The following is a 129,210-nucleotide window of genomic DNA, read 5'->3' as shown; positions in this document are numbered from 1 at the left end:
GAGTGAGTGAGTGAGTGAGTGAGTGAGTGAGTGAGTGAGTGAGTGAGTGAGTGAGTGAGTGAGTGAGTGAGTGAGTGAGTGAGAGAAAGAGCGAAATAGCTAAAGAAAGAAAGAAAGAGAAATAGTGAAACAGTGAAAGACAAGAGCTAAAGAAAGAAAAAGTGAGAGAAAGAGCAAAACAGTGAAAGAGAGAGCGAAAGAGCGAAAGAGCGAAAGAGCGAAAGAGCGAAAGAAAGAAAGAAAGAAAGAAAGAAAGAAAGAAAGAAAGAAAGAAAGAAAGAAAGAAACTTAGAGATAACTGGATTGTACAAGTCGATCCATGGTGGATTTCTGGCTGCAGGGCTCAGTGTCTGGGGATTCATTCAAGATACAAAAAGTGTTTCTCCAATTAAAGCCCAGCCTTGTCACACTAGCCTTGTCATCTAGATCACACACGGGGCAGCTCAGCCTGGACCACATTACCCTGTCTTTCACTTTCCTACCATTTTCCTTTTGAGTTTCAGGGTGTGATGGAGCAAAGTGGAAGCATTTCGTTGTCTTTTTTCTGTTCTGCATCTATTTTTTGTGTACAAAAGCTATAAAACTGACCACTGTCCTATCAAAAATTCATGGGAAGAACAGAGAGAGCAGAACAGAGAAAATGCAGTGACAGCACACAAATTCGACTGTGGATTTTCTGGCTGTGTGTTCAGCGCAGTTTAATGTTCTACAAAACAGCTCATTCTCACGCGTCTTGTTTTTCCTCCGTTTTCTTTGACTTACTGAGTAACACACATCAAATGAAGCGTGCAGTACATCATGTCATTATGCTGTTTGTCATAGACTTATTATTTTCCGGTCCTGTGTGCGTCTCTCTCAGTGGAGCTGAGCCTCTTTACTGTAACATCAATGCGTGACTGTTTTCATTTTGAAGGGTTTTTAGTACATTTTTAATTATTACTGAAGGGTCTTTCTTTCTTGGTTGTAACTTTTAATTTAAGAGTAACTGTGAAGTTCCATTAGAGTGATTAATTCTTAATTAAGCTGAGCAATTTTTCATCAACACTATTGTAAAATGTTATTAGAGCAGAATGACCAGAGAGAAAAGAGTTCCAGCTTCATTTTCATAACATGTTAGTGTAAAAATTATTTTCGTTATTATCTCAATCTACCATTCCCTTTTTTCTGTCATTTCACTCTCAACGTTCTGACAGCTGTAAAGGCTCATATCATGGTGTTGACCTCCAAAGTGTCATTCCACCCATCATCCCTCTTTCGTTATCCACATCTCTCCTTGTCCCTCTGTCTCCACCTACGCCCACCCCCCCTCCCCACCGCCCCCTCTCCTTCGCTCTCCTTTTCTTCCTCTCAGACACTGTTATCTGCCTCAGATCCTCTGCTGATAACAATGTCTTTTATCTGTGGGCTACCTGCACAAAGGGACCTCCGAATTGATCAAATGCCAGCCAGCTGATGAGCCCTCAACAGAGTGCTTTTCCAAATCCCACCGGGCCAGGGGGAGGGCGGACGAGGAGACAGAGACACAGCGTGCACGGAAAACACAACTCCAACGGCTTACCGGACCCCTGAAGCCATTAGAACACATCATAAACACAAACCGCTTCTGCACTCTCTCGATACCCCCATTAAAGGCTTTTTCCAGCTGCCTGCTGTGGAGCTTCTCCATAATTTGGTAAAGAAAACTCCCCAGCACATGCAGGAAGAGACGCAGAAGGAGAGAAGGCAGAGTTGTAATGCATCATGCTATTAATTCAATAGTTACACTTTTACCCCAATATCAGAGAGCATAATAGTGTAGGGATGGAGCAGGGAATGTCATGCCCATGCTGCCTAGAAACAGCTGGGGATGGATCCGACTGGCTTTGATATACTGCCACTCTTTATGAATCCCCTTCTGTGTTGAATATGTGTATGCGTTCCTTGTTTTCTTCTGTTCACTGGATTTTCGCACAACATGCTGTGGATCTGCCTATGCACCTGAGACTAAATATCCTAGGATATATTTGGACAAGGATGCATGTTTCTGTACAAAACACACCCCCTCACCTATATGCATACCCACAAACATGCACAGCTGGGCACAAACATTGCCACAGAGAAGTCTTTGACAAATTAAACCCCGCTGCAGAAATCAGCTTCACCTGTCATCTCACTAGTCAGCAGGGAGCAAGAAGGCTCTTGTTTCTGCCTAAACCAGCAAACCCATCTCTGGGTTCAGTCCTCGATAGCTCAGCTCTGGTCCGTGTTGTGCGCTGACCCTTTCTCAGCAAAGACATAAATAACCCATGCTGGGTGAGAGCACTGCAGTGGCCACAGACGCTCTCGGGTATTCACGCAGCAGACACTCTGCGGCAATATTCAGCACTTCCATGCTGAAAGTGGGGCTGAAAATAAGCTGAGTAGTGCTAGGGGTCTCGTGTACTGAAACGCAGAAAGAACACAGCTGCATTATCATCGCTCACCTTGAAAAGCTTATTTTTGGATTTTTCTTTATTATAACACACTAGGGGCCCTATTGTACACCCGGCGCAAGGCGCAGCGCAACTGTTTTTGCTAGTTTCCGCCCGACGCAGTTCTCATTTTCCCGTTCTGCGCCGCGTTGTTTAACTAGCAAATGCATTTGCGCTCATTTGTGCGCCCATGGGCGTGTTGGTCTAAAAAAGAGGTGTGCTCAGGCGCATTGTTGGCGCGTTTCTATTTTGAGGAACTGAATATAGACTGTGCCATAGACCAACTCAAACCTGGTCCACATACAATTCACTTTACTTATTACACAGAGGGAAGCGCAGCAGCACACAAACATGCCAAATATAAAAAATAAATGGATTACAATGTAAAAGATTATTATTGTGTACATAAAGATAAAAATCTGGCTTGTCATGTAAATGATCTGCTTGCGCGCTTTAACCTCACGCACGAGCAGATGCGTTTCCTCTCTAGAGAAGCGTCCAGTCTTTGCTCTTGCAAATTCTGCCGTGTAAGTAGTGAATCTGCCATGGCGCGAGCGCAACTGGCTCTTAAAGGGAATGAGAGATGAGACTTTGATTGGTTTACTGCACGTTACGCCCAAAAAACACCCATTACTCATTAAGAGAATCGGCACAACCCGTTTAGACCATGCGCCTGGGCACGCCAACCGTTTTCCCGTCGTTAAATTAGCAAAACTGATTAGGACACGCCCTGAGTGCACCTGCGCCGTGTGCTTTAAACCATGCTCTTAGATCGTGAAAATAGGGCCCTAGAAGAGCAGTAAACTAAGATAATTTTTTGCATTGGTTTGTGTTAAGAATTATTTTTGAAAAACCGTTTTCAAAAGTGCTTCTCATTTTTAAAGGGATAAAACTCTTACCAGAACACTTATCAAATTTTAATGTTAAAAACTGAAACTTTTGGCTGAGAAAGTTAAAGGGATAGTTCACCCAAAAATGAAAATTCTGTCATCATTTACTCCCCTTCTTGTCATTTTAAAAATTATATGACTTTCTTTCTTCTGTAGAACACAAAAGAAGATATTTTGAAAATTGTTGGTAACCGTACAACAGCGGTACCCATTCACTTGCATTGGTTTTGTGTCTATAAAATAGAAGTGAATGAAAAAATGTTTCTTTTGCTGAAGAAAAAAGTCATACAGGTTTCAAATGACAAGAGGGTGAGTAAATTTTCATTTTGGGTGAACCATCACTTCAAAATGCATCCTCTGAAAACTACTCTTGATTGCCTATTAGTGCAAGAAAATGTACCTTGTCTTTTAAAAACAATAAAACAGGCCAGATAAACTGATTAAAATAATACTTTTTTGCCATTTTGTGCTTCTTATTAAAACCGAGGTAAGAATTTTCAAATCTTCACACTTGAAAAATCTGTATCTAATAACAATACCTGTGGTGCACTATGCACTTCACAAGAGACAAGTACTCTTTATTGACTGTGCTTTGTTCAGGCTCCAGCCTGGAACAGTGGGAAGGTATTAAGGAGTCAAAACAACTGTCTCTATTTCTCCTCTTGTTGCTTTTGTGGTGGAACTAATCGTTGTGTCCTGCTGTTTTCCAAAACTACTCTTCACAGCTCTTTTTCTGAGGGTTGGTCTGGTAATCACTTCCCCAACAGCATGCACCGTTCTGGGCTAATGAACCCGCCCAACCACCCCCCAACAGGCTGAGGTGAAATGATTCTTTAAATCTGCACTAATTGATCTGATATGCCAGCAATGCGAACAGGTAGACGGAGGGTACCTGGCGGACTGCAGAGAGGAGAGTTAACTTCCCATAGCTAGGGCTTATGGGACTGCACTCATCCCCCTCTACACCCCCATTCGTGGATCCCAAATGAGAATTGTGAGCCTCCCAGAGCAAAACAGGCCTTATTGGCGCTGGAGAATGTTAATGATTGTTTATTCTTTCTTTTAGAAGGTGATGAAGGGGGTGGGGGGAGAGGTGATTGATTTGCTTCATTTGCCGTGATATCTATTGTAATTGTTACCATGTTTGACAGCCGTGCCTTGGGCTTTGAGCGGCGTGCCGAGAAGGTGAGCGCTCTCGCGGACCGCCGTTCCCCTCGATAATGGAGTGATTTGTAAATATGATTTATTTATTCGAAGGTTATTAGAGGCGCGCATGCTTTATTTGTTTTGCGTTTCACGGCGTCACGCGAATGCTCTTGAGCCCTTCATGAGCACGGCTCGGCTTACAGTGACAGCTTGTTTTGCGCTTTAATAACGACAATGGGTAGCGACGCTGCCACGACTCTGCACTTTCATGCTCGCTTTACCAGAGGCAACGAGCAAAAAAAGAAAAACTCGACTTAAGTGTGAGCTGTAACTGTCATCGACACTCCCCTGTCTCCCGCTGACAAATTTGACAGCTCTGAAGCCAAACAGTTGCAGGTAGCTGAGATAGTGGCGTTATCTTTGGAGATGGCAGGCCAGTTTTGAGTTATACCTGCCTGTCACTTGTTTTTTAGAAGGATCTTCTGAGACAGCCACGTAAAAATAGCTTGCTTTTAGAGTGCCGAACAGCATGTCTGTCAATTTTCCTGAGATTTTAGACAAACTATGCATGATGTCAGCTCCACCAAACAGACACTTTTGAACAAAAATACTCAGCAGTTGCTACAAACTGAAGTAATGGAGGTCTGACAGCTCTTGTATATGTACTGAAAACCTAAGCGGGGGGCATGCTGTATGGTTTTCATGGTTCTTTACTACTCTACGACACATACTGTAGTCGTTTTTTGTTCCCAGCGGTCCCCACTGAACCCACTGCACAAGGCTTTGACTTTGCTTTCAGATATTCCATGATAATAAACATAGAGATTATGTGTGAAACCTTATTTCTCCTTTCAAATGACTGAAGCTTTATACTGTCAAGATAAAAAAGTACTAACTTACTACAGTTTCAAAAAGCATTTGGTCTATGCGAAAGACTTCTTGGCTGCTTTGTTCACATTAAGTGGAAGGTCTGACCTTGATGAATTTCTCTTAAAGCTTTTAGAATGCTTGCGATAGCTACAATGGCATATAAGAATAAAAGAGATTTGATATAAAATGTACATATTTCAATTAACCAACAAACAATTGAGCACAGGTCCACAGATCTTTGTTCTGATGAAAACAATGATATTGTGGAAAAAAGAAAGATGCTGTATTTAGAAAAATGTTAGCTAACATTTTTCTAAATATCTTCAACAGAACAAAGAAATGTATACAGATTTGCAACGGGGGGGGGGGGGTCTCGGGGGTGAGTAATTCATGACAGAATTTTATTTTTTTGGGCGGAGTGTCCCTTTAATCAAATGTGTAGATATTATAAAAAAGTCCTGCATTTTTTCAATATTGTCTTAGTCAATATGATCTTAACTCTTGATGTTACTGTCCTCAGGGACAGATGTTGCAACAAAGCCAGCAGCTCAACAGCAGGCAAGTACCCCCCCCTACTGGAGTCAAATGGAACAGTGTTCAGTTCCTGCACGAAAACAACTGCTTTCACTCGAGTGATATTGGCTTTTCCACCCCTCGGTGTCCCTTTTCTAAGGGGACAACTGTCATTCTTCATGCGTACTGTGAAATATGCAGCAGCCACTCAAGCAGAAAGGGCTTCACTGACCTGTGCCATGTGCTTCAAACAGATGCGCAGGTGGCAATAGCTGAGGTGACCTGTTCCCTCCCACTGTTTGTATTACTATGTAAAATAAATCGATGTCCTCCAACACACAACATCTCAGGGGAGTGGAGAATAGAGAAGTGTGTGTGCGCACAGGTGTGTGGCTGCTTTACAATCTCAGGCACATCAGTGCCTTGAAATACACTGACAAGAAATGGATCTGCTTTTGGCAGTAAATTGATTAATTCAGGGGTGTCAAAAGGAAGGACTTCAGATTGCCGCTGATCTTTAAGGTAATGCATTACGACAGTTTAAGAGTCATGAAATGCATTGCAATAGCCTTGGAGTTGAGAGGTTAAAGCAGAGGAGAGGGAGAAAAGGAAAGAGAGAGGCAGAACGGGGGACCGAATGCTACTCTAGTTGCGCGCTAGCGTCTTTTTCTCTGCCAAGGTCAGCAGGACTGAAGAGGAGGCAGCGGCTGTCTGCCGCTATAGGAATTGTAATCAATTCTTACATTTCAAGGGGAGCAAAATCTGAACAAGTCGCTCAAAGGAAGATAGATGAGAGAGCACTGCCACAAACACACAGATCAATAATATTCATAGCATACAGAAAAAAAACACAATAAATTAGAGTTTTAATCAATTTTTTGTAGAGTAGATGCACAGAGACTCACTGCATTAAATTGTATGTGTGTGTGTGTGTGTGTGTGTGTGTGTGCGTGTGCGTGCGCGTGCGTGCGCGTGCGTGCGTGCGTGCGTGCGTGTAGTAATCCGCAACATATAAAAGACATTCGTACTTTGTAAAACCTCCTGGAGCCAAGCGGGATGTGTGGATTTCTAATAAGTAACTAATACCATAAAGATAATAAAATTGTGTTAATAATATGTGTCTTTTATCATGCTGTGTTGGTGTGGATCTCTGACTGGATCTGCACAATGGGAAGCGGCTTGTAAGAATAAAGCAGAAAGAAGGTTTTAGAAATAAAGACATTTTCTTTTTAGCCTGCGTGACAGACTACATCTGCTTATCCTAAACTAAATTTGATAAAGTGAGATTACAATCTTACAAGCCTCAAAACATTGAGCTACTTCATCTCTGTCTGCACAAATTATGCATCCGTCCTCACACTGTAAAAAGTAAAAATGTGCTGTTTTATTTTTACCTAATATGACCTAATTAAGTTTTGACATATTAAAGGTGCAGTGGATTGGCCGTTTTTATTGTTTTATACTATTGTCTGATGTCTACTTACGACATTTGCGTGGTTTTTACATTCGAAAACATCAAAATCAATAAGTAATAGGCTATTTTCTACCCTGGTTTTGAGACCGGCTGGAGAAACGATTTTTTAAGGGCGGGCCGCATAGAAGACTTGGAAGTAAACGCCCACTGCTATGATTGGATAGCAGCTTGCGTAGTTGACTTGGTTGGAGCCTTCTGTGAATTTGGTTAGACACGTAATGTTACGTTACGTGATTTTACTCAAATTTACGGACTTATTTCCCGGATGTGATGGCAAGGCTTTGCATATAGTTTGTATAGCCTATAGTTGTATGGTGTTTAGTGATATATGACCGTTCATGTCAGCATTTAAGACCCGCGAACCGGACAGAAGATCACCGCGATTACGGGTCTCAAATGTTAGTTTTCATGATAAATAAACAAACGGTAGACTCCCGGCCAAACGACAGTGTTGGCAGATATGGATATGACCCAGCACCAGAAATAATATCAAAACACTTCAAAGCAGCCTCCATTATTTGCAAACGGTGGATAAAACCTTGAAAAATGATATATGAGCCCGCCAAATCACAGAGATGCCGATTACAATTATTACAAATGACTAGAGGTCTCCAGGTAATATTATCAGGGCATATCAAGCGATCTCTAACAAAGCAATAGTGACGCATAGTACAAATATGTTTTACTCACTTAAGATTGCTGCTCCATTCCTATCGGATCCAATATTGACGGTACAGCACTGCTTCTTAATTTTAGTCTCTCCGCAAAGACTTGTTCAAGGAATCCGCGTTGAAATGAAGTGAACAACGCTCAATGTTTCCCCCAAGTGAGCTGGAACGTTTTTAAAAATGAACTTCAACTACGCATTCCTACTGTCGGAATCCGAAGGAAGGTTATGCAGCGACTGTGTTCTTCCACAACCAGGCACTGCACAATATTTTGCGATCTTTAACGGCATGATGCTTACACTCGCTCTATCTGGTTCCGTGCAGATTGTGTTCAGTACTGTCATGCGCGAACCAGTGGGCAGGGCTCGAGAAGTAGGCGTTGATATTCTTCTGTGGAGGCGGTGTTCAACCTATCTATAGATAGGTGCATTCCAGGACCTGCCGTTCACTGAGCCTCGTGTTAATAACAGTTGTTATTTCAGTAACAAGGGCGTTTTCAGGTCTGACAATTTACAGGATGTTCGCTTGAATACGATTCCCTCTTAGATAACAAAAGTTACCAATTGTATAACAATTGGTACCAAAGGTAACAATAACCAATTGTGGTCCTAGTTCACTGCACCTTTAAAGTGATATGGGATTTATCCACCTTCATGATGTCCAAAACACAAAAGATATTCCCAGAAATATCTCAGTGATTTTGTTCATACAATGACAGTAAATGGAGGCCAGTATTGTTTGGTTACCAATGTTCTTTAAAATATCTTCTTTTGCACCCTGCAGAAAAAAGTCATTTAGGTATGGAAAAGCATGAGGGTAAGTAATGATGACAGAATTTTAAAGGGATAGTTCACCCAAAAATGAGTCATGAATTGCTCACTCTAGTTGTTCCAACCCTGTATACATTTCTTTGTTTGGATTAACACAATGAAAGATATTTGGACAAATGCTTGTAACCAAACAGTTCTTGGACCCCATGGACTAGCAGGAAAAATGACAATGATAGTCAAAATGCCCCAGAACTGCTTACTCTCTTACATTATTCAAAATATCTTCTTTTGCATTCAACAGAACAAAGAAATTTACAAAGTAATATTTCCTACTATGGTTATAAGCATTCTTCCAAATATCTTTCATCAGAAGAACTCGATGGTGAGTAAATGATGACAAAATTTGTATTTTGGGGTAAACTATCCCTTTAAGATATTATACATAATAAAATTCAGTATGCTTGCCTCAACACTCAGTCCAGATGTTCCCCACATGAAGCACATCCTTAAGCAAAAAAAATCTGACAAAACCCTTTTTTCCTGCACCACACAGGAGCATGCAAAAAACACTGATATGTAAAGTTCCATAACACAAACCCGTTTTCCCCAGACAACCTATAAAATGTGGGTGGCATTCCAAAAACCTCCCCTATATAGACTTTCTGACAGGGGTGTAATGCCACCAGTAAAACTTTTCAAAGTCGCAGAGCTTCCAGGAGTCGTGGCTGTGAGGGTCGGAGGTCTTCCGCTCAGCTGGAGAGGCAGCCACACAAAGGTGGAGCGAGCCGCTATCAGCCCCTTTGAGATGATAATCTGCGAGATCGCTCTTGCCGCGACAAATGGGGCCACGGAGACTGCCATCTTTACATTACTGAGAAAAGGCCAATGCCGACTGACAGCTACAAATGAGCCTCGCTCCTGAGCCCAGACACAATCACAGCCATCTAAACCCACACTGACGTTTTAATCCTCCTGAAATAACCTACGCTGAAATTCTCCCACAGAGGCAATGAGAAAGGGTGTGTGTGCGCGTACCAAAAAGAGAAATGGGAAGTGGGGCAAAAATAGAGTAGGGAGAATGCTTGTTAGAATATAGAAAGTATGGATATGGCTTGCCTTGTTCATATGCAACAGTGATTCTGAACATACTGTATATGTTCATGTATGGCTTTCACAGATACACACACACACTTGTACATATCCATGCAACATATATTTTAAAATACTATAACATTTTAATATATGTAACAAATATATAACATATTTTAGTGAATAACTTTAATATGTCTCAATTTACAAGTATGGAAACATATAAGTGGAAAAAACAGGTTATCTGCTTTATATTTGCATATATACAGTGAGGGAAATAATTATTTGATCCCCTGCTGATTTTGTAAGTTTGTCTGCTTACAAAGAAATGAAGTGTCTATAATTTTTATGGTAGGTTTATTTTAACTGATAGAGACAGGATATTTTCAAAAATCAGGGTAAAAAAATATTTAAATGTTATAAATTGATTTGCATTTCAGTCAGTGAAAAAAGTATTTAATCCCCGAACAAAACAAAACTTTGTACTTGGTGGAGAGACCCTTGTTGGCAAGCAGGGAGGTAAGACATTTCCGATAGAAATAAGCATTATTGGGTACTATTTTCTCTAATACATTAGAAGCTGTCGCACCTATGAAGTCAAAAAAGATTAATGAGAAAAACGCAGCACCATGGTACAATAGCACCACTCGCGCCCTTGAAAGAGAAACACGTAAACTGGAGCGCAAATGGAAACAAATCCAATTAGAGGTCTTTAAAATTGCGTGGAAAGAGAGTGCAAACTGTTATAAAAAGGCACTAAAAGCAGCAAAGGCTGAGCACCTCCGTAACCTCATAGAAACTAACAAAAATAATCCAAGGTTTTTATTTAGTACAGTTGCTAAACTAACAAATAAACAGACTTCACCTGACCTGGGTATTCCGCCGCACCTTGGTAGCAATGATTTCATGAATTTTTTTACAGAGAAAATCGAAAACATACGAGACAAAATAGTAAAAACTCAACCTCCAAGTCTGTCCTATAAATTAGTACCAACCATCGACCCAAAAGAAAGGCTAGTGTTTTTCACCTATAAAACAGGAAGATTTAATTAAACTTATTGCAACATCTAAACCTTCAACTTGCTTATTAGACCCCATACCAACTAAATTATTAAAAGAGGTATTACCCGTTGCAATTGAGCCCATTTATAACATTATCAACTCGTCAATTAATCTAGGCCATGTCCCAGGAGCCTTTAAACTGGCCGTCATTAAGCCTCTTATCAAGAAACCAAACTCAGACCCCAATGAACTAGGAAACTATAGACCGATTTCAAATCTCCCTTTCCTGTCTAAAATACTAGAAAAAGTAGTGTCCACTCAGTTGTGCTCTTTCTTACAAAATAATGACATACACGAAAAATTCCAGTCAGGCTTTAGACCTCATCATAGCACTGAAACTGCACTCGTTAAAATTACAAACGACCTGCTTATAGCATCAGATAAAGGTAACATCTCACTCCTAGTCCTGCTTGACCTTAGTGCTGCGTTCGATACTGTAGACCATAAAATACTTCTAGATCGCTTACACAATTATACCGGTATTCAGGGACAGGCACTACAATGGTTCAGATCTTACTTATCAGACAGACATTAATTTATCAATTTAAATGGGGAATCATCAAATCTAACGCAAGTAAATTATGGATTACCTCAGGGATCGGTTTTAGGACCCTTGCTATTCTCCATATACATGCTGCCCCTTGGAAACATCATTAGAAAACATGGAATTAGCTTCCACTGTTATGCAGATGATACTCAGCTATATATCTCATCAAGACCAGATGATTCCTTCCAGCTATCCAAATTGGCAGAGTGCATCAAAGACATAAAACATTGGATGACTTGTAATTTCCTTCTTTTAAATTCTAATAAAACAGAAATATTACTTATCGGACCAAAGACACGTGAGCAGATTATTTTGGATTATAACCTGCAAATTGAAGGCTGCACTGTTACTCCAACAAATACAGTTAAAGACCTAGGTGTTATATTAGACATCAACCTGTCATTTAAAAATCACATCTCAAATGTCACAAAAACAGCCTCCACCTTAGAAATGCTGCCAAATTACGAAATATTCTATGTGTTGCTGTCGCAGAAATCTTGCAGGGAGCTCCAGACCAACGGCAATTGATAGTTATTTAGTATTTCTTCTATTTCCAAATAATCACACCAACAGTTGGCTCCTTCTCACCAAGCTTCCGTCAGTAGCCTATTCAAGGGTTGTGCAGGTCTACAATCTTGTCCCTGACATCCTTTGAAACCTATTTGGTCTTGACCATGTTGGTGGAGAGGTTGAAATGGAAGATACAGATTCTGTTGGCAGGCATCTTTTATATACATAACAAGCTGATTTAGGATTACTTTCTTAAAGTGACAGGACTAATCTGTGATCCATATAGGCACATAGCCAATCTGTGGACCCAGAATTCTTGCTGGTTGGTAGGGGATCAAATACTTCTTTCACTGACTGAAATGCAAATCAATTTATAACCTTTACATAACATTTTTCCCCCTGATTTTTTTAATATTCTGTCTCTATCAGTTAAAATAAACCTACCATAAAAATTATAGACCCTTAATTTCTTTGTAAGCAGGCAAATTTACTAAATCAGCAGGGGATCAAATAATTATTTCCTCACTGTATATACTGCATATTAGCATAATTAGAAATATATAACTATACATTTTTAAATGTTTTCTTAGTGTTCATGTATGGCCTTATATCACGTTTAGGTATGGGATTTAGGTATAGTGCCAAATTAAAGTACATTCACGACAGCCAGGTTACAAACCAGTGAGAACAACAGCTTTCCCTTACCAAGTTCACTCCCTTTAAATAGTGTAATGCAAGTCTTCCTTAAAATATTTTGAATACAAGACAAAATCAACAACCCGTCCATATCACAACACGTGCATCAGGTTTTATGAGTACATCTCACGTTAAATGAGGTTTAACACTAGAAGCACAAATAGGCTAGGCCAGAGCCGTTGAATGTGAGAGTTACGACACTCGATCTCTCCGCCGTGTGGTCACGTGGTTCATGGAGCCCTCAATTAGTGTTGTCAAAAGTCCCGGTACTTCGAGTCCAAGTTGGTACCTAAAAATAAAAAAGTTGGCAGTACCTAATTTTCATAAGACCCGGGTACTGATGCTGATACTGATTTGACAGGTTGTCAGTCGGAAACTTTTTATAGACGCAATAAGACGTGATGAGCGGATAAGCACGGCTCCGATCCACAAGAGATGCGTAGAGAAATACTTCCGATTAAATATCACAAAGAAAACGAATGGAGTTTTGTAGTGAAAGGAGGAAACATCCGGATTTATTTGAACAAGTTCAAGCGGCAAGTTTCAAATTCTGTTAGCGTTTGCATTATGAATGTTGAATCATATGTTAAGTTAAAGGTTATATTAAAATAAACGTCCCTCTTTATGCTAATCCAGTCAAGTGTCCTTATTAACCATTTAATGCTTTTAAAACTAATGGGGTAAAATAAATCGGAGGACATGATGGGGTTTACAGTACCTGTTTTATATAGGCCTATCCGAAATCTACGTGCTAGAAAACAATAGATGCATGACTAGCAATGTGTATGTCTTGGATAGATAACTCTATTAGGTTTAAAAAGCCAAATTTAAAATAAAGAAAAATCTATCTGTTGCATTTATTATTATTTTAATATACAGTTGCCTTAATGTAAGTAATCTTGTGTAAATGCAGTATAAAACTGAGGTTTGTTTTAATATTGCATATGCATGTTTTTTCAGTCAGTTGCCTTATTGAAGTTTATTCCATTTGTCTTTTACAGCAGCAGACTGAGGAGGATGTTCATCAGCATGAAAGACCCCAGTGAGCACACAACAGTTTCAGCAACAATTAACTTGTATACCTAATGCATACAAAATGGCATTGCTTTTTATACATTTATATTAACAATGAGCTTTATTAATAAAATTGTGTTTCAATTAGCATGTACTGGTGTTTTGCTTTGGTACCGAAATTGGTACTGAGAACCGTGGAATTTTACTGGTATTGTTACCAACTACTGAAATGTTGGTACTGTGACAACACTACCCTCAATAGTTCCAAACAAATCCGTGCTGTCAACCTATTTAAATGGATTTTAGTGAAACAGATAACAGCAACTATATTTACATACTTTTTGCTAAATATATTAGCACATCGTGTACACTGAATACTACGTTGTCTACATTTATAGCAGCATTTTTTCTGGGGAGTAATATGAATATAAGATCTATGAATATAACATATATCCGCCAACTCGCTAAAATGTATAAACATGCCGTTATTTCACCAACTGTACCGCAAATGCATTTGGGACACATTGAAATGAATGGGCTTCAGTGCAGTGTTTGGAACTATTGGTTGCTCCATGATACGAGTTACTTCCGCATTCCATTCTTCCAACGGATGTCTATGTGAGTGTCATAACTCTGTTTTTCAATGGCTCTGGGCCAGGCCTAGTCTACTTCTATGACAGTTTGGTCATCTTTCATCTGTCATCGCTTCTGTCGCCGCATATCGCTCTACGAGTGCCGTTATTTTGCATAAAATATAGAAAAGATGCCGTGCACAAGTACGTACACCTTAAATGTACCTGTTGGTTTATGCTTGGAGTACATGGGAAACTTAACCGTGACTATAAAAAAATACACATTCTCGCTGCTGTCTGGATTTATAATACGGTATGCTAAATGTACCCCATGTTTTGTTCAAATGTTCATTCATTGGTGTTTTCAGATTTTCCTATCTCCGCTGCGTTTGCGCGCTAATACATGAAGCAGCTCAGCGATTGGATAGAAGTCAACTCTACAGTCAAAAGTGTTCCAGAACTGTTTGCTGTCAAACATTCTTCAAAATGTCTTCTTTTGTGTTCAACAGAACAAAAAATGATAAAGTAAATTTTCCTACTGTGGGAGTCAATGGGGGGCAAGATCTGTTTGGTTATAAGCATTCTTCCAAATATCTTTCTTTGTGTTCATCAGAACAAATACATTCATACAGATTTGGAACAACTCGAAGGTGAGTAAATGATGACAGAATTTTCATTTTTGGGTGAAGTACCCCTTTAAAGAGCCGATTGCTGCATATGCTATCGCATACTTTCATATGATACGTTTATGAAATCAACCACAAGTTTACATTTATTATATTTATTCGTTTAGACGCTTGTATTCAAAGTGACTTACAAATAATGGAGTATTTAAATATTCAACTGAACCAGCATTTAGCGCTTCTTTTTTGGACAAATTTCAGCTTTTTCAGTAAGTTAGATAGTAGGCTGTTTAAATATGGCTGAAATCACCGCACAACAACTGATGGTAATTTTGTCAGACCACGTTGCTGGTCTGGTTTATAAAAAAATCATAAAATAGTCAATACCAAATGAGTTAATATGTTGCCATCCCTAATTCTTGTTTACATTCAGTAGACAGGCGTGACTCCTATATTCCATACAGACATTTGGGACATTTACTGTAGCATTTAAAGGTCCAGTGTATGAAATTTGCGAATTGCAACCAACGGCTCACTCCGCCCCCCCTCCCTTTTGAAGCACTAGGTGGCTGACACAGAACTATGATGTCATCGTGTTTTCGCTTCTTTGCTGAAGGAGATAACGTATTTTACAAAATGCGCTCTGTAGAGCAGTTTGTCCGGGCTACTGTAGAAACAACATGGTGAATTCCATGCAAGGGGACCCACGGTGTATGTAGATAGAAATAACGTATTCTAAGGTAATAAAAACATAACGCTTCATTATGTACTGTATAAAATATTGTATTTCTATCAATAGATCCTCCAAAAAATTACACATTGGACCTTTAATGTAAATGCAGTTGTCACTCTTTATACTTTGATTCATGTCAGTAGAATGTGATCCTGTACATGTCTATCTACTGTTTGCAGTCAGACCGATGGGGCACGGAGGAAATGGCTTAACTGATGATTGAAGATATGTCTGGACAAGATGACAGTTATCACTTTATCTGAGAGCTGAAAAAGAGACAAACAGAAGGTGAACAAGAGAGTGCTTGTGGCCAACGCCCTGTTAAGATGCTATTAGAATGCCTCAGAAGTGAGGGGTGCTCCAAAGAAGCATCATATAGCCATAGCTGAAGTGAAAGAGTAAGAGAGAAGAGAGAGACACTGTGTGTGTGTGTGTGTGCGTGCGTGCGTGCGTGCGTGCGTGCTGTGCGTGCGTGTGTGTGTGTGTGAGAAGAGAGAGATATGGAGTGCGCGCGCGTACGCAGTTGGGAGGGAGGGAGCACGTAGAGAAACAAAGAGAGTTTGCGGCATGCACAAGAGGATATAGAAATGCCACAGACGTGCTTGGTATTCAGTCTTCATAATCAGTGTCTGTTCATCGAGTGACACGGATGAGGAACTGCTCCTTTCTCTTACGAGTCTCTCGATGCTGTCAGAAATTATCACAAATAATTGTACACAAAGGAAATTAAGAAATATGACAAAAAATGACAAATGCCTGCATATTATGAGGAGGAAAAGATATGCAAGAGTGTCATGGGAGGACTTAAGCAAACTCTCTGTGATTTACTAGGGCATTTAGTACACACAGGAACATTTCGTCTGGAACAAAAAGAGAGGGGGGAAATGAATGTTTGGGGTATTTAACATGTTGCAATTGGCTTGGAAACATTATGACTTGCATGCTTTTTTATACTGTATTAGCTTATTATAATACTGTATGTCCTTAGTGGCATCTTTGAGGGGCGTTGCTTTGTTTATGTGCATGAAGAACAAGTCTGTCTTTGCAAGAATACGCAGTAGGGGAGTAGCTTATCCAAAATCCACTTTCCTTCTGGCTTGATGTTCTTTGTAATTTTACAGTTTTTTGTTGTTGTGGTGACAGCATATCATTTTTCATTTTTTTAAATTTTGCAGCATTTCCATCCGTCAAGCACTATCTCTTCTCTCCTTACACAGAAAAACAATCTTTCTCGTGCATGTGCAATAGAAAAAGCATCACTAAAGGAATTCAGTAAATCAAATACTTTTAATTGTAAAACTTTCAGTGAAAGCATTAAATATTACAGTTATAGTGTGCTATTATAAAGGCAGCTCCCCTCAAAACAAACACTGTAGCCCAGAAACTATGAAGACATAATAAATTACACACTTTTTCCATTTAGACAGTGATGAAAGACATCGCAAAACAACTCGTCATTTGTACAACATACATAAGTAATGACACGGGTAAACAATGCATTTACGTTTGGTCACAATCAGGAAAACTTTTAAAGATGAGTAAGCAACAAACATAACATAAAAGGCTTCTACACGTTTCAGCAAAGTTATATAACAAGAAATAAACTTCTGAGTGTCATTTAAAATGTTTCAGGCAAAAGAAAAGGGTACAGCACCCTGCAGTGCAAAATCTACTTTTGTAGTGACCTTTTGCACTTATTAGTATATGCAAATATGCCTTCAAGGGACTGGGGATTGGTAATGAAGTGTTAGGAATGCAATGAGGACAGAATCAGTGCCGGGTGTATCTCTCAAGTCCCGTCTGCTCCAATGTTTACTGTTAGAGCACTCCTAGCCCGAGAAGGGCTCTGGCCCGTCTTACCTGAACCCTGTTCAAAGATTACTAAGGTGAGGACATGAGAATTTGTAGTTCAGCTTTTCTGCCAAGCACTAGCCCTGGGCACGTACAACAGTAGCCCAGTGGACCCGAGTGCAGTCCAGACAGAGACGTAGAGAAAAAGAGGAAGGAAAAGACAGATAGAGAGGATGAGACAGAAAGCACTAACAAAGTAAACTGAGATGAGGTCCCAAGTCCCGAGAGGTTTGGGTTCGTTAGCTGCACCTCCTCCAGAACATGACACTCACTTCTGCACACTAATTGGTCCCCCCAAAGTGACTGAAAGCAACTACTCTACTCTCTCTGACACACATCTGGGACGAGCTCGGCCCTCTCGTACATCACGTGGGAGACAGCGCGGCAGGAACTGCACACAAATTACACACACACCGGGTAAAACACACACAAACTTAGTTCATCCTCCATTGGACCCACTACATAATTTAGCAGAAACACTGATCTTCATTAATGATAAATCTATCTTGCCTTCTCTAGTCTTCTGTGATGATCAGATGGGATTAGAATTGAACCTTACAGCAGACGATATCAAGTCGGACAAGTTCCACTTAGATTATGTGAGCATGTTAATGTCTCTTTAAATCAAGCGGAGATCTGGATGCACTTGACCGGGGGATTTAGACCATTGTCTGAAAAGAAAAGGTTAGTTTGTAACATATCAAAACAGATTTGACAAGAACAGTTTATAGAAGAAAGACTGCACTATGTAAGCAGTGAGTTCCAGTAGCTCAAATGGTAAAGTATTGCACTAGCAAGCGTGGGTTTGATTCTTGGAAAACACAGATGATGTGTATGCATTAAACCGCAAGGTGCTTTTGATAAAAGCATCAGTCAAATACATTTAAAAGGTGAGGAAATAAACACAAGGCAGCACCACTGACCACTATGGAATGAGAATGTGCAATGCACTTCCTATTGCACCAAAAACACAGATTCACTTATTCATTAAATAACTACAGGAACAAATGTAGCACCTCAGTTACATACTGAAGAAATGTCTGGGTGTGCAGGGAGACAAGGTTTTGTTTGGAGCTTGAAGAGCAAACACAAATTCTACAGTACTTCAGACACAGTCGCACTTTACACATCACCCCGAGTGATTTCAATGTTAACCTGGCATTCTTCATTGTAATACATATACGATGTCCTGGAATTCTCTGAATGGCTTTGACTGACAGTCCAACTCAAAAAACGAAGATGTTCTGCAGTCTGAAGAACTACAGTACAATTCCAGTCATGAGTCACTGATGAAGCCAAAAGCAGGTGTAGTTTTCCAAATGATTGAGTTTGGCTCTAACAGAACTTTAGTTCCTCTCCAGTCTTTCGTAATTATAACGTCTCTTAATTCAGGAAACATGTTCCATTGGAATGCCTTTCTTTCCCACATCTCGCAAAATCAACTTTGTCCATAGTGGTCATTCTTATCGTAATAAGTACAAATCTCAGAATGAGTGGGGAGGCTCAAGGGAGGTGAACATCATTAGCTTTACTGTCGTTTGGTGGAGCAGGACTTGCAGCATTGTTGACCGTAGAATTTGTGATTGCAAACACCATGCTGAGGCACCAGATGACACCAGCTGAAGAAGTCAATACAAGGCTGATCTTCTGTGGAGGGAAAAGCACATAATGATTGTTATTCATTTTTAGCCATAAAAACAAGTGTGTCCACTCAAACACTAAATGTTAATGTTTAAGTACTGTTTACTCTGAAAAGAGACAACGTGTTGCAAAGCACTTGGAAAAACTGCACCGGCATACTGATAAGACCCTGACCTACTCTCTGAATTTCCAACTCAGCTCTCCCTCTAGAACAAACACTTGTCTATAAGTATAAACTCTGTGGCATATACTATAGAAGAACTTTTGAAGTCTTTATAATGTTTTTGTTATTTTAATTATTGTGTAGGAGACATTGACATCACACATTTCTCATGGTGATTATGATGTTCAAACGTTTTGCTTTACATTCTAATGAACTATAAACAACATTTACATTTTTGTCTGGTTTTGAATCTGTTTTTTTGCAACATGCAACTCCCACTGTGGCATTAAATCAAGCAAAAAGTAGAGCATTAGAAATACTTAACCACTTTGTTTTTACCACTACATAATGAATGAATAAATAAAAAACACCACTGGTGTTTATCAAGATTGATAATTGCATATGATGCATTCGCTATTATTATATTTTGTTGCAATCAGAATAAAAGTTATAAATTAACACTGTGGTAGATAGATTAACATTATATTTATCCACTTGGCGTAAGATTTTAACCAATGTGACTTGCAGTGCATTCAAAGTACATATTTTCTCATTAAGTGTTTTCCAGAGAATGTCGATGAAGTGACGATCTACCAATCAGCCTCAGTAGCTAGCGGATGAGATAAGAGCGCTATGTCCTTCAAAGCATTATGTATACTGTTTGTGAGTTGAGATAAATAAGTAAAGGTGAGAAAGCTCATGGCTGGTAACCAGAAGGTTGCTGGTTTGTTCCCCCAAGAATTAAGCAATAGGTCATCACCATCGTGCTCCTAAGAAAGGAAACGTATTAGTCAAGATAGCTTGTACCTTCACGTGAGGGTGAAGGAGGTGGGACTGGAGCTGGAGCAGGACAGAAGTGTGTATTGCAGGCCTGTGAGCTTATAGGTTTGTGATGAGGTAAGCAGCCTACTGAAGGACGCCCCTGTCTCAAACACTGGACGATACGTGTCTGCACCCCACCACCACAAGATACCGTGCACTGAAAGACAGAACAGGAAGATCATAGGTCTGGCAGCTTATCAATTGATATCATTATCAGGTATTTTTAATTATAAGAAGATTGACTGGACTAAATGTGCATCTGAGCTTGTATGCCAGCCAGAAAGGCTGGTTCACCATGTGTGTGTTTTTTGGGGGGGGTTAGCAATAAAATGGGTGTGGGTAACATTATTTAATGTGACTGGGCTGTTTTACATTCTATTACAAACTACACATAGTCATACCCAAACTTTTTAGGGGTTTTAAAAAGTACCCTAATGTTTAAAAAAACTGTGCTTTAAAAAGTTGCTACTCAAGGCCCCCAATGTAGAAGTAAAATAAAAATGATGTTTCTATATTTATACGTGTGAACATTTTATGTTTCTGTGTAATTCATGTTATAGCAAATAACAGGACAGTATCTATAAAAAAACAGAAATGCAATTCAATAAGAACCTCCATTCTAAAAAAAGACTAAACTAAACATCCCAGGGTTTCCCATCAGCTTGAATGTGCTCATTCTTCTGCATGTTTTATGGCTACAAACTGAACAGCTCTGTTGATCTTGATTGGTTACGAAAGTTTGTTGTGCTTACCTGCAGCCAGGGAGATGAGTACCAGCCCGGGTTCATTGAGGTGCCGCTCTTGTCTGGGCTAAGCTGAAGGAGTTGAGGCGTGGGCTCTGGGCAGGGGCCATTATTACAAGCTTGCTCAAGCTCTGTTTGTGGTTTATGCAGGTTCCTGCACCTCCTTGTGGAAAACTCTGTGTAGCCTCCTTGGGAGTCTTTCTCTCCACAGCGCAGCTCTCTTCTCTTCACTCCGGCTCCACAGGAGACCGAACACTAAAACAACAAGAGGAAGCGCAATCAGATATTAACCTACATATATATGCACTCTTGACAAGGTCACTGCATGCTTCCATAGCAATGGCTTAACAATTCTGTGTAGAGTGAGATACAAATGCATAATAGGAAGAGAGACAACGGAAAGGACCCAGCTGTGCCACTTATCTGCATGACTGTCTGGAATCAAACGGTTCTGGAGAACTTGGGATCTGCATACTTATGTTTCGATGTCAATGCACAGATGTTATTCTAACCATGTGCACACATAATATTGTGCATTTTAGATGTCATGTGTTCTGTTAAGTAGCGATTGGATTAAAAAATCGTATTCATGCATCAGAGATAAATGGGTGAAAATATGTGCATACTGCATAAGAACTGTTTTGGTATGTATCTAGGTAACCTTTGATATTCCTATGAGGGGGCTTACCTCTCCCCAGGTGCTAGTTATCCACTGAAGACGCTCATTCTTGGGGCAACGGCTGAGCACACAGGTCTCCTGGGTTTTGGGCTTCAGGTGTAATTTACACATGCTGTCAGGTACCACCCCAGCCCTGGCACCTGGATCAGTGCTCCTGCAGAAAACACTACGCTTCTTCAGCCCACGCCCGCAGCTCTTAGAGCACTAGAGAGAGAGAGAGCTTTATTAAATCTGTAAATTCACAAAAAATCTTTTACACTATATATTAAATGTTCCAAAGAGCATAAAAATCTACCAATTGCAGACCTCAATGTCATTACAGTATTGGTAAGAAAATTGAAGTTCCTTAAACAACAACAAAGAGCATTTATACAACTCCAAAGAAGCATTTATAATCTGTCATCATTTAGGATAAATTAATTTATCGTTCTTATAAACATCACTAACACAAAGCACAAATTAATCTGGGTCTACTAAAACTGCACACTTGTTCATCTTTGTGTTTTTGTATGTTTGTATGAAACCAAATAAAACAGTCATATCTTGATTTAAAGGGGGGATTTAATGCTGTTTCATGCATTCTGACTTCCTTACAATGTTAAACGTGTTGGCTTCTCATGCTTAACATGGTCAACTTGTTAAAAAACGAGTTGGACGTATGATGTAGTATTTCTGTGCTTGATACACTCCCCTAGCACTCCAACTTGTTTCTGATAGTTTTTTATACTGTAAGTCTGGATCCCTGTTTCGTAACAGGGATCCTATTCCTTTTATTTTGCAACTCTCCCAGAAAAGCTCGGCAAGGCGAAAGACAGTTAAAGCCCACCCATGCGCCAACCGACGAGCGATAGTAAGACCCGCCTACCATCAAGATTGTCTAAAAAATGCCAGACATGAACTTCACGCGGTAAGTGAAACTAAGTCATATGTCTGTGTTTTGTTGGCAATCGGCGCGTAACGTTACATGAATAATGTAAAAAACACGAAGGGATTAATGCGATGATTGTGTGCTCGTGCTCTAGTTCCATCCCTCCTGCCTGCCTCCAGCAGCTCGTGTCTTTCCGGAAATAATCATACAGCTGTATCTGTCTTTTATAAATGTGCTCAATCTAAATACTCTTAGAAGATATGACGTATGCAATACTACTGTATAGGTACTCTAGATTAATATGACATTGGCAGAACAGCGTGTGTAAAACCATCTTTAAAAGACCTTTAAAAAGATTTTCAAGAAATGTATAAGAAAGAAAGAAAGCTAATAAACAGAAAAAGAAAGTTACTCTTGTGTGGTTTGTGCACTGTTAGTTTAAACATTTTAAAGGTACAACAACATATATGAACTCTAGAGACAGATAGAGGGAACTCACTCTGTCCCTTAGCTGGAATTTAGTCAATATCAACTACTGCATTGAAATATTCTCAAATATCTTATAAACTGTATGCAAAACACTGATTTATTATTTAGGAAAATATTTAATATGACAACATTAGGAAAATCCCCATTCTTTAGTGTTTTTTTTCTCACTATCAGGTTAATCAATCAATCAATCTGGCCTTGAGCTTGCATGAATTTAAAGGTGAGTTTACAACAAAACTCAGGCAATAACTGCCACAAGCCATTCAACTACACAGAGCATTTAAACCAATTCATAAAAACAAGGAAAACAATAGAATAAAACAGTTCTTACAGTACACAGGGAACAGATCCTTAATCTAAACAACAGAATAATTAAAAGTTAAAACAAGAGGAATGAAATATGATGTGCTACTTATATTTGAACAGCAGGGGGCAGTAGCGCTTCAGCACAAATACAACCTTTTTCTGATATACCGTACTAAGCATCTCAAATCCTCACCTAACCTCCTATGTAACTAGTTAAACACACAATAAATAAAAAATAAATATGACTCAAATACAAATACATATTACTCAAATGCAAATAAATATGACTCAAATAGAGTTTGATTTTCACATATATGTGAATTTTGGTTTGTGATATTTTGAAAAAAAAAGATGTTATGTTTAGATGAACACACCTGTGACCAGGAGCCAGTGCTCCACTCAGGAGGACACGCTTGTGTGTTGCATGGCTGAAGCTGTGCTAGTGAGATTACTGGACACAAGGAGGAAGCTGCCACCTCCTCCCGCTGGTACGTCACCTTCCTCATGCAGCGGATGTTTCGCGTCTGCTGCCCACCTCCACATGTTCTGCTACACACTCCCCATTTACCTGTGGTCCAGCTGTCAAAACAACACACCTGTCCTTTAGAGAATGATCGAGCAAATGCAGATGGCATAGACACAAGTGCAAACACACACATACATTCAGGAAGGCTTTCTTTGAACAAAATGTGCCTAATGTGATTATGTAATCATTAAAGTTACTTAAAAACACCTGAATTCAAATGCAAATGATTTCCGCAATCTACACTTCTATTGTATGTACACAAAACCAATTCAAGTCGATGGGTGCCGGTTAACAACATTCTTCAAAATATTTTATTTTGTGTTCTGCGGAAGAAAGAAAGTCATTTTTGAAATGAAAAGAGGGTGAGTAAATGATGACAGAATTTTCATTTTTAGGTGAACTATTACTGTAATACTTTGAAAAAGAAACAAGTAGATAACTGTGAGCATTCCAGGATTCTGTAATGAATCCGTTTTATTGCAGTAATGTGATGAGTAACAGCTGTGATGAATCAATGGCTTCCTTCAGAATAATCACAATATGTCCTATTTGGCCATGGACACTTCCAAAAACCATTTGAGATATTTAATGTAACAGTGGCCACTACGACCAATCATTCAGAAGAATCACTGACTGCTTGTGCAGTCAGCATATGTCCAGGGTTTGAACCGCTCTTCTCCAGTGCTGAGATAGCAATGCTATTCCTGCTTCTCTTGGCTATGGATAAAATAAGACTTTAAAATAGAGCTGGGCAGGCCAGGGAGAGATTAGAGAAAATGACAGCTCTGACGAGAGTTGCGGCCACCACAACGGACAGGCGCCCCGGGTCGAGTTCTTAGAAGACCCAGTTCCACCCAACCACCAGACCTGTGCCACAGACCTGAGAAAAATCCTTTAATTTTCTCTCCAACCATTGACAGATTGGAGGCATAAGGCTAAGCTACAATTTTCATTGAGGAAAGAAACGCAATCCATTGCGCGATGTGCCCTCTCGCTCCCACTTTTCTCTCTTTGCCACATAAATGACAATGTGTCAATGGTCAATGGTTGCCTCGCTGCAAACCAGTGCTGGCTCTGGTTTAAATTTTGTATTTCGGGAATCCTTTAAAAAATCACATATTTCAAGCCATACAATTAGAGAAATTGAGACAACATTGTGGACTGCTTCATATTTCCTGATACTGCCTGGCATTGTCTACGTGTCTGCCCAAAATGATGCGGCCTAGAACATACTTGCGTATGTGTGCATACTTGTAGGCATGCTTGTGGAGCGTTCAAATCGCTCGATGAAATTTAAGCTACCGTTGGTCGTATGGAAGGACAAAGGCTGAATTTTTAGCACTCGCTGGGGAATGGTTTTGGTTTGGAAGCATTTGTCAGTTTGAGAGCACTGAGAGAGCCATCTATTTTCCTAAACACACTCGGCTTTCTGCATTTTCTCGCTAAAAATATTGGTTTCCAAAAGCATGTGCATTAAATATACATAAGACACAACATTACATAACATGAAATGTAAGGAAACAGTTTGTTTTTGCTGCTTGGTTTTATAAAATTGGACATTGTTTCTATCTTGAATTATGAGATATGAAACAAAAAGAATGGGAATATACTGAAAAATATAATCCAATATTTTAAATAATACATTTCCATATATTGGAAATTTCATATATAGTATATAGCCACAGGAAAAATTAAGAGACCATTTTCTGTTTTTTTTATTTACTATTCATAGGTATGTGTTTAGGTAAAATTGTCCTTTTTTTCATTCTGTAAACTACTAACAATATTTCTACCAAATTTCAAATAAAATATTGGGTCTCATTCACTAAGCATGCGTAAACATGCGCACAAACGTTTTCACGAACAAATCATGATTCGCTAAAACTTTCGTACTAAAATTTATTCTAAATATAAGCAAAAAGATAGGAACAGCCGAAAGCACACGTAAAATCGCAAAAATCGCTAGTCTCTTTCTTTCTCTGTCTCTCTCTATGACAAATTGACAAATTGTATGTTTCATAATAGTTATACGCTTAGATGTATATTTAATTTTTAAATTATTTCATCATATACAGTGAAAGAGTAAGAAAGGCGTAAAGATGTGCGTATAAATACGAAAAATCTATGCAATTATTAGTGAATGAGACCCATTGATTCTATTTGCATTTATATAAAGAAAATTAAAACTGGAGAAACAGGTCAAAATGACAGAAAAAAAAATTCAAACCAAATTCATATTTGCTTTTAAGCAATACAACAGTAATATTTGTACATGTATTTAGGAAAAGTTCAAAAAAAAAATTCAAAGTTTTCTAGAAATTCTGATTCAATGAAAATTTGGAATGGTCTCTTAATTTTTCCGAAGCTGTATACAGTATATATGTATAGATAGTGAAAAATATATTTTCTTTGTGTAAGGATGGTGAGCATCCCTGGAGCTGTCCCCACATTAAAGGGTGCTAGCTGGAGACAAAAACGGGAGAATGCAGAGGGCACTGCAAAAGTCTTTAAGGCATGTGCATTTATCTCTTCATGTCATGTTTTGGGCAAAGGAACCAAGTTGGCCGCTGCAGGGCCCGGCTCGTATTTGAAGTCACCGCGCTCTACGCTTCACAGAAGCAGCAGTTTAGACCGTGCAGCTGTGACTATGTCATCAGAATGAGTCCTGCAGGCCGTAGTCCGGAGATTAGCGCTTGATTCCTGGCTGGCTAGACGGACCCAATCCCCATGGGGATGCCCTTCTGCTCCGTAATAAAACATGGGCAGACATGTCAACACTGGAAATATTTGCTGGAAAGATAAGCAGAAGCTCTTTTTTTTAATGCATGCCTATACATTTTCTGGAAGAGTTTCTAAAGGCCTATTTATTTTCACTAAGACTTTTAGAGTTTTCCTATTTTCAGCATTCATAAATCAAAGCAAATAATGCCTCAAACAAATAATGTTTCGGGAGTTGATATTACAAATTTAAGCCTGTGATGTCATTTAATATGGGGAAACAGACTCTGCGTACAGTGGGGGAGGTCATGAGTAACTGTGGGATTTAAGACCTGTCTGTCTGAACACAAAACACATTTATGACCTTCACAGAGAGAAGAAAATCCGTCTTGAATGGTGGGAATTTAATGAAGAGAGAACCTCAAAAAATAACACAGGGCTACTTAGGATTTTTTCAAAATTTTGCCTACATGTGAGCTCTTGACTCTATTGTGTGACCTGGCAGTAAGAAGGATGATGGTGTCATTGAGTTGTGATGCCAACTGGAAGGAGACTGAGATTACTGGTAATCTCTACTGGTAATCTAAGACCCCCACCCTGCCCACTACAGCGCAGGAAAAGTTAGTGTTATTATGTTACAGACAGACATTGTTGGTGATTGGACATCCAACATCACAGCAGACATGCTGTTTTGCTGTCAACCCTGTCGTTGTTTTAATTTTCCATGTGTTATTGGACTATTCATCAGACTTTGAACAAGACAAGCTTGTTGCTTTAAGGAAACGATCATATGTTCTTAATTTCCTTTTCTTTAGCATGGCCAGTGCCCACACATCACCACTGGTTGCAGCCAGCATTTCACACACAACCTGATGATTTAAGGCCTGTGTGAAATAGAACGAGAGGAACGCCAGCAAGGTTAAAGGAGACATTTGTTATCTGAGTGCCAGAATGCCGTGTCAATGCCTTTCACCACAGTGAGTGAGGGATGCTGGGTATGTAGATGCATGAGATCAATAAATCAAGCTTTAGGTGAATCAAAGGCTGTTTTCGAAGGAATAGCAATAGATGCTCAAAGATGGACCAGCAGATTGACTTTGACCTTTGGTTTTGAGCAAATCCCTTTCATAGGTAAAACTGTGTCCTTTCCCGTATCCAGATGCCAGAGGAGGTGACTGACACCTAAAGTGTTTCATGAAACCATCAGTGCTCACGGTACAATGTCTCTATCCAATGCATTCATCATCTTCTCCACAACATTTCATTCATTTATCATCCTCACATCCAAGAATAACATTTATCTTTTTCACTCACTTCAATGTAAATATGTGGGAGTCTTTAGACTTCAACTCCTCCTGAAATATATGTGAATTATTCACCCTGTCATTCAACATACTTGCCTTTAAGTCAATGGGAAGACAAGACAAACTTAGAGGAAGAGTCGTTTTGTCTTTGTGTGCCTATTTGTGAGAGCTGGTGTGTACTGTATACAGTGTGCGTATAACTCTAAGAGGGTGTGTGTGCAGGTTTGTGATGCCATTTTTGTAAATCACAAAGCTTGGTAAAAATGGTAAATGGGCTCATGAATCTAAACCTCAAATGCCATAATTAACTTTCTAAATGTTTTAATAATGTAAAACAACAAGGTTTTTGTTAAGATTAGATGTAGAGGTAAGTTAAGGAGATAATGTAAGAACCATTAAAGTGATAGTTCACCCGAAAAAAAAAAAATCTGTCATCATTTACTCTCTTGTCATTTCAAACCTGTATTACTTTCTTCCACAGAACACAAAAGAAGATATTTTGTATAATGTTGGTAACCGAACAGCGCCAACACCCATTCCCTTCTGATGTATGGACACAAAACCAATGCAAGCGAAAGGGTTACCGATACCGATAACATTAAAAATGACCATTTATCGGCCGATACCGATATGGCCGATAATTTATTTTGCATCCCTATTTCAAACCTGTATTACCTTCTTTCTCCCGCACAACATAAACAAATATATTTTGAAGAACGTTGTTAACCGGCACCCTTTCGCTTGCATTGGTTTTGTGTCCATACATAAATAATAAAATTTAGGGCGATATATTTTATAGCCGATAAATCATAAATCATTTCCTCTTGTTAAACTTCTTCAGCTGCACGCTGCTCACAGTTAAACTACATTACAGTACTATCTTTCGTGGTGATCATTCGCTTACTGCTATTAGCGAAACATTATTGATGTAGGTAGAGTATGAATGTGTAAATTATAGGAACAAATGCATATTGTTTGAATCAGACTGCTGTCTGAATGCTTTCTGTCTTGAGACCTGTTAGACATGTGGCTATTAAGAACATTTTTCTGGGCTGCTCTGGAAGAACATCTATAATTTGTTTATTTAATAAAAAAAAGTAGGCTCGGTACATGCTTTTCAGGGAAAAAAAGAGAACTAATAGTTATGTTTCAAATAAAAGCAGTTGTCCACATTTTGCCTTTTTTTCAGTCTTAGGAAATTTTATATTAATATTTAGATACTGTATATTGGCCAATATATCGGTTATCGGCTTCTGTCATGATCCTGTCCTTCTTGACTTGAAATTCCTAGTTTTGTGGACAGGGTCATGACAGTACCATGTCTTGTGTGTTATGTCTTGGAGACACGTGGCTGTTTGTTATGACATTGCACCACGTGTCTCCTTGTCTCGTGCTTTGGCCCCGCCCCCTTGTTTCCCCGTCATTGTCCCATTAGTGTTTCATTCCCCTCACCTGCCCCGTGTAATCTTCCCGTTAGTGTTTGATTCTCCTCACCTGCCCCTTGTTAACTTCCCTCGTTAGTGTCCCCCTATTTAGTGCCCCTGTTCTCTGTCATGTTGCTGGTTCGGGTCACATTTCATGTTCGTCTCGGGCACCTGTGTGATGACCCTGTTCCCGTATTTTCCTTGCCCTGGCTGGTCCTAGCCAGCTGCACTCTGTGACTTCCCTTTGTTGGTTTTGGACTCTATTAACCGTCCCCTATCGAGGGAAGTGTTTGTTTTAAGTTTCTGTTTTGAGTTCGCTTTTACTCCCATTGTGGGCTTTTGTTTGTACTTTCGTCTTTTTATTAAAGACCTTCGTTAACCCTTCACCTGCCTGCATTTGGGTTCTGTCTTCTCGAGTTTCGTGACATAATTCCAATGTTAAAGAATTATCGGTTATCGTTATCGGCCAAAATTTACATATCGGTGCATCCCTAGTTTGAAACTACGTGAATTTTCATTTTTGGGTAATCTATCACTTTAACAGAAGTGTGTGTATATGTATGTGGGTATACGTTTGTATAACCTAAGAGACTGTGAGTGTGTGCTTGTGCCAGGCTGTGGCTTGGAGCTAGAGTCTGGCCAGTGAGGAAGCAGTCAGTCCTTGTCTGGAGGCTATGTTAATCCTGTTTTCTTTAGAGAAGAACCTTAGATTGTGACTCCCAGGAGCTTTATGTTGAACTCTGCCCACACAGAAACCACCACAGCTGATTTCAGACAACCATACCATGGCACTATACCCGCCAGTAGAAATAGAAAGCAAGTTCTTGACAGACAGAGATTCTTACTAGGCAGGGCAGGGCTGTGTGTTACACAGGTGGGAGCCCATCACAGGTCTGGTCTGGGGGTTGCAGAGTGAAGCGTTGACCTGTGTGTGCTGATCCTGCAGACAAATGGCTTTCATCGAGACCCGACCTGAGAGTTAGAAGGAGAAATGACATGAGCAAGAATGCTGTTTAATACTGATGTGGCCATAGGTACAAGTGTAGCAAGACCGCGACAAGGGTAAAACTGCTTTTATACAATAGCTCTAAGACAATGTTAAAGGGATAGTTCACCTAAAAATGAAAATTCTGTAATTTACTTACCCTCAGATTGTGCCAAACTTGTATAATTTCTTCCAAATATCTTCTTTTGTGTTTAGCAGAACAAAGAATGTCAGTAAACAAACAGATCTCATGGCCCATTGACTCCCATATTTTCCCTATATGGCAGTAAATGGGGGATGAGAACTGTTTGGTTACTGACATTCTTCCAAATATCTTCCTTTGTGTTCAGCAGAACAAAGAAATGTATAAATGTTTGGAACAACCTGAGGGTGAGTAAATTATTACAGAATTTTCATTTTGGGGTGACATTTCCAAACAATGATAATACAACCGTAGTGCATCAACGACCAAAGCAAATACTGACATTGTGTCACCACAAACGCTAAGTGAGATGCATCAGTGCTGTTTTATTAAATATTAACACTTCTGGATCAGTGCGTGTCAAAACAGATTTAAAAACTGAAACTTACTATTGTATAAAAAGACAAAAAAATTACATCCACTTTCTTTTCGCATGTTGCATCTCTTCCAAAATGACCCACCTAACATACATCTTTCCCATTTGATAAGCTAAAGCATACAGTGTTTTAAAAGGGAAAGCTTGCAGCACACACGGTGTGTTAAGGGGGGATTATAGGAGCTCAGGATGAATGGCAGTACTGTAGTTTGGCTTCTGTTGTGGCAAACAAAGTCTGGCCTCTGTCAGTGTGAGAGGCCAGGAGGGGCGGCCCAGAGGTCCGCTCCAAAGAAAAACATGAATGAAACCGTGTGAGAGCTCAGATAGAGATCTGTGCTCCGGGGATGTCATAGTGCTGTCTGCCTGCCACCAACACTCAGACAACTGACTGTGAATGGAGGAGCCACAACCACACAGACGCATATACAGAGATGAGTGAAAAAGGTTGGGTGGACATTAGCGGAGGTCTGGAGGAAGTTGAAACTTTTGTCTTCCTCTACTGCTCACAAAGGTGCTTTTGATCGGTCTGGACAAACACTTGTCATACAAGAAACATTATTCCTTATCACACAAGCACAAATTCTATGTCTTTCTTCTAACTGAAGGAAACGCACACTTGATTCCACGTGCAAATGCAATCATTTACATATGCTGTGTAGGCAGAAAAACACACTCACCCCCAGCACAGGGCGCAGAGCAGTCCGAGCGTACCACAGACCAGGTGTAGTTGTGCTTCTTCTCTGGGTGGGGTAGTGTGTACTCCCAGGACACACCAGGATTTTTGCCTTGAAGAAGAATCTGTGGAGGAAGAAAGAACATCAAATGAGCAGGTCAGGGGAAAAGAGACAGACAGCGGAGCCATGGGTCAAAACAATGGGTCTACCACTCGCTGAATGAGAGGGTGCCAGAGCATTTGTGGCTGTTTTGTGGCTGTAGCTCTGTTGGGATTGACAGATGGACAGCACAATGCAAAGTTAGTGACCAGTGCTCTGAAAGGATGTTTGAATTAGATTGTGTATGTGTTTGAACTGAAGTACTTTTACAGTTTGTAAAATGGAACAAGTTGTGGGTTTGTTGGAATGGAAGTTGTGGGTTTGTTTAAATCCGGTTCACATTTTGCATCTTGGTTTTACAGTATTTATTTGTGTTTGCATTATTGATTATTTATGTTGAGTCGAGCTGTACACTGTACTTTAATTTAGTGTCTGGAAAAGATTTTATTGTGATATTTCTAAGACTAGACCACAGAGGAAGATCAAGAAGCTTTACACTAAAACTGTGCCCAGGGCAACTGAGGATTGCCTGAGGATGATTTTGATGGAGTGGAAAAGTCTTCCTAAAAGAAGAGGACCTTTGTTTTAACTTTGGCTTTGCCACATGGGGATTTTCCTCAGACTATTTGTACCAAAGAAAATGCAATGACACCAAATTCACTGGAACTGGTAAACCACCAAACTATATGTAGAAAGCACAGGGACAGTTATGCTTGAGCTGAAACCACTGTCAACTAAACAAGGTTTAAATCCTGAGGGTCATTACACTCACTGGAGAGTTTCAGCCGTATGTTTAAATATGATGTTTGCAAAGCAGACATTTCTGTTGAGTAGGGGGTCATTTATGCAAGACATTTGCAATGTTTCTAATTGTTTTTTATGTAAACATGCAATATAAATGTTGACATTTTTAATTATTTCCGAAGACAACTGCAGTTTGTTTTATACGGTTCTCCTATCCTATACTGTGAAATGAAGCAGTGGATTAGGTACAAACTGAATTACCCATGTCATTGGGACTCAGGTTGTTAATTTTCAACAGTAATGTGGCTAGTTTTTGCTGATGTGGGCAGATTCTTAAATCAAAAATACTCAGCCAACCACAATGCTTCGACAGATTATCCAGTTAGCCAAATCCAACTAATATGGGACCCAGTCTGTAAAACTCAGGTTAGTCCCAAAATCTAATTATGAGATAAGCAAAGTTTGATTTCAACCATTAATTTCACCATGATTTCAATCGTTGACATTGCCTTAATGTTGTAATTTCACAGAATGTTCTTTACATATAGAATGATATTATGTAAATCACAAAAAAATACTTTAGCTGGGCTTTAACAGACTGTGCCACATAACTTCCCTAGCCAAACATGGGATCAGTTTAGTTTTTTCACTATAAGGACGGAGACCTAGAGAGTAGTGAATGTGAGATTTTTTTAAAGTCCAGAAAGTTACAGGTGAAAAAAATCCAGACGATCATAACAGTGTGAACCACAATAATGCTGTAGAAAGTCAAACATAAAAATAAATGTAAAAAGTATGGTTAGAGACAGTGGCAAGATACCTTTTATGAAGTATCTTGGCACACTTCCCCTGTGTCCAGACAAAATCTATCACCCTGGAAGATGTCCACAGGACCCTGCACGCTAGCCTGTTCAACACTGATCCAAATTTATAGCTGGCAATGAACATGGAGTTACTATTCCAGAATAGGTCTCAGGAGGAGGTCTCCACTCCATCTGTGATCCACTAGCCATCTTTCTATGGACACAACACACACAAAAACTCTACCTCATCTGATTCAGGGTCAACACCCGCATGAGTTCATTGCACCATGCCTGAGCGCTCTGATATAGTAAGGCTAAAATTTCAGCCTTAACATATGCAACACGAATCAAAATGTTAAACATAAGAATTATCCACATTCAAATACTGCAAACACAAGTATGTTGTATGTGTGCTTCTAAACCAACTTTGGTCTCTTTAGATGGCTTCTTACTATCCTCTACTCTCACCAATCTGAGTAATGATGGAAAATCTGGGGCAATTACTGAACTCTGAACAGGGACAGGCACAATAATGACACAAGTATACAGGTTTATTATCATGCACTCTAAGTATAGAGTTACTACACAAAAATCCATCTGTGTCCTGGCTGGAAGGGTAGCAGGACCTCCTGTTATGAAGAAACAAGATTGAATGAAAGTTTGACAAGACTGATGTATGGTAGCATGGGTTCCACACCACAGAATGAGCAGAGAACGCCAATCCATCACTTTGGACTGGCATGACCCTATTGACTCATGCCACAAGAATGTCAATACCCAAATTAATCTACTCTAGTGTTTCATACAGAACCACATCAAGTTGATGGGAACTCTTCTGTTATGTCTGGTCTAGTGACTTCCAGTCCAGCTTGTTGAGCTGATTACAACCTCTAGAATCACGTCAAAGTTTACCTTCGCATTCCTCCACATTTATTTTCTTAAGCGTTTTTAGCAGTAAGGGTCTCGAAGCTGAAGTATCCATTTTCCACAGCAGCCTAGACGGAGAGATCCAGCCAAGCTTAATTGACCAGCTGCTTCCCTCGAATCGGGACTCCGAGCCTCTCTGATCTATTGAGTTCAATTGCAGAAATCCTAATCTTTTAATCTCCGTCTACCCTCCTCTTCTTTTCAAAATTACAGAGCATACTTAGAGAGATTAATGCCAATTTATTTGCAAATCAGACATCAGCTTTCACCGCCCACACCAGGGAAAGCATAGCGAACACAGGAAGACCGGTTTATGTTGAAGAGGAACACGGAATGAATGTAATGCAAAGGCTGAGTGCACCGCAGATCAATGTGTGTGAAATAATGGATGGCTAACATTTGTTCAATGTGCATAAAGAAAACTGCAAAAGTATCAAGGCCAAGTGAACAGAAGAAGTGTTACAGCTTGAGGTGCTGTAAAAAAAGTAATCTGGAAATAATGTTTAAAAGATTTTAAATACATAATTCATCTCCAACAATGCTTTCACTTACATATTATTCAATTCTGTCAGGACCACTGTCTTCAAATATTTAAACAATAGCAAAATATAAGGTTGGGGGAATGAAACTGTTCTGGGCAAACTCTCTGCCTGTCCATGCAGCCTTGCATGGACAGAGCGGGATGGCAGAAATACATGTCCCTCCACCTGGGGAACCAGAACAGTTCATGATGCGTAACAGGATTAAATTAAAATGATCCGACAGATACAGGCACATATGGAGGAGATGGGGATGGGTTTTGAGTGCGGCACGATTAAGCAGCTGATAAGGAGCAAAGAAAGGCAACTTAAATAGGACGCAGTCCAGTATGTATTATATGACTATTGGTTAACGTTGATTAGCTGCACCTGATGTGATAGGCTGATGCAAGCTGGACTCACGTGACCTGCCAGAACTGACGCTACGCTTGATTTCAATTTTATTTCCATAGCGCTTTTCACAGTTTTGCATTGCTGTAATGCAACTTTACATGCATATAGAAAGATGTAGATTTGAAAAAGAAAATTTATAGAAAATATAGATTACAAGTTATAAGAATATTTAGTGATTATTGCAATTTCCTCACAATTTTCATGGGCTTTACCTGTAAAAGTGTAAACCAACTGTCTATAAGATTGTTATCGGTTTCTATGCACAACGGTGACTGAGTTGATGACAAACACATCTAATTTAAACCTGAAATGACATGCACAGGTACCAGAAATCATATCACCCAAGGACTTGTACTTGACTTAGTACTTTATGAAAAGAAATGTAGCCAAGACAGTATAACATTTTGAGACTATGAAACATTTGGACAATTATTATTAGAGTATATACAGTACTGTAGACTTACTTACTAAACATAGCGAGGACCCAGATCTTTAACATAGTTAAGCCACAAGGAATTAGCATGATTTATTATCAGAGTAATCTTTAGGATTATTAGGATGGTTTCAATAGACATTTCTGAAAAAATGTATCTGTATAAAAATGTAAAATCTGTATAAAATACTGTAACTGTGTTTGAAATTGTAGTTACAGATTGTGGTGAAAGTTTTGTACTCCTCTACTCAAACTCACAGCTACCTTGTAGGACCATGGAGTCTACAACAGACTAAAAGAGCAGACCTCTTTTTCCAAAAACAAGCATATTACTTCATAAAACTTTCTATAATTCACCTACCATTTCTGAACAGCCTAAAAGGTGACCTCTGTGTTTGTTTAAGTCATGCTGGCCAATATGATTGTTTTGGGTTGACACCATACAGTGTGTGAATGTAGCATCACAGAAAAGCAATTGTTTTCAGTTACTACAGCCACTGTAGAAATGCACAATTCAGAAATGGCCAATTTATTGCATGAACTAAAGTGTTTGAAAATAGAGTAGCTAGTGAGATAAGGTGTGTATTTTTCCCCTATGAGGCAACCTGATCCATGTAATGTAAAAGAGCTTATTAGGCCACATATATGACCAGAGAGTGCATAGGACTTTAAACATTTTTCCCATTTTCTACTGAGTTCAAGTTTAAAGTTTTCTTTTGAAATGTAATGATCTCCCATTCTTTTCGCCTCTTCAGAGCTTCATACAAATAAATGAAGAGTTCTTTGTATGCCTTAACCTCAAAGGTCATCTGTAGCTATACTCATCATCACCCTACAGCGTGCGTTTCTTTCATATAAGAGGTGCCCTATGCTGCCCATTAGCAATAGCATGCAGAGCAGAAAGTTCAAAGTTTACTGCCATTCACATCGTCGCACTGTTTGATCTTCAATCTCTATACACCGGAGATTAAAGTCGCAATGACCATGTCGGCTCTGGCCTGCAATTAATCCCAAACAGAGGCGTTAGTCTGCCCATTAAACTCATTTGTGTGCTTTCTCTTCTGTCTCTCTCTCCCTTTCTCTCATTTGTTTCTCATCTCTCTCGCCCACCCACCCACTGTCACTCAGCTTTGTTTTCATCTGACCGAACGGCCACGGCGCTCTTGCCAAGGCCCTGTCATGGTTAATTCACTAACAGGTGTCAGGTCGGAATTTGATGGGGGTGACTCACTTCAAAGAACAAGGTCTCATTAGTGGGTCCGGCGGCGTAGAGGCTCTCAGGCCGGTTGAAAGAGCGTTGGTAGCTGAAAGTGGTGCCGGCGAACTGGAACCTGCCTGGCCAGTCCACCGTCCAATCTCCCGTAAGGTAGTAAGTGCCTCGCTTCAGGCTACGGACAGCCAGGTAGCTGGTGGAGATCTCTATCTCCTGCACCCTGATGCTCCTTGCTCCAGCAGGAACTATCACAACAGGGTAATACTCTGAAAAGAAAAAGGGGGTGATAGGATGAGAAAAGCATAGTTAAACTTTTATAAGTATACTGTATATTTTTACAAAGATAAATGATAAATTTCATATTATAGCAAACAAGCCATTCCAGCTTTCATGGAAATTGACCAAAAAGAGCAACTAAGTTTATTATTCTCTTTAAAATAAGACATATGAAACAATATCTACAAAACTGTACTGAATGTATGAGTGTGAAAAGCCCACCATTGGCTCTGTGTTGGAGGGTGTACTGGCCATTGAAGAACTTGCAGGTAGAGTTGTCACCTTTACACACCCCACAGGCATCCAGAGAGGCCTTTGAACCCAACACTTGGTCACATCCAACCGGCTACACAGCAAAAGTGATACAAATAAAATGCTCAATCTGACAATCATATTTTCTTGTCAAATATACCTAAACAGTTGTAAATGTGTCAAAAAATGACTGATATCCTTATATCCTCACAAACCTCACATATCCCATCAATGCACAACCCTCCTTTGTAGTCAGAGCAAGACGTCCCATCCTTGACTTTGCTGGACATAGCAAAGAAAAAATCAAAGTCCTCAGCAATGCAGTACAGCTTGCAGATGTCCTCTTCTAGAAAAGAAATGAATGGGGTTATCACATCTTATAGCTCCAATTAGATTATATGTCAGATCTTCTGAAGCTTTGCACCTGTAGTGTCATCACACTCCAATGCAGTTTTCATGTACGAGAACATATGGAGTCGTGAGCTTATAAACCTTTTATTAGGCGAAATGCATATGGACTTTTATGTCAAATGGAAAACTGTCATGGCTCTGCTTCATTTAGTCATGTTTTGTAGCAGAGCCATGACAAAGTCTTTGGTTTGGTGTGGAGAGAAACATATTATTGTTCTTTTGACAATAATATGCGTTCTCTCCAGTGTCTCGTCATTGGCCCCGCTCCTCTCGTTTCCTTGTTATCCTTCCCTGAGTGTTTGATTAACCACACCTGCCCCATGTCGTTATCCCTCGTTTGTCTTACCTATATATACCCTCTTGTTTCTTTGTCCTGTGCCAGTGTATTACATACGTGTAAGTGTATCGTGCTTGTCTGTGTTCCTGTGATCCTGTTTTTCTGTTTCAAGAACCCAGTCCTGTCTAAGTAAGTGTTTGAGTGTAGTTCATGTCAAGTATTGTTTCTAGTTTAGTGTTTAGTTAGTTTTTCATCCCTGTTTACCCCTATTATTTTCTTGTCTTGTTTACACCCCCTCGTGGGTTTTTGTTTTGCGTGTTTTTTTGTAAAATAAATATTATCTGTTAACCCCTTCACTGCTGCCTGCGCTTGGGTTCTTCTGCCAATTCGTGACAGAATCCACGAGCCATCACTGAACCCAGCAGGCAGCATGAGCACCGGGCGGTCCCACCTAGCTCGCCTCCTCTGCGGACTTCGCCAGGGGAACGAGAGCATGGATGAGTACGTGGACAGGTTCCTGGACGTCGTCGAGAATGGCGTCTTCGGGGAGGAGGAGCTCGCGGTGCTATTTAACTCCGGTCTCAGGGACCCACTTTTGCGGGCGGAGATGAGGGCGTTGAGACCGTTGGACTTCGACGCTGTGTGGCTGTCCGCCGCGGAACGATCGGAGTCCACGGCCTCAGCAATTACCAGCTACCCATCTCCGCTGGTCACGATTCCTGAGCGTGGTTCCCTGCAGATCGGGGTTGTGGGCACCGCCACTCCATCCTTCCCACTCTCGGCAGCCTCTCCACCATCCACCTCGTTGGCAAGCGGGGGAGGCGAGCATCCTGGGAGTCCACCTCCGAGGAGTCCCAGCCGGAACCAGCCATGCCTTCTACATCCTTCCTTCAGCCGACCTCCAGGCGGGTGGCTCGGCTGAAGAAGAAGAGGCAGCGGCGGGCAGCGCAGGCTCCTTCCAGTCCGGTGTCCAGTCTGGTGTCCAGTCCGGTGATCCAGCCGGCGTCCAGTCCGGTGATCCAGCCGCGTCCAGTCCGGGATCCAGCCGGCGTCCAGTCCGGCGATCCAGCCGGCGTCCAGTCCGGCGATCCAGCCGGCGTCCAGTCCGGGATCCAGCCGGCGTCCAGCCGGGATCCAGCCGGCGTCAAGCCCTGTCCAGCCGGCTTCCAGCCGGCGTCAGCCCGTCCCACCGGCTTCCAGCCGGCGTCAAGCCGTCAGCCGGCTTCCAGCCGGCGTCAAGCCCTGTCCAGCCGGCCTTCCAGCCGGCGTCAAGCCCTGTCCAGCCGGCCTTCCAGCCGGCGTCAAGCCCTGTCCAGCCGGCCTTCCAGCCGGCGTCAAGCCCTGTCCAGCCGGCCTTCCAGCCGCGTCAAGCCCTGTCCAGCCGGTTCCAGCCGGCTTCCAGCCGGTCCCTGGGAGTCCCAGGGCAAAGACTGTTCCCCCCAGGACTTCCCCTAAGTCCCCTAGGACTACGCGCCCTCGAGCGCAGCCGGGGACTAGAACTGTTCCCCCCTTGGACTCTTTTGTTCCCCCCATGAACTCTTGTTTTGCCCCACCCCCCCTCCCATGTTTGTTATTCTTGTTGTGTCACCCCAACCCCATGATTATCTTGTCTTGTTTGCCTCTGATTTTGTTTTCCTTGTTCTGTCTTGTCATGTCACTGTCTCAGTCTGCCCTGTCTCGTCCGTCTACCCCTTGGTGAGCACCTGGGGTGCTCATTAAAGGGGGGGCTTCTGTCATGGCTCTGCTTCATTTAGTCATGTTTTGTAGCAGAGCCATGACAGTCTTTGGTTTGGTGTGGAGAGAAACATATTATTGTTCTTTTGACAATAATATGCGTTCTCTCCAGTGTCTCGTCATTGGCCCCGCTCCTCTCGTTTCCTTGTTATCCTTCCCTGAGTGTTTGATTAACCACACCTGCCCCATGTCGTTATCCCTCGTTTGTCTTACCTATATATACCCTCTTGTTTCTTTGTCCTGTGCCTGTGTATTACATACGTGTATGTGTATCGTGCTTGTCTGTGTTCCTGTGATCCTGTTTTTCTGTTTCAAGAACCCAGTCCTGTCTAAGTAAGTGTTTGAGTGTAGTTCATGTCAAGTATTGTTTCTAGTTTAGTGTTTAGTTAGTTTTTCATCCCTGTTTACCCCTATTATTTTCTTGTCTTGTTTACACCCCCTCGTGGGTTTTTGTTTTGCGTGTTTTTTTGTAAAATAAATATTCTGTTAACCCCTTCATTGCTGCCTGCGCTTGGGTTCTTCTGCCAATTCGTGACAGAAAACAAACCCACCTTGACCTAATTTATAATGTCTTTTATGTATAAACCCACACTAGTACAGATAATTCCCATTAAGGTAGTTTGAACTTAGAACTAAATAGCACATATCTGACAGTCTGAATATGATTTATATATATATATAACATATATTACTTATGATATGAACACAATATAGTTCTATACCAAATTTAGGAAATATATCAGTCTGTTAAAGGCACATTTGTGAAGTCTATCATTATATTTATTGTATCATAATAACTAGCTGTGGTTTCACATGGAGTCTGGGAGTCATCATTACACAAAGTACTGAAGATTTCCATCAAGCATCATTTACTCTTAGTGTACACAATGCAAATGTTTACTATCTAATGCCAACTGCTGAGCATGTGAAAGTTGTGTGTGGTTCGTCGGGCAGTAACTACAAGGCACATCGTGCTGTAGAAAACAAACCCACAGAACATATGTTACACTAAAACTTAAAACACTGTTACAAATGGGACCATAAAGCTGGAATGCAGGAAGGGCAGCGGTATCCAACTCTCCCACAGCGGAAAAAATACAGACCTATATCAGAGGTCACGTGTATCTCTTTAGTAAAAAAAAGTGTCAAACAATATACAGCCAGAAAGTGATACTTTACACAAAATGCATATACTTTCGGCATATAAACACTTCATTGAAATACCATCAACTGGGTTAAAGGGACAGTCCCCCACAAAAATAAAAATTCTGTCATCATTTACTCACCCTCGAGTTGTTCCAAATCCATATAAGTTTCTGGTAACACTTCAGTAGGGGACCAATTCTCACTATTAACTAGTTGCTTATTAGCATGCCTATTATTAGCATATTGGCTGTTTATTTTATTTTTTTATTTTTAGTAAACTATTAACTACAACTTTTGCTTAGTTAACTCTTAAGTTGTTGCTTATTAATAGTAAGGTAGTTGTTAGGTTTAGGTATTGGGTAGGATTAGGGATATAGAATATGGTCATGCAGAATATGTGCTTTATAAGTGCTTATAAACAGCCAATATGCTAATAATAGGCATGCTAATAAGCAACTTAATAGTGAGAATTGGTCCTTATACTAAAGTGTTAACAATGTTCTACATGACCATATTCTACTTCCCTAATCCTATCCAATACCTAAACCTAACAACTACCTTACTAACTATTAATAAGCAACAAATTAGGAGTTTACTGAGGCAAAAGTCATAGTTAATTGTTTATTAATACCGAGAATTGGACCTTAAAATAAAGTGTGACCAAGTTTCTTTGTTCTGATGAACAGAGAAAGATATCTGGAAGAATGCTCATAACCAAACAGTTCTTGGCCACCATTGACTACCATAGTAAAGAAAATTCAATGGTAGTCAAAAGTGCCTCAGAACTGTTTGCTTTCCTACACTCTAAAAAAAATGGTGCTATATAGCACTAAAAGTGGTTCTTTGTTCGTAATCATAGGGGAACGATGTTTAGTGGCTTTTAGTCGCTGCGATTTCCAAGGGGAAAGTAAGTCTGTGGTTTAACTTTAGTGCTATATAGCACCATATATTGGTGCTTCAGTGGTCCTTCAGAGGTTCTTATTTAGCCCTTGTATGGTTCTTCAGTGGTTATATATAGTACCTCAGTCATCCCAAAGAACAGCTGAAGAACCAATGAAGCACCAAAATATGGTTCTATATAGCACTAAAAGTGGTTTCCCTAAGATTACGAGCCAAGAACCACTTTTAGTGCTATATTGCATATATTTTTTTAGAGTGTACATTCTTCAAAATATCTTTTTTACCAAGAAATTTTTCCTACTGTGGTAGTCAATGGTGGCCAAGAACTGTTTGGTTACAATCATTCGTCCAAATATTTTTCTCGGTGTTAATCGGAACAAAGAAATTCATAAAGATTTGGAACAACTTCATTTTCGGGTAAACTATTCCTTTAAGTTCTTCTCAGCTCCTATACTGTCCAGTAAAAAATAACCTAAGGCAGGACACAATGTACTGATTAGTACATGGGGTTCCTTTCACCCCAATGGTACAAGTTTAGCCTCAATAGATCCCAACTCCAACATGTCCTTCACCATACTACTCTGTCTTCAGTTCTCATTAATGAAAAAAAAATGTATCTTTCCTTTGTTTTTCTTCTTACACTTTATCAATCCCAGTCCTCTACTTATTGTGTCCCAAAGCCCTTAAATATAAACAGACTGAATGAGACTTATTCAGGTATAAACATGCCTGCAGGGTTGATCAGTGCACTGCATGAAGCAAGTGGCTGCATGTTTCCAGTGCAAATCCACTCATGCTCAGTCAATACAAATTATGTCAGCTGAATAGCTGGGGCAAACTATATATTGCCTATGTAACGATCTATAAAAATAATAAATACATTCTGTCAGAACCAAATGGGAATGATTACATTATAAAAACAAACTTGCCCCTGCTGAGTCAGCTATCACAGGGTACCAAAAACAAACAAAGAAGGTCAAGAATATTTTTACATTCCGTGTTCTAATACATTTGCCCAATTTACAATAGCAGGATGATCACTGACCTGAGATAAATGTTTTATTGAAAAATATTATAAATAAAGGTGGAATTGTGGAAAACGTGGAATTGTAACGTGTTAGAAAACAGCAAGCACTTCTGTGGTGTCCCGGTTGCACGTTATAAAAAGGTTGTATTTGTTAGTAAATGCATTTGCTGACATGAACTAAAAATAAGCAATATAGTTTTCAGCATTTATTCATCTTTGTTAACGTCAATTCAATTATTCATGCTAGTTCACTGCGCATCAACTAAAGTCAAAATTTCCAACTTATGTTTAAAAAATGCTGTATAGTATTGTTCATAGCTAGTTCATGTTAGCTAATGCAATAAAGTGATAGTTCAGAAAATTCTGTCATCATTTAATCACCCTCTTGTCATTTCAAACCTGTATGACTTTCTTTCTTCCGCAGAACACAAACGAAGATATTTTGAAGAATGTTGTTAACCAAAGACCCATTCACTTGCACTGGTTTTGTGTACATACAATAGAAGTGAATGGGTGCCGGCAAATATCTTCTTTTGTGTTTTGCGTAAGAAAGTCATACAGGTTTGAACTGATAAGAGAGTGAGTAAACGACGACAGGATTTTCATTTTTGGGTGGAGTATCACTTTAACTAACATTAAAAAATACAACCTCATTGTAAAGTGTTACCGGTATCTCAGTGTTCTTGCCTTTTTAAGAGTTAACAAGCATGAGAATTTATGAACCCACTACAGAGGTTTGTTGTGCTCTTTCAAACTGTTAATGAGACATTTGCTCTTGTTATAATGAATGCATTATGGCATAAACATCTCCCGTACCTTCCACTTTGGTGTATGGCTTCCATTTGTAGTACCATCCCCTGAAGGGTTTGCTGTTGTACTCTGCGCACTGCTGAGCTCGGAAGTCCACTCCGTTGGCCTGGCACAGTTTGGTGTTACACAGCTGGTGCATTCGACTGGGGCCTTGGCAGAACTTGCCATTGTGCTGTGGGCTTGGGTGAGACAACCGACAATTAGCGCTGCTAACATGGAAGAAGAGAGAGAGCGAGAAAAAGAGAAGAACCAGATGTGCCTCAGCGAGCAGCCGTTTGGTATTTTTTGGAAGACGTTTTTCATATGATGTGCATTAGCATCTTCACCATGGGAATGTCTTTGTGGGTTACCTGTGATGTGTCCGACTGAATCACATTTTAACTGACAGCTGTAAAAGTTATAAAGTGTCTGGGATGCAATTCCATTCTTGGACATGCCTGTGTTGTCAACAGGTATGATTTCTGAATATTAAACTTGAGAGAGTAAAGACAACACGCAGATGTGCCGATGTGCTTTACAGATCGGGACATCTGAGCTGACTCGCTTGCACGTTGTAGCCATATGGAAAAATGCTAGAACAAGAGAACACAGGCCAAGGCTTTTTTGGAACCGACTTTACTGTAAAGCTCTGACCCACAGGGCTAAATATCACAGAAGGTCAGCTCTCGGGATCGAGACAGTGTTGGAATGGTCACCCTGCTTTACAGAGGCAGCTTGAGGCTGCAGAAGAGCAGCAGCCTCCTCCCAAACCCGCAGGAATCCTGTCGAGTGCCACATGAAGCACAATCACCCTGTTTCCTCCGAGAAAACCAGACCAGCAGCTCTTCTAAGCGGTCCTGTGAGAGCAGAGGTATGTTTGCGGCATGGCTGCGTGTTTTAAAGTGGAAGACTCTTGGGTACCCTCTTGTAGCCTAACCTCAAAGCAAATGACTGCGCCCTGGGCCTGGCTTTGTTGAGCTTCTGTCAATGTGTGTGTGTGTTTGCCTGTGCATGTTCTTTTTGTCTCTGGTCTTTGGATTTTTATTGCATGTTCACACTTGAGGTTAGGAAACCACACAGAGAAGACAGGTGAGCATTTCTCATGTTCTTAAAAAAAATCATTCATCACTTTTATGCATCAAAAGTGATCAAACAAACTTTAAAAAAGTATTGCTCTTCTGCCGTGAATGATACAATGGTTCTATGTTCGACAGGTCTGTATAAACCGATTGTGGTGGAAAGTTTTGAATCAGCCTCCTGGTTATCAACAATATTACAGCAGTGCTGTCAGAAGTCTATTTGTGCTGTGCTGCTTTTGTTTTTGGAGCCGGTTTCAGGCTGATCCTATTAGGGCTTTAGGGACAGTGTAGTAAGGGCCCATATGGTGGAGTACTTACAACCACACAGAGCTCAAAAAAACAAGAGAGGGCAGGGGGGAGTTTAGCTTTCCTGATTAGACGTTGTTTATAAAATAACTGTTCCAAAACCACCTTGTGTATAAACTAAACTTCATATAAGAGAACGATATGCCTCTGTTTCCTCTTGCTTTATGTCGACAAGCTTCGTATCATCATTGTCCCACTCTGAATGTTAAACAGCAGAAGAAGATCCAAACTTCAGAAGGGAACGGGGTCACTCTGTCTGCCTGCTTGCCTGAATCTCCCCAATAGCCAACCCCCCACACCCCACCAAATTTCCCCCCCGCCCCCCCCAGACCCACATCATTCTCTCCATCATGCCATACAGCAAGTCCTCTTCTAATCAAAGCCCTATTATGCCCACAATGTTAACTATTATGCATCCTGTTTACATTAAGACCATTAAAACAGACCTAACTGTACATAAACAAGATCCAAACAATGACGCAAAGTGCCCATGCTATGCTACTTAAAGAGATAGCTCACCAAAATAAATTATGTCATTATTTATTCACCCTCATGATGTTCAAAACCTGTATGTGACACTTTGTTCTGTGGAACACAAAAGAAGATGTTTTGAGAAATGCATCCATACAATGGAAGTCGATGGAAGCCAATGTTATTTGGTTACCAGCATTCTTCAAAATATCTTCTTTTGTGTTTTGCAGAAGAAAGAACATCATACAGGCATGACATGAATTTTCATTTCTGTGTGAACTATCCCTTTAACAATGCCTTATGTACAGTAAACAAACATCACAGGCCTGTTAAACACGGCAATTCAATCCACAACCATCTGCATGCACTTTACTAGGCTGTTGCCAAGAGACATTTCTCATATCAAAAGATACACGTAAATCCGGCAGCTGAGTATGGATAAAGTAAAAGGAGCATCTTTATTAGATCATTCTTACTGATAAATGTCTTTTCAATGAGATGAGATCTCCTGCCGCTGGCTTCAAACAGCTGTCTTTTGAGCTAACACTGAAGAAGCAATGGAGTACGCAGACACCGCCCAACAGAAAACGTTGAGATTATACCATTGCTGTTAAAACACCTTTTCTGCTGCAGGAGCCAAAAGGAATAATAATCAAACTCAATCTCATAGGAATTCGTAACTATTTTACGAGGTGGCTAGTTCACGATTCGTTGTGATTCATACAAAACCGTACGATAGATACGTAGAAACAAAGCAATACTGAAGCCCCACCCATAACCCTGCCCCTAAACCTAATATCACTGGCATGAAAGCAAATTGTACTAAAGTGTCAGAATGAGATCGTACAAATTCATACGAACTAATCAAAATAGTTACATTTCAGCGAGATTGTGTTGAATAATCTATCAAAGTCTCTTTTATCCAATAACGTTTGTCCAAAAAAACTCCCAATATTTTTCCGTCAACATGTGAAAATGTTCTGATCAACAAGAATTTAGATTTCCATACATAATGTAGACATTAACTACCATGCATGCCATACATACATATTCACAAATAACTACTTATTAAGTATATACTAGATAGGAGGGTAAAATGCAGCCATACCCCCTTTTGTATTTACTGTATCTGTGTGGGAGGTGACACTGATAGCAAAAACAGTGGAATTAGGAAGGCTAATCCCTTCCTTCCAGATTAAAGCACATAAACAAATTCTGCCCCGAAAGCAACTCCATCTGACTGATTCCTCTGCACCCTAAGCCTCTCTCAGTGGATCAGATGCCACTAGTTTAATACAGACTATCAGCATCAAGACTCCAAGTAAAACATCATTAAACTCCTTACATGAAAACACTACACTGTCTGCCCTCAAATATGAACCTGGACAGCAAAAGTCTTGTATCAATTTTTCAAAATTGAAATTTTTACATCACCTGAAAGCTGAATATTTTGTTCTATTGATATATGGTTTGTTAGGATAGGACAATATTTGACCAAGATATAACTATTTAAAACTCTGGAATCTGAGGGTGCAAAAATTTTGGATCAATTTAAAGTTGTCCAAATTAAGTGCTTAGCATAGCATATTACTCACAAAAATAAAGTTTTTATATATTTATGTCAGGAAAAATATCTTCATGGAACATGATCTTTACTTAATATCCTTTTCTGAATTTGATTTTTAGCATAAAAGAAAAATCAATCATTTTGACCCATACAATGTATTGTTGGCTTTTGCCACAAATATTCCCGTGCTACTTAAGACTGGTTTTGTGATCCCGGGTCACAAATAAGAACACTACTTCTCTCAGCTGAAAGTGTAGAGTAAAAGCAAGCATATGAAGTTTATTTTTTCCAGAATTTATTTCAAAGGTTTCTAGACAGCGCAGCATTGTTCATACATTTCATGCATCTGAAATGTTGAGTGTTCAAATAAAAATCTGAATTCTATAAAACACTGAATAAAATCCAGATCATTTAAACTTATTCAGGTATTTACCTTAATTGTCCCATAATTTCATGTAAGAAACACACAATGCCTAAGAATGACAACTATTTCTAGGGTTCTACCTAAACCCATTTGCTTGTTCATTCGACTATTCACTCATTGTTCATCTTTGACTTTATTGGAGCTGTTTAGGTCAGACATGTCGGCCTGACTGTCTAAGGCATTGGCCATGTTCCCTTCCAACAGAAATACGTCAAGATGCTCCAGACTGCCAAATGTTCACAAAACACCTGAAGCATAACATGCAAAAACATCTGCCATTTGATACACTCATTTTGTAGGGTTTCTAAGTGACTCAGAAAGAGACATCAGTTCTGCAATATTTCTTTCTGTAAAGTTGCTCTGAAATGTGTATAGAAAAATGCCATACACATACAGTAAAACTGACATGATTTATGCATTCTGTGCTCTTAACAGAGAAGCAAAACCTGACTCACTAAGACACTTTATCTAAGATTATTCAGTGTGCCAAAATTCAGAGGTAATCTAGTGACAGAGGGTCAGTTAGTCAGATTTATGTGCTTCTACCATTCACAGCTAAATTACCATTCATGGCATCCTTATGTCGATTTAAAATGTAATTCATGTTTTACTGCAGTGGGATTTCAAATAAGCAAAAAGCAACAGCATTTGTTTGTTTGTGTTTCCCAGCATCTATTTATTAGATGTCAGCGATTGAGAAAAGTTGTGAAACCTTATGAGCCTTTTTTGGAACTGAGGCAAGAAAAGTTTTGATTAGGATGAGATGATTAGTTTCTGCCTTACACATCTTGACAGCTGAAAGACATTCAATGGGCTGGCATGTAGAGAGTCCTGGGAGTGGTGCCATGTTTAGCAGGATTTACTCTCTCACACAAACAGAACACACACTGAATTAAATTTACACCCTGTACTTCAGAGGCAAAGTGGTTCATTTAAAAACTGTTTTCAATTAACTTGTCAATATAAAGCGTGTTTATTGAGATGTAGCTTCAGAGCTTTGTTTTGGTTACCTGGGATTGTTGCAGAATCGCTCTCGGTACATGACCCCTCCACCACAGGTACGTGAACAGTCAGACCAGTCCGACCAGCCTGACCACTGGCCGTGCACTGCTTTAGGACCATGATCGCCAAATTTCACACACTGCCCCTTTCGGCACCACTGCGTTATGGAAAAGAAATAAGACATGCACTTAAATTTACATTCACAGCTAGCCAAATGTGCTTGTGGGGTCGATGAGAAAGATGGTGAGAGGTAGAGAACTTGGGTGACTTGGAGAGATTGTGTCTACCGATCAATTCAGTTCTCCTCAAAAATAAAGTTTAACCAAAGTCAGACAGAAAGAGGCAACCGGGCACTCACCATGTCTGGTCCGCAGATGGTGCCCTCGGCAGCGGGCATGAACTTGGTCTCACACCGGTGCCCTGTCCTGTGGCACCACAATGATTTACAGATGTCCTGGTGGGCAAGAACAAACACAGTCAAAGAAGGGCCTCCACACACTGGGAACCCTTCAACCTCCCTGGCTTACGCCACACCGACCCGCCGTTTCTACAGCAACGGCCAATCAGCTCTTGCAACAAATAAAAAACCCTGTCAAAATCAATCACTGTTCTGCCCAAAAGAAACACGCTATTATCGATGCATTTTGTTTCTTCCCACAATACAACGATAATAATGGGTGATGAAGGGTTGGGACACCAGCCACTGCTGGCTGACGGCCCGATTGCATCTGGCAGACAGTGAGGAAGACGTGGCTTACAAAAGCTAGTAACGTTGAACTCTTGCTGGTTTGTTAGCGAACTCTGCTAGAAAGCCCACTTGCTAAAAGCGGCAAGCTCCCACGGCTAAGGACTTATCAACGACTTTGTGACAAGGACAGGATGGCTCGAGGGGACAGAAAACAAAAGCATAAGCCATTATCTCCACAATCCTCCTTAATTAAGATGTACAGCTTCCTTCCATCAAGGTTGATGTTTGGGAGCGTTTTAGTTTTGGGAAGGTTTAGAAGCAAACAAAAGCAACAGGAATCTCTCAAAGAGGAAGCTCACAGTCTAATCCCACAGATGCACTCTCGCAATGTTCATTTCCCAAGCATAACTTTCTTGCAGGTCTTAGTCTTCACCCTTATTATTTGCATATCAATGTGTGTTAGACGCAAAAGGCTATGGCAGATGCCAAAAGAGGCCCTGTCCAGCTTTGTTGAATTGTGGATGAAGACTTGAGTGGAGTTTGAGGCAATGGGCTTCCTCTCAATAATTTGTTTTCTTTGCAAAGCTCATGTATGTTTGAATTGACCACGAACACTCCACACACAAACACTGCAAGTACATTTACATATCGGAGACACACCAAATCTTTGTGACTGCTGCAATTGTTTTTGTCAGAATAGTATTCATTGAGGCTTAATTGTTTACCAAAAGTCAATAACATTTTCAAACACATTGACAAACATTTACTGACTTGCTTCAAATATAAATAACAAGTTTTAAATTCTATGGTTTACCTTTACAAACTCCAAGCTGCAGAGTTTGGCCTTGGAGCCAAACTGCCATTTGCACTGTATGTCGGCATCGTACAGCTGACCTGGAAGCTGTTCAGGGTACTTGTACTGGCCTATTTGTTTGGGCTCATCCACTAGACACGAAGCCTGGGCTGTACTGTGAACACATGTGCATGCAAATACAGATAAACATGGAAACCAGCATTAAAAAGCATCTGCAAAATAAAGTACAGTAGTGGCTAAAATTGATGTTTTCACTCTTTACTCAAATTATTGAAGATGTATTAAAAATGTGCATGTGTGTTGCACAATTGTGCTTTGAGTGTAAACTGAAGCTCAGCTTTGAGAAAAAGAGAGCATCAACACATATTAAGAACTGATACAATCATAGTTAATATGCTTTATTTCCTGTAAGCTTTTTGTTTTCCATGTATTTTTATATTATGATAAAACCCATATCTCCTGATAGTTTGCCTTTTTGCCATATAATTAGTGTTTTGTCCAACTCATATTTTGATGGTTTAATCTCATCAGAGGGGCATTACAACCAAATATGCTACAAATACACCCCCAGACATTACTTTTGACCACTACTATAAACTGCCATCACCATATTTTGTGTTTAGGATGCTGGTGTGCTGGTGACTTTACCAGATATTTTAACTAGATTATCCAGTAATCCAAATTTGGTGAATCTGGCAAACAACATGGCTATGATCCACAAACTTAACAAGCACCCAACCAGCATTGAAATTCATTAAATAAATGTATTTAGATGAAGGTTAGAGTTTACCCTAAAAATCTCTTCAGGTATTGCCGGCTACACGCAGACCAGGAGAAAACGCCATTATTCCCAGCCAGTGTGGGAGACATTATGTTCCCTTCGGTCTTCCGACAGGGATTCCCCTCTCCATCATGGATCATTCCAAAACTGGTGGCAAAGAAGAGTGAATAAAGGAAAGCAAAAATGGGAGGGAAAGAAAAGGGAGAGAGAAACTGAGAGCTTGTAAATTTTACCCAGTGATACTATTAATGTAGAGCCCTAGGACACAAACCACTCCCTGAGTCAGGTGGGATATTACCTCCATAACCCAGCAGAGCTTTCATCCCACAAAGCCCTTTAATAATCTGTACTTTACTAAACTAAAATCACATGATTCACACTCACATTTAGATGCTTACTTTCACCAGCCCTCTGAGAATCAAACCAATGAACACATCAAAATTAACACGTGCATCATTGCTAAGATATTCAGGAAGACATAAGGAGATTTTGCAAAATATGCCATGTGTTTAGAAGTCACTCCTCAATAAATCAGAGATTAATATCTATTGGCTAGGGAAGAGTTTGCACCAAAACTGCACACATTCTGGGCACGTGTCCTTTTTATTTATCTAAAATGTTTAAACAATTGAGAATAACAAATCCCACAACATGCTATCAGCTTGGTTCTTCTCCAGGATTCATTTTGTTCTAGTTTGCATTGAGTATGCGCCAACCAAAGGACTCAAAAAACATCTTTGTCATAAAAATGAGATCTCAGACTTGCAATATAAACTTCCCTTTATCTTACTGCAAACACAAATAAAATGTTTGCCTGTTGCACACTGTTAAAAAAATGTCATTTTACAGGTAATGGTCTGTATTATTTTACAGAATTTTTCCTTTTTTCCATTAAAAAGTTCATGCCTGTTATTTTACAGATTTTTTCTGTACTAAAAATACTACTTATTAAATTATGGTTAATTTCCTGTAATTTTAAATTACAGAAATATTATGTTTTTTTAAAAGCAATTTATAGTATTTTTACAGTTCCCGAAATGCAATGAAGTAATAATTTACTGATTTTCTCTTTAGAAAATATGTAAAATTGCAACTGCTTTGTCATTAAATGCAGTTGAAGGTCATTATGTATTTAGCGTATTTTAGAGGCCACTGGTAATTCTACAGACACAAATGTCATTTATTTTGACATTTATTTTTGTTCTCACCTAAACAACATACAACTTTGCATTTTGACAACTTAAATGTAGTAAACTGTAGTAAAACTTCTAGATCCTATTACGTTTTTAACATATTAAAATAAAGTATTAACGTGTGCAACGGTTATCAATTCACTATAGCTAATACAACACACAGTATTTTAACAATTTGTAATAATTTCTGTAATATATTACAGTACGGCAGTATTTTTAATTTAAACAACAATATTGTAATTAATCTGCAATCAAATTTATAACTCTCCTTCTGGGCATATACAGTATAATTTAGTTGTGTAATACTTCCATCATCCAATCAGAGGCTGCAAATTTAAATTTGGCGCACTTGCGTCCTAACGGCTGTGAGTGGCGGTACTAGTGCGAGCAGCAGAGCCAGAGCGGGAGTTTTCAAACTCCAGTGGATTACTATGGTAGCCAGGCAGGCACCGCGGGAAACATCTCTGAGAACAGCAGTGAGCAGTAGCGTGCGAGTGACAGTGAAGAAATTGAGTTCCAAAACTCCGATGGAAATATGACATGTAGGCTACATATAAAGCGCCAATCCTTTTGAAACTGTGAGGAAAACAACTAGCGCCTGCTTCACTATACTCGTCACCATGTCAGTCAGAGCAACCGACCACCGGATGAGGTAAGCGTTTTATAACACATTTAAACGATTATTTTATTATTTCATGTCGTGTGCTGCACTTTTTGTCTTAAAGCTAACTTAATTGTTAGCACACCTGGAGGCCTAACGTTACTGTAATGTTAGCTATGGTTAGCTAAGGAGTAACGTTAGTACATATAACACAGTAATTTGTGTTCTCAAGATAAAAGTTTTTTTTTCAGAGACGTTTTTATGAACGTTTTTGGTTATAGAAATGTGTTTCCGATCCAGATAGATGATTATTACACCTGTAGGTGAAGTTACACTGCAAAAAATGACATTCTTGCTTAGTGACAACAAATCTCACCCTATTGGCAGATTTTTTTGCCTGTTTTTACCATAAACGTACTTAATTCTTATATAATTTTACATAAAACAAGACTACGGCCCGGTTTCAAAGTCAAGGCTTAGCCTTAGCCAGGATTATGCCTTAGTTAAACACTTGGTAAACTCCATTCTGAGGCGCTAGCGGAAGTAACTTCTTCTTCTTGAGTTTTACTGGCGGTTGGCAAATCAGCTTATAGGTGCATTACCGCCACCTTATGAACTGGAGTGCTAGCGGAAGTAATGATACACTGCTTCTCGGCAGAACGGAAGATGCGTGACGTCATGTGAAAAGGGCGTATTAGGCTATTTAAATTGCTTTTATTAAAATGCAATAGAAAAAACATTACTGATGTGCATCTTAAAACAAAACAATGGCACTGATATACTGTATTTGAAAATTTTCAATTAAGACCGCTCAAAATTCATTTTAGTCTGAGACTAGTCTTAAACCTTGTCTGTGAAACCGGGCCTAAATACCTTAGGTCACTTTTCTTGTCAAGTAATTGTATATCGATTTAAGAAGTTTTAGATATTTTTAATAAAAACAAGACAAAACTGCTGCTTAGTAAGAATGGCACTTTTTGCACTGTAGGTAAAAATGATCTAATGTTTTCCCTATACATTTTGTTTTAATTTCATAGCAATACTCTAACGTTATATCCAGGGCCGGCCCAAGCCTTTACGGGGCCCTAAGCAGAATTTTATTTGGGGGTCCCACTATGACCCCAATACAATCGAGTATTGTCAATGTTTGATTATTTGCACGCACACTTTAAACCTTGCACACCCAATTCTATTAGTTGTAGCTGTGTTTGGGATGTAGGAATGTCATTAAAACAAAAACACATAAACCATGCAAGGTGTATTGTGATTGTCAAAACATTTGATAATTTCATGACTTTCAATTTTAGGTGAACTGTCCCTTTAAATTTCGAGCACATAACATACAAAACTTGTGGAATTTATTGTTCAATGCATTTAACTATTTGCAAAGATTCTATTTTAAAAATCATTTTAATCTTCATTTTATTTTAACCACAACCTATAAAACACCCCTTTAAAGCCACACAGCCCTTGACGATGATTTAATCCCCTTTTTATTTTTTTATTTAGTTTATTAATGGTTGATAACCATTAAATTAATTTACAATATGCACACAATTATTCTCAACCTTATCCCAAATAAAACGCTAAATTAACAGATAATTATAAATTACACGAATCACGTAAATTACATATTTTTGATCTAAATCAGCATTTTGTTGTTTGCATCAACGAATACTGTCAGATGTTCAACATTTCTATCGTTAAACACTAAACAGTTGTCAAATAGTTAATGTTTTAGTCACTGTCGTGTGTTGCAAAGCAGTCTTTTAACTTGAAAACTGAAGCGTCTTGCTGAACAGCTAAAGACGTGACAGTAGCTCAGTCTTCTTTAATTTGATTGGTCACTGCTCGGCTTTGTAACCAGTAATTCCCGCCTCCTTTCATTTGATTGGCCACCTCACTTATTTTGATATTGCAATGTTGCGTTTAGTCAGTAATTTCACAAATTTTGACACACACCTCAGAAAAAATAGTGGGCACGGCCCTACGTGAGAAAATGGATGTGTGTCGTGAATATATCACAAAAAAAGCTGTAATTTCGTGTGATCTTGGGGGCCCCTAGTGGCGACGAGGCCCTAAGCAGCCGCTTAGTTCGCTTATAGGGAGGGCCGGCTCTGGTTATATCTTAATTTTCTTGTTGATGTTTTGTATGTCAATCTGTGGAATTTGTGCTTTGTATGTGTAAATGTTAATACAAACAATTTATTTTTAATATTTTATTTTCAGCTTCTGTGGATCGACTGCTTGTGCTAATCTACCGCAGGTGACCATAACAATCCAGGTATGGAAAAGATTGGACTGTTTATAATCTAAAATCTACATTGCCAAAGACGGACAAGTAATTTGATTCCATAGGATTGCTTTGACAGTGGCAATAAATAAAATTTGATCTACACTGTATCATTTTCCTATGATATCCATTATTAATAATTTGTGTTGTCCTTGTGGGTCCACTGTGATTGTGCAAGATTGGTTATTGCAAAAGTAACTCTTGGGAGGTTTTGCTATAAGAAAGTAAACTGAATATAGTGTATAATGTACATAGAGATTTGCAGTCAATTTAAGTATTTTGCTGCGACCGTTGATATCTGAAAAATAGGTTTACCTGATGCCATCTAAGATGTATGTTTTTCTTTTTTCAGCAGATAACTTCAGGATTTTTAGAAGGCATATAATGACAGTGAGCGGGACCAAAACTCTGACAATCCAAGTCACCTATAGGTAGCATAAGTAATCTATATGACTCAACTTGCTCAAATAATGTCTAGATGTGTAACGAATACCTTGCATGTACAGAGCTATGTTCTGAATCTGATATACTCTGCTTGTATTCCCACTGTCAGATGAACATTTAAAAAAAAGAATTTTGCATTTCCCCAGAATGTCTTTTTCTGTTTCATTGAAGGTACAAAATAAAGTACTGTTTTTTAATATTGCGTATTTATTTTACATGTAAAGAATTTAACAGGAAATTATTGTAGGCCTGTGACCTGAGAGTTTCATTATAGATTCAAATAACTGCTAATTACGGTTAATTAACAGTATTGTAGGTTTTAAAAGTAGCTACTTCTTTTTTCTTGTATTTTAATAATATATATCTTTATTATAACTGGTAAATGTACAGACATTTGGTTTTTATTAGTAGTTTCTTAGTTATTATACATTTAAAATGTTTTTTAAAAGTAAATTCCTTTGTAGATTGACAGAGAAGCTTAATAAAATTACTTAAAAATTCCTAAATTTACAGAGATTACCCTGAAAAGAAGTTGCTTTTTAATGTATTTTGATATAATTTATCTGTTTTTACACAGTTTAATGAGCAATTATCAACAGTGCTGTACTGTAATTTAACCAATTTTGACCGTAAAATTGGCTCTGTATTTTTACAGTTTATTTCATGTAATTTTGTGAAAATGTCTGGAAACTCTGCTGCCAGACTTTTTACTGTTTTTTTACAGATTTTTTTACAGTGCAAAGCAGATGGTTTCCCAAATGGAATTCGACCCGAGAGCAGAAGTCAACGTACTTATGTCCAGACTCGTGGGCAATGGTGAAGGCGAGGCCCAGCCCAGTGTCTTCATTAATTGTGCAGCTACGGTATTTGCTACACATGCCGCTTATTGGAGCAAAACCTGCAGACAGGAAGAACAGTGAAAGATACATTGATGTATTATGGGCACAAGAATCCAATTCAATGCTTAAAACATAAAATGAAATCAGTAATAGACTATTTAAGTCTCACTAAATACACCACAATGTTTTCAAAACTACAGAATTTAAAGAAGGTACCCATTACACATAAACACATTTCATATTTTTTTGTTTGATTTTAAGACAAAGATTTGAGTTACACATCACACAGACAACTTTAAAACACTCCTCTCCTCTTTGACATGGATTCAAAGAACTGCATATTTGTGGTTTGGAGCTTTAGAGTTGAATTCATTACATTTGGCTAACGCCTCTATATAGAGCAAAGACATAAGAAGCTGCCAAGTGCCAACTGACTGCAAAGCGGATCTTAGATAGAGTCAGATGAAGTTCTCTGCTTAAGGGCAGACTAGAAACACAGGACACCAACCAAAAGCTCTCTCCAACTTTGGCATTGTGTAATTCACGCTCCTGCATCTTTACTATGCAGAGACGCTCAAAGCATGGGACCCAATTCAGGTGCAGGATGGTGAGAGTCTTACCCAATGTGTCACATGGTTCATTTTTCCAGGAGCAGATGTCCAGCCCTGTCAACAGGATGGCATGGTCGTGGCGCTTGCCATTTTTACCCATCAGGCCTGACTGCCACTGGCAGAAGCTGTTGAGGGATTGGTCTGCGTGGTGGTTGATAGACAGACCCAGCTGACACGATAGATGCGGAAAGAGTTCAAAGGGTTGATGAGAGAAAGAAGAGAGGGTAATGAATCATCAGACATCTGAAAAACGTTCATGTCCTGTTTTTGTACATTCTCAGGCCCTTTCATAAAGTATGTCTAAATAATTGCTGAATAAAATATTTAATGTACAATTGTTGAAAATTATGCATTGTAGTAGCTACCTTTCCACAAAGATAAATAGCATTGCATGTGGCTTTGGATAAAAGCATCTGCTAAATCCCCAAGTATAAATTTAAATCTTACCGGATCATTTTCAAGTAAGAGAAGGCTGACCACAACAATGTTAATATCCGTCCCAATAGTTCCATCTTTGAAAAGACTGGAGACCTGTTCAACACAACAAAGTGTTGCACATCACTCCACCAAAAACCAAGCATTTAATACACATGCTGGAATAAAGTTCTCTAAGCGTTTTATTACTGTTTCAACAACACTGTTGCAGAGTAGGGATCATCACCTCACCATGTTCATGACAGTGAGGACGTAGGTAGTGAGATTCTCTCGGCCGTGTTTCTCCAGCATCTTCCTGTCCGCCACCACCAGCGTTTCCACGTTCAGGCCTCGGTCTTTGTTGGATGTAATCTCTGAGCGTTTCACCCGGCTATGCTGTTCAAACTCATCGGGCATGACAAAATGATCCTCTGTGGGAGGCTTGGGAGTATCTGCAGGTACAATGGAGACAAAAAGAAAAGAGAAGATTATGAACAGGACAGAGAGAAATGAAATACACCCAAATTGCCTCAAATAAAGTAAGTTCCCTGATAAAATCAACAGAGAAGTGATGACAGATCAGGAAATTTACAGTAAATCATTTCACTATGCTGTGTCCAAGCACTTATTGAGTTACAAAGATGATTATGGGAAGGGGAGTCATGTCTGGAGAATATAAGGAATATAAATTAATATGATATTGTAACAATATTTATTTGATTGAGACCAAAAATAACATAAATAAAAATACCAACTACACAAAGCACTTTCAATCTAAATATAGCTAAAAGGAAATTCCCTTACATACATTGCTTGCGGCGTCCACAGAAATGTTGTCTCTGGAGCTTCCCGTGCTGGTAGTCATGGTGACGGTGATGGTGGTGATGCTCATAAGGATTGTTTGATGAGAATCTGCTGGTTTTGTCAGTCTTATCCGTGTGGACGCTGCGTTCAGCTGATCGCTTGTAGATGACATGTGGCTGATGTCCAGAGGGAGCGCTGTAGTTATGTCGTAAAGCCAAATGCTGTGGTAGTGGAGTGATGAAAAGCTCCTCACCAGCAAACCGGATCAGACCTGACTGCAGAGTAACAAAGGAAGATGTATTTCTCAGCAGGTATTGAAATAATAAGAATTAAATGAGTTATTTGATGTTCAATATAACATCAAAGGAAAGGTCTATTCATGCATGGCCGTGCGAGTACTCTTCCTTTCTGTTACTGTCAATCCCACGGTCCACTGCTAGAGCATGGGACTCTGATGGAAATTATTTAAAAATGCTTTAGAATCACCATCATATAGACGGTTTCATTAAACGTTACTGCGCATGCGCACTTTTGTGACCCCAACTGAACTTCCGGTACACATTCACAAACATTTGTATTTGTAAAAAATATTTTTTACTATTTTCAATAAAAGTCGTCAGATTTTCCCTATTAGATTTGTATATTTGACTTCCTGGATCGATGCGGAGATTTCCAAGTCTCACGAGAGTAATTCAAGATCACGGAGCAGTCGCAGTTCTGCGATGTCATATGCTGTCTTCTGGAAGAAGTCGAACGTGTGCTTACACAGGGTTGGGGAGCCTTCTAGTAGCATACCGCTGGCTGACAGTACAGTAAATCCAAGGGAGAGATTAATTTTGTCTGACAATAAAACTGACCAATCATATAATTTTCTACATGGGTGCGTTTTGTTTTTTGCTAACTTTCCGCCATGTGGGGGGTTGTACACCAACAGTCTCGTAAAGTGGAAGAAGCACACGAAGTTGGTTCGCAGACCGCCAAAAAACTATGAAAGAAGAAGAAGATTTATTATAATCATAGTTTGTTCGCTGGTGAATTTCTGTTTACTCTCTGCTAGTGAAGAACCGGTTTTCAAGTCTGGAGTAGCATTGTAAATGTATCATGTGGTAAGTGTGTGTGTTGGGGGTAGTGTGCGTGCTCAGAGGGCCAAGGCTCAAACGTCACGGTTCGCTACTGTTTCTGATAACAATCAAAAGAAACCGAGAAGAACAGTTACTTGGCTAAACTTTCTCTAATATTTGGAATTTTAGACTCCGATACCAAGCTCAACCTCTAGATGTCAATGTACCATACGGTTTCTTTAAATGCGACAGAACTACAGGACCCATTCAACAAATTGTTTATTTATTAAAATAAACATGCAACAAAATTTAACAAATCGTTTATTTAATACAGTTATTATACAATAAAATAATAATACAAATTAATATTAACAAATTAAATATAAATAGTTATATTATTACACACTAGCCAAACACAAACCGGAAGTTAACTGGGGGTCAGGTGCACGCACGTCTGATGAAACGGTCTATAACAAACCTGTCACAAGCATATACAGTATGTGGTCACAAGTATCATTTGCATCTCTAGAGACCCATCTGTGATGTGAAGGTTTTCTCTGACTGCACGTTTATGCATAGGCTACTTATTTTTTACATATTATCTGTATTTAATATACTTGATACATAAACTGTGGTTTAAAAGACCATTTAGAAGCAAGGTTCCCTAAGCTGTTTACATCTTTAAATATTGTGCCTTTAAATGATTGTAAGCAGTTTCTTCAAGCTTAATTGCTAAATAGATGAATAATACATTTCTGTAAGGTTCTTTCAAAACCAATATTAATATAAAAATGATAAAGTAACTGAGAGAAAAATATATACAAATATTTTTTCAAAATGCATTGAAAAAAAGAAGGAAAAATGCTATAGAGGTTTCTTTAGAGAGTTTTTTTCACATCTTTCTACATACACATACGCCCCCTTCTAGTCATCCAAGAGGGAATTTCCCTCATTTTATAGAATTACATTTCAGGTCCTTCAAACAAACAAAATGTACACAAACGGTAATCAGTTGGACAGAGTCTTTTTTTAGAGCTCAACTTGTGTTTAACATAGAATATTCCTTAATAAATGAACACTTTAGCCTTGAATAGACTTATCCCTTCAGTTTAAGTTAACATCAGAGTGCACAAATCCAGGACCAAAATATATCAAATCAAAGAAGATACAGTAAGTAGGTATTTACAGTATGCGTGTTTGATGTCATGGGGGAAAAAGCCCATCAGAGACCATCAGAGTAACGGTGTAGCTCTTCTAACACATTTACATTCCTGGTGGTGGGGGCTTCATAGCCCCTCCAGATGAAACCTCAGTGGTTAAAAAACAGCTGTTGCTGAGTCACAAAAAATGGGCATCACCAAAGTTATAGGTGTCAGTACACAATAAACAGACAATGACATGAAAAAGATGTAGAGCAGCCCGTGGCTTCTGAAGGCATCCTGAGGAGCATCCCATTCATCAAACGTTTCAGTCCAGAGAGCAGAAGAAAATTTCATATGCCTCATAACCTTTCAGCAGCTTGTTTAACAGTGACGATTACAGCGTGGCCAGGAATGACAAGTATGATAGACTCCAAGACTCTTTTTAGGAGAACTTGACATATCTATAACCTCTCTCGCCGACATACATCTCTTAAAAGCGTCTTCTTGAAAACCTCTTTTAAAAAATAGCATTTTAATGCATTACCAGAGAACAACTAATATTGATCGCAAGTATCCACAGTTCCTCCTGGGAAGCATTCACATGATCAGCTCTCCTTTCACTCGTGTGTATTAGTATTTTTTGGGAAAGGAGGAATTTGTCTTTCCGAGCAGAATTAGATGGCATGTTTGAGAGGTAGGTGGAGGAGGTCAGATATTCACAAGAACTTGATTAATGAGGTGTGGGGTCAAAGGCGAGATCCAACCTTATCGTCTGCTATGATAGTGACACGTATTGGTGCCCTGGGACATGTCCGCAGCAAGCCAACACATGAGCACATTTAACCATTACTAATAAAACATGTCAACCCCTAATTGCTTCATTATAAGTCAAGCAGACGTGTCTCCAGATTTATTTGGTTTGGGTCAGTATTTGTACAATGTGATCCTATATTTGCTAGTACAGAAGGAAACAGCCAAAGGGTGCTGCTTCCAGCAAATGTGGCAACATTTCAGCATTAACTTCTTTTAATAACTGCCCTGTCAACGGGAAATGCGACGTGTCAGTTTGATTAAATAAAAACATTCTACGCATTCAGGTCTTTTGAAATTAGATTAGGTTTGCACCATGATTCTTTGTATTGTGCATTAGGTTTGCTGTAGTCGAATTGAATGAGCATGACGCCAACAAATTTCGATTCCCAAGAAAAGCATTAACTGATAAAATGTAAAATGTGAATGCACTGTAAGCCATTAAAAAATAAATGTGTCGGCCAGGTGCATAAATGCAATGCAATGAGGTTAGATTTACATTGGATTCTTTAGGGTTAGATGAGATAAAACATAATACATGTGTTTAGAAAGGTGTGAAACCTAGTTAAAAAATTTATAATGGATTTACGGCGTAACTGAGTGGAGACTTGATCAAATAGGTGCTGCTTTATTCATTTATTGAATATTGTCTCTTCCCTGCTTTATGTTTGCAAACATACTCTGATACCTGGTGGTCATAAAAGACTATATCCTCACAGTCTTTCTGAAACCTAGGATGTCCAAATTTGCTGTATTTCAGAACATGGAAAAAACACAGTACACTGTAAAAAACAACTAGTAGGATTTACTTAATTGTTTTAGTTTTTTTAAGTATTTTTTTTGCACAAATAGCACAAAAAATAAGTAAAACCACTGTTTTGTCCAAATTGACAAGCACTTTTTAATACTTTTTATTGGTAAAATACTTGCAAAACCCAGTGACAAACATAAAGGGTGACTAATAATAATGATTTGACAAAAAATTTAAATAACAAAATATGGAGATACAAGGTTTTAGAAGGACGGCAGCACTTGTTTCAAGTGGGATTTGTTGCAGTTTGCTGTAAAATGTCTTGTATAACAGATCTTATCAAAATTCAGTCCATCAAAGCCATTACACACACTGCTTTTATTAAAAGGGTCAACTAACACATTTTTAGTTGACCATTTTAGGCTATTGTGAACAAACTGAAAGTTATTTATTATCGGCATAACCACAAAGTTATAATAAACATATGCTGAAGATGAGCACCCTGCCCCTCTTCCATCTGGCTTTGTGATAGAATAAATATTGATAGTTTTCTTCAACATTGGCTACTAAACTGAACATAATATTTAGAGACCTGTGGTGTCATAAAGAAACCATACTGGAGTGTGTCACGGTACAGCGCATCTTCCAGTCGCTCTCTCAACCTCTCCGCTCCTGAGCTGAGGTCATCTTCCCTCTTTGGGACCAGATCTTTAACCTCTGTCTCCCAGACTGCTGAACCTCAATACATTCCGTATTGTTTTTTACTCCCCTGATTGTTTGATCCCGCCTGAATGACCCCTCCCACCTCGCAGGTGGCAAAGTAAACACGGGCACTCCTAGGGCTGAGGCGGTGTCTGCTAAAGCGCATGCTGTGAAAACAGTGGTAGATCATGGCAGGCTGCCGCAATGACCTGGGGCATTTGCTGTCAGGGCAACAAGGCCACTCAACGCCGTCCAGACCAAACCTGGTGAACTATTCCTTTACAGATAAAATGTGTATTTATTTTTAATTTTTCATGAGTTTCCTCTGTCCGGCTTAACTGCAGAGGCGACCATAAGTAGCCTTGGTTCCACTTTCACCTTGTCCTTCACCTTGTGTCTAGCGTGTGTGAGCAGGTTTAGTCAAATTCAAGCCAAAGTGTGTTATACTGTAAACCTGAAGCATTTGTGCATTAAGAACATCATATAACACACAAGCAAATACATTTATAGGCTATAGACGTAACCCAGGCTAATGTCTGCCACATACAAATGTCTGCCAAAGATGGGTAGCATGTAATTTCTTTATTTAAATTACAGGGTTAACTTTTTTGATGATACTAGCGCTGATTCACTCTATTATTAGCATATTGGAATTACAGTGTAGTTTTGCATTAAAACTTTACTTACAACCAGAAAACCAAAACTACTGATAAACATTCTGCATCATAAAACACTACGTTCAAAAATAGCTTGACAACCCACGACACTTTGATGTGGGTTTGGGCACATCTTTATATTCTAAACCACACTGATAGATAAAATGTATAATTTTTCTTCATTCATTTTTACATATTTCCATAGGGAAACATCAATCTTATAAAATCGTCTGCATTTGTGAATTAAGTGCACAGGATTGTGGTATGTGGTAAAGTTTATGCAACAGTGTCTAATGCTAAATTTGTTTGTGAAATATATTGTGAATACTGTTCCTATCTATTCAGCGATTGCAAAAACAATAAATCTTGACTTGACTGACACAAACCAAAAGACTCAAAGCAAGTGGTGATGGAAGATAAAATACAGCCTCAGCTGACTGACTACATAAGCTACCAGTTTCCGAAAAGCTGCCAGATGTCCTCTTCTGACCAACCCATGTTAGCACATTAGCCAAGATGAGTTCCCGCAGTGAAGTCTTTTCCATACAAGCCACCCCGAAAGCATGCGCTTAACCAACATCCTGAAGGGCCTCTGCGAGTGCCCTGGAGTCCAATTCGCACAATTATAACACATGTATTCCATTTGTTTTAGAGACATACCAAACTTTACTGTCAAATATCTAACAACTTTGCCCAGCAGTTAGCAGATGGAGGTGCCTTGGTTTGATAATGGGGGCAAATGGATTCCATCTGGGCCAGGTATTTTTTGTTTGTAATTTGGCAGCATGTCAGAGGACATGTGGAACTAAAGTAGCTGACTAAAAACACGAGAGAGGAAACTAACTACAGACAACAAAGATTTGCAGAACAGCAGGGATCCTGTTATCACAACATCAATTAGTGTATTTGTCACAGCCAATGATAGTTACAGCAATCCTTTGCTAAATAGCACATAATCTCTAAAATATCTTCTAGAGAAACAGTAAACAGAGATGGTGTTCACATCATTTCTGATGCTTGGCAGACTTCACTGCACTGCTTATGAATACACAGTCAGCTAAAAGCAAGTCTTTACGTAATAATGTGTTATATGAGATAGGTACTTACGTAGCCTTCTACAAAAACCACCTGACTACTCATAGGCCATTACACTCAAAGAAGGAAAATTTCTTCTGGTTTCGCATTCATGTGACCGACTTCTAGTTATCTCCTTTAAGGAACACTTGTAAGAAATGGAGATTAGAGGGCCACCGTCTGCCAGATAGACACGCTTCATTTTCACAGAAAAAACAAAAACCACCAGAGGTCTTAATTATCTCTCTCTTCCCTCCCTGAGACACGGAGATTAATCAGTCTTCACATTTTCAAAGGGTTATCAGATGTGGGGAATTAACTAATAAACCATAGTTCTCAAAGTGCTGCTTTATAGAAGACACGAAAGTCAGTTTGTTTTATGAGGTTTTGTAAGATCTATCTTGCGCTGAAGACACACAAAGTGACATAGTCCAAGTATGGGAAATCATTTATTTCCTCTGTCCATGAAACATAATTAGCATCTCTTTGTGTAAACTGGCTGTGCTTTTAAAGCCTGCGACCGTGGCATTATAAAGATGAGTAAGTGCTTACATGCTGTTAAAGGTTAGAAGAAAGCGGTGAGAAAACCGAAGCTGCTTATTACCCAGCTTTAAAACACATCTGCATTCTGCCATCGGCTTGCATCTGACCAGAGCATCCACTCAATGACTACTGTGGGGAGAGAGTGCATGTAATGCTTACAGAGACAAATGAAGAACCTTGCAAGGCTGTTTTGATCATTTGGACCAAAAGCAATAAAAGTCATTTAAGTCATTCTCTTTATTTAAACTGACTGTTCTGATTATAAATGTCTGATGCTGACATCATGAAAGTTCATATTTGATTCAGGGTTTTCTATCTGCTTCTATAGAACATAAAAGCCGATAAAATATGCCGCTTGTCTATTAAAAAGGTAATTATAGTGATACAAAGTATGTCCATAAACATTCTACCCTGTCATAATTTAAAGGTAATGGAAATAGTTTACGGAGTACAAGCATGCTGTCAGACTTATTTACTAGGCACTGGTTTAGTAAGTATATTCAAGTTTTGTATACAAACATGTAACCAGACATACACTGTGTAAGAGAGTAGTTACATAAACTCAAAGAACATAAAGACTTGAGATGAACATAACACTAACACTAGGTTCCCTTTTACAATCAATAAAAAAACGTCCATTTTATTCTACAACAAAAGATGACAAATTCTAACCAACAAACCAGCTGTAAATGAAACATGCTCATGCATTACAACTGTCCTTCAAAAACCTTATTAATCCCAGAAAGATGCACAAAGAACAATGCTTTGCGGATTAAATAAAATCAAATTTGAAAACAACCATTTTATCCTGCCTTTTATACTGCCACACACAAGTTAGAAGTGCAGGGTGAATTTCATTCCTTATAATATGTTTATGGCTTCTCTGTACTGTTGTGACAGTCACTTCTCTACTGCCCATTAGGTTTCGGTCTTCAAGTGAGTACAATGCTGTTACAGCACCAGAGTGGGACCGACCTGCCTTCTTCTCTTTCTCTCCCAGGCCCTTATTCTCTGACATCCCTAAGCAGCCTCTACATCACTGTCACCACGGAGACCACCAGGGAATACCCCCTGGCAACTCCCACAGTGCTAACATGGCATAACACCCTGTGAATTATGAAAGTGGGAGTGGGAGACATTTGTAACTACAAAGGATCCCAGCATATATTCATTCTGGCTTCAATTTGTCTGCCTGGCCTCCCAAAACTCAGACAGGTATAAATGTCCAGCACATCATCTGAGTATTGTCTCCCGTGTCCCCTATTTCCCCTTATTTAAGCCAGACACAGATTGGCCGAGTCTGTTGAAACAGGTTTTCTTTTTTTGTGTGTGTTTGGTATCACTAGATTCAGGGTTCAAAAAGCTTTATTGGCATGCTTAAAAGTTAAATAAATATTACCTCATGATATGTAAACAGAATTTTTTTGTCATTAAGTACCTCATGATTTTTAAATTATATGCCCCGTTCACTTTTATTGCATGGAAAAATTAGCAGCATCTACATTCCTCAAAATCTTCCTCCGTTGTTCCATGTAAGCTAATCATGGATGGTTTGGTTAAAGTCATCCCTTTCAACTGCAGGAAATGATGAACACTTACAGTAAATATGTTTTTAAAAGGTCTAAAGTTGACATTTTGCTGCCATGAGAGAATATTAATACTAATGCCCCAATGCATCCATGTCGGTCTCAAACTGGGAGGCCACCAACTGCAAGCACTTCAGTCAAAACCATACCATCATCATGACAGACATAACCAATGGAAATCCCAAAGCATTCTCACAACTTCCTAAATCAGACAAGCACTACAGATCGGCTCCCTGAGACTGTATTCTGTAATTCCCAGCCATTCTTTCCCATTGATGTTTGAATGGCCGGGTGCTCCACACTCGCTGCAGTATATCCAGTCAGTCTTTGAGTGCACTGACAGCTTTTCTCCTTTGCAGTCAGAGTGAATTAGCATCACAACTGTCCCTAAGTGCAATCCCACACGCTAGCGCATCGGCTTGAACCAGCAGGTCTGGCGCTGAATAAACACAGCTGAAGTGCTTCAGCAGCAATTCACATACACACACACACAAACACACCTCCGACTGCACCTCACACATTCACAGTCAGTCTAGCACCCACAAGGTTGGACTATGGGCCGGGCTGTCCATAAAAGATAAAAGAACACTCTTTGCTATCCAAAAAGGCTTCATGAAACCCCCCACCACCACCAAAACCCCCCAAAGACTCCAGAAAGACAGACGGAGAATGCGGGAAACCTTCCGCAGCAAAAGTGACTAACACCTCATAACCATCTGTGCATGGTACATAATTGATTAAATTGTCACTCTTTTTCTTTGTTTACACAGCTTACGTGATGCGTGCGATTTATATGAATTTACAAAGTTTATGTTTACCTCACAAAATCGAATTGTCCACGTTTATTATGAGTAATGGATCCATGGGTGTGTTTAAGTGTGTTTAAATACGTTACTCACATGAATAAGTTACTTATATAAGAACTTATTTCCTGTGGAAAATAAGGATGATAGTCTGACACCTAAACAGAAGAGACACTAGGGGGCTTGGGAAAGGTCATGTCTGAGTTCAGCATGATTGGAGAGAGTTTGCAGAGGGCTGAAATTCGAGGGCAAATCGAGTGGATCCCCGTCTTACAAAACCTTTCTCACATACAATTCAAAACATGAGGAGGATAATTAACTACACTCAGTCAGACTGCCTGATGGAGCCATAAAATCACTCCCTCACCTTTACACACTCTTCTTTACCTTGTTTGGATTTTTTAAAAACAGCTGGAATGAACATTAACAGGAAACTATGCTGATGAGGCAGTCTTCTGTGTTGACGCTCAGTAAGAAAATCTATAAAAGTATATAAAGTGCGAACAATGCGAAGTCTCCTTAATCTCAATTACATTTAACATCATGACAATTGAAGAGGGTTTACATCTGTGTGGTCTGAATGAGATAACTCACTGACGACATTTGTTATCTTAACCAATTTAGTCATCCAATTGTTATCTTACCTAAGAGTGTTTGCATACATGCTGATTGTTAATAAATTATGTTGTCAGTAAACATGAACTGATAAAGAACAAGTCAAGTCTACCGCCTCATTATCTGCTACAATAAACAAATGTGCAGGCAAGTAAATGAAGTTAATGAATTAGCCATTAGATAATGTCCAGCACGCAAAGCAACAAAAACAGTTTGTTTCTAAACCGTGTAAATACAATTTATGAACAGAACAGATCAATCAATCAATAATCCATGTTTTATAATTAAAGACCTATAAGTCTTTTGATATGGTACTGCTTCCAATTTCAGGCAGTTTGGTCTGACTCTGAAAGTAGAATTGGTCAACTCAAAGGAGGTGGGCTTGAACCTGCCATATGGAACCGTGACCTGGGAAAGGCGGTGAAGGATGTGGATTTATCTATGCTTACAGGCTGGGAAAGCAAGTCTGAACTTGCACAACCGTGACCCGAAGCATAGTACGCTCAAAGTTCTACCACTAAACAGGAAGCAACAGAGCGCTTCTTCCGAAGACCCACCTGCTAAATAAAACTGTGGTCAGTACTACCTTGCCATCATAGATATAGCCCGTAATAAGAATTTTTGGAAAAACCTGGCTCAACTAACACACATAGACTGTAGATGTGTTGTTACACAAGAAACACCTGAAACTTTCCAGGACAACAACTAAAAACCATAGCGCCACAGTAAAACAGGAGCAAAGTTCTTGTTTGATCATCTGAGGTCAGACATCTATTCGAACCAAGTAGCAACTGAAGGGCACAGACAGCACAGTAATTAAAAACTTAAATGAAGCAGGGTTTAGAGAGTAAATCCCCCTTTTCCCGATTTAAAGACCAAGATGGCCTGTTCTTCATTTAACAACGGAATCCCTCTCCATCTGGTATGCTGTGTGCTGTTTAACAGAGAGCGAGAGGACTAGACCAAGCAAATCAGGCTTTCATCAACTCGCTATAACTTAATGGACATGACTACCTCTGGATGTACCGGCTGTGGGGGTTTCACATCCACAGAAGCATTTATTTTACTTCTATACCGGCGTTCTCACCATAACCTCTCTCTCTTTCCTCCTCAGCTTTTCACAGCAGCTCAGAAGTAGGATGAATAGATTCTCATTTGTCCCTAATCCAAAGATCCTCATCAATCAGAGATGACATGGAAGGGTTAAAGTCCTCTGGGACTCGTTCTTTTACATTCCAACAAAGAAAAGGGAAAAAGAAAGTGAGGGTGAAAGAGAGAGAAAGTGACAAAGTGAGAGACCCCTTTTTTCTCGGACATGTCCTTTTTCCTCTTTACATTTAAGTACAAAATCCAAGGGGACACAGAGGTCTTGTTTGGTGTCCTGTATATCTGAAATGGGGCAGTCTTTGAGAATCACCTATAGCTCGGGCCATCCTGCAGAAAGGAGCTTTAAAAGAAAGAGGACTAGATCAAAGAGTTCTTGTAGTCTATTCAAATGCAGTTGCTCCTAAATCACATTGTGTCGTCACACCGTCTTAAAAGAATGGGCCACCGCTGTTTTATTGTGGAGAAGCTACCACTAATGAAAAGGACAATGCAAAGATTAGCGCTGCCAGCCAAGCGCCTGAAACCTCACTGTGTCTTTAATTGTAGGGAACAAGGGAGACAGGAAAAAACAGGGCAAACAAGGAACAAAAGAGCAGAAATCTGGATATGGTTTCACAGTAGTTCACCATCTAAGGTGAGACATGTGATCCTCTCTTTAGAAAAATGGTGAGAGACTTGTCAAACAGGGCTTGATGCTCCAGCGATTTCTCCTCTTTGGTTTACTTCCAGTAAAGCTGCTTTAACAGTTTATGTACTACATATTTTTCTATGTTTTAGTGGGCAAAGAAAGTAAATCTTTAAGAGACTGTAGAGGAAACACTTACCAGACCTGTGCAGGTGGATATGGCCACAGAGGATTCAGAATGGTTGCGGATGGAACCCTGATATAGGCAGTTATGAACAGCAGGGTCAAGTGTAGCTGTGCTGATGCCCTCTGCACCCAGTGTTTGTATAGTAAACCCATCAGCCAGCACATGGGACGGCTGCAGGTCTAGGTGTAATTCCTTTCCAAAAGCAAAAACGTGATAGTGCACTGGACCACCAGCTTCAGACAGAGACCTCCTACTCCGTCTTTGCCTTGACACATCGTGGGAAATGTAGCTGCCATGTGAGTCCACTTCAAATGGTGTGACAAAATCATAATCTGGCAAGTAAAAAAGTAGCCTACGTTACACATCAATTCCCACAGTTAACAGCTTGCTGTATTGGGTCAAACAACTAAGACTAGTCAAAAAAAGTAATAAATATGATTTAAAAATTTTTATTGATTTATAAAGAAATGCATTTTATATTTCTAATAAACATCTCCATCTTTACAGATCAGAAGAAATTTTAGTTCATATTAGTCCAAATAAATGGTCTTTTCATTTGAATAAAACTAGATATCATATGAAATAGCTAAAAAATATATTAAACAATTAAACAAGAATTGAATCTATGATTAGGTCTGGTGGTATGCAGTAGATATAACAGGAAGGGAACCCCTTTCACTGCCTATGTATACTTCACACAGTGTGACTGTATTTATGTCATAAACCCTTAACACCTATAGCTTTTTGCGTTTTTATATTTGAAGAGTTTGGTTCCAAAATGAGATAATTCAAAAATCATATTTTTTTAATGTGCATTCCAATGAATATCAATCAAACTGCAGTTGGTTTGTTTAGATTTAAGCAATAATAACTCAAAAATACAGTTAAAACATGTAAACAATAAAACGTGATAACACAATAAAAAACATGATTTGTGAAACAATTTAAAAACGGAGTTATCTCATTTTCGAACCAAACTCTTCATCTGTCTGCTTACAGATAACCATGTCCAAAAAAAGACACGTTATGCATAGTTTGTCAAATTACATAGCACAACTTTTGGAGAGCAAGCACGTGCACGCATCAATAACTGACTTGTCATCACTTAAAACAGAAAACAAATAAAGTCATCATCACAGTGTGATAAAACACAAACCTTGATAGGGGACGCCGGTAACACCACTAGATGACACAGAGTGAACGCAACAGAACTGCAGAGCCTGCAGAAACACATGCAATTCAGCAAAATTAACTTGTGAATTATAGCCTCAAATGAGACAAACAAAACAAATGTTTTCATAATGTCACTTGCCTTTATAAAGTTTCCGAACGACACGCTCGCCAGTAATCTCATTGACGTGCTGTTTACAAGCGGGACTTGTAAAGTCCAGAGCAATAGAAAAAAGCAATCCATATGGACATGCATGCATGCACCTTTCCTGTTACCTCTTCAAAAACCGGGAGATCCATGCAATGCAATAGATGGTCATTGCTAATTGTTTCATTTGTTTTGCTCAAGTTAAATCCAGCGGGTGCATTATAGCAAAGCGCACTGCCTCTGTTTGCGCGTACAGGTAACGACCGTGAGCGCTTCTGGCTGCTGAGCAGTGACAGTCGTGCATGTGTGTGCGTGTATATACTATACAGCGGTAGTGGCACCGGCTGATGGGGAGGGGGGTTCCACCAATCAGTGAAGAGCATCTACAGGCGATAGTTTGCTCACTGTCCGATATGGCGTTAGCACAGAGTTCATTGACATGGGAAGCATGTCCGCAGCGCTCTCTAAATGAATGTCCAGAGCACGTAAACACGCTGTCGAAGAAGTTTACTGTGTGATCTGAAGGGAAGAGTTGTGAATGGGCTGAGGGTTGTTTTATGATACTGTACGCCATACTGTATAACGAAGCGCTTTCACGTCAGGTCTTGTTCCTAAATATTCTGTCATTAATATTTGCAGGGATTTCTCGAGCAAGCGCTCAGCCGATGTTTATTCAAATCTGGAATATAATAAATGCACAGAATCTTATTTACATTCATGCATTCAGCACACACTTTCATTTCACACATTTTGTCTGTATCCCTGGGTATCAAACTGGTGACTCTTTATGTTAAAGTGTTTTCTTCTGCCACATCCTGACTACTTTGTTTGGACTTTATCCAAATAGGAGCTTCTGTCCTCCCTCCATGAGATGAGATAACGAGAGAGCAGACGGCTGTTAGTGACCACTAGGCATCCAAAGTCCTTTCTGGAGAAGAGCTCTGTCTACTGTTGGGTGAATGTGAGCATTATGAGAGTGATTTGTTTGTTTGATCTGCTTGCTGGTTTAGTTATGGATCTCGCAAAACTAACTGACTTTTTCATCCTAAAATGTTTACATCTCGTGTGAAAGTGAAAGCCAGGGTTTAGCCAAAGCATAAAAAACAATTTAAGACATCATACGAGCTTTTAGAGGTGGATTGAAAGCATCTTGATATTTGTTTTGTTTTTATGATGTTTCAGATTTGACTAATGAACGGCAGTGGCCAAGCTTACCGCGTTCAACACTATGTCCCCCATATGACAATTTGCTCAAAGACAATCTCCATGTGAATAGAATCATTCAGTGAGTTTAACTTTGCCTTTACAATCCATTAGGTTTTAGCATCCTTTTAGAATGTCCTTAGAAAATGTGTTGTCAGATGTTTAAGTCAATGTTGGCTGGGGGTTCAGCTTGTCAAAGCCAACCGCAAAACAAACCCCACAGGAAGATGAGCTTTGCTTTGACTACAATGTTATTATTTACAACATATTTGTGTGCCAGGATTTCTTTCTGTTTATAAAACTGTGCCCTAAATGCTCGAAATGGAGTGGGCACAGATGGCTCAACGTGGATCAACACCATACCATGAAACAATGCTTCCCTGACATATGGGGTTTATATGTGGTATGCTAAATTGAGCGTGAAAAAAGAATCATAGCCTAGATGTCTATCCAATAATCGAGCAGTCTTTGCATGTAGCCAACCAATGAACAGTACAGTATCAACGGTCCTTCATAACTTCTACAGACACAACTGGACGGGACACTGTAAATTCTGGGACATTGTAAAAGAAAAAAGTGAAAGGTCAGTTTATCGATAGCATTTTCTATTAAACATGCTTCTTCATCTACTCAAATTACCTTTGTGCAAAAAGTTGGCATGTATGACCATTGAAACAGCTTTGAATTTCACAATGTAGCTAAAATAATGCAATAGGCAGTGAAGTCATAACTCAACCTCTGACCTCATATTTGCTAATATGTGTTTCCCATCTCTTCACGTGGCTGTATACCATTTGTTTTATATTTGTTTGTATGTTGTGCAGCACTGGCTTTTCCAGCAGCAGCCCCAGCTGGGAGAGTGATGCCAGAGTTGCCTGTATCTGCTCCTAATTTACCCCGTGTTGGGTTTTGAGAGAGAACACTGAAACCATAATGTCCGAAGCATAATGGTCCGAAGCACATCTCCAATAATGCAAGTAATGGTAGAGATCTAAACCTTGGTCAAGGTAGCCTAGTTATATTGACATGAGGAAACACAGATTATGTGCAATGTATGTGATAACATTAGGTTTGTAAACTCTATGATTCATTTTTGGTGGATAACTAGATAAAAATATAATATTATTCAGCACAACAGCTACAGTATAATGTTTTATCAATAATAGTCCAGTGCTCTTGATTTACTAACTAAATAAATGTGGCATCCAGACAAGGTTGTTGACTGTTGTTGAGCAGTCATAAATCATAACCCATGACATTAATCAATATACTGTTGAGTGGCAGTTGCACCCACTATTTATTTAAATGTGTCACTGAAAGCCCAAATAGTCTAGGAGATTGTGAAATTGCCTTTCAAGACTGACCTCTTGACTTTACCCTGGAGAACATCCTTGATTTCTGGCATTTTCACTTAAAGGTCACAGGAAACCTACAACAAGAATTCCTGAAGTTTCACTATTAAACAGACATACCATGGCCTCCAAGACTGTAGGCGATGATTTAAGCTTCTAAAAAATTACAAGTCACAATGTCATATACCATTTTTTAATCGCATTAAATAGTCACACTTCTGGTGAAGCACTACACTGCCCATGATGCCAAAGAGAGAGGTTCTCTGTGGTGCTGTACTAAAAGAGCTCAGCAGCACCCATTCCCATGAAATTTAGCTAGCTCTTAACTTATATATTTGTATATTTTTATACTTAGTAAAAGAGAAATGAGTTAGGCCTAAATCATTGGTAATACGTCAACCACATTGCAGATTTTCAACCCTTTTTTGTCTTCCTTTTAATCGAAGTTTTAATTGTCAGAGCTGGTTTAGTTCATGGTTTAAAAATATAAAAAATCCCTCTCAGAAATAAATGTGCAAAATACTGCTGGAACCAAGGTTGCTGAAAAAGCATCACTTTTTTTCTACATAGTACATCAAAACAGTGTTAGCGCAAGTGTGTGGGGGGAACTGCTTAGAAAGGAGACAGGAGAAAAAGACTTGGATTTATATTAAACAATCTTTAGCATCTGATAAGACTAGCTAATGACTGCTTATGGGATCAAGACCCCTCATCCGTCTCCTTTTAAAAGCCATCAGTATGGAACCATAAAATCTTAAGTGCCTCATCCCTATGATGGACTTATTTGAATACATCCAGTATAGAGGCAGTAAAGTTGTTATCTTCATTGTACAGAGCAGTGAAAGACAAAGTAGACAGAGAATGGGTTTAAAAAACAAAACACAAGATTTAAACCTACATGAGCAGCCCTTTTTGTGTCTTAAGCACAAGTAATGCACAAGAAGATTGTCTGTTACTGTATTTAATACAAAAAACCATGACACTAGAGTATATACATACACAATACCTATGCTTACCCTACTCCTGCGGTTCTTCTTGTAGTCCAGGATTCTTAGACCTCCAGCCACCATTCCGGGCATATTAAACATTAAACATATGAACTCACAAATTACAATTTTATAAATTGACGTCACAAACCACAATCTCACAGCAAATCACTTTAAAATTATCTCAAATTACAACAATGTTATTCAGCGTTTGGTCACATATCAAAGTCTGTAGAAGTAAGTTGCTAGATTTTTCTAGAAGCTCCATATATGTCCTCCTGTCACAATCTTTCTGATGCGCCCCATTCAATTTATTTTTTTGTTTTATTTTCTTGTATTTTTCTGCTAATTTAAGTTGTCAATTTGCTCTGCATTATTTGTATGTTTTTGACTATTTGTCATGCCAATAATGCACACTTAAATTGAAATTTTGTGTTTTTTGATGTAGAGAAAGACTGTGACACATGCTGTTTCTGTCTGGAGTACCTGTGTAAAGTATCACCACAGGTGGGCTTTAGCCCTACAGGCTTTAGGTGTAAGAGGAAGATCATTTGTGGGAAAGGAGGCACCTGGGAGTCTGCTGGTAAAGGACTTTCACTGTGATCTATCAATTACACTCACAAACACACACACACACACCTATATGCTCATTTATTCAGTTCCTGTACTGTTTTAAAGGCCAAGGCTTATCGTATATGAAAGCTCACAAATGTACTCAAGCGGTAAACACTCCGCATCCTATTACCATCTGATTTATGCCGGTTTAAAGAGCATTAATGTAGACCTCACAGCGAGCCTCCATTGTGTCCTTGTTTGCAGTGAGCAAACAGACCAGCTCACTTTATTTTTAGTGTTAGCGGTCTGCAAAAGAAGAATCTCCTGAGTGGCGTGTTTGACCGTTCGAAACCATCATCCTTCACTCGCTGTCAGACATAGAATTTTACTCTCCAGTAATTGCAGCCTAAATATTGTTGTTTTGGTTATTTTTTTCCTCCATGTGTGGAAATATAAAAATTGCAGTAGTGGAGGCTGGAGGAACAGGCAGTAATTTGTTCTGAAGCCTCTTTCTTGACTAACCACAATGACCAGAGAGAGCCTGGGGATAAGGAGTGGCAACACTGACACTCCAAATACAATAATCAAGATAAAGATACAACATTTGTGGTTCATTTTACTCTGTGTCAAATAGGCTGACGAGCAAATACGGTAAAAATAGCTGCGTAGAACTGTCATTTCTGTACCGCCATGGTGAGCCATGAGACAGTTTGGTGCAACATCAAACAAAGCATTCTTGGCATTTTCATAAAAGTTTATATTTATTTAAAATCTCAGCATTTTTGTACAAATATAATGCCCAATCTGATACAAATCTTTTATGCAGGGAATGACTGACAACAGACTGAATTATTGGAAAATAATGCATGCGCTAATGTATTGTGAAGCAGAATGGCCACTGCATTTTGGGTTTGCATTACTTTACCATAATTCAACAGTTCAAAGAAAAAACTAATAACAAGAGATATACAACTGTAATGCCATCACAAAACATGGAATTACTTAACCATGCAGTTACCATCAACACATCTGGAACTTTTGTCACAATCCCATCAACAATGGTATAAAGAAAAATGATAATTTAATAGACTATCAGCATTTACATTCATGCATTTGGCAGAAACTTCTACTCAAAGCAAGGAAGATTTAGGTTTTACATTTATCAGTATGTGCTTTTCCTGGAAATTAAACCCACAACCTTGATGTTGCTAATGCCATCCTCTCCCAGTTAAAGGTATAGTGTGTATGTTTTTGGGATGATTTATGAAATACAGTATAATATACATAACTATGTCTTCAGAGGTGTGTAAAGACCTTACACAAAGAAGCTTATGTTTTGATTACCTTAGAATGAGCTATTTCTATCTGCATACACTGCGGGTCCCCTTGCATGGAATACGCCATGTTGTCTCTACAGTAGCCCTAAACGGACAAACTTCTCTACAGAGCGTGTTTCGTAAACACGTTATCTCCTTTAGCAAAGCGAAAACGTGACAACATCTTAGTGCTGTGTCAGCCACTGTATTGCTTCGAAAAGGGAGGGTGGGGGGTGGAGTGAGCCATTGGTAGCAATTTGCAATCTCACCACTAGATGCCGCTAAATTTCAAACACTGGACCTTTAAGCCACATAATTTCTGACTTTTTCACATCTGTGACTTTCGATCTTCTGCATTCTGATCTCAAAAGCAAAGTATTCCCTTTTTGGGTCCCCTTATTGAGCTTAGATTTCAGGGCTCCACATGGACAGTTCAGATAAGTGACCATCAAGTATCTCTGTCGTGGTGGTTCATGAAAGCAGAGGACATGGTATCGTCCCCACTCGCCTCATACATCACACCCTATCTGTTGACCCTGGGCTTGCTGCTCTTCAGGATTTATCTCCTATGTAGTTACAAGTACATCTGACCCCTTGACCACCCATAAAGTGAATGGCACTGTAACCTACACTCCTCTAGAGGATAAAGCTAGCCTTTGATCACACCAGGAGGCAGAGCCCATCTCAGCCCTGAACAGGCTGCCGAGGGAGCTATTATTGAGTTTAAGATTACGAGAGGTGAGCTAAAGTGAACATTAAAATGACTCGACAAATAAACAATGGAAAAGACACTTAGCTTGCACAGAAGCATCGTTCAGGTGATGAATGGACAGCCGACAGTCCCTTTCTCAGCTGATTTGTTAGAGCTTGTTCCTGACTGTCTGAGTCTAAATAATGGTGTGTGCTCCATGTTTTAATACCTTGTTAAACTGCCATTAGCCATGGTCTGCTGGTGAAGTGCTGTCCTGAGCTGCACTCAATTCTTTCATACGTCCAGAAGCTGTCCGGTTCACACAGCCTCCAACTCAGCCCTCAAACATGATGAATGATTATAATGCTTCTCTTAATAACCAGTACTTAACGCCACATGCAATATTAAGTAATGCTACTTTTAAACATAAAATGTGGTATTGTGCTACTCCTAAAAACGTAACTGAATTTCAAATTTCCTTTTTCGAATAAGTAATAAAAAGTAAAATTTTAACGGAGTGTCTATTTACGATGAGTACAAATAGCCCGGGTTGTATAAGAATGACGCTATTTCAAACATTGACTCCAGTGGCGTAAGGTGTAAAGACTGTGTAGTTTAGCATGGGAGACCAGGGTCCTAATTCACTTCTTGCTGAAAATGCTCTTCAATCTTTTTCTATTACCTTACTGATCATAAAGGCATTTGTTTTCAATAAAATTGATTTAAGATTTAAAATTCATTTTTATTCATAAAGTTTAGGTTTAGGGTAAGGTTAGGGGTAGGTGTTGGGCTTTAATTTCTCAATAAGTTGCCATCATTTTAATATTTTTTATATAAATATAATGATTTACACTCTGTTATTATTGCATAATGTTTAATGACTGACCATCCCAGCTCCATCTCAGGCAATTCCATCACCACCCAAGAGCAAAGTGACCATCTGACCATTCCAGCTCAGGCAATTCCATCCCCAACCAAGAGCAAAGACTGACTACTAAATTTACAATATTCAATGTGAAACTTACATCACATCACAGCACAACAGTTTGAAGTTATAGCTGCACTCAGTTACATTATGCCATTACTAATTTCCCTGCTTATAACATTCCTCTGTTGTCTGATATCGATCACAAAATAAGACAAAATTAGACCGAAAGAGTTTCAACAAATGCAATTTCCTAAATCACAACTAATTAGCTCTCGCTATTTTTCATAAACATTTACTCAGTAACTTTTAATCAAAGTCACTGAGTGCAGCTCAGCTCTGAGACTGGTTTCTCCCAAGGTTTTTTTTCTCCATTTATTTATCATTGAAGTTTGGGTTCCTCGCCACAGGGCAGCGTTGGCTTGCTCACCGGGAGACTGCATTTATTAGATATTATTTACTAGAATGATCTTGCTTGTTCTTTAAACACCAAGCACTGTGCTGTGTTTGACCTTTTCTGTGTTTTTCAGTTTTTCTTTTTTTCTCCTGTAAAGCTGCTTTGGAACAATGCATATTGTGAAAAGTGCTATATAAATAAAATAAAATTGAATTGAATTTATTTAATGCACAACAATACTGAGGTGCAAATAGTAACGTTATCTGCCACTATTTATAAGTAAATAGCATCTAACTACTATTTCTACTTAATCCAAAGAAAATACAGCTATTTTCGGTTAGTGTAAATAGCATATCGCTAAGAAATTCAGAAATCATATAAATAGCAATAGATGCTATTTACACTAAGTGAAAATAGGGACAGATGCTATTTACACTAAGTTTGAATAGCAGTAGGTTCTGTTTACACTAAGTGTAAATAGCTGCTGCCAAATTTTAAAGGTGCTATAAGTTACCTTAGTTTTTACTAAAGTCTAGGGTGTGGAGGGTGTGGATTGAAACTTCAACCACACCCTCCAAAACTCCACCCAATAGATACATAAGCAAATCAAAATGTGCTGCCATCTATTTATGGACCACAGAGACAGGTATGATTTCTGTATTGACATCTGTATTTTCTAATACAATCATAATAATAATGACTCAAATACAGGACTGACAAATGCAAATCACAAAAAGTCATTTTTTTATTTTACATCAAAAAGGACACAAGCTCACAATCATGATGTAAGTCCAATAGTAAGATTTACTACTTATTACTCTAATAAGTTCCATAGTAGAGCGTGGGCACAAAAATATTTCATCAGCATAGATGTTTTCAATAAACATCTCCACTTTAACTGACCTTATCTCTTAACGCTAAATGTCATCATCTTTGCATTTTTATTAGATTGGTTTGGCTGTAACATCATTCAGTGATAACACAAATACCAGCACAAATGTTGTCAAAAGACCTTGTCTGTAATAATAATGTCTATCTATAAACATCATGGTCACACTTTATTTTCAGGTTCAGTTCTCGGTTTTAGTAAACTATTAACTACGACTTTAGCTTAGTTAACTCTTAATTTGTTGCTTAATAATAGTTAGTAAGGTAGTTGTTAGGTTTAGGCATTGGGTAGGATTAGGGACGTAGAATATGGTCATGCAGAATATGTGCTTTATTAGTGCTTATAAACAGCCAATATGCTAATAATAGGCATGCTAATAAGCAACTAGTTAATAGTGAGAATTGTTCCTTATACTAAAGTGTTACCAACATCCTTTATGTAACACGTTCTGCTGCCAAAAGGTTTGTGGTATGTGTATTCTGTTTTGTACATTGCAGTTGCTTATTGCTCTGTGTACAAGGTTAGACAATGTTGAACTGTTTTCGTCCAAAAAATAAAGTGTCCATGGTGAACTGTGAACATTCCAATATATTTTTTTTATTAGATGAGGCTAAAGTCCAAGTTAGTGATCACGCTCGCTCACCNAACACAGACAAAGACCGGAGAGAGTATCGAAGGCCGACAGGGTCAAAATGACTCTCTCCACACATAACAAGGGATCCTGCCGTGATTCTACCACAAGATCAAGAAAGACATGACACGACGAGCCAGAATCACGACACTAAAGTGTTACCAACATCCTTTATGTAACACGTTCTGCTGCCAAAAGGTTTTTGGTATGTGTATTCTGTTTTGTACATTGCAGTTGCTTATTGCTCTGTGTACAAGGTTAGACAATGTTGAACTGTTTTCGTCCAAAAAATAAAGTGTCCATGGTGAACTGTGAACATTCCAATATATTTTTTTTATTAGATGAGGCTAAAGTCCAAGTTAGTGATCACGCTCGCTCACCATAATCAACGTTCTCAAGTTTAAATGACTTTCTCAAATTTAGCTGGCCAAGTTATTTAACAAAGGAAGGGTCAGTGAGTTAGAAGGAACGAATGAAAGAAGAGCAGTAATGAGAAGATCACTGGTGAAAAGGACTAAGGTTAGACAGACTAATAAAAGAAGGGATGCGTTTTGGCATGCTTAGGGAATTCCCAATGCAGCCCCCTGCTGGCCGGCTTGACAATAGTCTAACAACACAAACGCACACACACATTCTTCTCTCACTCGCTCCTTTCACTCTCTAAGATGATTTGCTTTCACTTTGTCAAATTAGCCCCCGTCCACCTCTGGCTTCTTACATTCACACGGGGTCCTGCAAATAGCTGCAGGCAGCGTCAGCTGTGGGCCGAGTGGCATGTTGGTTTTCTTCTCCAGTAGGGAGGCTAAAGAGACGTCTCCAGACCCCATCAGGAGGCCTATTGACAGCAGTCACTGCCTGTGCTCCGCTCAAAGAAACCCTCTGCCCGGACAGCCACTCCACTTTTCCTTTCTTACAATGAGTTCTTTACCTTCATTAGAGAGTTAATAAAAAGTGGTTATTATGCAATAAACTGTATATGGGTTTTACTCTTTTTTACATATGAGACAGGTGCAAATTCACAAAGATATGGATAGAGACTCATGTCTCATATAATGCTGCAAGTGACACAGAGACCTGCATTCTTTGTCACTTACATGCAACCGCATAACATATGATCCACATCGCATCAAAATGCACATGCTTTCAAAACACAAAGATTAAGACCACAACACAGCTTGTGCTCCTCTCACACATTAAAACAAAGTCAACTGGGCTCTTATAAAGTTGCTTAAACAGGGTCTAGGCGGATAAATATTTAACTTACATTGACATGTGGAGGTGCGAGACAGGCGTGACGGGACACGCTGTGACATGGTCTCGCTTGTGAACAGGAGACAGCTAGCCGGGTTCCATCAAAAGCAAAGCCACCGCTGCTAACCACAATCAGCCATTCAAGTTTGCCTTTTTTGGTGTGAAGAGAAGTTGGCAGTGACTATGTGAGGATCTCCAATTACCCATCATACAATGGGACTTTCTGACCTATTTTCCCCACTCTTTTCCCCCTCATTGAGAGCTCTATTATTAGGGAATAAAGAGCATTACCTCATTCTCATCCTAGGTGCAAATGTAAGGGATTCATACCCCTCGGTGACTATCAGATGATGACAATTTGTGTCCGGAAAGAGTCAGAAAGAGTGCTGTGCAAGTCAGCAAGTTATCCAGGATGAAGTATGTTCATTATGGCCATTCATAAATTGTGAATATTACTTTGCACCAACCCGTTGTTCTTAAAGGACCAGTCAGTGAAGTCTAGCGGCGAGGTTGCGAATTGCAACCAACGGCTCAGATTTAACTGTTATCCAATAAAACCACATGTACGACACACACTGTTCACAAAGGACACAAATGCATAAAGACCACCCCCCCATCACGATATAATTCCCCATAGCTCATGAGGACCAGCAAAGAATTGTGGGTAACACGATTATGCCACATCAGCACAGGGTAAAGTCAGAGCCGATATGGCATACGGGATGTACCGAGACTATACATTTTTGAATAATGGTAGGGTAAAGCGTATCCAATCGCTCACTGTCAACAGCTCGGCTCCGTAATGCCTTCTGGACCGCATCATGATCTGCTGCTATATTTACGAAGCCATAAATTACCACCCAACCATCCAAATGGGCTCCCTTTGGTTTGTTGTGTCTTTATTCCCTCTGATGTTTGGCTGAAATAAACATGGAATGTGCCTCCGAACAAAATAGACAGTATGTGCCCAGAGCAAACATGCACACAGAAGCCAATGAGTGAGGGAATGAGAAAACGAAATAAAATGGGAGATTAAAAAGTGTCCCTGAGAGTAAATCAGCTGCTGGTTCTCACCGGGCATGTAATGGCTTTTAGTAGAGAGGTCTTAACCTCTCATCATAGCCATGTTTCACAGTCCTGCACAACACTGACGAGAACAGGGAATATTAACAGCACACCATCAAAGCCCAGCACTCCTAGAGAACTACACGTTTATTGGCTGTAAAGCTTAACAAAGCAAGAAAAACACACACACGTGGAGACAGGATAATTAACACCCCACACCTCTGTGTAAACACACACACACAAAGGTGCATGTAGAGAAAGTTGTCCCATTGAAATTGTGAGTAGCATGAGCTCACTCTCACACTGCGTTTGATTGTGTAAATACATCTGATGTATTACTTTTCCCCCGAGAGCATTATGTCTATCAGCATGCACTGGGCGTAGGGTCAGATCAAAAGTTCCAGAGCTCTCCCAGAAATCACCACGGAAGCTTTGATGAACACTGTGAGGTTTGTGGGGAATATTTGCTTGGGATTACTAAAATGAATTTGGATTCATGCCTTACAGAGGATAAGCAAAGCTTTGTGTTTGTGGGAGCTGCCTGTCACTTATTAGTGCTATGGGTCCATTGACAAAGAAATGTTTGAGCACTCTGTATCACATAAAGCAGCCTCACCTCCCAGATAGAAATGATTTATATGAACACACCCAAATCAGTTTTATATGCGTTTGTGGAAAAAAGAAACCGTACAAATTCGACTCAATATTTTGGCAGAATACTTTTGTCGTAGGGTTATTTGGTAATACGTAAATCACGGTGGGCATGTTTAATTTTAATTTTGTTTCTGTCCTCCACGACAGGTTCTGTCACATCTGTGATGTTAAAGGGATACTCCATCCAAAAATGAAAATTCTGTCATTTACATTTACTGTATTCATTTCTCTGTTCTGATGAACACAGAGAAAGATATTTGAAAAAATGTTAGAAACTGACATTTCTGCGACATCATTTTACTAGTAAAATTATTGTATAATTTTTTTTGTTCTGTTGAACACAAAAGAAGATATTTTGAAGAATTCAAGAAAGCAAACAGTTCTTTGACTACCATTTTTCCTAATATAGTAGTCAATTACGTCCCAGAAATGTCAGATGCTAACATTTTTTCCAAATATCTTTTTCTGTATTAAGAAATTTATACAGGTTTGGAACAACTTGGTGGGATGCTGCTGGGTGGAATCGCACCTGTGACATCACACACATCATAAAAGACCAAAAGTGATTATTCATCAGGAAACAATGTATAGTCTGACATTGTTTCTTGTCCACAAGAATTTAGTAAAAGAAATCACATGATGTCACAAAAAGCCAAATACATCTTGTGTAATTATTATCCCGAAAACATTCTTACCTAAAAAAAATAACACAAGTACACAATGCTAACAAATTGTGTACTCAGAAGCTGTAAGGGCCAGATGGATTGGCACCAATATGACACATCATTCTGCAAAACATTGAGTTGGCTGTGCCACATGGCAGTGCATTGATCATCAAGGAGGACGTGACAGGCATCAGAACTCCCCAACAAGCTCAATTCACCAAACACAGCCAGGACATACTCCTCCTAGCCTTCACTCACTTCACTTTTCCTTTGGCCACCGTCTATTTAGGTAAAAATCATGAGGTTGAAAATAAGAGGGAGAAATACTGTAGAACACAAAATGAGCCAAAATATAAGAGGAGTAAGCATAATGTATTTTTAGGAAAACTTTTATCCCTGATTATGGTGAGATGGGTAATTCCTCTAGTTTGTGGTATGCCCTGTCTATGGGTTGAGCGATTACCCTTGATGTTTATTTAAATGTGCTTATTTGCACACCACTAAACTAAAAAAACAGATATTTAGGGGCTGTGTTATTATCATTTACTTTAAGGAACATGTGGTGAAGAGGGGTCGAGTGTTTTATGGCTGGGGTCCAGTTAGGATTGGTTTGGCTGAACGCACACTTCACATTAGATGCTGTATACAACAATGAAACTGAGAGAGATTTAAGCACAATGTTTAATTTAAATTTCTTTAACCAATAATTTGCCTTTCCACTTGTGCATACATATTTTCAATAGACTGTCAGCTAATGAGTTACACGAGGAACATAACAGTGTGACATAATGATTACTGAAAAGCCTAAACAGTAGCATGAAGGTAAGCAAATATTACAGAATTGTAATTTCAGAATGAACTATTTCTTTTAATACGCTCTCTACACTGTCAAGTCATTGAGGGACGGTAGTGTTGTTTCCACCAACTCCCAACTTTAAAGCGGATTTGGGGGCTATCATAAAAGTCTACTTTATTTCAGTAAGAATATTTCTGAATATACAGGATATGTATTCCAGGCTAAATTTAGGAAAGAGAAGTTAGATCTAATATATAAATTTCAGGTTTCAAAATCCAAATTTGAGGATAAATTCTACCTCATTATCTGAAAGATTGAGCATTAAGATCCACGAAGCTTCCACAAGACACAGCTCATGCACAGAACCTTTAATTTCTTTCATATATCTTTCTGTCTGTTTATTTTTATTTATTACCAAGCTGAAACAACTAGGTGAATTTGTAGCCTCTTTTTTTAAACTGCAGCTTTAAGAAAATAAAGGAGGAGTTCTGTTATGGGTCATCGTGCTGTGAATAATTTTCTCAGGTTCCATAAGTCTGAGGGTGAAGTATTTCTGACCACAAAGCTCACTAAAGAGAAACTTCTACACCGACCTAAAGAGCCTGAGATTTCAGGTGCAGTCTACTGAGCAGATAATGTTTCATAACTCCACAGCACCTGCACATCTTCTTCTGTTTTTTCATCCCTTGGTTATTTGGGTATTTCTCTCTCTTCTGTCATTCTCTGCCAATATCCACTCTCCTTTAAACCTCAACCAATACATGGAAACAAAGAATGTTTGTTCACTTTCCGTAGGGTTAGGTTTTAGTGTGCCAAATCTGGTGTGAAGGAGGCCGTGATTTCCCCGGAGGTGTGTCATGAACATCCTCTCTGCATCCTCTCTTTCAAAGAGAACAAAAACCCTGAGCACAATTGATGGTGGATCTTTTTTACACAATGCGTGGATTTACTTTTCTCGTTGTATTCACCACTCCAACTGGTTCAAGTGCTGAATGTGATGTTTGAGCCTTCAATCAACATGTTTCTGAAGAAACTTGACTGGAATGGGGGGATAAACTATTTTTTGTTAAATAAATGAAACAACCCTGTTGAAAAAAACAACATATGTTTTGATGCTGGTTTGACCAGCACATGACCAGTTTAAACCAGCACAAACCAGCATCAAAACATACCAAACCAGCATATGCTGTTTATCAACAGGGAAATCTTAGAGTAAACTGCACTACCATGTTAAGCACACGTCACCGCATACATGCATTTAAAAACAAACAAATTCATGTGTGCGCACACATAATTCGGTCTGTAATCCTTTAATCTAAAGGATGTGTATCATCTGAAGCTCATAATGAATTAAACCGATCAAACCACTCAGAATTTAACTAGACAGCTGGTGATAAACACCAATGCAATTTGCCTCTGTTGTGTCCAACTTTGTTCTACAGTGTATCGTTTCTAAGCTCTTTCCTCTCAGGTGATAAATCAAGCATGTTTATTTTGCTTCTGCAGTTAGCAGGGGCTTTGAATATAATGCAGTTTCACCTGGTAATATTTGTGTGTGCTTCTAAGGCAATAGCCAAGGAGATCAACAATAATTCCACCCCCACAAATGAAGATTACAACTGGTCCCTGGCTCACACTGTAAATTACTCTGTCATCAGCTTAATTTCTCTCGCTGAAAGCCTTTATCACTCTTGTCTAAACAGAAGCATTGAAGCAGATTTATGAATAAAAACACATGGACGCACAATGTGCTGAAAACTATCTCAAACCCACACTTCTCATCTCAGCAGACATTTTCACATTTAAGTCAAGTTACATCTGACAGAGCAGGGGTGTAAATTTAAAAGTCATCAATTAAGACATCATCCACAAACATTTTCCCAGTTAAAACTGTGAGAGACACGAGCACAACGCGCCCAGACATGTTTGTCCTCAGTAATGGCAGTAAATATCCATTTTCTTCTGTCTGTCACAGCTGAGCCAATCAAGCATTTGTTTTCTAAAGGGTGCAGCCTAAGTTATTTTTGTCATGACTTTTCACAAAGGAGATGAAACTCAAGTGCAGGTAAATGGCAATTTATTGAATAGTCCACCAAGAAGAGAATAAACGGTCCCCCAGACACCACCGAACCAGTCCGCAGAAACCACGGGGGTCGCGGGGAGAGCCCTCAACCCGACAAGACTTGCGGGGATGAGCACATGCAGGACCACTCTGGGAGACCTTGCCCTACGGAGAGAGAGCAGGAAGCGGGGAGAAACCTAGACCTGAAGATTCTAGAGAGACGACCACTGGTGGTGAGATGCCTGGTATAGAAGAGCCAGAAGAGTAGACCACTTGGTGGTGAGATGCCGGGGTGAAATCCGTCGAGAGGTCCGGGACACCAATGAGAATTAATGAGGGGTACAAAAGAAAACTAATAGAAACGAGGCAAGGTACTGGAGACAAAAGAAATCAAAAGGGAACTAATAGCTAAGACTACTGCTCAGGAGCGAAGGCTAGGGACTAAGGAATATAACCAAGAACCAGAAACTACGACTGACTGTGACTAGAAAACTAAAGCTAAGATAGTCAGGAGAACTGCTGTAACATACAAGATGAGAGGGATAAAATAGGAAAAGCCTAAATGACGGGAAGGGGCTGCAGGTGAGGAATTAATGATAGAACAGGGGAAACTACTGATCGGGAAACGACTACAGGTGTGTGAGTTATGTGAAAAAAGCCTGACAGGGGCGGGGCGAGTGACGCGGACACTGGACATGTGGAGAGCTGTCAAACGGTACTCCACGTGTTCGACAAAACAAACACACATACACAAGACACAACCCCGAGGTGACCGGGATCACAACAATTTTTAAGAAAATACTGGAAAATAGTGTGAGTGTTTGGACTATACTTTGAAAGTTTGGAGAAAATGACATTTCAATAGTGCACATCCCTCACCCAATAAAACTGGCTGGAGAAAGGGCTAAAATTAATATTAATATACAGCCTCGGAGACAATAAAAATATTGTACAAATATTACTGTTGTATTGCTTTAAAGTGATTATTAACTTGTTTTCTTGGTAGTATTTGAGATCTGAAAAAAGACAGAGCATCTTTACTGTTATCTTGACCTGTTTCTCCGGTTTTCATTTTCTGCAACAAAAAAAATGCAAATAGAAACAATCCTTTTATTTACAATTTGGAAGAAATATTGTTAGTAGTTTACAGAATGAAAACAAAAATGATAATTTTATCTAAACACATACCTATAAATAGTACATTCAGAAAAACAAAAAATAGTTTTGAAATGATCTTTTATGGGCTCTGATGAGCCTTTTAAACGGAGTAGTGTTCAGTGAACACCAAAGTGATCACTCATATGCTAGCTTTAGATTTCTTTTATTGTGGTAGAAGACCATAGTAGTTCTACCCCTACCACGAGACATTTTAGCGACATGCATAAAATGTAATGTTTTCATCACAGCCCACTCCTGTGCTTGCGTAATCGCATATTTGAAAGAGATGACACTTGTTTTCCAGTGATGTGTTACAATAGGGATTGTTACTGTGATCTGAGGACACTTTGAAAGGGCTCACAGACAGTATGCGTTGGTTGTTGCACGTTGGCCCAGCTTTGGAAAGCCACGGGCAGGCCTCTTGTCTCCAATTTTCCACCCTGATTGCTCAGAATGAGCGACAACTTTTGATATGGCCGCACAGTCCTGGAGTTACACGTCTGTTAATCACAGTGAAGGCAAACAGCATTATGAACGAGCAACCTGAGACATGACATCATCTTTTACTCTGTAAATATTTAAATGCCTGTAGACAATGTGATATGACACATTATAAACATCTGTAAATGATGCAACAAAAAATCCTTTAGGGAGCTGTCATTATTTATCACTTTATCACTGTATTACATTACAGACCATTTGGAATTTGTGCATGATATTTGTTAGATCATTAAAACCTGCTGATTTGAGGTCAGAGTTTACTGACAGACAATTGTGTAATAAAGGGCAGTGGTGAGGATGTATAGTGAAGTTGATTTACTTTAGATGAGGACTCTGGAGGAACAGTTCTTGAAGAAACATATGATGGATGGAGACCCTTCACAAGTTAAGTGACTTTGAATGAAGTTCAGGAGGAAGGCAGCACTATTAACAGGCAAATCCATAGCATAGAGCCCTGGCTTTATACCCCCACCTCCATCCACCCTTGACCCTACGCCCACGTGCTGCACTTTAACATGCCTCTCACTACGTTATAGCTCCTGCATCAACGCTGGCAGATACCAACAACCTTTATCCACTTACTACATTATTACTTTCAAATGAGAGTCATTAGTGTCAAAACCAAATATTGACTTAAATACTTCAAATAATTGAACCTACTTTCCTACAGCTTTAATACACATCCCTTCTTGTAGGACTGGTTGTGGTTTAAAAATACGAGCCAATGTAAGAAATAAGAAGTATCCCATAGAGTTTAAACACTATCTGAGTCTTGCAGATTTGCTGGCAGCTGCACACTCCAGCACTGTGCATCTCGAATGCTCTGTCCCTTAACGTAAAGCTTTTTCCCAGCCCTGGATCCCTTGCCCTCTGGCTGCTTGCTGTGTCAGGGCTTCGGTTTGGATGAACCCTATAAAGCCCACATGGCCAGGCGAGCCCAGCCAAACAGCAGATGAAACAGCAGGAGCAGACGTGATCGATTAGAGACTGCACCAGGGGCCAAGGGTTACCCACACACACCCACACACACAGCCGAAGAGCATCCCAGTTCAGATGCTTCAATCAACCATATGGAAATCTTGCTATATTCACATATAACAAGTAGACACAGATAAATGCTCCATCATATGCTCTGGAATATGTTTTATATTATTTAAAGTGGAGGATGAAAGTTCTCGTAACCTAAGCATTTACATCCCTACAACCTGAAAAATTCTATGGCTGCCAAATCATCCTGGAAGAGGAACATCACCTGTTTGTACACCTTATTGTGTAATTTCTGAACACTTTTGGCCACAAACAAGATACATTTTACATGAATTGAGCACTGTTATTCACCACAGTTATTATACAAATTAGAAATACCTAAACAGTATTAAGAAGTATTCTTAGGAACATTACTAGACATAGATGTGTTAGTGGGATTGATCTGAAATCACACTTAACCACGAATGATTGCATATAAGTAGGTTTATGATGATGATTTGATGATGTAATGATACAATCTGTACCTGTAATCAATGATTGTTCGTATAAATGTCACTTTAAGCATGTTTAAGAGCACATTTGAGCACTATGAACCAATGTAAAATCCAGTAATGGCTCAGAGGCCTAGAAACCTGCGGCCTAAGAGCTCAAGAGTTGAGAGTTTGGAAACCTAGGTACTTTCCACAGACCACTAGTAACTAAGATACGGGCATAGTCCAGTGATGTTTGATGATTTCATATGAGGAGACCATTGTATGCAAATCTTTACCATTGTGCATACATTTTTTTTAAAAATTAGGTAATAACAAGCCTACAACGAATAAATACGCATCTTGTTGCTTGGGATTTATTGGTGACAGAAAATCAACAATTGGTTAATAATAATAAGATATAACGGGAATTTACCTGATTGGTTTTAGAAAGGACCACCTTTCAGAAGTTTTACTATAACTGCAGACTGGAAAACACTTGGTTTTCAAATGACTTGGAACATCTCACTTTGTTTGACTCGAGCAAATAAAGTTAACTTTTTGACACCTGGACCTTCTTTGTCTGAGAGATTTTTTTAGCTGCAAGATCGTTTCTTCCGCCCCATCAACCTCAATAAGCCTAAGGGTGCGCTGTGTGTCTTCCAGCAGTTCTTCTCATCATTGTCAGAACTCACATGTGCTAATAGTATTCTGGTTTATAGAGATACTATAACCACTCTGTAATGAGGCACAGTCGCTTAGTATGCATTAGCTCTTTTAAAGAGTACTTCAGAAGTGATTAGCAGAATGGGATGATACTATGTTGGGGAAACACTGAATGGTGTCAGACTGACACCTGAGCTCTTATTCTTAAATCTTGCCTATAAACAAAGTGTGAATGGATAGAACAGAATCTCTTATCGTCACTGAAACGAAGGAGTTTTAAAGATACAGCACAAGAAGGAATGATGCTTAATATTTAATCTCTTATCAATAGATTACTGCTGTCGGATGAAAAAACATGTAACTGTGAAATTTTACTATGCAACGCACCTTAATGTCCTCTCAAAAACTGGATGAGTCACAAAAAATATTTAAAATGTAAAATTATAGGTGGAATCTCAGATTCCATAAAAAACATTCTATAGTAATCGAGTTCTGAGTCCAAGTAAAATATTAAACAGTTATCTAACAGATGTGTAAGTAAAGAATTATGTTGGGACTTACATATGGGGCTTATGGGGAAAAGGTTTTTTTGGAAAATTAATTATTTTGAATATACAGTGTGGCCTTTCTTCAGACAGAGATACTATGGTTACGGGTAAAAGACACATGAATTTCACACGTTTTTTACATGGTTTTCGCATGTGATCACATGTATACAACATGTGTTTAACATGTGCAAAAAACACATGTGAAATGTGTGTTTTTGGAACATTTTGGTGTGAATTCCATGTGAATTCCCATGTGAAACACATAGGATAACATGTAAAAACCCATGGGATGACATGTGCAACATGTGCAACATGTGGTGACGTGAAGAACATGTGATCACATGTGGAGACATGTCACACATGTTATCCCATGGGTTTTTACGTGTTATCCTATGTGTTTCACATGGGAATTCACATGGAATTCTCACCAAAATGTTCCAAAAACACACATTTCACATGTGATCACATGTGTTTTTTGCACATGTGAATTTCGTGTGTCTTTTCTGTAAGGGCAGTGTGTGTAATTCCGTGGCATCCATTGGTGAGGTTATGAATTTGCGAAACAAGCTCTGTAGAGCAGTTTGTCTGTTTAGGGCTACTGCAGAAACAACAGGTTGAATACCATGCAAGGAGACCCATGGTGTATGCAGATAGAAATTGCTCATTCTAACATAAAAAACATTATGCTTCATTATGTAAGGTTTTTATACACCTCTAAGACATAGTTATGTATATGCTATTACATTTCTGTCAATAGATCCTTCAAAAAAATTAATATTGGAGCTTTAAAAACATTTTTAAAAAGTAAAAAATAAAATACAAAAAATAATCAAAAAAGTTTTTATTAGTAAGTAACAAAGGCGAACAAGTCAAGCCAAGTGACAGATTTAAAAAAGCTGATATTTAGTATAATAGCACTGGGACGTTTTCCTGTTTGTATCACTCTGTCCATGTTTTCTGCATTCTCAGATGAGCAGTGTGGATTGGAAGTAGAGTTTTGTTATTTTGCCTAGAGCAAGAAGTGTATTTCCTCACTCCAGGATCAATCGCACTGGGTTTTCTCTCACCATCAAGCAGGGAGTGATGCTGTAGTGGGGTAATACAGAACGTTTTACTACATACATTGGTAGGCTGTCAAGTGTGTGTATCACATATAAATCTTGACACCGAAATCTTTTGAATGAGAAAAAATGCAATATTCTGTCTGGCATGCAAGTTAGATATCAACTATTTGTTTTAAAAAAAATACTGTATGAATATAACCTATTTTGCACTTGCATTCATGCAGTTGTACTGAATATTAACAGCTGTATGCAGACATACTAATAGTGATGGCTAGACTATTTATTTACCTACACGGGTGAGCCTTCACAACAGCAGGACATGGACAATGTTTTCTGAGGCAACCGAAGACACGACACGTGCACTTGACAATAGTGAGGATTTCATGTCACCGGAAAGAAAGATTAAAGAAAGGGAGTGCTGCGGCTACCATGTCTTCCAAAGGTATTATTAAAAAACAAGAGTGATCCCTCTAAGCCTGCCATCAGTTCAGAGATGAAAAGTGGGCAGATTGTGTTTTGTGACCCTGAGAAAAAAAACAGCTGAGGACATGACTTTCTCACAAGGTATGACATCATTACAACAAACCTATCAAGCTTTTCATCTGCTCTGAGATGCAGTTATATTACATTAGGTTATGTTGTATAAACCACATTTATAAATATATTGTTTTATTTGTGTTTTGATGCACTGGTCATTATTTTGATATCTTTGTCATCGCCTGCTCACCATCTCCCCCTAGTGGTAATGTCAAGACATCAGTCTTCGGGGTGATCATGACACCATTTTTAAAACACTTCATGATTCAGCAGCTTGAATGAGCCTCACACAGGCATGAAGTTTGTGGGGCTGCAGGGGCCATTTATGATGAGTTGGGCTCTTAGTGCAGAACATGCAACTCAAAGCTTGTTGGCCTGAAGGGTTTGTGGATTGGAAGGGAATCTGGATGTTTTCCCCCCGGCCGGCTAATAATATGGAAGTCTTAACACAAAACGGAAGAACGTCATGTCGTTTACGTCCACGTTCAAAAATAAGGTGGATATAAGAGACAATTGAGGGGCCTCTTTCTGTTCAATGCTCATAACTTTATTTACATCGCTTCTCATCGCTGGAGACCACGGCTGTTGCCGGCAGCCAGGACCTCATTCTGACAGGGAATACCTCCTCTCCCGGGACTCCCTCAGGCATGCCTTCGCTGTAAATTACGGAGACCGGGCACGAGAGAGTGTGTCGACACCTGTGTTAGTAGACTCCCTCTAGGATGGTGAGAATGTGCTTCAAAGAGCACAACATCTGCAGAATGGGAAGGTCATGGTCATGCTTGACCCACATTTGGCACGGAGTAAAACCCTCTCTTATTTCCTTATTCTCTATCTTCTTTAGTGGCTTTTACCCTTTTACCCTGCATTTCCACCCTATTTGTCCTCTTGTGGCTCTCACGAGTCTGTACATTGCTACAGTGCTTGTTTTTTTCGGTCTTTAATAATAATTACTTGAAGCAGCTATACTTACAGTCCCAGAGGCTATAGAGAAGCCGGTGATTTGGACACCGAGCAAATAATCTTTTTGAGCATGTTTGCACTTGAGCATGTAAGCAGCTTATTCAAGCAGTGAAGGTAAAAGGCTCTGTGAGTTGCAACTGCATATTTGCTGGTGTGTGTTTTACCCTCAGCTACATTGTTTGCTCCATTGTGATTTCATCCCTATCATCTCTGCCAATGGTTTAATAAACATACTCAAATATGTCTAAATGCAAATGTAAAATGCCAAAACATTCTGTAAGGGTTATGTTTTGGAGTAGAGTATCAACTCATTATAAAAATTAATCCAATGGAAAATTCACAATGATAGGAAAATGTGAGGGAGTGATTTTACTGCATATTCTGTTTCCTGCTCCACTTAATCCCATATCCCATCTGAATCAAGCAAAACAGTGCACAATCTGTTTTATCCAGAATTCTTCCTAATCCTCATTCTCCTCCCTCCCCTGCTGAGAAGCTTCTCCTGACCCCTGCTGCTCGAGAACTCCAGCACCAACGTGTCCAGTTCCACTCCTGCACATGTGCAGAACACATTACTGTTAAGACCCATCTCGTGGGGCATCCAAAGCAAGTTCAGGAGTGAGATTACTTCAAGCAGGTAGCACCGTATGGAGCCCAGCCAAAGAGGACTACGGGGAGAATTTAACAGAGATCATGTTCGATTGTGCCTGGTCCAGCAAGAGCCCCTTGAGCAGGTGCCTGGGAGCGGATGAGAGTATCTGTTAAATCGGTCATTAATCTAGTGCATTCCTGCAGCTCGCTCGCTGCGCCGCGGCCATAATATTGCCATCGCTTGCCAATGCTGCTGGCAGCATGAGGTCTCTAACTATTGGGATAGAATAATCCTGATCTCAATAGACAGTAGAATACTCGCAGCCACACTCAAAATAACAAAGTAACATTAACAGCCCCACACAGAGGCTGAATCCTGTTCAAGAATTGGTTACATCTGAGCTGTTGGATAAATGTAGGCTTTTAGCAAGAGTTAAGCTTATTTATTTCACAGTGACAGCACACATGTGCCTGTAATGTGTCTCCTAATTCCAAGTTAATTTATTATGATATCCAATAGCTCCAATATAATATGAGAGAGATCAGCAGTAAACAATTAAAAAGTTACATTTTCTTGACAATAATAAGATCTGCTAAACAAATAAACGTGAAGTTTTATGTAAGCAACTATATTTACAAATGAATAAGCTCTGACTTAAAATGAAGTGGTAACACTTTACAATAAGTTTGTATTTGTTAACATTAGTAATTGAACTTGTTAACAAGTCAAAAATAATCTTACAGCATGTATTATCTTAGTTCGTGTTAATTTAAGCATTAATAATATGTTTAATTTTACATTAACAAAGATTAATAAATGCTGAGAAACTTTAGTTCTCATTGTTAACTATGCATTCCCTAAAGTTATCAAACACCAATATACTGTCACCAAAAATCTCAATTTACAAAAGAAATCCCACTCTGCACAAATGCTTTATTGACTGCTCTTCGTGTTTTAGGAAGAGTGACTGGTCTGCCTTGGGGTCCTAAGCAAACCCAAAAGATTGAAACATATGAGCTTACAGTACATGAAGCTCACTATTCTATGTAGAAATTTAACGGGATAGTTCACCCAAAAATGAAAATTTTGTCATCATTTACTCACCCTCTCGTCATTTCAAACTTGTGTGACTTCCTTCTGCAGAACACAAAAGAGGATGTTTTAAAGAATGTTGGTAATCAAACAATGACGGTACACATTGACGTGCATTGGTTTGCATGCAATAGAAGTGAATGGGTACCACCGTTGTACGGCAACATTCTTCAAAATATCTTCTTCTGAAGAAAGAAAGTCATACAGGTTTAAAAATACAAGAGGTTGAGTAAATAATGACAGAATTTTCATTTTAGTGTGAACTTTCCCTTTAATTATAAAGCTGCCGGTTATTAATTCTGAGTGTGCTTTGAGAAACACAAGCTTTTGCAGTTAAACTCTGTTTCTCAGAATAAGCTCAATGACTGCCTGCAGAGGCTTATCTCTAAATCCTTACAAACAGTGATGACATCATACTTCCCCTGAATTATGGCCTGTGTCAGTTCACAGTTAACTCAAACCACTCACTAGTGACTGTAATCACTGAGAAACACAGAAGACTGTCAAAGAAGCCTGATGTAACATGCCACATTTCTCGTTTTTGGATGTCACAGACACTGCAGACTGGCCACATGATGTTGGGTCACACAGAACTACCTCTGAAACGCTAGCACTGGTTTGGCCTGTAAGATGAGACACCAAAGTGATAAATCATTTAAGTAACATTGGCTGGTGGCTAATGATTTACACAGAACAGTCACATCTCTATAGGCAGAGATCTATGACACCAAGTTCATCTGCTGAAGGAGAAAACAGTAACTTTATATGAGGATGTGATGTGACAGTAATAATGAACATAAAGTAACAACAAATTAAACAACAAATGCTAAGACAACAGAACTTGATTATGGACTATTCGGTATTGTGAGATTCAACAAATAAATGAGTTCTGAATCTGATGTATATTCAATGCCTGGTGACATCAATCCGGCACGTGAACATATTAATCAAACATATTAATTTGAAGTGCATTAGCAACCTCTATTATTTATACAGCATGTTGCTACAACAGTTACGTGGTCCCTCATGGGCAATACAGCAGTATGCCAAACACATTTCCATGCCTGAGGTTTAAACTGACTGACTAATTGGTAAAAATTAGACCATTGTTCTCTTTGTGTTTGCTTTTGGGGCGGGTAACATAAATTGTCACATACCATTTTAACCTGATAGCAATTTGTACCCCGAGTGTTGGGTTTCCTGAATTGTTTTCTTTCCCTTTCCCCTGGTTGGACATGTCAAATTAAATGCAATAAAGTAATTAACATGTCATTTTAAACTAGATGCAAGCATGTCTAAGAGACCGGACCTCTGACCTCTCCACAGCTTGTCACTTTCTCATTTGCGTGTATCACGCAGCCTTATTGATTTTATTGTTCTTGCACAGGCTGGAGTGCTACCAGGATTTTGGAGGTGTTTTGTTTGCAGGGAGAGGTTTGTTTAGTGAGATAATCTCTGCACAAGCGCATGTGTTGATGGGTGTATGTCACTCTCCTTCTTCCTGATGCGACTGTGAAGTGTGAGGAGACTGGAAGAGCTTACGCTGTCAATGGTGAGTTGTAATTTGTTATATGCTTTCGTACACTGGCTTCCAGTAGATCTTAAGAGCCGAATTTTGGCAGGATTGCCTGAGGATGTAGAGACAAAATGTTAAAAAAATATTCGCTTTAAAATGGAAGTCATTTGTAAAGTGCAGTGCGAGGGCATACTGCTCAGGCAGCACAATATATTGGACAGAATGATTGCCTCATAACTGCCATATAAACTTGCACAGTTCACAAACACACCAAGGGGTCCATACAGAGAGACTATGCCATTAACAATAAAATGCAATACTGCAAATATGTAGCAGTCGAAAGATGTACAGTACTGTATCTAAGCATGTAATAGTTTATTAAGGCTGTGTATCCATCAAAGCATTTTTAAGCAGCTGAAAACACAAACCACTCTGAAAACGCTGGCTGTGGGCGATTTTGAGTATTTTTAGGTACGCTTTGGTTCCTATGATATGTAATATTCCAGAAGTAATTTGGTACTATTATCTGATTTCGCAGACTGTTTAAACTTAGTCAACAAATATTACTATTATTGTACTCTGGGGGTATCATCTGGAACAGAGATGGATTGCTGACAGAAATATTAACTTCTGCGTTGTTTTCATAGACATACGGCTGAACAAATAGGATGTGCCAATTGGTTGGTGTGTTATTTGTCCCGGTCCTTGTGATTGGTCAGCTGAATGAAAATGAACATTATAAAACGGTCAGTTCTGGTCCTAGATTCTGATTGGCTGAGCCAAGTTCTAAGCATTACTTAGCCTAAACATCATTTTATTTACTTTATTTTATGAAACCTTGCAACGCATATGGAATAACTGTTTTATAAAAGCAATAAGCCCCGTGAAGCAGTGGGTTTTAGTGCATTTTATAACAGCTAAGGGGGTTTTAGGCACTCTGCTTCGCACTGTAACCCACTGCTTCTTGGAGTTTATTGCTTTATTAAGCAGAGAATTTTACTTAAAACTGAATGTTTTTCAACTCTCGACACTGTGTGAAACAATCAATCCAAAGAAATGTAAAGCTAAACAATTATTTTTTTAAATCCTGGCCTCAGGAAAAAATGACTTAAAAAGCATGTTTTTGGGATAGTTCACCCAAAAATAAAAGTCTGTCATTGTTTATTCATCCTGACCTGTACGTCTCTTTCTTCTGTAGAAAAGAACAGATGTTATTCTAAAAAATGTTGTTTTGTGGCCATAAAATGGAAGTCAATGGGGTGCCAGTGTTGTTCCCAATTCTTCAAAATATCTTCTTTTGTGTTCTGCAGGAAAAAGAAAGTGATACACAACTTTTTTTTGGGGGGGGGTTGCACTATCCCTTTAAAATAGCCAAATATTACTATTTACAGATACATGCATAAACATGATACAATGTGTTGTTCTCTTATGGGACCCTTTACATTCCTGGGGTTATGAGGGGTGGAATAAACTGCTGTCCCACATTCACAGTTCATCTGTCTGTAAAATCATACATAACCCAGAATTCCCCTGCTCTCCAGCACAGCTGTCTGTCAACCCAAGCAGGGGCTTCTACCAGCTCACATACACTGCCACACTGTATTGTTCCCTAGAAGCTAATCCTATGGGAAATGTTAATTTCACTTAATATCACAGTTCAACGTGTTAATGGGGAGGCTCAGAGATGACGTATTTTGTATTCAAAACCCGGGAGCGAGTTAACATTTTAGGACTTCCGGTTGCATGGCTCCAATGTCTATGGGTATTTTGAATGGGAATTTGGAATTTCCTTATTGTGTCTTAAAAACGGCGGTTGCTAACGGCGGGGACGTTAGACGTCATCACGCATATAAAGCTCACAAAATATTGCAACATGGGCACAAATCTCTTAAAACGGAGATGTGGATTCATTCACGGAGTAATTACTCACCAGAACACATTTTTAATAAAGTTTGAAAGAGTTGTCGGAGGCTTGGTGGTGGTGACGTTGATTTAGAGCGACCTTAAGTGTTGTCTGTTGATAGCATTGTGTTAGCTTTTTACTTCTGCCGATTGTATTTCGGCTTCAGAAGTAACAAATGTGGTGTCAACGTGTAAAGATTATCTTGATAGACAAAACGTGTAAGTGTCATAACCCTTTGTTAAACACAGAGCTAATTTTTAGCGATTTTCCAAAAGTCTATGGGAAAATGCATTGGCTTTCGATCGAGGGAACCCGTGCGCCGCTATCTTTCGGGTTGGCATACAAAAACACATAATCTCTTTGGCTCCCTATTTCTGTATAGGGAAGACTTACTAATTAAATACAAGTCAATAATAATGAGTATTGTTTTCTATTAGTTTCCAGACAAAACTCTTGAAACCTGAAGAAGAAACACTTCAGTCATATCTCGACAGGGATGATCTGGTTTCACAATAGACACCATTACCACTAACACCATTCACAATTTTAAACACTGTGTGAATCTGTGAGTCAAGTCAGCAAGTCTAACAGCCAAAAATAGAATGTCATTCAAAGCCACCAAGCCAGCTGCCAGTCTTTAAAAGAATTTAATGTTTACTTGGATCATATTCAAGTAAACATCACAAAAATAAGATACCCAAGATAACATATAGGCTAAAGACAACATGTTTTTAAGACAGTTGACACTGTGCATATTCTGTGCTAAACAGAGTCTTGTCAGGACAGAATAGGCTATATGTTAATTCTGCTATTTTACAAGGGAAGTTTATGAATGCATGAATATTTGGAAAACATCTGGATTACATGTTGTTTGTTGTTAGAGGAGGAAGAGAGGCAGAAGTCCTGCCAACATTGTGACAGAACACCTTTAGATATAAAAAGAGTTCATCACCCTTCCTCCTTAAGGAAAAGCATGTTTGTAAACCTCTGATGTTTGACTCTGAATGAAGCTAAAGGCATGAGAGCTCTCTCACGTGTCGATTGGCTTTTGGGATCTTGTGGAAATCGGTATGTCCTGCCATCTGGTGGACATGTTCTGAGAAGCGTGTTTCTGAGATGAACTGTTCCCAAAATAGGTTTGTATGTGTTCCTTAATTTTGCTCTCTTTATACATTTACGTTTTAACGCTTTAAGTTTCTTTTCAAGTAAACATTACTAAGCACAAACGTAAGAGTTGGCAAAACACAGCGTGCAACAACGTCTTAAAGTTATCAAGTTGAGCTACACTGTTGTTTTTTACTGTTGGCTTTCAAAATCTAAAAGCAGCTCTAATAACTGTAGCCTACGCAAATTTCTGTTATAGCAAAAACACAATTTACCCAAACACGCAAACATATAGTCTTTTACTTTGCTGATGATCCAACTCGATACATTTAGGCCTAAGTCATTGTTACATTATTTAGTTCCCTGCACTAATTGACATAGACAAGACCCCTTATGGGCTAATGTGTTTTGATATATCCTTTTGAACGTCATATACCGTATGTTGTTGCATAACTGTTATTCTCTACCCTATATGGTAATAAAATTTCATCTTGATATCTGATTGCTTAAGACAAGACACAGACACTTCCTGTGCTGTCTATAAAAAACTGTATGCTTCGAGGAAATAAACATATGAGTTGGATACCACACTTCCGTGTTTCTCATTCCCCAGAGCTCTGAGGAGATCTCTCACTTTAATCAGACATAATCTGCACTGCATGGACTGTATTCTTTGAGGGTAGGTAGCTGACTGGAAGTTACATTTGGATCACAAAAGCATGCATGTGCAGTAACATTTGTTTGTTAGAACTTCCTTTTTCTCTCTAAGAAACACAAGATTCAAGTTGTGGTCCACTTTCATCTACTGTTCCTCCAGCACGGTTATAATGCAAGTGCCTGACAACTCCACCCACTGGACTCCTGAGAATAAGACAAGCAGTGCAATGTTTGGGATTTGCATTATACTCGGGATCCCAGGAAACTTGGCTGTAGTGGTGGTCATTATAACACGCGTGAAGAAGAAAAGCTACACTTTACAGCTGATCTTAAACTTGGCTGTCTCTGACATTATCTGCCTGCTCACCATACCACTGTGGATCAATAATCATTTGAATGGCTGGAATCTTGGTAAATCTGCCTGCAGATTCTTCGTCGTTGTACTCTATGTTAGTGTTGTGTCCAATCTTCTGACGGTCACGCTGATGAGCGTTCAACGTTATGTCCATGTTCTGTATCCCCACATATGGGCCAAGCTGGGCAGAAGAGGAGAAATGGCTCTACTCATCAGTCTGTGGATGATATCGCTTGTCTTTTCTGGACCTTATTTTCTAATATACAAAGCTGGAGAAAATGAGTGTGAGCTTATATCATCAGGAGATGGGAGGTTATTGGTTCTGTGTTCTGAGACCATACTATGCTTTATTTTTCCATTCTTAATAATGCTAATCTTTTACCTGCGTCTCTATAAGAAAGTTAAGCAGAAGACATTCTTTAGACACCAAAGGATGACTAAGATGGTGATTTGCATTTTGGTGATTTTCTTTGTTGTGTGGTGCCCTTACCATGTTTTCAATCTTGTTGAAATAGCAGCAATCATGTTGAGGTTTTCCTACCAGCATACATCTGAGAAGGTGCTTGACTTTGTGCATCATCACAGACGTATTGTTGAGGGCTTTGCCGCCTTTAACACATGTGTGAACCCGTTCCTGTACGCTTTTTCATTTAGAAATCTTTGCAGAAAACATAAACGGACAGAAAAAGAAAACAGTGTTACAAAGGGCTCCACTGAAATCTAATGACGCAACATAAAATATTATGTGTGTGTGTGTGTGTTTTGTGTAAATGCAGGATTAGATGGCATTCTGTTTGATACTGTTTAACATTGATGCATGATTAAATACAGTATATTTAGATAAAATTAATACTCTTTTCTTGTTGTGTATATTAACTTACTTGACTTAATTAAATATGCTGATAACCAAACCAGGAAAAATACACCAAAATATCTTGTATACCCGTTTTGTTGTCAATGTTTTAATAACTTCACAAAGTTGCCATATTAGAATAAAGGGGAAAAGTGTGTGCTATTTTTTGCTGGTTGTCAATTGTTGAAAGACAAAAGTGTCTCGTCTCTAACTGTTCCTTCTTGTAGAAAGCACAAGTATTGTACAATAGTAGTCACGCAAATAAGTTAGTAAAATGATTAGCTTTGTAGACTATTAGCTTATTTTTTGCTCTTTAGACCATGCTCTCTGGTTTGTCACTTTGGATAAAAGCAGGGGCGGTCCTAGACCATTAGGTGCCCTAGAGAAAAGAACTCATGTCCAAAGAATTGCACATTTATTTAAACAATGATAATACAAACAATATAACAATATGTGCAAAAGAATAAACCTGTTCAATAATAAATATACAAAAAATAAACTTAACTTTTAACTTTAACAGTAGTGCAACGTCTGAGAACAAAAAGTGCACACTAAAAGAATCAAAACAAAAAATTAAACTAACAATAAAACATTGTGTGCAAAATTAGATACTGTAAATGTGATTCATATAACCTATTAATCAAAATAACTTTTGCCGTTTCATTTTCCGTAGCTGTAACCCATCGACACACAGCCGACGACCGACTGCGCATCAGTGTGTGCGCTAGCATGTTGTGACCGCTAATTGACAGCTAAAGGTCACGTCAGAATTGTCATTTCTTTTACTTAAGTTTAATTTATTTTTTTATGTCAAAGTATTGTTGTAGATAGAGGGATGGCAAAAACTGTTGAAAAAAATAAATAGACATTATAATTTTAATTTAAAAAAAATTTCTCGCCGCATATTTGGCGCCCCTCACTAGATGGCGCCTTAGGCAAGCGCCTATGTCGCCTGTAGGAAGGACCGCCACTGGATAAAAGAGTAGTTCACCTTCAAAATTAAAATTCTGTCATCATTTACACGCTCTCTTGTCATTTCAAACCTGTATGACTTTCTACTGCAGAACACAAAAGAAGACATTTTGAAAAATGTTAGTAACAGAACAGCACACCCCCCCATTCACTTCTATTGCAAGTGAATGAGGGGCTGTTAACAACATTCTTCAAAATATCTTCTTTTGTGTTCTGCGGAAGAAAGTCATTCAGGTTGGAAATGACAAGGGGGTTGTCACGTTGAAAGGGTTCAAATAGACGAGCTCACCACGGAATTCCGGGGAAAAGTGTTTAGTGGAGAGAGTCAAAGTGAAAACAAGGAACTAGCAAAAACAGGTAAGTCAAATAAGTATCAAAAACAGGTAAATCCAGACACAGGTAAGTATTCCTCAGAAAGTGTTCATGAAGTAATCCCACAGATAATCCAAATTTGTCTCAAAAAACAGGTAATTCCAGACACCGGTAAGTATTCCTCAGACGACAGGTAACAACAAGAAGTTGACAATAAGACTTGACCAAGAACAATGGGAAAAGGCAAATATATAAAGGGTTCAGGTAATGTGTGTCAGGTGCGGGTGAAATCAAGGATGGTGATGGGGTGCAATGCATAAATCCATGCGGAAAAAAGGTCCAATGAAAGGGAGTCCAAAAGGTAAAAACATGTGGAAACTGGCTGAGAACACATGGGGCAGACAGAAGCGTTACATGGGTAAATGATGACAGAATTTTCATTTTGAAGGTGAACTGAATAAGTATGCATCCTTGGAAACTATGTCTCAAAATCATATTATTAAAAACACATTTTGTACTAATTGTTACTGTTTTTCATCACACACATACTTACTTTTGCAATACAGGAATAAGAAATATAAGGAAGTTACAGTGGCAACTTTCTTCAGAAACAAGATTACGTGGATCTTTATCCAAATTTATCATCCAAGCAACTTCATGTCAGATGCATATCAAGATATGAATTAAGTTGCTTTAGTTTGTGTAACACAACTTGTCGTTTCAGAGCTGCATTTTCTTATTTTTGGGTTGTTGCAGACACAGTTTATATGTAAGGTTCTTTTATTGGAGTGATGTTTATTAAGACATAATATACAAGCAATACTGGAATTGCAGAAATTGTAAATGTAAGTAAAAGCATATTGTAATGGTCCTGTCTGTGTCTCCCTTGTTGTAGCGTTACTTGTCATTCCTGTTGTTTCTGTCTAGCTCCACCCTCTTGTTAGTTACCATGGACTTCAACCACAGACCACACCCTTCTCATCTGTTGCCATAGTAATTAATTGATTCATTGCCACTTTCAATGTGTATATACTCCTGTGTTTTGCCATTGTGTTTGTCCAGAGAGTCGGCAGGGTCGCAATCAGAAAGTGACAGTTCGTATCGTGGGAAAAGAAAGTGTCACGCTAGGTATCCGTAGTGACGTTTATTGGTGCTTGTGGATGGTGAACACAGACGTGGGAGTCGTGGATGAGGTCGAAACCTCAGAGAGGGCGCAACACGCCTGTCAGTGGAGCTGTCCGGATTGGACACGCACGAAGGAGTAGTGTTATGGGAAGTTTGGAGAGGTCGGGCGAAATGGTGAAGGAACTGGAGAAAGTTTGAGGGGGAAAACACAAAAAAACAAGGTGATCGAGGAGGACTGAGGTGTGATATGGGATTAACAGAAAGTGAGATGAATCAAGGAAGTGAGATTGAGAGATGAATCGGAGGAGGAAATGGATGAATGGAGTAACGCTAGTAGTAAGGAGTGGACACAGGTAAGACGCAAGGAAAAAAAGAAAGAACAAGAATCTGATGAAATTAGTAATGAAGTAAAGAAAGCAAGAAAAGAGAGAAATTAAAGTTATACTTAGATTTCAATCTCCTTGTACACTAAATCCACTAAAGGTCAGTGAAGCAACATATAAACAAATAGGTGAAGTACACTTTGTCAAAACCTTAAGAGATGGAAATTTGTTGATTCTTTGTAGAGATAGAGAACAACAACAAAAAATAATGAGGTGTAAAACTTTACTTGGTAAGGAAGTCAAGCCGCAAATGTGGGAAGAGGGAAAGTTGTGGGAGTGATATCAGGAGTGACAACTAAGAAAAAATTACCTGAGAGAATCAGGATTGGCTATGTTAGCCATATGGTAAGAACTTACATTTCGTCTCCATCAAGATACTTTGAATGCCAACGGTATGGACATATTGCAATAGCATGTAGGGCTAATACCCGTTGTGCAAAATGTGGAGGGGAACATGAATATGGGAAATGCAAAGAAGGAACTAAAACAAAATGTTGTAATTGTGGAGGAGAACATAGTGCAGCATATAAAGGATGTGAAGCACGCAAAGACCGGTTCAAGTTCAAAATGTGAGAATGAAAAAGAAAATGACATGTGCGGAGGCAATCAGGAAAGTAGATACAGATATAAAGTCTAAAGAAAGATATGTGGTGCAGCCCCCAGTTCAAAAAACAGTACAGGAAAGCAGAAAAATACCAACGACACACTGACGGTAGAAAAGAAGTTTGTGATATTTATAGTAGAAGTTATAAATTGTTCAGCACAAACAAGTAGCAGAACAGAAAGCATTAAGATAATTACCAAAGTGGTGGAAAAATACCTAGGAATAGAAGAAACATCAGTAGAAGCAATAAATGCAACATTAACAGCAGGGATGTCTGAAAGTCAAACAACGTGGTGGTGGTGGACATTGATGGTATTGAATATTCTACAATGGAATTCCAGAAGCCTAGTTGCTAATGGACAAGAATTAAAACAATTTATAGAAGAGTTATCTGTAAAACCAAATATCATATGTACACAAGAATCCTGGTTAAAACCTTCACTTGAGTTCATAGTTCATGGATACACAGCAGTAGGTAAGGTTAGAAAGTGTGGGGTAGGGGGAGGAGTGTGTATTTTTGTTCAACATGGTAGTATCTATTTAGATAAAGATGCGGAAGTAGTTATAATAGAAATATGGGTTAGTAGAACCAAATTTAAGATAGTTAATTTTTATAATCCCTGTCAAAAGATATCAAGAGAGACACTGGATATTATACAGTATATGAGGAGGGAAATGGTAAAGTTATAATATGCAGAGATTGTTTCCAAACAATTAGCAGGGATAAGTAAGTGGGAAGTAATTAAGGATAATACAATTGGAAGTGATCATTATCCTATTTGGATTGAGATAGGACAGCAAAATTTACAGATGGAACAGAATTGGAGAAAGAGAAAAGCAAATTGGGGTATGTATAGCTTCAAGGCTAGTAGTATATTAATTGAGGTTGTACCATACCGGAGTAATGAGTAATTCACAATTTTATTGTTGTGTTTTTATTAAATATTATTGAACCACAAACTAAGCTTTTGTTTAAGTGGGGAAAAAACAAAGACCGTTTGTTGATGTCATGTGATATCTGATACGTCTTATTCTGATAATAATATATAATGTTAATAATACATTTTGTTGAAGGAAAGGGGATAATCTAAATGTATAACTTTGAAGATCAAAATAAAATAAGTTTATTTCCTCATCAGCACATCTCTAATGGGCTACAACTCGATTGTTACTTATATTTGGGATATTTAAAGAAGTTTTATTGTTTAAAACTGGACAAGCTTTTTTGTTAAAGGTATTAAATGTCAAAATTCAAGACTATAAGTGAAACTCACTTTTCAAAGAATACAATAAATAGCCTTATTTGGGGATTTATTTAGTTATTATAAGCACAAGATCAAATTAGAAATTGTTTAGCCTTTTATCCAAATTATAAAAATTATTATAAAATAATATTATTAAAATAATCGTTAGTTTCAGCCCTAATTTATTGTGTATGTCTGACATAAACGTTATGTACTTTTACTACTTTTTGCTCCTTTGTTTCATTAGTTTTCAGAATGTAATATATCCTTTCAGAATTGTGTATCTTTTACAGTTAAGCAGTTGGAAAACTGTTTATGTAAAAGGAAACCTTTATGCTTCTGTTATAGATTCAAATCTGATTGTCACCTTCACATGATGTAAAATATAACTAGAATGACTCCAAAGGTAATATTTTTTTATTTGTTGTGTGTTTTTACAGTATTTGGGTGCCAATACTGATCTCGCATACCCCTCAGAAAATGTGCAGTTGCGCCCCTGAGTAGGATATAAAAGAATGGGTTATTTAAATATATATATATATATTTTATTTCTCTTGGAGAGTCCTGAGTGGAGGACAGAGGGCTGTGTCTGAAACAAAGGCTCTGGGGGGGTAGAGGTGCTGTTAATCCCATTGAGTTTACACCTCAGTCCTGTAGATGGCGGTAATGTACAACGTTTACAAACTGCCAATAAAACATTAAAGAAGAAATTGTGTTTTTCGGTTTTTGAATGCATAGTCGTGTTGTTTTCTGTTTATGTCATGTCATGCCCTTTTACGTTTGGATTTATTAAATTACTTTGACGCTGCACTTAGATCCAGCCTATTTACTTAACAGTTGGACAGCACCAAAACAGTCAGACACAGGAAAAGTTTCTTCCCTCAGGCCATCTACTTCTTGAACAGTTAAATATTCTAATGTGCAATAAAACACGTGCAATACACAACTATATACTGATATTTATTATATATATGTTGTTGATATAATATTCAGCTATCCACATTCCCCTGCATAACTTGTATATAACAGTATAATTTGTATTTATTTTTTTTTTTTTTTTATTGTACTGCCAATTGTCCTTTTGTCTCATATAGTGGGGGGCTATATAGCCAAAGCTCCGGGGACCATGGAGCCTGTTCACAAGATGGCTGCCAGTCCAGAGCCCACTCGCAAGATGGCCGCCAGCCCAGAGCTTCTAGTCATCGTGGCCGCCACTCAGGTGGTCCCAAGTCCAGTGGTCCTGGAGGCATTTGTTCCTGACGTCCTGTCACTGGAGTCTGCTCCGCCGGTTGTGGCTGCAGCTTTGTGTTGTGTCTGGGCTATGCACTGCTCTTCCACTCCAGAGGCCACGGGCAAGATAGCTGCCACGCCCAGGCTTGATGCTACACTTAGATCCAGCCTATTTACTTCACGTTTTCGACAGCACGTTACATATACTGTATATAATGTGTTTTCATATTGTCTCAAAGTTTGGGTCACAAATCCTATTTCATCAAAGCTTTGAGCAAGAAACGCTGTATCATGAATATAAACATGAAATCCTCCCCTAATGTACCACAAGATTGTGCAGAACAAATATATGAAATCTTGTAGCATAATCTAAAAGAATACAGAAATATTGTTGCTAAAATGTATAATCTGCTTGGGTTTTTCTACCTTTTAAGAGTTTAAAAATAACCAAATCTCACGGCTCCCCATAACAATTACAATGAGCCACGACAAATTGGTGGACACATTGAACATTTCAACCATTTACAACCAGATTGCTTGTCATCCAGATTCTTTAGCCTCTTCATGTTATAACTTGAACATATACTGAAGATTTACAATTTTTCCAGTTGTCAGTAGTTGAGTATAGTGATAATAAATTGATAAATAATGATTACTGAAAGAATGTAAATGATATGTTTGAATGCTTTTCAATGTCTGTTCTCTAATGTCATGTATGTTTTCTCTGGTTTGATACTGATCCTAACAGGAATGCAGCAGCAGCAGCCTATCGTTGCTATAGTAACCTCAGGTGGGCAACATCTATTCACAGCCATCTATTTGGTGCCACGTGCCAGGCAAGAATTTACACATAATATTATAAGATTATGTTATAGTTTTATAGTATATATGTTAGGTGTTTCAGTTTGTTTTCTGACATAAATATATCATAAGTCATCAGTTTATACTTTGGATTTTATACTTTATTTGGATCAGGCATGTTAAATGTATTCTGTTACCAATAGCATGTGAAAATATGAAATATTCTGCAACCAAAAATATCCGGTTATCCTACCAATCATGGGATTTGATTATGTAAAAACACCAAAAACTTTTGACTAGTTTACTTATTAGCAATCATTGAGTCATGTTTAAGTGTATCCGCTAGATGGCAGCAAAGACATGCGCATTGATGCTTAAAAGACCAATTGTCTTATGCTGGACGTACCGAACTTTTAAATTGGATTTTTAACGCATTATGAAACACTTAGCTACGCGAACAATCAAACCAAATTCTCTAGTTTTTTATAGGCATATAGCTTACAACCAGTCAAATGTGCTACAAATGTGAAAGGTTCCCTATCCGTTCTTATATCCAACACAATAAAAATATACAAAAAAGGTAGCAAAACGTTTATAAACAAGTCCTGATAAACACTGTAGGAAGATCATAAATGACACCAGGGACATAATAAATGTTCTCTCAGTCTCTTTTTCTTACAGATTGATTTTGTCAAAGAAACTGAAATAGGCCTAGGCTATCTTTATTTTTATTCAATTACTTACTTAAATCCATTTGTACGTTGTTGATGTGCAAAAATATGTTGTACACAATATCTCACAATCCAATAGCTAACTGTCCAATAAGGTATAATGTACTGTTGTACTACTGTAGTTAGCTACACAAGAAACAGAAGTCATCTTTTGCACAACAAATGTCCAGACAGCTGATTTGTCACCATAACAAGGAAGCAGCTTTTTTCTCTTTCCTGGAAATCAGGTGATGTGAATTTTGCTTGGTTTCTTTTATACTGTATGCCCACTTCAATGTTATCATCAAAGTGTAATGCCTTAGTGCCTTTAATTCATGTCAATATACAACTAAAACTATTCTTTAAAAAGCTAAATAAGCCCTGTGTTAGTCCTGCATTAATTAACCTTTCCAGACAGCCACATGATTCTCTGCCAAAGTTGTAGTGTTGTGAATGTTAGAGACTTTTGAGTTTTTTACAGCATTTATCAGTCATTCTTATCCAAAGCCACTTATAAATGCTTTAGCGTCATAACTGTTAATGTCAACGAATGGAAGCATGCAATTCAACTGTTTTCTAGGAGAAGAAGAACTTCAAAAAAACTTTACACACTGACACAAAATGAAATATTATGGAGTGCAATCTGCAGACAGTCAGTAAACAGTTTGAGTATACTGTCCGAAGCTGAGATAACTACTACTGACCTAGAATGGTCTCAGATTATGTATAGCTGGGGGTTTAGGTGGTTAAATACAGGATTAAATACAGGAAAACAGCAAGCGTATCAAAGGCATAACAGTAACTGTTAACTGAAAAGGGGTGTCACATGAGCCCTTTTGGGCTGTTGGAAGACGAGGCGTGCTGCTGCGTTCTGAACCATCTGGAGTGGTTTGATAGCCTTTGCAGGAAGACCAGCAAGGAGAGCATTGCAGTAGTCCTATTTTGAGATTACCAGGGCCTGGACAAGGAGTTGTGCCGCATGCTCAGTGAGATAGGGTTTAACATTTCTAATGTTGAATAAGGCATATCGGCATGACCGCGTTGTCTTTGCAATGTGATCATTGAAGGACAGCTGTTCATCAAATATGACTCCTGGCTGTTTTGGAAGGAGTGATTGTGGTATTGCCAATTTGGATGGTGAGATTGTGTTGCACCATGGGGTGTGCCGGAAATACGAGTGGTTCTGTCTTGGCAGGGTTCAGCTGAAGGTGATGCTGTTTCATCCAAGCTGAGACATCTTCTAGGCAGACTGTAATGCGAGCTGCTATTGGTGTCGTCTGGGTGAAACGAGGTGTAAATCTGGGTGTCGTCAGCATAACAGTGATCATGCAAGATTTCGAAACTTCCTCTCAAACTCAAACCATCTGACTGTGATGTCAGTAAGTGATAAAAAAACAGTATAAGCAAGTATGAAAATAGATAGATTGAACATTTTACGCTGGAGTCATGCAGAACCAGACTGCCTCAACAGCTAACCTGGTCAGCAGTAGTCTGATGGGTCTCTTCTTCATTGTTGGAGTACCTGGTAACATTGCAGTTATTGTTTTAATTGTTCGGCATTTCAAAAAGGACAATTTCACTGTTCATCTGATGCTTAACCTGGCTGTTGCCGACATCTTGTGTTTGATAACACTGCCTGGGTGGATCTACAGCGAACTAAACAGCATTGGTCAAGAAACCTGCATGTTTTTCACATCACTCGTCTACTGCAGCATGTACTCAAGTGTGATAACAGTAAGTGCGCTGAGCATGTACCGATGCTTACGGATTCGACATCCACAGATGTGGTCCAGAATGGACAGGAGAAAAGAAAGGACGCTGCTCTTCACCAACTGGGTATTGGCACTGGTATTCTCGTTTCCTGGTGTATTTACACAAGATAGTATTGAAGGAGAGTGTGAAAGAAACTTAAATTCCCACGGGAGACTTATTGTCGCTGCACTGGAGTCGCTGCTTGGATTTGTTCTTCCTTTAATAATCATTTTGACATCATATTATTACCTGCACAAGATGATGACCCAGAGATTGAAAAAACACAGGCAGAGACTGACCCAACTGGTGACCCGAATTATCATAATGTTCTTGATTTGTTGGGCTCCGCACCACATCATAAAGTTGACAGATATTTTTGTTACATTTTTTAATTTAGAATCTCCTTTACCTAACATAAGTGACATTGTTGGATGTCTTACATTTCTCAACAGTTGTGTAAATCCCTTTCTCTATGCTTTTTCCTCAAAGAATTTACGTCAACAAAACCAGCCAGGACGCAACTTGCCCATGTCATGTACATAAAAGCCATTTTTAGCTGTGAATGGCACATTGCATCCAAGTAAAACTTTTATTTAGAATTTTGTATGACAAGTCTAGCCATACCTCTATTGCATAAATAAGTGATCAGAACAAAGGTTCTGGGGTTTAATTCCCAGGGACACACTAATTGATAAATGTAAGCACTTTGGACAAAAGCATCTGTAAAAATGTAAATGTAACTGAAAGCATTTTAATATAAGGTAATAGAAATAGCTGACTCTTTTCATTACATTCATAATACTAAAAGATAAACTGATTAACAGTCGTGGCCTAATGGTTAGAGAGTCAGACTTGTGACCAGAAGGTTGCCGGTTCGATTCCCAGGGCCGGCTGGTAACGACGAGGTGCCCCTGAGCAAGGCACTGTTCACTACTCTCTGGATGGGTTAAATGCAGAGGTCACATTTCGGGTATGGGTCACCATACCTGACAAATAGGTCACTTCACTTCACATGAAATACTCAGTATACCCATGTACTTTCAAACAATATAAAATCCTCCAGGTTTGCTCATTATCCTGCTTTGTTCATGACATGAATATGCATGTAAACTCTAATACTTAACATTTTAAACTTGTTAATTTTGTTTGCTGAATTCAGCATGCATCATCAGTTATCTTTAAATCTCTGTGTGAACTGTTCTAAAGGGATTCACACTGTCTGCGGAACCTACTAATATTGTATTGAAGCCCCGATTCATTTAAGGCAGAATTCAACATGACTTTAAACATTTACTCACCCATATGTCATTCCAAATATGACTTTCTTCTGTCGAACACAAAAGAAGATATTTTTAAAGAATGTTTGGTAACCAAACAACATTGGGCCCCATTGACTTCCATTGTATGGAGGCAAAACCATCGGATTCATTTTTCAAAATACCTTCTTTTACACTATATGGAAGATAGAGTAACATGTATGAACAACGTAAAGGTGAAAACGATTACAGAAGTTTTATTTGTGGGTGAACTATCCCTTTAAAAATTAAATCGAGCTAATTTTACTACACCACAGTATCAGATTTGTACGGAGCCCTTCTGATCACCCGTCGGAGAAAAAAAAAACAAGACCTGCAAATCCGTGGCCACAGATTTGTAATTCGTTCCCTCAGTTTAAAAAACCGTACTCACAGATTCTAAAACTGTTCCCTCAGTTTACCAAATCGTGCTCACGGATTAGTAAACAGTACCCACGACATTCTACGGAGCCCGTCTGGTCACCCTCGGAGAAAAAAAAAACAAGATCCACAAATCCGTGCCCTCAGTTTAAAAAAAACGTACTCACCGATTCTTAAACTGTTCCCACAGTTTATAAAACCGTGCTCTCGGATTAATTAAACTGTACCCACGAGTTTCCAATCCGTGCTCTCGGTTTTGTAAACCGCCCCCCTCAGTTTTTGAAATCCGTACCCACAAATTCATAAACTGTGCGCACGCTTTTGCAATCCGTTCCCACAGAATGTAATGTAGACGTCTGCTTGTTGCCTATATGTGCTTCAATACTCCAATGTGGAGCTCATGCGCATTGACTTGTGTGCATTGTTTTTGCATGTTCATGTTTTTATTGTTTTAACTAATTGATGATAGATATGCGCATTGTCCGTACAATTAACTAATAATTTTTAATTCATGAAAAAATCAGACATATAATTAATGAACATTAACATAATTCTTATTTAAGATGTTAATTTATTTTATACGTTTTAGGTAAAATTAGGGTCTAATTTGCAAAACTGTGGGACCGGATTGCGAAAGCCTGCACACAGTTTATAAATTTGTGGGTACGGATTTCAAAAACCAAGAGCACAGATTTGAATGTCGTGGGTACTGTTTATTAATCCGTGAGCACGATTTGGTAAATTGAGGGAACAAATTACAAATCTGTGGCCACGGATTTAATCTGTATTAGAAAAAAATTATATATTTAATAAAGACATCAGTGATGTGTTGTTTTCATTCATAAAATGAAGAAATGTGTTGTTTCCACATTAATATGGAGATAAAATGTGAAATTATTAGAATGTAAAAGTATATTTACAAACATAAATGCTGTGTTGGATTAGTTAGTAAATTTTTTTAATCGATTGACAGCACTAAAATAAACATGTTAAATAAAATAAAGTGTATGTTTAATTTCGCTATACCTGTGCGATTAATCGCAGTTAATCACACGAAAGGGGTGTGATTAATCGTGATTAAAAATAGTAATCTATTGACAGCCCTACTTTAAATAGAATCAGAATTGTAGTTTTTGTATTAGAAATCCTGTTCCCATAAATCAATCATGTATTTGTCACAAGACATTGAATAAAATGTAGAGCATGATCCAGCATGTGTTTCATGTATCGGTCGCATTCTTTTGGAACTCCCCTTCATTTTGTTTAATGGGAAATCCATGCTAGTTCTCTGAAATCCTCCCTCCCTTAAAAATCTGCTTCCTTGTTGACTAGAAATTGTAGTGATTCATTTGACCACTTCTTTATAAAGCTACACTCTTATGACTCTTACAGTATGACTCTTAAATAAACCTCAACGGTTACGTTATAAATTATCCTATGCAGGGTTTGTTTTAACTCATGGTTGGCATTTTCTAGGGTACCTCGATGTTTAGGTTCGTCCCTTTTTGACCCTGAAGGAAAATAACCCAGTGTACGTGAACGCTCGACCTGATTTTGCAAGTGGTTGATGTCCTCAGGGCAACAAATTTTTTGACCTAAGGACAACATTTTTATAAATAAAACCTAAACCCACACCAGACCCCAACCCTATCCATAACTTGCCCCTAAAATCAGAGGGAAATGATAAGTGAAAAACAATGGTCTAGAAGGACCTAATCCTGGTTGTAAGATTAAATTTAAAATAAACTGTAAACTTATTTCTGAAATCTGATTGGTTGGTTTAAATGTTGTCCCAGGGTCAACACGATGTTGCCCTAAGGACATCAACCACTTGGCAAAATCAGGAGAGCCGTGCGGCTCAGAACCTCTTTCTAGGTCTTTACCCCTTGAACTGTATATACAACCTGAAGTGCAGATAAAATGAATAATGGTTTATAAAAAAAATCAATATGTAACTTAAGTTAATTATTACTTTTTAAACACCATCTCCTGGGTACAGAAGCTTATGAGACGGGTTTAAGACTGCAGTGGGAATCGGGCTGGTTGGCATGCTTTAAAGTGCATAGCCATGCATTTGCAATGGAAGTGATTTCCACAGCAAATGCAAAATTGATTTTTAGGTAAAATGAAAGATGGGCCATTGGCTCCCTTAGGGGCTGTACATAATCAGGATTCATTGCATCACTGAGAACTGTTAGAGCAGCCAAAAAACTGATAAATTATACTGCTGCACGTTAACAAAAAATAACTTATGACTTGTTGAAAACCATAACTTCTGACTTGCTGAACTATTGCACCGCATTGGTTGCATTAACAAACCAATGATCCCTAAGGGCCTTAAAGTGATGGTTCACCTAAAAATAAACATGGCCATTATTTATTCACCCTCATGTCATTCCAAACCTGTATACGATTCTTTCGTCTGTGAAACATACACAACCAAAAAATATATATATTTTACGAAATGTCTCAGTGGTTTTGTGGCCATACAATGGAAGTCAATGGGGCCCAGTGTTGTTTGGTTACCAACGTTCTTCAAAATATCTTCATTGTGTGAGTGAGAAAATGATGAAAGAATTTTCATTTTTGGGTGAATGATCCCTTTGTGTTCATGGCTCAAGAAAATGTGGTTAAGAGTGAACAGCATCCTATCAAGAGGTGACCCTTGTGTGTACAAAGAGGTGCAAGCAGACAAGACTATGCATTAGAAAGCATTTCAGCTCCAGACACACTGGGCCTGTTAACTTTTATGAGGGATCTTTAAGAGAAAACATTAGTTTTTATTGCTTCTCTCTAGAGGATGACTTGATTTACGATATGGTCGTGTTGAAGTGTACATTCATTTGGATGTGTACTTTTGGGTGTAATGGTGCATTGATTAATAACACAAATGAGAAACAAAATGCAATAGGAAGTGTTTTATTCTTTAAAGTGTCATGAGAAATCACATTAGCTCTCGTCTTACAGATGTTTTCACGTGAACCTGTGAGAACTATAATTATCATGAGAACAGCTCTCCGCACTTGTACGTGATGCATTTGATGATTTATTTCAGTTTGATAATCAACAAAACTTCAGCCATAAACTCTTGTACTATTGCCATGCATTCAAATCTTCTGTTTTTCCTCAGGGGAGGGACGCATACTTCAGGCTCTCAATATGCTCTCCAAGTTTAATATATTTTGAGTTTCGGACACAGCTCCTCTAGTCATTCCTCAGGAGAACTGTTGAGATTTCTGATCACACTCTCATAAGTGGAGGCTGATATCTGTGGCCAGCATAATAAACAAGCATCTCGGTGCGCGGACACACCCGCTCCAACAAACAAGATTTCTTCTGAGCTTCTCCCTTGAGATGTTCCCCAATAACAAGATCTATGCAACACGAGCCACTTTTATATTAGTGCCAAAGCATTGAGCTTTATAACGCAGCCAACGCCAAAAAAGAGGAAAGAAATCACACATTCCAAGTTAAAGCTATTTATTTTCTCTTTTAATATAGTTTTGCTGCACCAGTACTGTAATAGATTGAAAAACTACTGTCATGCACTCACAATTTTCTATTAGAATTCACATAAACATATACGCAAGTGACACATGATACAATAACAAGGAGCCATAGGCTCTAAAGTAAACTCATTAGAATTAAATACAAACTACATAAAGTTAAGAAACACATAAATGCTACGTAACAACGATTAAGTATATTGTTACTTTAAACTCTGTTTATGTGACATCACTGTGTCACTATTCAAAACAAACCCACCTGCAGAAATGATGACATGCAGACCTACTGACCACGGTAGTTCAGTAAAACAGTTCTTCATCCCTATAGTATACTATAACAGTACACTGACCTGGTCATTAAGGCATTTCAAATGTCACAGCCCATAAAATAGGAAGAAATGTACAGTATGTTTTTAATACTTATATGAGGCTCCCAAGTGAAGCTGTACTCTCGGGTTTTCAAAACAGATGGACAGTCAAAGCTCTAAATGAATATATTTATACATTACATTTTGTACGTAAAACTAATTCTGTGTTAGACTGGGCCTGCTTTAGCTGACTGAGCACGGGTCATCTTTACTGGGCTTCACCTCTCCCTGAAGCAGCTGGATCATTACTGCCTTAGTCAGGTAGCTGGATGTACCTTTTTTACCCAGGGCTGGTGTGTTGTAGAAAGCCCCCATGTTACCCTGTGAAGCATTTTAATTACATTAATTACAAAATACTATAGTCATTCTGTACAGTGGGGTCTTTAAATCTGTAGGGTACAGGTTGTAATGTCCTCACCTGTTTCTCAGACACTTCTAGTCTGCTGTGGTCTTTCTGAAAGTCTGCAAATGCATCTTTAACCAGCCGGTCCAAATCCACCGGCTCCTGAAACTCCAGCTCTGGGTTTCTTTCCAGCACAATTGACACCACCATCAACAGCTGTATTTAGCCCATAAAAAAATAAAATATAGAGTTAAATAGCTGACAACATGTCTTATAACATTTTACAAATTCAAGCATCGTAAGGACATAGCAATAGATATTGTGCCTAACCTCCACAATAATCTGTCTATTTTCAGGCAAAACAATGTTCTTCAGCGTGTCCTCCACCAACAGAGAAAAGTTCATCTCGTACATGGTCATATCTGATAGTGTAGGTTGCTGTACAAGAATGAGAAATGGACGTGGTCATGATTCCTACAAGTGATCCTTTCCGACATAACGCTACACGTAATGTTATATAATACACCTACTTTCCCAATAAAGAATTCAAAGGAGGGAGACTACCTGAGGGAGATGATTTCCTCCAACCGTAATACCATTACGTGTTCTCTCCAGGATTTGCCAAACCCGATCATAGAAGCCCAGCGGGGTTCGGTTGAGCGAGCCATCAATCTGCCTTCTGTTAAGCCAGGACCTGAAGAAGGTTAGAAAGATCAAAATGAATTTTTCAAACAGCTGTAATAATGCCATCCTGGAAACTATAGCTCTGCAGGAGTGTTTTATGAGCTATTAAAATATAATGTGAAGGCATGACATTTTACATCACTTGGACAATGTGAAACATTAACCTAATATAACATTAGTACATTCTCAGAATGTTCTTCTTCTGCGTCGTTGTGGGTCATTCTGACCGATTTAAGACTTTACACAGATTTTCTGCAACTCAATAGAAAAGGTTTCGTCTTTAAAGGGGTCATATGGTGCGAATACATGTTTTTCTGTGTCTTTGGTGTGTTATAAGTTGCCCATGCATGTATTAGACGTATTAGATGTAAAATTGCAGAAATTTAAGTGTGGGAACAAAAGATGCATTCTATCTAAAAGCGAATGCTCACCCAGACCTGCCTGAAATGCCTCGTGTAACCACACCCCCACAAATCTACGTCAGTTCGTGGTATGACTAGACTAAGACCGCCCAAATGTATACGCAAGGTGGACGTACCTGTCAGTACAATTGCTTTGGAACCTGATATGGTAAGAGGCGTTACATTTCCGTCACACGCTTGCAGTATTCAGCCAATCACTACGCACTGGTTAACTGGCCAATCATAGCACATCTTGCTTTTCAGAGCGATGAGCTTTGTTAAAAATCCACGCGTTTCAGAGAGGCGGGGCAAAGAGGAGATACAAACATGCACGGTATGTGGAAAATACAGCGTTTTGAACCTTAAATCGTGTATACACATTGCATTACATCTCAAACAAACTAAATTATTCATTTAGTTGTGTCATATGACGCCTTTAACTTCACAACATCAACAACAGATGTGATTTGAATGGTAACCGTTTCTGATACACACTCAATCGTGACTCTCATGTGATCTGTCATGTAGGGTCCGGATTTGTTACGGATTTTCAATGGTAAATGAAGGGTTAACAGATATTTAACCTCAGTTGCACTGTTAAAAACTAACATTAATCAAAGTATGATAAACGGTATACTATTGTTCTGATTGGACACGGCAGGTTTTTCAGATTTGGCAGTATCTACAGATGGTGGGCATCCTGCACCTGCCAGTCTGCTGAGGCTGGAGGACATCCAGCAGTAGCTGTTTGACATCACTAGGGGACATCTGGTAGATGTCCTGAGGTGGCATGTCACCAGCTCGAATCTTCAACTCGTGCTTCATGGCTTGAACAATCCACCTGATGAAAATACATACAGTACTTTACATGACTTGCACACAAAATAATGTCAATCTACAGGTTTCATTTTAAGAGCACATGTGATGCCATACCCCACACGGATCTTCAGCATGCCACTGAAGAGCTCTGGGTTGTTGGAGATAATCCAGCCGATGTGGATGACAAGCTCTTGTTGCAGCACGGCCTCTCGCTCGCCATGAGGGCTGCACTTACTGTAGATGATGTCTTTAATGACCCCTGGAGACAGGGGGTTAGATATCACTATCTCCTCATGCCCGAATAGTCCAAGAGTCACCTGGCAAAAAAAATCCTGCTCAGTCTCATCGCAATGGTTGATTTCAATGATTTATTTTCTCTGTAAAGAATAACACTTTTCAAGCTTAGTATTTCTTAAAAAGGGTCTGCTGTGGGTTGACAAATGTTGTCCAAATATGTCCATAGCTGATAAACTACTGTACACACTGAGCACATGTGTGCAAACCGTGTTAAGAGACGTCATACATTCGCTAAAAATGATCTTGGGACCAGGTGGTTAATACAAACATTAATTTCAAAGTTAATGAAAAAATTGCTAAAACAAAGACACTTCATTGGTTCGCAGATCCCTTTTACATTTGTCATCTATGCAATATTTTTAGGTGTGACTTTAGTGTCTAAATACATTATATGGCCAAAAGTGCAACCACTCAAACAAACACAGGTAATGTATGAACTTGTTGAAGGGACATTTAATTCAAAACCATAGTCTATAATAGAGTTGGTTTCAGCAGGGCTGGTCTGGGGGGATGGGGGGCATCTTGGGCCCCTCCAAAAATATCCAGCTGACAATTCAAACAATTAAAAATTAAATACCTGTAATTCTTTAATTTGTTTTATTGAATATTGTTTAATTTTATGTTGTATATATATTTATATATTTTTCTGTCTTTTTTAAGTATGTATGCTTTTCTAACTGTATGCACCAGCCTACCAATGTGAACTCATTGTACTTGGCAATAAATGATTCTGATTAAATACTTAATAAATAGTTGTAGGAATTTGCTTTTGGGGATGGAACTTATGGTCTCAGTTCAAAATTCATCCTAAAGGTGTTCAAAGGAGTCAATTTCTTTATGAATCTCACTTTGTGCAGAGAGACAATGTCATGCTGGAACAGAAAAGAGTTCCATCCAAACTGCCACAAAGTTGGAAACTGACAATTCTCTAGACATTCAGTGCATGTTTTAGCATTCGTTTTTTTACTGACATCAAGTAGCCTAGACAGACCTGTTTACTAAATAGAAGTGTCAACACATTTTTGGCCACGTATTGTATTTTCTGGGTCACACACTATATGTGTTGGCTTGCTTCTGCTGTTGTCTCTACTTAAAACCCCCAGGAGACATTCATAGACAATATATTTCTTGTATAAATTAAGCTCTCGCTGCAATTGACTTAAATACACAAATAATTGGGACTGCGCAAAGAAGGCCATCTTCACTTTCTATCAAGTAAGGGAAAACTACTATTTCAACATGCAGGTCAGCCCAAACTGCTCTTGTATGCAAGGAATGACCCATTTTCAAACCCAAATGTACTCATTTATCTTGCCCATAACATTAGGCCCCTAGGATGCAATTTATATGCAGATTCACTGCTAGTGCTCTAGTCTGATGAATCACATCACAACCACCAGGGGCTCAAAAGACCTAGGTTGGGAAGCTATGGCAGTTTATTAAACAAACACAGCACACCACACAAAATATTTGTATTAACACAAAGTAAATGAAATGTAAATGTGCGCAGACTTTAAATGTAAAGCGTGAACAATGGGACGGTTGCAACAATACTGGGTAAAAGCAGCAAAAAAGCAGCTAAGCGACAAATAAGAGAGCAGAGGAAGATGAGTCCATCACGAGCACTGATGTGAAGTGTCATGACAAATTTTAACCGAATGATAATCAGTGAACATTAAAATGTCTGTGGGAAATTGTGGACTTGCTGGTGTTCGATCATATTTTACTTGTTGATAAGGGCCCTGTTTGTCACTTACCTGCTTGCCATGCACTAAAATGCTAGTAATGCTGGGGGCAAGGCTGTCCACTAGTTTAGTTAAGAGACTGGCAGCAAGGCGCACAACGGACCTGGTGAACACAACACAACACAAAAAAACACAACAGAGGTATTCTCACTTATTCATCTCAGAGAAGCCAGAAACGTATTTTACTTTGTGTTGCTAATGCTCTACCAGTTGAGCTACAGGAACACAAAGGTCATGGGTTCAGACTAGGGGACACGCATACTGATAAAAAAAATGTGTAGATTTATTGCGTTGTCGCTTTTTGTGAAGTCACTTTGGACTGCCAAATGCGTAAACTTTGTGAACTCCCAAAACTCTTTTATTTGTTTTATCACTGCTTCTTCAACCGAAACATTTCACCTTTAGGTAGTCTAAATCTAATGCAGCACGATGCTCTTTTGAATAAATAAGGTGCTCCATATTCCAAAAAGTTTGCCTTGCTGTACAATTCAAAATCATTAATATTACAAACTCTGACCCTTTGCATCTTAAAGTGACAAGGCTGCACTACTGTAGCTATTCAAGCCTAATACTGCTGACTTAATGTTGACCCTGAATTAAAAATATTACATATCTTCCTTGATTTCACCTCCAAATTAGCATTTTAATGTTCACCAATTTCATGTTTAGATTATGGATTTCTTTAAGGAGTTAATGTACATGTGACTAAAATTTTTTAATTGGTAACAAGGTGCTAAGAGGTATCAGTCTATGCCACTGTGAATAAAAAAATGTGTTCTACTTCACATAAAAAACATAGGCGCAATTAAAAAGAAAAACAAGTGAGCTGCATGGTTTTCTAAGCATGATCAGACGAACAGACCAACGTGACGAAGCGGGTGTAAATAATAAGCTAAAGGAAAATAAAGGATGTGGGCAGCGTGCTCATGAGTTAACACATCCTCCGGCACAGAGTCAACATTTATATCACACATGCAGAGATCATGTGCCCCGCCAGCCAGTTACCTGCTTGCCATGGACCAACATAGTGGTAATATGAGGTGCTATAGAACCAGCAAACTTCTGGATGACGGCCGCAGCACTACGCACCGCCAGCCTACAGGAGGTGGCGCGTGTTTAAAAATATATGCGCATAGTTTGTTTAGTTTTATAGAACATTAGAAATGAACAAATACAAAGAACAGAAAAAAAGTTTGCTTTTACTAGTGATGGGCATAATTTTGCATATACATTAACCCTTTGACGCATATAGTCCAATATGGTGGACCACTAGTTAAAAAGCCAATTCTTGTGTATGCATGGGTTTTGATGGCACACTAGTGCATCATCCTCTTCAGATGTCCACTCAAGTGAATTTTCCCATTTAAAAAATGTGTGTTAAGTTGAAAATCTTGTTTTTATGTCTTAGGAGCAAATGGAAAAATAGGAAAAATCCTGACAGAGGTTTTGGGGGGTTCGGCATCTTACATCTGTAGCGTTGTGTTTTTAAGATGCTGTGCGGTGAAGAATGAATCTGGTACGAACAAAATAAGCTGGAAGAGTATTTAGACGAAAACTGGACTGCAAATTGCTGTCTGACAAATCGAACTATACGGTAGTGAAGTTACGCAATTATGTTGCTTTCATAACTGTTCCTGTAACTTCCGTACTTGTACTTGTGCCCATCCCTAGTTAGTACCAAAATCTTTACCTAAAGAGAAATTGACCAAAACATGTACAACAGTGTTCAAATACTTTGTGATGGCGAAAAGTGAAACTCTTACCAAAGCTTCCTGCTCCCAGCTCTTCTGTAAATTCTCTCCAACTCATCCTTGAGATTCTCTGGACATAAAGACAGATCAGCCTTGTTAAAATTGGCACATTCACCATAACAAATGAACACTTTCAGCCTTGGTTGACTCTGTAAGAAACAGCATGCCTGAAGCATTTAGGCCCGAAGATATGAGGAACGCAACCTCTGGCTCAGTCACTGGCATGACACGTAAAATCACACACAGACGCATATTTAATCGGTTTGTTAAAGCGGTCCGTTTGGGAGTTAAAAGATAAACTGTAAAAGCAAGAATTACACTTTTAAATAGCAGACCATGACAAGGGCGTGAGCTAGCATTTCCAAACTAAATTGCTAAGCCATGAAGGCACTAAATGGATTACAGCTGTGGACATTTCGTGCAGCGAGAGGTGTCCTGTGGCTCTTTAAAATGCAAACCGTTTTAACAGCCCTAAAACACTCTGGACTTAAACAATTAGTCATTAAACCATTAACGAAAAGACCTGCTATCACGGAGGAAGAGAACTAGAGCTTCTTAAAATAAATATCCATGCTTTATGATTGAGAGTACTTTGTAAGATACTAAACTACATACCGTTTTTATCGAAGAAGTCAGGACCTTCTTTCTTAAAGAGAATGCTGGCCAACTGGGCCTGAGTGGCCAAACAGTCACAGTCCTAATAACAGAATATGTTTTGAGGTTGTATAAGAGCGCACATATTCAACTCAAACCCACACATTTTTTTATTAAGCTCACTTTGAATTTCTGTATAATCTCAAATGTGGGTTTATGGAACCACTCCTCAATGTTGATCTCGGGCTGCTGCTCCAGGTCCGAAGCGTTTGGTGTGCTGGTTTGACGCTTCACCTTCGAATGCTTGGGCAACTCCAGCTCCTCAAAGCTCTTAAACTCTGGGATTCTACAGAAAGCCAGATGAGAGAAAACAGACAATAAGATGGCATGAGGACACAAAAATGAAGAATCTTTTCGTGGAATCTTTATATTGTCTTGAAATATACACGGAATTAAGGAAAAACAGATGAGTAAATGGCCGTTCATTCTTACTCAGCTTCATTGACACGTAGGAAGTCAAGTTGCTCCACCACAGCGCCTGAGATCAGTGTCTAAGGAGTTTTCACAGAGAGTCATATAGACAGATTTATGGTTCAGTAATGCTATTGAATATGCTGTAAACAGCTATACATAAAAGCTAAGAGCTGACACCAGGGTTTATCATGTCTGCAAAGATGGATGGGATATAAGAGCCGCACACCTGAAGACGATCCACATGAACTTTAACGCCACCAATATTTCCTTTCTTAAATGATGCCAGCATGTCCAGAATGGGGTTGAATCGGCTCCCCCTAGCAAGCGAGAGATGACATTACTTTCATTTAAAAAAAGCGAGATCATGTGGTTGAGTCTGAGATAAACTCTTACTTGATGTTGTCCTCTCTGATGAGCGCCAAGAAAAGAGGTCGTCCCGACATCTTCCAGCATTGCTTAATAAACTGCAAGGCATTCTGTAAAACACATGTAAACACAACCACACATATAAAATCATGTAAATCGGTGAGGGAACATACACACAGTCCAGGTAAAAGTTTGGAAATGCTTTGTAACTTTGCAAGAGGCTGAGACTGGTGATTTATGGGAAGGATTTCTGTTCATTGACCATTTTCTGCCCTAAATTTGATTCTTTATATAGAAAGAGAGACAAAGTGCAGGACATAAAGCGAACCCTTTTCCTGTTTCATCTGAGGGACCAGCGAGGTGTGACATCACCCATCTTACCTTTATATCATCGATCAAAAGCATGACATCCTGGGACAAGTAGAAGTCGCTGAGATCGAATACGATTGGATAGCAGACTACAGTCTTCCCAAGAATACGATAAATCTGAGAATAAGAGAAAAGACCCACACGTATATGACTGAAAGCTCTAGCCATACTTTACACCAGGTAATAAAACACATGCCATTCATTTTAAACATACAAACACAAAAACATGTTCACTCTTTCCATGTCAGTGTGTACAAGAAAGACTACAAAAATTTGGTCTAAGGCTAACATGATAAAATCTTTCAATATAGAGGGTTCTCTGGAGTTTCTTTCAATATTCCCAAAAAGTTGTCATCCGTAAATAATTTCAAACACAGGCTGAGCATAAATTAAAATGTGTTTGTAATTTTATAACACTCATATTAAGTTGTTTAAGTTCCATCACTATTTTATGCTTTATAGAGCATTTCCAGTTTTTTTATTTTACATATGTACAGTAAACATCAAAAAATGCTCTGGACCAGAGTTGTGAACATCTTCCAAAATGGTCTTTATACTGTATATACATATGTATACTTAGTGCATAAACATACAGCGCAGAGAAATTAAGGGACCATTTAATTTTTTTTTCAGTTTTTCTGAATTTACTATTTATATGTATGTGTTTAGGTAAAATGATTATCTATGTTTCATTCTGTAAACTACATTTCTCCCAAATTTCAAATAAAAATATGTTTCTATTAGCAGAAAATGAAAACGGGAGGAAAAGGTCAAACTAACAGAAAACATGCTCTGTATTTTTTCAGACCTCAAATACTGCTAAGAAAACAAGTTCATATTCACTTTTAAGCAATACAACATGAAAAGTTCTAAATATAGATGTTTTTATGTTATAACCACGAATTTTATCACAGTTGTCATGCTGTCAGTCTTTCACATTGCTGTTGGGTGACTTTATGTCCCTCTTGAGGTTTGATTTTGTTGAATTTCAACAGACACTGGACTATAATGGCAACAACATATCTAGAAGTGCCGATTAAATGAAAATGTGTTATGGTCTCTTAATTTTTTTGCAGCTATCTATACGTATAAATGTATTTTAAGCATCAAGTCAGTTCACTAGATCTCAGAGCAAAGACTTCAACCACGCTTCTTGTCGCGCTTGTGTCTTGCTAAACGAGAGCCAGACAAATATTTAATCATTGTAGTAATTGTTTAACTTTAAGCCTTATGAGGATTAACCACAAAGAATAGTACTGAACAGGACTAAATGATGAGATGTTTGCATTTCCTGTCAGGAGAGATTGTGAAAACACAGAGAACAAGTTTACCTTGCAAGTGCCAATGCAACCAACAGGCCTTTCTGGTCTCCCACTTAAACCAAGTTTCTTATTTATGGCGAGGAAGCGATATGCCTGCAAAAACACACAAATACAAGCACATGCTTAGCTACATGGGGACACGCAGTGAATCTTGACTTTTTTATAAAGTATATACACAACTTTACAAGTGTTTTAGGTTTTATTATTACATATGTCGACTAACGCTAACCCACAACCTATACAGAAAACATTCAAAGCAGACAATTCAGCATGTGCTGAGACTTTTTCAGCATTAGATGGTGCTCTATTTCTCTCTGTCCTCCTGCAGTTTGGCATTCTCTGAATAATACTCATGACAAAAAATACCAGAGAACAATAAGCCCCTGCCGAGAAGAAGGAACGCAACTCATATTCATTTGCAATAGAGGAAGATAGTGGCTCATTTAGACAAAATCCTGTTGTGGAAATGAACATTTTGCAGAGAGCTTTGTGCAAACTCTTTTGCACTGTGTGGATCTCTGTACCTTGGTAAATTTGTGTGCAGAATAGCAATGAGGGGGAAGACACAACTGAATCCACATTGCCCTCCCTCCAATCGGGAGCTCAACATGCCTGACACGAAACCTGCGAATGTCACACGCGTTAAAGCCTGTATAGCACATCAAGAAGGTCCGTGAAGCCGGTGCGCTGATGTTGAAACAAACCTCTTTAATAACCAGGGTTCTGCAAAAAAAGACTTTCACACTCATATCGCCATCAGCAGCCGTACCTCATGGATCAGTAACATCACGTCTACCTGCGAAACATACTCTTATCTGTAGTACTTCGATTAATCAACAATGTCAAGCTAAAGAATTTAGAAAGAATAGAGGCGTACAAACAAAAGTCCTCAGGTATAGCTTCTTTCTAAAGCCACATTTCTCACAGAGCTCAGAAGACAAAGCCCGACACGTTTCATCCTTGCTACTACTGTGAACCATTGGATTCATTCACCATCTAACTCGCGACATCAAAAGCACTGAGTGATCGCATAAAGACGCTGAATCAATTTACCTAGGATTTCAAAATATGTTTGTGGCCAGCTTTTGTACTGATGCTGTCTTTTACCATACATCATTGTTTTGCTCTTATGGATCAGTGGCACACAATGCACGACTAGAGAAATGAATTTAAACCTATATGATCTCATCAATCAATAAAACATTGATTTTAAACACTACTTTGTGCCATTTATTATGAAAGGTGAGTGGTGAGCGTAACGGTAAAAAGCTGATGTAAATGAAAGCAGGCAGCGCTATGCAGAGAGCACCAGCGGCCGCTAATAGGTCAGCCACTGAATAAGCATCCTTACAGAGAATTACACAGGCATACTCAGCAAACTATCACTCTCTCTAATGCACGCTCTGTTTGGAGTTAGCATACACATGTACAGTACATGCGCGGAACTGACCGAGGGGAGAGCAGAATCTCAGAAAAAAATACTGTTCTGGGTTTATTATCTCAAACAGCAGTACATGGCAGGTTTCAGTCACAAATCCACCCACTCACACACCCACGGACCGAAGATCAAACATGTGAATAATCTCCCTAACATGCACGAACACAGAAAGCACATGAAAACCATTTGCGGATGATTAGAACTAAATATAGTCTATTATAATGAAGTGTTGATGTAGCTCAGCTGGTAGAAAATTGTGTTTAAGATTGCGGGTGAGAACTAGAGATCTTTACCCAACCCGAAATGACCCGAATCACTTTTACCAGAACCCCACATGCATAAATGATTATTTTTTAAATAAAGACCCGACCAGAGACAGACCCAATAAAGTTAGACCCGAGTCTGACTCGACAACAAATCCCAGTGGCCTGGTAGCCAGTTCGGCTCGCTGCTCCGTTTATTTTATTTTATTTACGCATTAGCCTATATTTTGGGTTATTGTGATTTCAGAATTCGTCTTCCAGTTGTAACCAGTGGATATGAAAAACTAAATAAGCCAATAAAAATGAAATTGACAGGGCAATAAATCGTTGCTCCTCTTGTCGCAATTGGCAACTCTGGCAAATGGCGCAACAGAAAACTCAGGATAAAGACGCAAAACAGTATAAAGACGCAGTTTAATCCAGTTTTCTTGATTGACAGGTCTGGCTCAACGTAAATTAGCCTACCATCCAGCCACGCGATGTTGCAAGAGGGGGATTGGCAACTGAACGTCGCACACACGAGCGACGCACTGTTTATGTACGGGACAGTTTGGGTCTATTCAGCAAAAACGTATTTATTTTAAATTACCCGAGTTCCGAAGACACTAATATTATACCCGACCCGTGTCCGAGGCACCTGTGAATCTTTTAGATCCGAACCCGCTCGGGTCGGACCTCGGGTTTTTTCGGTTCTAAGTGGACCCGTGAAGACCCCTAGTGAGAACAGATTGGTCAGTAAATAAACATACTTTGGGCAGATATGGTGTCAACACTGACGTAGTATCAATATCCATTTATATTTTACTAACAAGTTCAGAAATTACATTTATATACAGTGCTTAACAAATTAACCTGTCATAATCAAGAGAAAAGAGACAAAATGTTGTTATTTTTAAGGCAAATAACAAACAACTGAATCGTCTTTATTCACGTTTTTATACCCACATTTGAGACGGCATATTCAACTTCTCTCAAAGTCAGAAATTAATCAAGCGTAACATTCAACCATTAAAGAGTATTTTTCTAGTAAGGACTGTAATAAATAACTGTAATTGGACATCTGAATAATAAATAATAAAGTGCATTACAATTTTTTATGCCTTATAAAACAGTAAAATTGAAAATTCATGAATAACAGCATTAATTATATTTTAGCATTAGAAATACTAATGCGACTAAAGAGCTTATACATACGCGTTACAGAAACATAAAAATGATTTTGACTGTACTGTTATTTTAGGACAGCTGTGGCACAAACCTTACATTAAAGGTCCAGTGTATGAACTTTAGCGGCATCTAGCGGCGGGGTTGTGAATTGCAACAAACGGCTCACTCCCCCTCTCCCTTTCGCAGCACTACGGTGGCTGACAAAGGACTAAGATGTTGTCATGTTTTCGCTTCTTTGCCGAAGGAGATATTGTATTTACAAAGCACGCTCTGTAGAGCATTTTGTCCATTTAGGGCTACTGTAGAAACAACATGGTGAATTATATGCAAGGGGACAAGCGGTCTATGTAGAAAGCAATAGCTCATTCTGAGCTAATAAAAACATAACGCTTCATTATGTAAGGTCTTTATACACCTCTGAATACATAGTTATGTATATTATATTGCATTTCTGTCAATAGATCCTCCTTAATCTTCCACATTACACCTTTAAAAAAAATTGTTAAGCACTGTATATCACAGACATCAGAGAAAACATTAAAGTCTATTTATGGCATATTTTGCCATACTAATTCAATCAATTATTCTATTGAGGTTCAATAGCGTAGAAAAATGATCCAGTAGTTCAGTGACTGACATGAGTAATGTGCTGGCCGGTCCAGGCTGAGTGACCGCTTGATAAACGAGCAATCGTTTAATGGACTGACTGTCACAGCCATTGATCAGTCCCTGAAAATTTTTGTTTGATTGATGGATCAGTTGAATATCCAGACATACATTACCTTCACTAGTTCTTTCTGGGGCCATATCTGAATGGGCTCCACCTGCTGCGGGGTCTGAGTTTGGATGCCGTAGGTGTTGAGGAAGACCTGCAGTCTAAAACACAAGAGCAAGACAGAGACTATAGAAACATTACTGCGAAAATGATGATTATTTCTTAACACTCTGAAGCCCACAGAGGTCACAAGCCTTGATAGTATGTTTTTGATGTTTCATCATTTGACAGGATTACAACTTTTTTATTCCCTTTGTAGGCTTCTTTATGCTTCAAAACAATCATTGTTTGCCTGACAAGGTCTGTCTGTCTCATAAAGGTTCGTTAGACCTACGTTCAAAGTTTGTCTTCACCAACTTTTTCTAGTTTCTTAATGATTCTGTTTGGTGCCGCGATTATTTAAATAAATTCCAACTTTTGCATGCTTTCAACCTATAGAGTACATACATTTACAATGACTTCATTTACATGGACATCAGTAATCTAATTATTTGCCTTATTCTGAGTAAGACAATATTATGAATAAGGTGTTTACATGAGTTGCTTTAAGAATATACCTTTCATGTTCCCGATTTACATGTTATAGTACATAGATCGATTATAAGTTATTATATGGCATACGTCATTTTACATCCCCACGCAA

The 129,210-nt window shown here is 38.9% G+C and overlaps 3 protein-coding genes across 7 annotated transcripts in view; 1 reads left to right on the top strand and 2 right to left on the bottom strand.

Moving 5' to 3' along the window:
- Positions 1-16,895: 16,895 nt before the first annotated feature.
- adamts18 (ADAM metallopeptidase with thrombospondin type 1 motif, 18) lies at positions 16,896-70,943 on the bottom strand. 3 transcript variants are annotated; one of them, XM_057346313.1, is made up of 23 exons: positions 70,667-70,943; positions 70,511-70,574; positions 69,367-69,686; positions 57,697-57,967; positions 57,141-57,340; positions 56,922-57,005; positions 56,484-56,643; positions 55,817-55,922; positions 50,503-50,640; positions 49,713-49,866; positions 48,569-48,664; positions 48,219-48,367; positions 43,389-43,561; positions 37,293-37,423; positions 37,048-37,171; positions 36,568-36,815; positions 31,402-31,522; positions 30,007-30,133; positions 23,564-23,768; positions 21,536-21,730; positions 20,857-21,102; positions 20,090-20,261; positions 16,896-19,125 (listed from the first exon to the last, which is right to left on the bottom strand). In XM_057346313.1, exons 1-23 carry the CDS (start codon positions 70,778-70,780, stop codon positions 19,007-19,009), a joined length of 3,717 nt encoding a protein of 1,238 aa, XP_057202296.1. In that variant the 5' UTR covers positions 70,781-70,943; the 3' UTR covers positions 16,896-19,006. The 3 variants fall into 3 exon arrangements, with proteins under 3 accessions (XP_057202296.1, XP_057202305.1, XP_057202314.1); XM_057346322.1 differs by having other exon boundaries at positions 70,801-70,943; XM_057346331.1 differs by lacking the exons at positions 69,367-69,686; positions 70,511-70,574; positions 70,667-70,943 and having other exon boundaries at positions 57,693-57,952.
- A 28,856-nt stretch (positions 70,944-99,799) lies between these two features.
- On the top strand, positions 99,800-101,232 carry LOC130558310 (leukotriene B4 receptor 1-like). Its single transcript, XM_057340663.1, has one exon. The coding sequence runs from the start codon at positions 100,039-100,041 to the stop codon at positions 100,945-100,947; it is 909 nt and encodes a 302-aa protein (XP_057196646.1). The 5' UTR covers positions 99,800-100,038; the 3' UTR covers positions 100,948-101,232.
- Positions 101,233-114,794: 13,562 nt separating this feature from the next.
- Positions 114,795-129,210, bottom strand: part of phkb (phosphorylase kinase, beta) — a 60,176-nt gene continuing 45,760 nt past the window's right edge. For 2 of the 3 annotated variants that reach the window (XM_057346343.1, XM_057346356.1), the window contains 16 exons: positions 128,575-128,668; positions 124,934-125,017; positions 123,615-123,719; positions 123,261-123,343; positions 123,094-123,184; positions 122,886-122,944; positions 122,577-122,739; positions 122,415-122,496; positions 121,812-121,869; positions 120,061-120,151; positions 118,121-118,323; positions 117,894-118,028; positions 116,667-116,796; positions 116,433-116,540; positions 116,178-116,318; positions 114,795-116,080 (listed from right to left, as the gene is read on the bottom strand). In XM_057346343.1, the coding sequence (XP_057202326.1) occupies positions 115,943-116,080; positions 116,178-116,318; positions 116,433-116,540; positions 116,667-116,796; positions 117,894-118,028; positions 118,121-118,323; positions 120,061-120,151; positions 121,812-121,869; positions 122,415-122,496; positions 122,577-122,739; positions 122,886-122,944; positions 123,094-123,184; positions 123,261-123,343; positions 123,615-123,719; positions 124,934-125,017; positions 128,575-128,668 (1,765 nt within the window). In that variant the 3' untranslated portion in view covers positions 114,795-115,942. Of the gene's footprint in view, positions 116,081-116,177; positions 116,319-116,432; positions 116,541-116,666; positions 116,797-117,893; positions 118,029-118,120; positions 118,324-120,060; positions 120,152-121,053; positions 121,145-121,811; positions 121,870-122,414; positions 122,497-122,576; positions 122,740-122,885; positions 122,945-123,093; positions 123,185-123,260; positions 123,344-123,614; positions 123,720-124,933; positions 125,018-128,574; positions 128,669-129,210 lie in introns of all 3 variants that reach the window. The other variant, XM_057346351.1, reaches the window with a different exon arrangement.

Source organism: Triplophysa rosa, linkage group LG1 (genome assembly GCF_024868665.1).
Source record: "Triplophysa rosa linkage group LG1, Trosa_1v2, whole genome shotgun sequence".
NCBI lineage: Eukaryota > Metazoa > Chordata > Actinopteri > Cypriniformes > Nemacheilidae > Triplophysa > Triplophysa rosa.
This window is presented reverse-complemented; position numbering and strand designations above follow the sequence as displayed.

What these genes read in the sequence shown, in the direction of transcription:
- adamts18 (XM_057346313.1), bottom strand. Translation starts at nt 70,780, where the DNA reads ATGCATGTCCATATGGATTGCTTTTTTCTATTGCTCTGGACTTTACAA. An exon ending in TGAACCATGTGACACATTGG is followed by an intron (nt 55,923 to 56,483) that starts GTAAGACTCTCA and finishes TCCTGTCTGCAG; the next exon opens with GTTTTGCTCCAATAAGCGGC. An exon ending in GCCATACACCAAAGTGGAAG is followed by an intron (nt 37,424 to 43,388) that starts GTACGGGAGATG and finishes TTTCTTTTCTAG; the next exon opens with AAGAGGACATCTGCAAGCTG.
- LOC130558310 (XM_057340663.1), top strand. Translation starts at nt 100,039, where the DNA reads ATGCAAGTGCCTGACAACTCCACCCACTGGACTCCTGAGAATAAGACA.